This window comes from Podarcis cretensis (assembly GCF_951804945.1).
Source record: "Podarcis cretensis genome assembly, chromosome: 1".
Lineage (NCBI taxonomy): Eukaryota > Metazoa > Chordata > Lepidosauria > Squamata > Lacertidae > Podarcis > Podarcis cretensis.
In genome coordinates, this window is record NC_137170.1 from 116,145,371 (window position 1) to 116,289,549 (window position 144,179).

General features: G+C 44.5%; 1 protein-coding gene and 2 long non-coding RNA genes across 6 annotated transcripts; 2 read left to right on the top strand and 1 right to left on the bottom strand.

The window, feature by feature from the left end:
- Positions 1-1,993: 1,993 nt before the first annotated feature.
- LOC307220205 lies at positions 1,994-6,539 on the top strand. Its single transcript, XR_013840770.1, has 2 exons — positions 1,994-4,742; positions 5,147-6,539. It is a non-coding gene; the product is annotated as an uncharacterized lncRNA (long non-coding RNA).
- A 372-nt stretch (positions 6,540-6,911) lies between these two features.
- UBE2E3 (ubiquitin conjugating enzyme E2 E3) lies at positions 6,912-100,947 on the bottom strand. Of its 4 annotated transcripts, XM_079983000.1 has the most exons (7): positions 100,807-100,825; positions 99,764-99,844; positions 98,524-98,726; positions 96,136-96,186; positions 14,766-14,898; positions 8,574-8,721; positions 6,912-7,670 (listed from the first exon to the last, which is right to left on the bottom strand). In XM_079983000.1, the coding sequence occupies exons 2-7, from the start codon at positions 99,821-99,823 to the stop codon at positions 7,573-7,575; spliced, it is 693 nt and encodes a 230-aa protein (XP_079839126.1). In that variant the 5' UTR covers positions 99,824-99,844; positions 100,807-100,825; the 3' UTR covers positions 6,912-7,572. The 4 variants fall into 4 exon arrangements, with proteins under 4 accessions (XP_079839126.1, XP_079839128.1, XP_079839127.1 ...); XM_079983002.1 differs by lacking the exon at positions 99,764-99,844 and having other exon boundaries at positions 100,807-100,947; XM_079983001.1 differs by lacking the exon at positions 99,764-99,844 and having other exon boundaries at positions 100,800-100,945.
- A 334-nt stretch (positions 100,948-101,281) lies between these two features.
- Positions 101,282-102,575, top strand: LOC307220354. The gene is made up of 2 exons (XR_013840849.1): positions 101,282-101,418; positions 102,210-102,575. It is a non-coding gene; the product is annotated as an uncharacterized lncRNA (long non-coding RNA).
- Positions 102,576-144,179: the final 41,604 nt, after the last annotated feature.

Genomic DNA, 144,179 nt, shown 5'->3' on the forward strand with positions numbered 1-144,179 from the left:
TTCAACCAGCGGTGGCTCACGAGGGAGACGGAGGCGGAGGCAGTGATGTCCTCCCAGTGGGGTGCTGGAGTGAGCTCCAGAATGGTGGTGTCAGCCCCCTAGATATGCTAATGTTTGTGGGGCTGAGAACCCAGAGCTCCCCCAGCCCCATTGCTGTCCCTCCACCACTCAGCTCCAAAGAGTGCAGTGCCACCATCGCAGAGAGGACACAACTCCCTAAGCAGACCCTATTTTGTGTCACTACTGAATGTGAGAAAGGGAATACTGTCAAAGAAGTAATCTCACATGAAATCTTGAGTTGGTACTGTTATTTCAGAAGACTGTTGCATGGCAGCTAATGCACGTTTGAACCCAAGTCTTCAATTAAATGTTAAACATTTAAGTGTGAACTCAAGTGAGATTATTATTATTACTAATAAAATATTTATACCCCGCCCATCTGGCTGGGCTGCCCCAGCCACTCTGGGCAACTTCCAACACATATAAAAACATAATAAAACATCAGACCTTAAAAACTTCCCAATACTGGGAAGTATTGCCTTCAGAGATCTTCTAAAAGTTGTGTAGTTCTTTATATCCATGACATCTGATGGGAGGGCGTTCTGCGGGGAGGGGGCCACTGCCGATAAGGCCCTCTGATTGATTTCAATGGATCTTAAATCACCACAAATTTGGAAGCAGTTTGGTTTGCTGGGCGCTATCTAGAGCACTTGCCCTTTTATGGCTTTGAACCAGGGCTGATGAGGAATTAGCCAATAAATTATCTTAGCGATTGAACATATGAGGTACCCTTACAAGAAGTTAGACGGTTGGTTCATTTAGCCCAGTGCTGTTTGCTCTGCCTGCCAGCGAGTCTTGTTCTCTTCCCGGCCCTTGTTAAGCGAGACCCTTGGCTGTGGCTCCCCATACTAATGCCATTCCTGAGAGCTCCTGGGAGACAGTGTCTAGGTTTCGTACAAGCCAATGTAAATCCGCCAGCATTTATTTCTTTGTCTTTAGCAGGCCTTAAAGTGAGGGAGGGCAGTCTCTGCACAAGCTGTCTGTGGCATACAAAATTACTGCTATTGTGGGGGGAAGCAGAAATAGCAAAATGCCCAACCACAGAGTGCAATGAGTTGTTGTTGTCATGATGATGATGAGAGGAGGAAGTGAGTGTGTACAGGCAGACACAATACTTTGTACAGTGGTACCTCGGGTTAAGAACTTAATTCGTTCTGGAGGTCCATTCTTAACCTGAAACTGTTCTTAACCTGAGGCACCATTTTAGCTAATGGGGCCTCCCGTTGCCGCTGTCACATGATTTCTGTTCTCATCCTGAAGCAAAGTTCTTAACCTGAGGTAGTATTTCTGGGTTAGCGGAGTCTGTAACCTGAAGGGTCTGTAACCTGAAGCATCTGTAACCCAAGGTACCACTGTATGTGGTTCACAGAGGTGCATGAAACACAGGACAGGCAGGAACACCAGGTTTTATCACATACAAAAGCTGAAATGAGTGACTGGGTCTTTCTCTCGGGCCTTAGAGCTCAGCTTAGTTTTGGCCTACACTTGCAAGCAGAGTACAATGGTAGAACAGTCAGCACCCAGAAGTGCAGCCAGGAGAATTCACTTTGCACACTCCTCTTTGTGAAAATGACCTCCCGAATCGCCATCCTCCTCATTGTCGGCTAAAGGGTTTCGCGAAAATCTCTTGTCCTGATATTTAGAGCTTGACGCATAGGGCTGTGAAGTGGGGCCTGTCCCCCTCAAGGAAGCTTCAATTTTCATTAAAAAGAAGCAGCAGCTTCTACTTCATGAAATCTCATTGGGGAGAAATATGATACACACACAGAGAGAGTTAAATAATTTCCCTTGCATTTTTTCCATATATTTCTATTTTCTGGCCAATGCGTTGCATCCCAAACCCCCAACCTGCTCCAGGGGGTTGTAGGGGGGCATGCCAGGGGTATGATTTATGTATGGCTAAACATGTGTAAAATATCCTTTCAGATCTTTGTGCATTCAGGAGAGAGCAGGAACGCTGTGACCATCTACAGTCACATTCGGTTTGTGTCCTCATACATTTGGCTGAACACCAGAATAGCGCTATTGTGACTCTCCTTGCATTATCCCATTATCAGAAAGCTATGTGTTTTCCAGGCCAAGGAGAGTCATGGCTGTTACCTCACTTCCTGTCACCCTGATGACAGAACAGCTAATGTCTGAACTTTGCTTCAGAACAACTGGGTGCAGGTTCCTCCCACAGCGAAGTCAGAGACACCCCCACCCCCACCAAAAAGCAGACACGCATTCTCGTTTAACAACTAATTGATTTATTTAACAATACAAATTTCTTTCTACCACTTGGTGTAAGCAGAGAAAAGTTCAGAAACAAAATTATTCTTATTTTTTTAAAGTTTAAATGTTTACACAAAAAAACCCCAACCTCTTACTTCAGTAAATATAAAATTTACAGACAAAAAAAAAACCTACATGAAAAAGAACAGGGTTGTGACAAACCGATGACAGAAAGAGAATTCAGACTCAGTAATCAAATGTTTGGTAAAGAGGACAACGGGCAATAGTGAGGAAGCATCTCCCTTCAAAGGTTTCTGAAATCTGAGGTGCAAAATGAAACAAAGTACATTAAAAAACAGAACAAGATTTTTAATTATACTCTATATTTTGCGACATAAATATTTGAAAGCTTTGTAGGTCACATATTTAATATGTGAAATATACAATTTGCGGCTCATTGTAAATCCATGGGAGTGTTGTACATGCAAAGTATGGGTGCATTTTTTTCCGGTATAAGAGAACCAGCAAAATCTTTTGAGTCTCTCTCCACACTCTTAAAATGCCTGGAAGTTGTAGGGCCTTAGTTCTCTTAAGTTATAGTGCAAACCTACAAAGCGTGCATGCAGTATAAACTCCACTCATTTTAGTGGGACCTTCCACGATCCATTGAAATGGATGAAGGTTGCCTAGCAGAAGCACCCTACAGATCACACCCTATATAATGTGCTCCCTTATAAAATGAGATGTAGGCCTAGATCTCGCTGAGGTTTTTAGTGCTGCAGACTGAAGTCTGCGGCTTATATGACTGGAACTGCTGGGATAGCTCATCCGGTAAAGCATGAGACTCTGAATCTCAGGCTCATGGGTTCAAGCCCCATGTTGGGCAAAAGATTCCTGCACGGTAGGTAGGGGGTTAGACTAGATCAGGGTTCCCCAAACTTAAGTCTCCAGCTGTTTTTGGACAACAAATCTCATCATTCCTAGCTAGCAGGACCAGTGGTGAGGGATGATGGGAACTGTAGTCCAAAAACAGCTGGAGATCCAAATTTGAGAAACCCTCAACTAGATGATCCTTGCGGTCCATTCCAACTCTACAATATGGAAAGTAATGGAGACTGAATACTTCCATGTACACAAAAAATCCAGCATGTCAGGGATATAGCTAGGCTAAAATCCTGCCCTCCAACATTTAGTTTTCTATGTAGAGGGAACTTTTGTGTATCGTTCAAATCATGAGTCTCTTCTATATCTGCAGTTCCAAGGTGGCACATCCCAGAAACAGCCTAGCCACCTCAGTGAGGACTAGAATATTGTGAGAAACGTAGTACCGAACAGTCTGTTTACCTCTGCCAAACCAGACAGAACCCAAATTTTACAATGACTCTTGCATCAGGTTCTGAAATTGAACCTGAGCCGTTAACAAACCCCTCTCAAATGGCAAGTGAAAATGGCCTTCGATTGAGAGGTAAAATTGTTTCAGACTATGTAAGTATAGAGAATTAAGGAACATGGGTCTTGTGATGTCAGACATGGAGATCAAACGTTTTACAGGCATGAACCTGCAACATGTTGAAGCCTCTGCATTCTGATAATACTTAAGATAATTGCAAATACTGAAATGCAACTCCCAATAAATGCAAAGCGCATAACTGTTAAATGGAGGAGGTGCTCCGAAACTTCCAAAAATGCACAGCAGATCTGGTGGGTGAGGATTACAGATAGCAAATCAGTCATAAGAAAGCAGTTAAGGTCTTTCTGTCCTTAAGCTATGGGCTGCATCCAGTTGGCACCCCTCTGCTGACAGAGGGCCCTTTGATCTAGTGGAGCCTTCTGGGATTGAGTTGGTCTTCAGGGATTTCCACTCTCACTTGATGTTCCAAAGGGAACCTCCAGGGTGGATTTTGGGAGGCTGGACTGTAGGGGAGGCCCAAGAGCTCTTTGATATCTGCTCAGCTGAGAGAAGGCCCAGCTGGATCAATGAGTCTTTCTACCCATAGAGGGATATCAACTGGAAGCAACCCTTCGTCACCACCACAGAGAACATAAGGAAGAGAAAGTAATCGCCACCAAACAAGTTGCAAGAATTTCATGCCTGTGTCTAAGACTCGATTCATACATTGTTCTGATGAGTTTACGGCTTGCATTGGGTGAAATGTAGATACTTTTATTGCATGGATCATTTCCAGCTGGACAGCTCAGTTGGTTAGTGCATGGTACTGATAACGTCAAGGTTGCAGGTTTGAACCCCATATGGGACAGCTGCATTGCAGGGGGTTGGACTAGATGATCCTCAGGGTCCCTTCCAGCTCTATGAGTGCCAGTCACCTTAACGAAGACGGTGGAAAGTGACACAGGAAATACTTGTAATCCAAGCTGATCTAAATATCCACAGCATATACTACTTAACATGGAAGGAACAGAGCAGAATGGGGGTAGAAAATTAAGCTGCAAAGTCATGTAGTCAAAGTGTTGGTGTTGATCTTTAAAGCCCTAAACAGCCTCGGTCCTGTATACCTGAAGGAGCGTCTCCACCCCCATCGTTCAGCCAGGACACTGAGATCCAGCGCCGAGGGCCTTCTGGCGGTTGCCTCATTGCGAGAAGTGAGGTTACAGGGAACCTGACAGAGGGCCTTCACGGTAGTGGCACCCACCCTCTGGAACACCCTCCCTTCAGATGTGAAGGAAATAAGCAGCTATCCTATCTTTAAAAGACATCTGACGGCAGCCCTTTTTAGGGAAGTTTTTAATATTTAATGTTGTAGTGTTTTTAACACTTGATTGGGAGCCGCCCAGAGTGGCTGGGGAAACTCAGCCAGATGGGCGGGGTATAAATAATAAATTATTATCATAATTATTATTATGTATGAATCAGGCCTTAGTTGCAAAGGGTACCTTCTACCGGGAGATTCTCCTGAGCAATCTCCTGAGTGGAAATTGTGCAAAAACACGACTTTGGAGAGATTCCATTAATTTCACTGGGGCTTGTGCAGGAGACCATCCTGTTGGGTTGTACTCAGAACGACTAGTTAATTAGAACCTATGTTTCACTTATAAAAGTGCATTTGCCTCCACTATTGTTATTATTAATATTAATGTTCTAGTTTCTGATTTAACAGCTCACTGTTCATTCCACTTTGAGAAAAGCGGGTATACACAGCATGCAGCCAAGCTGCTTTGGAAGACAGTTTAACATGATTAGATAAACTGCAATTTTACACCTCTGTCTAAACCACAGAACTGCCTGCAATCTGATATAAGTTATAATCTCAGCAAAATCCACAGCGCCTTTTACGGGGGGTGGGGCAGGGAATTAAGCCCACCAATTTGAAAACCTTTCCATTTTGACTTGCAAAAGCTACCTCGTTTATGGCAAATTAGAGGGAGGGGAGGAAGAGAACAAACTGTAAAAAAATATCCATGAGGAAACCACATTATTAGGTGGGTTGCTCGAGGATTTGCTATGAATTAGCAAGGCACACGACTGCCCTGCCCCAACCAACATTTGTACCCCATCATTGGCCCTATCAATAAAGGAAGACTGCAGACGATCACTTACCAATATAACCCATTCATGATATGGAATGCATGTAGCCGCTTGATAAACTTGTTGCGTATTATTTGTTTGGCCAAGGGGAGAGAAGAATCGTATCGCTCGCTAACTTCTGATCCGTGGAAGAACTGTGGCTAAGAGTCTCCTAGACATTTGCTTACGTGAGCACACGGTAGCGGTCTGCATCCATCCACCACAGCAAACTCATTTGCACGGACATCACCATATATTAAGCATCAATTGCTCCTCAGCAGGTCTGTCCGTCTTTTAAATACAATGGAGGGCCAAACCAAAACAGTAGGCATGTGATTTGCACTTGCATGCATGTTATTAAAATGGCGAAAAGCAGGCACAATAGGAGGGGGAGGATTTCAATCAGGACCATGGAGAGAGGTGGTTTAACCTTTTCCTCCCTTGCTGTGGTCCCAGCAATGGTGCCATCAAAGCTCTAAGTCTGTGGGGAACGTCTATCCCAGGGCTGATAGCACTTTACAGGTGTGTGTGCGTGTGCACATATGGATTTTCATCAGGACTGTGGCAGGAGAGGAAAGGGTTATCCCACCTTTTAACATGCCATAATTCTGACCCCACCCCACTTTGCCCCTCTTGTTGCTTACCATTCATTTCTTTCAAATACTTGCATCTTTGATTTTTGATGCATTTACCTTTCTTGGCTACTGACAAGTAAAAAAAAAAAAGAACAATACAAAATAAATAAACGTAAGATCCTGGGGGGTGGGGAGTGACTTATGATGGCTCCAGGTGGTTGTGGGATGATGATGATGATGGGATCTATCCATTCTCCCAGGCCTAAGATATTGCTGGTGCCTTAGACTTAACATGCAGAGAACTAGAATAGCAGAAGGTTCAGCATGAAGTTTGTCCCCCAGGAGCACCAGTCAGAGGCAAACTACAAGTCTAGACAAGAGCAATAGATCTTATGCTCAGGTTTTTCCTTTTTCCCTCATGCTGGCTTTCTGCCTGTGGGTGGGGGCACTGTGGGCATCCGTCTCTAAACAGCCCTACACTCTAACCTGCTGTAGTATGCTTTAGATTTTTAGCTTCAAATACGAAAACAAAGAAACTATTCCTTGGGGGGAACATGTTTATTTGTGTTTGAGATGATACAGTGGATGCTCTCTTCTGAGCTACAAGGTGGTGGCGATGGGAGGGAAAGGGGGTGAAAGGAAAAGAAAAAAGAAAAAAAAAGAGGGGAGGGGAAACCCTTTCATTACAAACCGACGAAGGTAGAAGTTTAAAACAGTTTTCACAACAGCATGTACCACATATCGGAAATAGATCTGGGCTTAATACAAATGACGTAATTTCCTAGTAATCTACAGCTATCTTTAATAACTTCATACAGATAATGAATTAGGCTAAAATGCACTATAATATTTGGTTGACTTCAGGAACGGTATCCTTAGTTACATCACAAAATACATTTTGATATCCCAAAGAAGCAAGACTTGCAAGTAGGCGTTTTAAACATAACTAATCTACAGCTACAAAGTTCTACTCTGGATAGCGTTTACCTTTTCCTTTCTGTTTCTCGTGGTTGGGGAGGGGAGGGGTTAAGGGTCGAGGGGAAGCGATATCCCCGTCTTTGAAAGGATAAAAGCAGAGAGTAGAATCAGTATAACATATACACAGAAGTCCGTATTGTAAAGGCTATAAAGATCGGTTGCACACTGCAGGGGCTGCCTCCGTGCACCTTGGCGCCGCACACCAAGCCGTCGGTTCGTGGCTTATGTTGCGTATCTCTTGGTCCACTGCCTGGCTATCCTGTCATGCTCGGCTCTGTTGGTCAGGTACTGAGTAGCTATGCTTCCTACCAGAGGATCAGCTGCAAGAGTTGGGTGCATGGGGAAAGGGGGGAGGGGGACGACAGGAGAAGAAACGGGAGGAGAGGGAGGGAGACGGCGCGTCAAGATCAGAGACACATCAGCATCACAATAGTTCATTTCGCCACACTTGTTTCCAACCTAAGCTGCGGGGCAGAACCTCCTCAAGGAAGCATTGTTCAAAAGACAAGGTGCTTGACCTAAACGTCAGCCGGAAAGAGAATGCGGACACTTCTGGACAAGAAGCAAATTTTTTTGGTGTGTGGTTTGGTTCTCCAACAATGTCTTCCTTTTCTCTGTCAAAACTCTCCCCTTCCCCTGAACATTTCAAACTGCGATTTTGTGAATGGTGCCCCCAGCACTCTCTCAACATTCAAAATGTGCCCTCTGGTCCAAAATGGTTGGCAATCCAAGGCAATCATCATTAGCAGTCTTTCTTATTCCACCTTTTTAAAGTAAGTTAGAGCTGGACAAACCTACAACTTTGTACATGGGAAGGTATCTCAAGGGCTTTGCAGATTTTGTGATTTAATCTTAAGCAACCTGGGAGTGCTGAGAGTGCATTCCGCCATTAAACTGAATGCAAAGTCTGAATCCGCAGCCAATTCTACTTCAAAGTCCAGGTATTCAGAGGTTTAAACACAACCTGAACAAAGAGGATCCGTTTCCAGGCCGCCCTGTGTAAAAGGAAAACAACCCACCTTTTCAACCTGAATTTATCTCATCCCAGTCTGATCCCACATTTATGTAATTGTTTACACAGTCATTGTACTTTGAACCAACTCTACCCCCCCCCTTTTTTTACAAGTGAGGCTAGGAATTGTTTTGACTCTGCTTACTACCCAATTAGTAATTCCTGTCCTTTAAAAAAAAAATAAACAAAACAAAACAAGCCATTGCCTTACCAGGATTGCAGTCTGTCAAGAGAGAACAAATAGACAGCAAGACCTTTGAAATAGTTAAAGCAGGGCTCCAGTTGTCTTTCAGAATGTCCAGACAGATGACTCCTTGACTGTTGATGTTGCAGTGATAGATCCTAGTGCGAAACGTAACCTAGAGGTAGAAGGGGGGGGGGTGTAAATTGCAGGGGGGGGAGGAGAGAGAATCATTACACGCTCTTCATGCACAGCTTGTTGCCAGCTTTTTGAAACCAGCCTTGAATTATTCACCCTCTGTGGGAGAATTTTTTTCTATGGAGACCTTTCATTTCATTTCATTTTTTGTTGCTGCTGCTCATTCTGTAAGGCTCATCTGAAAAGTGGTTCCCCGCCACTGCCACTTTTCAAGCAGATGTCTTGACTCATGTTTGCCATGTAGATCTCAATGTTAAAAGCTTTATTGCGGTTCACCCTCCCCTCCCTGGCAGGCATGCATACAGCATTTTGAAACCCCACTTTGAAACCACCACCACAACAACATAGGGGAATTTATTTTGTATTGTCCTTCTGTGCCTGGGAGATAGACAAAACTGGCACTCAGATGACTAGCTCTGTTCCATTTCAGTGCATGTTAAGGCCAAAGCATCAGAGAGAGATATAAAGTTATATAAATTTGCTGTTTGATCGCTGCAAAGGAGTCTGGAGTTTTGGGAGAAATGGGTTAAGGAGCCTGTGTGCAACTAAGCCAGCCCATTTGAATTGTTAGGGGAAATTTAAGTAAATAGTTCAGGGTGGCTAGAAAATAGCTGAAGACAATACAGTCAAACCTTGGTTCGCGAACGCCTTGCGAGTTGAACATTTTGGCTCCGGAATGCCGCAAACCCGGAAGTGAGTGTTCCGGTTTGCAAACGTTCTTTGGAACCCAAACATCTGATGCAGGTTCCGGGTCTTCCAATTGGCTGCAGGAGCTTTCTGCAGCCAATTGGAAGCCATGCCTTGGTTTCCGAACGTTTTGGAAGCCGAACGGACTTCCGGAACGGATTCCGTTCAACTACCAAGGTTACCACTGTAATAATAATAATAATAATAATAATAATAATAATAATAATAATAATTTTATTATTTGCATCCCACCCATCTGGCTGGGTTTCCCCAGCCACTCTGGGCAGCTTACAGCATATATAAAAAATTGTAAAACGTCAGACTTAAAAAAATTCCCGATACAGGGCTGCCTTCTGATGTCTTCTAAAAGTCAGATTTTCATTTGTTTATTTCCTTGAAATCTGATGGGAGGGCACCACTAATGAGAAGGCTCTCTGCCTGGTTCCCTGCAACCTCACTTCTTGCAGTGAGGGAACCACCAGAAGGTCCTCAGAGCTGGACCTCAGTGTCCAGTGACAAGCTCTCCAGAAGGCTAGAACCATCAGGGCTGAGGGAATGGGCCAACTAAGGCTAGGTGTGCCTGCCAGGGGGCAAGAACATTGGAAGATTCAGGGCGGACAAAGGGTAGAATCATAGGACTGTAGTGTTGGAAGGGTTCCCGAGAGTCATCTAGTCCAACCCCCTGAAATGCAGGAATATTTTGTCCAACATGGGGCTCAAACCCACTACCCTGAGATTAAGAGTCTCATGCTCTACCGCAGGGGTCAGCAAACTTTTTCAGCAGGGGGACGGCCCACTGTCCCTCAGACCTTGTGGGGGGCCAGACTGTATTTTGAAGGGAAAAAATGAAAGGATTCCTATGCCCCACAAATAACCCAGAGATGCATTTAAAATAAAAGGACACATTCTACTCATGTAAAAACACCAGGCAGGCTCCACAAATAACCCAGAGATGCATTTAAAGTAAAAGGACACATTCTACTCATGTAAAAACACACTGATTCCTGGACCGGATTTAGAAGGCAATTGGGCCAGATCTGGCCCCCGGGCCTTAGTTTGCCTATGCATGCTCTACCGACTGAGCTTCGTGCAGCACATGGTTAAACTTTGGGATTCACAACCACAGTATGCAGTGATGGGCACCAACTTGGATGGAGAGCAGAGGAGCGAGGAAGGAATACATGGCCCCCAACCATAGTCTATGAATCAGGCCAACATAGGGGCTCTGGAGGACAACTAAATATTTTCCAAGTTTCCCTAGAGTGATATAGAAATGAAATGAACACAATACTGTTCACAATACTTTGGAACAGGAGATCTCTCTCACACACAAACACACAGGTTTGCATGTGCATGGGGACTATTCTATTGAACTTGGATAGTCTAAAACTATCACATGATCTGTCCAGCATTAACATTCCCATGGGAGATTTTCACAGATGGAACAGGGAGCTGCTCGCCTTCAAAGGACTTGAAAAACACTTATGTTTCCCCATTAGACGGCATCATTATGTGTGAGGCACACCACGCTCTAATTTGTGTCATCATTCTGCTTTAATTGACTTTAACATTCTGTACAAACCCCGCGCAGAGTTGAAATGCATTAGTTACAGAAGGAATACTTTATGGCGCAAAGGGTAATCCAAACTCTTAATGGCACTGCACGCCAGATGAAACAAACAAACCAAAACAACAGTCCTTTCAATGCTTTTTCCTTTTTCTTTTTGCAGAGGGCGGTGCTTTGCAAAAATAAATAAAAATGCTTAACTCTGAGCAACTTTGTTCTCTTCCAAATTCAAGACCAGGCTCTTTGGCTTTTGCAGAACTGTGAGGACGGTTTTCATTTCCTCCCTTTGCTAGGCCACGTGGGGACAGATGGATAGAGAAAAGATGGACTGTACACGATCCGGATAAATGCACAATTAGTTCCACACACAGGCTACCCTCTGCAGGATGACCAAAGAGCTCTCTAATTTACCACCCTGTTTCCTCATTTTTTTGGAAGTTCACAAGCAAGAAATGATGGCAGAATCACATCAAAAGGGGCCTTTGGGTTTGGGATCCCGTCCCCCCCTCCTCCTCAAAAAAAAAACCCCAGTAGCACTCCATGCTGCATGGCAAACTATCTGGGAACTTTCAAAAGCAAGCTTGTGTGTGGAGGGCTTTTTGCTTGGTTTTTAAATCCAAAAGCCCACTGGGGATACCCAGTCTCTTGGGTATGTCAAAAATAGCTCTTTGGATCTCAGCCAGAATATACAACTTGTTAGACGAGGCACAAAACGGCAGGGGGAGCAGAGGTGAGGAGTTGGGATCTAGGTCCCTTGATTTTTGCGGCATGTCTTCAACAGATTAACCAGCTTCTCAAACCTAACATTTTGTCTTATTTGTACAACAGCAGATTTCTGAATCTTGTTCATCAAACATCTGCTACGCAGCTGCAATATTTTAAACAAACATTTATGCTGGCATAAATATCTATACGATATGAGCGAGCACATGAAATTACACTTGGGACAATTTTGTGTGCCGTGTTTTCCATATTCCCAGCCCCCCCCCCCCCCCCCCAAGAAACAGGGTTAGACAAACAAATCACTAGCATAAACATTATTTTGCAAATGATAATTGATTCCAACACGGAAGACTCAAATACACACAACTTTAGTCTTGTAGCTCTGCCCTTATGCACAGGGTTGGAGGAGGGGACAAGTATCTTTGGGGGGGGGGCGGCGGCATGATACATATTGGGTCCCCTGCCTCCCTCCTTGCACCTAAGCTGGATTTCCAACCTGGAACAAGCAATAGCCATTTCTCAAAAAGTATGCTATACTTAAGTGTAGAGCTATTCAAGCATTATTATATGTAAAGGTAAAGATAAAAGGACCCTTGACCATTAGGTCCAGTCATGACTGACTCTGGGGTTGCGGCACTCATCTCACTTTATTGGCCGAGGGGGCCGGTGTACAGCTTCCGGGTCAAGTGGCCAGCATGACTAAGCTGCTTCTGGAGAACCAGAGCAGCACACGGAAACGCCGTTTACCTTCCCGCTGGAGCGGTACCTATTTATCTACTTGCACTTTGACATGCTTTCGAACTGCTAGGTTGGCAGGAGCAGGGACTGAGCGACGGGAGCTCACCCCATCGTGGGGATTCGAACCGCTGACCTTCTGATCGGCAAGACCTAGGCTCTGTGGTTTAACCCACAGTGCCACCTGCGTCCCATTTATTATATGTAGTTTGGCCCTAATTTTCATTTGGTAGAACAGCATTAAGACCAGTATTCCTTTAAAAAAAAAATTAGATAATTAATATCAAGATGTAGTTCTTGAAATAGAAGGTCCCATTCATTAGACCTTGCTTTTCCAAGTGATTTAACCCGCCTTATTGCAGAAGCAAAACAATTATGACAGATTTTGTCAACAGTTACCAGAAATATGAGTGGAAGTCAAGCAGTTCTCCGTAATCAAAACCACAATATTTGAGATTAATAAACAACTTTACAATTCAGCGTACATCTCATAAACTCTTAAATACTACTGGAATCAGTGGGACATAAGGGACTATACAAGATTTCAGAAAATATCATATTGTCCTCAACCTGTCAGTTTGCGAATTGCTTCGTTTGGGTTTTCCTAATTCGTGGGTACTTTTAAGTCTATTCACACTGGTACTTTTCTTTTCAGGTCACATGAATGACAGCTAAGTGCCAACTAATTGTGATCAAGATTGCAGAATGTCAGTTACTTTCGGTTTCAAGTTAAACTGCCTAAAGGTAAGAACTGGCTTTCAACACCCTCCTTATACGTTTATGGGCACTTATCAAAATCTCTGTAATTGGGTCAAGTGGTCTTACAATGTTGCTTATGCAGAAAACGATAATGATTGACACAAGTCACTGAATACCCTCCAATGGGTCACTGCAGAAAACCAGGATGTGCGTCACAGGCGCAAGATCGCACCCCACATCTTTGGGGGCTGTGGCAAAACACGTGTTTTTGGGCACTGTACTCTCAAGAGAACGGTCCCCCAAAAAGGGATGTCCCGATTGAATCAGTTCAGTTGAGAGGTATGGTCACTGTACTAACTTCAGTTGCTGAAGCTGCACTTTAGCTTGCTAAATCAAGAGTTTGACTCCATTCTCACATGAGGCCGAGGCTCCTGGTTTAATAAACCATACTTGCATGTGAAGCCTGATCGCTCCTCCCCTGGAGAGAGTGGGGAAACAAACCAGAAAGCATATAACTTAATGCTACAGCCGAACCCAGCATTGCGGTTTCTTTCGCCTTAACAAACCACTATTGCTTGCCTGCCCTAAGCCATGGCCTGTTGTTGACTTACTGATCATATCTTGGAGTGGAGCAAGCCATGATCCCAGGGTTCAGACCTAACACTAAGCTGTCCCCTTCCTGCTTTACTTACCTGCCTGTGTCAGGAAAAGAATGAAGTAGACGCAATTGGACTGTGTGCACAGCATGGTTTATTATGCTAATAAACTTAGCTTGCCATTACAGAGACTTAAACTTAGATGGCCACAGAGACCGGACAGGAGCACAAAGTTAGCTTAGTTCAAGCTGAGTGTTACACTTCATTTCATCTCAGAATTTCCCTGCTTTGGGTAGTTAACTCACATTGCTTTAATAAAGCAACTGTTTCTTTGAAATGGTTAATTTTCTGTTTCAGTTTGAGGCAGCCGAAACACAGAGGTTTAGACCGGTGTTTCCCAAACTTGGGTCTCCGGCTGTTTCTGGACAACAGCTCCCATCATCCCTAGCTGGCAAGACCAGTGGTCAGGGATGATGGGAATTGTAGTCCAAAACAGCCAGAGACCCAAATTTGGGAAACACCGGTTTCCCAGGGACTCTAACACACTAGCCAGTATACTCACCTGATCAAAGGCTGGTAGGAGAGGGGGAACTAAGAGGATATTATTAGCCACTTAGGAATGTTTTCCTGCATGTGTGAGAGGGAATGGAATCACAACCATAAACATTCCCTAAACTATCTAAGGGGGATGGGGGGAGATTAATAGCTACTGGCACGCTGACAGAATTCATTTCCTCCCACCTCAGGAAATTGCCAACCCTAAGTTGTAAGTTCTGCAACACACTGAGTGCAAGTTAAATGTGGATTCTTGGGCTGCATATTGTACAGCTTGGCACAGTCACCGGTTTATTTGAGATCCTGGGCTACACTTGAAACCTCAGAGCTGCGGAGTCTTCTCTTTCCCCGATAGTCAAATGTGCAAGCGTCTCATGAACACTGGTACAAATGTGAAGAATGGAGATACATTCAAGGATGGAGAAGCCGCATATAAAAATACAGAGAGCCACAAATGCTTACCTTTGGTGGTTTAAACGGATAATCGGATGAAAACGTGATATCCAGAAAGAAGACACCACCTTCATACACAGAACCTGGAGGACCGAGGATAGTAGATCTCCACTCGTAAATGTTATCGCCTTTAGGCCCAGCACTGTTGAAATAAAAGAGAGGGAGGGATAAACAGAAAGTGATCTGGATAGTTCCTGGGCATTGACAGTCATTACTCATTTCATCCTTAAATCCTCGTCAATGACATCTGTTGTCATTGGTGTGGAGCTTTTGTATGAGTGTGCTAAGAACGAAGGAACGGCGCGTCAACTGTGCTTCTGTCAATGTTTTCAAACACAAAACCCATCTTTGTCTTTTATGATATTTAGCTCTGTAGCCTTTTTGTCTGCTGCTCTTTCCGGTGCGTGGGGCATTCATGAAAGAAAGCTGGGGGGGGGGGGGAGAGAGAAGAGGGAATGCCTTAAAACACAAAGGACTACAATCCAACACAGGGAAGGGTTAGGCCTACTTAAACCCATTCATCCACCGCTCACCATTTATATCCAACCTTTTCTTCAAGGAGCTCGTGGCAGCGTGCATGGGCTTATCCCAACTTATCTGCACAATCCTATGAAGCCAGTTAGGCTAAGAGAGAGTCACTTGCCTCCGATATATCCAGCAAAACTTCCAAGCTGAGAAGCGATTGCAACCCAGGTCTCTCTGCTCTGGTCCAGTAAGACTACAATCCTATGCCCATCTGCCTGAGAGCAAACTCCACGAAACACAGCAGTACTGGCTTTTCAGTCAACTTGCCTAAACCTGTGCCAAAAGGTGCAAACCAGACACAACTGAACGGCAAAAAAACCTCCCTTTGAATGGCTCTCGGCTGTAAATTAGGGCTCCAAGGCAGCGATGGGGAGCCAGTGGCCCTCCAATTGTTACTGGACTCCAACTCAACATCATCCCTGTGAGTTCTGAGTCCAACCAGATCCGACAGACCAAGGGTTCCCCAGTCCTGCTCCGAGGTAACCAATGCATACATTAAAAGAATGTTTTCTTGCTTGATCCCACACTGTTCTTGCAGTTTTGCCATACAGTCAGTTCCAAGTCGTTTCCCTCGGGTCCTAAAATACTACAAATGCTTCTTGAATTTGTTCACTCGCTTCCTGAAAAGCCTCCCTTGACCTCCAGAACGAAGATCTGGAAGAGTGCTGGTCAGGAACTGCCATTATACAATCTAATATAGTTCCGAAGGCAATTTTAGTTCCCAAGTGCCTGTATTATATAGTTGATCAGTTTTATAGATATGGACAGCTATTAAAGGATCCGCCCAATACTTATTTTAAGGCTTAAGTGCTCAGCGCATTACAATAATGTGGCAGCAACGATACCACTGTTAAGCTAAACTCCCCCACCCCCCTGAAAAGCCTATTTTGACAGAGGAACCACTATTTTTATAAAGGAGGCTGCAAAGTTACTGAAAAAGCAACAAATACACTTTGAGGTTAACATTGTAAGAACATCGACATTCGTACAGTTATACTATAAGAGAGCCAAATGTCCGTTCTGCTTCCTTTCTTTTTCACACTGATTCAAAAACAGTTTCCGAAAGACTTCAGCAAGTAACCTTTTTTTTTAGAAAAAGGCCTCTAAAGTAATGTTTATCACAAATTTTAGATGGAAGCATCAAGGTGGCCTTACGAAGCTCCCTGTTCAAGATTTTTTACACCAGTCCCTCCTTCCCAAATAAACTCTTCTGCTGGTATGAAATCTGACTGGCCCTCCAGGACAGAGGTTTTGTGGCCCTGATGCATTAGTGACAGATTTCATAGAATCATAGAATTGGAAGGCACCCTGAGGATCATCCAGCCCAACCCCTTGCAATGCAGGAATAGGCAACTGTCCCTTGTGGGGACTTGAACCTGCAACCTTGGCATATTCAGGACCATGCTCTAACCAACTGAGCTTCCCCAATGCCACCCACTCTGTTGCTGATCAGAGGGGTTATAGCACAATGAAAGCAGGACAAAAAAATGGACATTTGTGGTAAGCAAAGTTATGGGATTTCTGCACCAAGTTACAAGATATGTTTTGAAGGGAAATGAAGCAGTCCAACCGCCTCAAAAAAATAGTACTGAAGGCAGGATCATGAGCATAAATCACCATGAAGGTGTCATGAAAAAGAGGTCTGGAGGAAGAGGCCCACGTGTTTTATTTCCAGGAATCATTTAGAGAAACCTATCTGGGAACAGAACTAAGTTGATAGTGAGATGGGAACAAAAGGAGTTGGAATAGCATAACCATGTTTATTGGAGGCAAGGCAAAAGATGACTGGACTCCTTTTCATGGATTTGCCATCCCAACCTCTAGATCAGTGGTTCCCAACCTTTTTTGGGCCATGCCCCATCTAAGCATCTCTAAAATCCTGTTTCCCCCCCTCCCCAGTAACATATAATTCTTATTATTCAAAAAGTGAACTCCTATTCACATGGAGGAAGCCTAAAAGGCCATTAACTTGGTGTACGCAAGCTTCCAAAGAACATGACACCCATGAAAGAGAAAAATAAAAGAACGAAAGGACAGTTGAAAAAAAAATCAGTGTTAATAACTGATTCCCAAATTGCCCCCTGTGGGGTGTGTGCCCCATGTTGGGAAACATGGCTCAAAATCTGGAAAGAGATTGGGGTACAAAACTCCTGCAAAATGACTTCTGGGACCCTGTTATCCCACGTACATTCAGCAGTGGGTGAACCTTTTGTGACCCGAATGATATTAAGACCACAACATCTGGTAGAATTTCAGAGCAATCAACAGTTGTTTAAACTGTGCTCCGTGACAACAGAGGTGATTCAAATATACTCAAGGAGAATTAAGACGAAGAAGGGACAACAGGCCACAATGCCTAAGTACATGCATTTCCAAAGTCGCTCGGTTAAATTATTCTGCCTGCGTTTCTTAAGTTTGCTAACAGAACAAAACAGCAGAAGCAATAATGCCCCCCCCCCAAAAAAAGGCTGGTGAAATGTAGAAATATTTAAAACCCATGCACAGGCCATCCGGTGCGCTAATTAACTCTTTGACATCCATTAAGCATATATCGTTTAATTAGCATTAGGCTTGGAAGTCAAATTTCAGTGGAACAATTCAATTTTGGCACAGGTTTCCTTAATGGCTATTTTATAGCTTAATGCAGAGGTTCATGCTCCTATATCATCTGTCAGCTACCTTTCCTTCAAACACCTCTAATAGCTGGATGCAATTCAATCAGTTTAACGAAACAGCTGAATTGACTTTGCAACATATTTCAGCCAAATTAATCAGTCACAATTAAGGTTACAGCCTCTAGCCGTGTGCCAGACTACCTGGTAATCACTCAAAGAGTCAGAACAAGGGCATCTATCAATTAAATAGTCAAACATCTAAGAGCAATAATTCCTAAGTTACTATTTACAGTCATCTACTGCATTACCATTAGTGCCACTTAAAATTACAAGGGTTGTTCCTAGAGGGGGAAAGTCTACTGGGGGAAAAAATAAATCCATGTATTCTAACCTGGCAGGTGCAGAAGGCATTTTTCAGAAGCCTGACACGTCTGTCTAATACAAGACCTGTCTTCAGATGGATCAGGGTGATAGTGTTCTTCTCCACTGCACTGTGAAAAAGGATGTGGGTGGCGCTATGGTCTAAACCACTGAGCTTCTTGGGCTTGCCGATCAGAAGGTCAGCGGTTTGAATCCCTGCAATGGGGTGAGCTCCCGTTGTTCTGCCCCAGCTCCTGCCAACCTAGCAATTCGAAAGCATTCCAGTGCAAGTAGATAAATAGCTACCACTGCGAAGGGAAGGTAAACGGCATTTCCGTGAGCTCTGGCTTCCGTCACGGTGTTCCGTTGCACCAGAAGTGGTTTAGTCCTGCTGGCCACATGACCCGGAAAGCTGTCTGTGGACAAATGCTGGCTCCCTCGGCCTGAAAGTGAGATGAGTGCCACAACCCCATAGTCACCTTTGACTGGACTTAACCTTCCAGGGGTCCTTTACCTTTTGCTTCACCTGCACTGTGATTTCTGTGGTAGTGGAAACCAGGGAAAAATTGAGGTATTTGAAATATCCAAACTGAAATAGCCCCTGATCCCCCAAAGTAGGGTTTCCCCTCGCCCTTCCCAACTGTAGTCTGAGGCACCCTTGGGTTCTCAAAGCTTATCATGGGTCCTTCAAGGGGAACAAGGGAAAACCTCCTTAGAAAGAGCAGCTGCCCACTATTCTTAACCTCCCACAGTAATACACAGCTGTAGAACTTGTGCCCTGGGGGTGAACTCTCAAAATGCATGTGTCAGGGACTGGATGAGGAGGAGTGGTGAAAGCTGCCTGAACAAGAGCCCCCCAGGGAAAGCACAGAGGGAGAGGATTCAGACTCTGGCCCCTGGTGGTGGGAAACCGGCCAGAGGAGGGGGGAAAGCTGGGAAGGGCTGGAGGCTGGCAGCTTGGAGGAGGAGGAAACGGGCAGGTACCCCTGCCCACAGAAATCAGACTTGACAGCTCCACCATAGAGCCACCCTGACAGCTTCTCTGCTGAAAGCTTGCAAACACCCCTTCCCAGACGACGACGACGACAACAACAATAATAATAATAAAATTTTATTTATACCCCACCCTTCCTGGTTCAAAAACCCAGCTCAGGGCAGCTAACAACAAGTGTAAAACACTTAATTGGTGCAACAAAGAAACAGCATAAAATACAGTATAAAACGTGAATAACAATAAATTCAGAATTCAAAAATCAAAAATCAATTTGGGGGGAAATCCATCCAATAAACATTAGATGATCACCAGGGCTACCTGGCTAAATTAGCCCTATTTGGGCCAGCGAGGAGACCAGGGGAGAATTAGCTGTGGGATCCCAGAGCGGGTAATCTTCATAAAAAGGGGAGGGAAGGAAGGGGAATAAAAGTTCAGGCTAAGTTCAAATTGAAAGCCAGACGGAAGAGCTTAAATTCTGCAGGGCCCTGGTCTCATGGGACAGAGCATTCCACCAGGTCGGAGCCATCACTGAGAAGGCCCTGGTCCTGGTGGAGGATAATCTGACTTCCTTAGGGCCCGGGACCTCTAAACTATGATTATTTATGGACCTTAAGGTCCTCTGCGGGGCATAACTGGAGAGGCGGTCCTGTAAATACGAGGGCCCTAAGCCACATGTCACAGAGCAGAGAGCCAGGCGGAAACAGAGAGGGTCCCTTGGGGCTCGCCATAGACAGAGGGAGGGGCCTGACACACAGGGTTGGAGAGTGAAAGGGGCCACCGCCAAGCAACTGCTTCATCTAGACAGGAGCAACCCTTAGGAGTCTCCATGTGTTCTCTATTCCGCTTCCTTAACTGTAAATTGACCGGCGTGTCACTGTCTTTCTCTGTTCTGTGAACAACCTGTTCTCCCTGTTGGCTCCCTGACAGCATGCAGGCCGCGTCAGCGCCTTGTGTGAACTGGGTGTGCACCCCCAGAACCCTCTGTAAAGCACAGACAAGCAAATGTGGACATAGCTCCCTCGAGACAAAACACCTGAAAACCGCAACCCTTTAAAGAACAATGAAACGGCACCAGATTCCATCACACAGTGAGCTGGTCAGGCTGGGCTCTTTGCCCATCTAAGCCCTGTGTTGCCTACTGTGCTGGTCTTGGGGGCTAAGCAAGAGGCGAGGTCCGAGTCCAGTCCGAGGTCGATGGTGCAGTATAGAGGCTGTCCGTCAAAGCTGTAGCTGGGTCTAAGGCATGAAGTCGGGTGGGGTCAGGAACTCTGGCAGAAGAGCAGGACAGGGTGCAGGCAAGAACAAGGCTAGCAACGTTGCTCCCGCAACCTGGGACTGGGGCTGGTTGGCTTTTATCTGCCCCGAGGCATAGGGCGGCCCCGGTCCACAGGTTACTTGCCTCTCCTGGCCTGGAGGCGAGCACTCCTCCTTCAGGAACTTAGTTCCCTCCGCCTCTCTGCCCTGAGCCTCTGCAGCTCAGGAGAGGCTGAAGGGTTACCAGACCCAGAGGCAACCTCAGCTTCCTCTGACAGGGCTGAGAGTGGAGCACCTGCAGGCAATGGGTCCTCCATCCCCTGAGGGGCCAGAGCAGACTCAGGTGGTGCCTGCACCTGAGGATCCAGCACAGGTGAGGACCCTTGAGGCTCAAGCCCCAGCCCCGGCACAGCTGGAGGCAGGGACTCCTGTGCAGGCTGGGATTCTTCAGGTTCAGCTTCTGAGTCCAAATCCCAAGCCATCACACCTACTCTGACTACAGTGGCTTTTCAGGGTCACATTCAAAGGTCTTTTCCATCACCTGCCGCCGGATCCAGACTAACCACAGGAGATGCCAGGAACTGAACCTGAGAGCTTCTGCACACAAAGCCCATGTGGTCCCTCGTCCTGCTCCATGTGGATCCTATTTGATTTTTATTGGTGTAACTTATACCCTGCTTTTGCTCTCCATTTCGGGAGGCCTTTACAGGTTCATAGAAATGCTTCCTAATTCAAGGCTGCTCAATGATGCCTTTTCGCAACCAAGCTTATCTCCCACAGAACCATTCTCTTGCAAATACCTGCTGGGATGGGAAACCGGAGACATTGTGTGCCAATCCAATGCAAAGAATAAGATGAATCATACTGAGAGGTGCCGCAGAAAATCACTGCCATTCTAAGAAAACCAAATACACTCTTAGGCTTAAATCTTTACTTGGCAGATTTTTAAAAATAATTTTTGGCCTCTTTCATGATCTCTTTCTGTCTGCTGAGAAAGAGGGCAGCTAAGCCTAAAATCCATGCCTAAAAATACGGACAATCTTTGCTTTTAGGGAGACAACCATAAAACCATAACAATCAATGCAGCCTCCGTACCTCTCCTGTCCCTTGCTGTCAGTGGTGTGGCCTGGGCAGGGCCACAGGGTCGGTTGCCCCGAGCACAAAATCCCTAGGGGCGCAGAATTTCAAAAGAAAAAGAAAAAAGTATCAATAACAAATAGAAAATAGCTCTGGGAATGGAATGGAGTGTCCTGGAAAGAGGCATGGAACTGGCAGGCTGCGAGTCTAAACAGAAGCATTAAGCGCTGCAACATTTAGTCGCAGGCCCTTCTTGTAAATTTGCAAGGGGTGGGGTGGCAAAGCTAAGCCCTATTCTATGGCCAGGATATTCAAAAAGCAAATGTGTAAATCCTACGGAATGGTGGAAGTGTCAGGTTTTTCCCGGTCGATCACAAGAAACTTCCTACACTCTCTTATTCCCGAGTCAAACTTCACAGCGTGGATTCGGGAACTGCTGTCTCAGAAATACTCTAAAGTGCAGAAGCTCTCTCTGGAAAAGAGTGTGAGGGTTTGTTCCCAGTTGCTGGGCTGTATTGAGCTGGTGTGATTCAGGTGCTCTGAAATATTACTAAGACAGCTGCAGCTTGAGTGGCTTATTGGCACATGCTGGAAAGAACAGTTTCTTGTTACAAGAGGGCTTTTTCCAAAGGAAACTTGTAGGTTTTATATATAAATATATATATATATCCCAAGCATTTAGAAAGACTGTAATGTGTGCTTGTAAAGTTCTTAAGATTTTCCCACTTTTTAAGATGTTCTTATTCAAAAACCACTCCTGATCCCAGAATTCCTTAAGCGCTTAAGTGTTACCTTACTAGGCTTAGCTTAACAATCAATCTGGTTCCATTTCGGACAGCCGTTGCCTAGATTCACTTGGGAAGCTCGCCAGCAGGGCATGATTTGCTGTGTTTCTATTTATTTCTACAAAATCCTAGAATTGCAGAGTTCGAAGAGACCCCAAGGGTCATCAATTCCAACACCCTGCAATGCAGCACTCTTTTGGGCTGCGGATGATACCCAGCTCTACCTCTCTTTTAAATCAGAACCAGTGAAGGCGGTGAAGGTCCTGTGTGAGTGTCTGGAGGCGGTTGGAGGATGGATGGCGGCTAACAGATTGAGGTTGAATCCTGACAAGACAGAAGTACTGTTTTGGGGGGACAGGAGGCGGGCAGGTGTGGAGGATTCCCTGGTCCTGAATGGGGTAACTGTGCCCCTGAAGGACCAGGTGCGCAGCCTGGGAGTCATTCTGGACTCACAGCTGTCCATGGAGGCACAGGTCAAATCTGTGTCCAGGGCAGCTGTTTACCAGCTCCATCTGGTACGTAGGCTGAGACCCTATCTGCCTGCAGACTGTCTTGCCAGAGTGGTGCATGCTCTGGTTATCTCCCGCTTGGACTACTGCAATGCACTCTACGTGGGGCTACCTTTGAAGGTGACTCGGAAACTACAACTAATCCAGAACGCGGCAGCTAGACTGGTGACTGGGGGCGGCCGCCGAGACCATATATCACCAGTCTTGAAAGACCTACATTGGCTCCCAGTACGTTTCCGAGCACAATTCAAAGTGTTGGTGCTGACCTTTAAAGCCCTAAACGGCCTCGGTCCAGTATACCTGAAGGAGCGTCTCCACCCCCATCATTCTGCCCGGACGCTGAGGTCCAGTGCCGAGGGCCTTCTGGCGGTTCCCTCATTGCGAGAAGCAAAGCTACAGGGTACCAGACAGAGGGCCTTCTCGGTAGTGGCGCCCGCCCTGTGGAACGCCCTTCCAGCAGATGTCAAAGTGATAAAAAACTACCTGACATTCAGAAGACATCTTAAGGCAGCCCTGTTCAGGGAAGTTTTTAACGTGTGATATTTTACTGTATTTTTGGTTTCTATGGAAGCCGCCCAGAGTGGCTGGGGAGGCCCAGCCAGATGGGCGGGGTATAAATAAAAAATTATTATTATTGTTATTGTTATTGTTATTGTTATTGTTATTGTTATTATTAAGTGGACAAAAACCTACAACACTGAGATCAAGAGCCTCATGCTTTACCGACTGAGCTATTCCAGGTCGGCGGGATTATAACTCACTTTATTAAGAAATTGTACAAAAGGCAGGGCAAAAATTGAAACATTAGAAATGAACACAAAGCAGACAGTACATTGAAAGTACAATTAAAAACATTCACAAAGCAACAAAGTCAGAAATGAGGTTCACAGACCGAGGCTGAATCTAGACAAAATTTAAAACGCTGTGAAAATGCTTTAAAAAAAAAAGTCTTAAAATATATATTGAATTTGCCATTAGCTCACCATCGCCATCTTGTGTCTCATTTGCATAATGCACTTAGAACACACTTAAAACTTTATATTTGCAGCTGTATAGCTGAGTCCCCAGACCTGAAATGCTGACAGAAAGGGCAAAGTATTTGGAAGGCAAGCAGCAATGGGGACAGGCAAACTTCTTTGGCCACATTCTTGCCCTCTTTTTGTAGGCACCCTGTGATCTGGCTGCCAACACAGAAAAGGCTCTGCCCACCGTGCATATCCACCGCAGCGCAGATGTCATGTGGGAGGGAGACGTGCAACAGGCTTCAGAAAATCAATGCAGAAATCAGGCAAATCCATATTAGTTGTTACATTTATCTCCCCGTTCCTAGTTCATCCCAAAACACAGCTGAGAGACGGAGCTTGGCCTAAGGTCACCCAGTGGGGATCTGAACCTCTCCCAACTCTTAACCCGACACTCTTAACCACTACAGTACACCAACTCAAGGGATCCAATTAATATGACTGCGACAGCACACATGTGTTTTTGTCTGTGGCATCTGGCTATCAGATCTGGTTACACTTCCTCTGAACGCAGAGAGTCTATATAACGATCAAGGCTAGCAGTCAGGCAGATCTAGCTGTAAACCTGCTTAATCCTTTTTTAAATGCCACCTATTATGGTGGCTGTCAGAACCACCTGTTGCAATCTGATTGAACTGCAAACGGTGTCTCCCCCACCCCCAATCATCCTTTGAAGCATCTATCCCAGTTCTTTTTATTTTGCATTGTTTTGCTGAATATAAAAAGGTAAAGGACCCCTGGCAGTTAAGTCCAGTCAAGGCCACAATGGGGTGCGGCGCTCATCTCGCTTTTCAGGCCGAGGGAGCCGGCATTTGTCCACAGACAGCTTTCTGGGTCACGTGGCCAGCATGACTAAACCGCTTCTGGCACAACGGGACACCGTGACGGAAACCAGAGTGCACGGAAATGCCGTTTACCTTCCTGCCGCAGCAGTACCTATTTATCTACTCGTGCTGGCATGCTTTTGAACTGCTAGGTTGGCAGGAGCTGAGACAGAGCGATGAGAGCTCACTCCCATCGAGCGGATTCGAACCAGCTGACCTTCTGATCGGCAAGCCCAAGAGGCTCGGTGGTTTAGACCACAGCTCCACCTGCACTGAATATGCCAAGGAAGAGTTCTGTGGCATTTAAAAGCTTGCTGAAACAAACTAGAGTGGACGTTCAGGTTGCGAACGTGATCCGTGTGGGATGCATGTTCGCAACCCGCAGCAGCTCATCTGCGCATGCACAGGTAGCAATTCAGCGCTTCTGCACATAGCACGATTTAGCGCTTCTGTGCATGTGTGACCGCCGAAACCCAGAAAGTAACCCATTCCGGTACTTCCGGGTTTCGGTGGTCCATAACCTGAAAAAAACGCAGTGTCTATAACCCGAGGTATGACTGTACTATCATAAAACAAGGTAGCATATTGCAGCCACCTCAAGGAACCAGCCAGAACCAGTCCTGCATGGGCCCAGTGGAGAGTTGTGCAGGCAAGGCAGTGTTGAAAAAGACATGAAGCACTGAGTAAAGAGGCTGGTGGCCGCAGCATGGGTCGCAAACGGAGTTTCCCATGTTCACTTTGGTAGCAATCTCACTGTCTCACTTACTTACTTCCTCTCCCCTGCGTCGGCATGAGCGCTCGGTTGCCTGTGTGATGACAGACCAGTGCAAATTCAGTATTATGCGCACGCACACATGCATATACATGACAGGGGCATCCAATGCCAGGTGCTTATCTTGGGGGTTGACTAGTAGACTGGGGCAGAGATCAGCAACATAAAGCATGCCACACCAGACAGGTTACCTTGCAATAGCTCCATTAAATGCTTGTCAGCTGCGTTTCATCTTTAATAATTAGACTTAAAACCCAAGAACATTTCATTATCACATAATAACTGGATTAGGGTAACAAAAGGGAGAAGAAAGAAAGAATAATTCAGCCTGTGACCTGACAAGAGGTTGGAGGCTTTGACGGCAATTACCATTCTAAGAACCTGCCTGGGCCCACAGAAGGGGAATAATCCGGGCAGATGTCAACTGTGCAGCTACAAAGAGGCTGCTGACCAGCTCCTGCCTCAGATGCAGAGACTGAAAGTGCCCCAAAGTCATCCACAGATCGTCGCTGGCTGCGTGCAGGCCTCATTCACTGAAGGCCGGTGGAAAGGTCAGGATTTGATCTCCTTCTTAGCTGTAGTTAAGAAATTGAGAGAAGGCCAATGGAACATATATATCTGAGTTTCTAACACTGGTACGGGGAAAGCCTGCAACCCTTCCTGCAAATAAGTTGTTGCCCTCCAACTCCCATCAGTTTCAGCCAGGAAGGCAAGCGGTCAGAGATGATGGGAGCTGTAGTGCAGGAATATCTACATGTTAGCTACCCCTGTGGGGATTCCAAGCTTCTCTGGCAGTACTGGGCAGTGCCATGTGGCAGCGCCACTCACCTGACCTCTGGTTTGTGTGGTTGCTGAGGCCACCACCACCCTACAAAGCCATCTGCCGCTGCGGCTTCCAGAGCAGGGACCCGTCCTCTCATTCTCTGCAAAATGCCGGGCACACAGATGGCACCCTATAAATAAAGCTTGTGCCGGGAAGCTGATGCCAATCTTGCCTTCCCAGAGCATGTTCTGGCAATGAGAAAGACACACATGCTATCATCAAAAACTACAAGCAGCTCTCCTTTAGGCATTTACACCCACCATGCAGTCTGACGTGTTCCGCACAGGGGACAAAAGACATTTGCAGCAGTGGTCCTTGCAGTGTCTCACTTCCTAAAATTAATCAGCCTTCCTTAAGTGGACTGGCAAACATGTGTTTCATGCCAGTCACTTGCTGCTGTTGTTATTACCACCACTCAATAAATTTATTAGTCGCTTTTCTTTTGCCACGGCAACTCAAAATGACTTACAATTATTTCAAACAAATGGCTCAGTCTGGTAGAACATGAGACTCTTAATATTAAGAGTTGCGGGTTCGAGTCCCACTTGGGCTCCATTGCAGGGTGTCGGACTAGACGCAGCGGTTCTCAAGCTGGGGGTCCCCAGATGTTGTTGGACTACAACTCCCATCATCCCTGAGCTCTGGCCTTGCTAGCTAGGGGTGATGGGAGTTGTAGTCAAACAACATCTGGGGACCCACAAGTTGAGAAAGGCTGGACTAGAGGATCCTTGTGGTCCCTTTCCAACTCTACAGTTTTATGATTCCATGAAATAAACAGAAACATACTTGAAAACCTGCATTTTTAAAATAAACTCTAAAGGCTAATCCTATTTTTTAAAACGACATTAAAACATCCCCGCCCACTTACAGAGGCCATGGATAACTAAAAGCTAAAGGTCTGGCGAAACAGGAACGATTTTGCCTGGTGCCTAAAGATATACGACAATGGAGCCAGGTGAGCTTTCCTGGGGAGAGCACTCCAAGTTGCATTCCTGATTGTTCAGATGACCTTAATAAAGCCCCTTCCTAAGGCACCTTAGGGAAGCTACCTATAGCTACTGAGTTGGAGGCTGCATGCCTCTAAATATCAGTTGCTGGGATTCACAAGCAGGGAAAGTGCAGTTGAGCTCTCAGGGTCCCACATGCATAAGGCTGGCCATTGTAAGAAGAGGATGCTGGATGAGACAGGTTGTTGGCCTGGTCCATCTTCCTATGGATTCTTAACTGGTAGGAAAGGTTAGAAAGTCTAGCACAAACTTCAAGCTGCATTAAAAAGGTAAAGGTAAAGGGACCCCTGACCATTAGGTCCAGTCATGACCGACTCTGGGGTTGCGGCGCTCATCTCGCTTTATTGGCCGAGGGAGCTGGCGTACAGCTTCCGGGTCATGACTAAGCCGCACGCAAACGCCGTTTACCTTCCCGCCGGAGCGGGACCTATTTATCTACTTGCACTTTGATGTGCTTTCAAACTGCTAGGTTGGCAGGAGCAGGGACCAAGCAATGGGAGCTCACCCCGCCGCGGGGATTTGAACCGCCAACCTTCTGATCGGCAAGTCCTAGGCTCTGTGGTTTAACCCACAGCGCCAAGCTGCGTTAGGTCATTTCTATTTTGCTGACACTAGAAGCTTGCACCCTTCCCCAAAACATGATCATATCTACTAAGGGACCCTGTCTGTTGAGGACAAGGGGAGTATAATGGCATGCACTGCTTGAAAACAGAGCAATATGACTGCTGATTGTCAAGTTTTGTTTATTTGCTTATGCACGTCAAATACAGTATGGAATTATCAATATACAGTGATTGCTCGTGTTAAGAACTTAATTCGTTCTGGAGGTCCGTTCTTAACCTGAAACTGTTCTTAACCTGAGGTACCACTTTAGCTAATGGGGCCTCCTGCTGCTGCCGCACAATTTCTGTTCTCATCCTGAAGCAAAGTTCTTAACGTGAGGTACTATTTCTGGGTTAGCGGAGTCTGTAACCTGAAGTGACTGTAACCTGAAGCATCTGTAACCCGTAACCTGAGGTACCACTGTAGCGACAGCAAAAGGGAAGGATGGGAGTCAATATACATGCATATAAATGTTGTCTTTCGGTTTTTTAGGAGGGAATAAAAAAATCCACAGAGGTTAAAAACCCAGTTTTGACCCAGAAATCATCTTCCCTTTAATAACTGGGACCTAGTTTTTACAAATCAACACGGCCATGTTTTCTGTGTTGTCAGGGTTTGGATCTGCCATTGAAATCGAGAGAGAAAATTCATGCAAGTTCCTCAAGTGTAGGCAAAGCACACTTGGGGGAGATAAGACTGCTAATGACCGGAAGATTGTTTCGGGGGGGGGAGGGGGGATATACAATTCACACACACAGGGTGTGCCTGACCTAGGAGCTCTGACTCGAAGAATCTATGGTAGCAGCCACAAGGAATGATGAATCGTGTTTCAACAAGGGCTCCAAGTTGATGTTATCTCTGGGCCTTCGCCCAACCGCAGATTACACGGAGTGTTACGTTGTTAAGCAAGAATTCTTGGAGGAAACAGTGCTGGTGTCAGTCCTTTAAGCTAGCAAAGCTGTTGCAAAAGTGAGGGGGGAAAGACGTGGTATTTTGGGATGTGCTATCAGTGGCAGTAACCTTCTTAAAATAAAGTTGCCTCTATAGCAGGAGGAACACAAGGCCAAACTTGGGGGGGAGGGGGTTTACAAAGAAAAAAGAATGATTATCTCAGATGCGCCTCTGAAAATCAGAGGATAAAGCTGTCCCACAACATTTCCCCTTGACTCAGCTTAGTCTACCCACACTTTCTGTTTGTTAGCTGTTGGCGTGGATACAGCTGAGCAAGACAGGCCCAGCATCACAACCTGGCAAATTTGGGGAGCTGCCGGGACCCCAACTGGGCCCAATCACACTGACTCCAGCCCCAGATCCTCCAAGTGTCCCTATTTTCCAGGGACAGTCCTGGATTTACAGGTTTCTGATTTGATTGCGAAATGTCCCACTTTTCCTTAGGATGTCCCTATTTTCATTGGATAAATGTTGGGAGGGTATGGAGTTATATGATGCCCCCAAGCCCAGGAGTTAAGTAACTCTAAAGCCTTTAGAAGACATCTGAAGGCAGCACTGCACAATGGTACCTCTACTTATGTGCCCCTCTTGTTGCGTATCCTTCGGGATACACACGCGACAAACCTGGAAGTATATTTCCAGGTTTCGCCACATGCGCAGTAGGGCTCTATCGTGTGACACGCATGCACAGAACAGGCACCACCAGTTTCGGAAACCTCGGGATCCGACTGGAGCTCCAGAACGAATCCTGTCCGCAACCGGAGGTACCACTGTATAAGGAAGTTTTTTTATTTATGTTTAATGTTCTATTATCTTTTTATATATGTTGGAAGCCAAGCAGAGTGGCTGGGGCAACCCAGTCAGATGGGATATAAATATGATGATGGAATAGAAAGTCTCTATTTCTATCGGAGAAATGTTGGAGGGTATGCAGTCCCGAGTCTTCCAAACCATGTAGGTAGGTCCTCAAACCACCGTCTAAATTTCCCAGAAGCACTATGCTGGGAGCTCTAAGGGCTTCTGAAAAACCAAACACCAGCTCTTTGCCACCCTTAGTGCAGTGCTGCCACCACTATGCCTGAGGAAGGCCACAACAGAGCAATTCCCTCAGGGCTCAAATTTGGATAAGTCTAATGCAAAAGACCCCGGACGGTTAAGTCCAGTCAAAGGCGACTCTGGGGTTGTGGCGCTCATCTTGCTTTCAGGCCGAGGGAGCCAGCGTTTGTCTGCAGACAGTTTTTCTGAGTCTTTTGGCTAGCATAACTAAACCACTTCTGGCGCAACAGGACACTGTGACGAGTGCCAGAGTGCACAGAAACGCCGTTTACCTTCCTGCCGTAGCGCTGGTATGCTTTCAAACTGGTTGGCAGCAAAATTTGGTGCAAAATAGACCCAGTAAGGTAGGCCCACTCTCGCCAAGGAAGCAGAGAGTTGTGCAAGACCAGAACTCCTGAAACAACTGCTGAAACTGCAGTCATCTGAACGTCTCATAAATGTACATAAATTCATTCCATTTATATCCATTTGTTGTTTTAATGTGTTGTAAACTGCTTAGAGATTTTTTTTCTTTAAAATATAAAGTGGTAATGAAAATAATAATAATAATTATTTATGTCACTGAGGAAACATATGGTGCCTAGACAGTCTGTTGTGGTGACTGTAACCTAGGTTTAAGGTGCCATTGGCTGATTAGCTTATCTATTTGAGTTTCTAACGCTACTCAAACCTTCCAACAGCTTAATGCCACCAGCAGGTCTCTTGTTATGAGCCCAACAGTGATTTTAGTGCTAGGTAAATGACAGGATTTTGTAAGCATCCCAAGCCTGTTTGGATGCCAGATCTAATAATTACTTTTCAGAAATGTGACCACTAAAGTATATGTTTAAGCAAGCAAGATTTCAAAATACCAGTATTACAAACTCCCGGCTCGGGGCTGCTTCTTTAAATATAACATTTAGCAGTTCTTTATACAGCTGGCGCTGTCTATTTAAGTCAAAGGCGCAACACAAACAGCAGCTGAACAGGAACAATTATTTAGCATTTCTAAATCATTCATAAAAGACACTGGCATATTGGAGTGCTGTTCAAAATACCACAGTGCTTGCACATGGCATTTAGCTAAAACGTCTAGAAATTGTTGCTGGGAGGGTGAGAGTGGGGAATCCCATTCCTTCTTATTTATGTTATCCGCACAGGTGTTATTGTTTCTAACAATGTAGAATAAGTTTCAGCAAAACACATTGGAGGAACCCTGAAGACCTTCCTTGGTTCTTAAAAAGAAATGCACACACACAAAGCAATCAACCCTACAGTTTTTCTTCATTCACAAAAAGAAACCATAATATATTTGACAGCTCAGCTCTGCACAGCAACCGACAGGAATGTATTATATAAAATGCACTCACTGCTATCCATTAAACCAAATTTTTACACTAGTAATTTAACCCATTTAGTAATATTGTAGTTCTTCAGGTAGTATTTTGGTTTATTTTCATTTTCTTGTTTCCCCAGTCATAAGGTCAGTTTGCATTTTTTATAAAAGCCTTCACACAAAGAATCATTTTGCTGCGCTTTTATCCTAATATACACATTTTTGTATTCAATTCCCCTTTAAAAAAATACACTTTAGCAAGCTACTCTTCCTAATATAATACAGATTTATATTATTTTCACAAATGCATGCATTTTTATGTGCATTTTCTCCTAATGGATGCATTTGTTTGTTGGAGAACCACGTTGCAAAATTTCAAGGGGTGTGAATTTCTAAACATTGCCACGATTCCATTCCCATACTGTTTCGGGATGTGCAATAAAATGTGAACTGAATCAAATCTCTCCCTCATTGCTAGAAATAGCCCATAATTTCAAGAAGCGCCAGTACTGTCAGTGTAAGGCAAAGCATGGACAAGAAGATGCGCTGTGGCATTTTCACTAGTGCAGCAAAATGTCCTGGGATACCAGGGCATTTGAAAACATTTTTCACTGAAGCTATGATTCAACCGCAGCACGAATCAGCTATAGGTGGGAAGGTAGAAGGGTGTGGAGGCTCTCAACAAACCCCATGCAACACCAACAGCATTCTTCCCTACTACAGTAATCTCCAGCAATCGTGGACAGTGGGAGCAACAAAACAGAGGTGTTTAAACTGAAAGACACACAAATGACGTTGGTCAAGGCCCCAAACAGCCGCAAGCTGAGACCCAGTTAACATGCTGTGCACTAACCACTCAGCACATTAATGCAACTGCACATCACCACACCCTTTAACTCACAGACATCCGTTCGCTTGTGTATCACAAAGGAAACAACAGAGGGAAGAGCCCTAAACAGAGGGGCGAAACTGAAAACCTTAGGGCCACCAAAAAGTAAAAAATGCTGACTTTGTTGTTGTTTAGTTGTTTAGTCATGTCCGACTCTTCGTGACCCCATGGACCAGAGCGCACCAGGCACTCCTCTCTTCCACTGCCTCCCTCAGTTTGGTCAGACTCATGCTGGTAGCTTCGAGAACACTGTCCAACCATCTCGTCCTCTGTCGTCCCCTTCTCCTTGCACCCTCCATCTTTCCCAACATCAGGGTCTTTTCCAGGGAGTCTTCTCTTCTCATGAGTAATTTAACCCATTTAAAAATGCTGACTAGGAACAGGATATTAAGTTGCTCATGCTGGCATCAAGTGCCACGACTCCAACAGCTGTCCTCTTGCAAGTGCGCCTGCCTCGTGTTTACAGGTATGTTTCCTTCCTGCAAGGTGTGTAAAGGACAGGCGATATCATGCCAGCATCTTTAAACACCTGGGCGCATAACCCCTGGCAATCCTGGCTGCACCTGGGTGCCCTGATGCATTCATAAGCAGAGTTTAAAAGTTCTGGCAAGTTGCCTACGCTTCAGCATGTTTGTTGGGAGAGGCGCACCCCATCACTTGTAGGGCTACGTGGCAATTGTTGTGGATCAAGTGTGGAGCTCATGGAAGTGTTCTGCATTTGCTACGCTTATTTCTGGACACTCATCAATAAGGATCTGTGGAATGAGACAGCCATAGGGGCAATAAAGTTTAGCTACCCTGGTGTTTACAATTAATGGGGTTTTGCATCTGAATCTGTGATTGACAGGTTTTTTCAAGCAAATGCTCTCCTCTTCTCTTCCTGGAGTTAGTAAGAGGAACAAACCTCCCTCTTGCCAGTTGCACCAGCACCTAGAGCTAACCCCAAAATTTCAAAATCATGGCATAATGCTACAAAATGCATGGTGGTTAAGGAAAGAGGGAGAAAACGAAGCAATATAAAACAGATGTAGATGCGTCAGTTAGGAGATGTTTTTCACCCTGCATAAATCAGTGGTTATTTTGCATTTAGTAGCCCTTTGTCGATGCCTCTCAAATGTGGATGCTGGAAAGAGTGGTTTTAAAGGTCGGCTGTTGGATACAGTCAGGATTAACAGCATACATGTCAACAAAACGGGCGAGAGGTTTCTCACACAGACATTGGGAAACACTGATCCAGCAGATGATGCCAAACCACCTGTTATGAAAATAGTTTTGAAGCTGCATTTGAGTGTGCACACACACACCAATCCCCTCCAATACACAACCATGCCCAATCCTGACACAGATCCTGCGCTGAATTCTTCTAGTTTCACTTAAATTGCTTGAACGGTTGTAACGTTTTCTGTAACCACACAGCCTGGAAACATGCCTTTTTTTGCAGGGGAGGGTTTAAAAGGGGGGGGGGGTTGGAAATTAAAAGCTGACATATCCAGCACTGACAACAACACAGATGCCTTTGCTAGAAAGCCAGATGCTGTAATTCATAGTACAATCACAGCCACAGAGATTTCTAGATACCCAATGCATTTTGTTGCCTCTCTCAATATAAAGAGAATCTTGCGTCAGCATAATGTAAAGCAATCTTACTTGATCTTTCAAGAGCTCCCTTAATAAAGCCGCCCTCCAACTCCATGTTCAGCTCTGCATTAAGATCAAGCATGAGTAGAACCTATCCAAATAATATGAAGAAAGTAAATAATTAGAATAATAATTGTGTTAGATGGCTCCCCCTGGGGCATAATATAAACAAAGGGCTCACTAACTAATATTAATACAACTTAAAGGGAGCACAAATAGGCACTTTAGCAAAGTGTGGCAAAGATATAGTTTAGCGTTCATTCCCCACGTGGAAAACAATTTGTCACCACATTCCCACAATGGATTCATGTTGCTACTTTTGCGAGCCTCCAGCCAATGCAGCACGTGGGGCAGAATCCAACCAGATGCTCAGCACTTTTGAGACAAACTAAACAATGCTTAGCTTTGCTCTTAACAACAGATAGTCGTCAACTAAGTATTTACTCAGAGTAGACGTACTTAAATTAATAGACCGAACCTGGCTATTTTAATGAATTTCAATGGGTCTACTCTATCAGTAAAACTTGGCTGAATACCACCCACTATCTGCCGCTTAGTAATATGCTAATAATTTTTTTAATAAACCTGCATAAATTGCTAACTTAATCCCTCTTTCAAGTCTATCTGCATGGCCAAGTACTTAAAGTCAGCTGACCAGCATTCGAACACAGACCTGGCCTTTTAGACTTCTCCTTCTCTTAGAAGTCCTTTTGCCTTCTTACATTTCGCTTTGCTTTGTTTGCAAGCCACATGCTTTATTCCACGAATGCAGGGGCATTTATGTCCTGCGAGCTGCTGCCTCTCGAGCATGTTAGAAACTTGTGACCAACCCTTGTTTCTCAAAACAACTTGGGGGAACAGCTGCCTTCATGCCTTGCTTCTAAGCTTCCCATGGACAGAAGCAGAAAGGTAAGATGCAGTTAATGGTTTGCTGTGCATGTGTTGAACACACATGCGCTACTCCCTGCTAGCACAGAGCTACGTCAGAACCAAGAATGGTGGTTTGTTTTGCTTCAAACCATGATCACAAAACTGGCCGACGGAAGGAAGATGTTGCAGCTGTTTACAATCTGCTTCATGGGGAGGTTTCTCCATCTGGAATTGACACTTTGCACGTGGACCATCTGAAACCCCTTAAAACTATTAAAATATACATCTGTTCAAATAGGTGAGGGTAACACCTGATTCTTCATGGAAGTACCAGTACTGATATTCTGGCAAATTGGAGCTGTTCTTAAGTAACATTTATTACAGCATTGGGCTGCATTTCAAAACCATTAAAAACAAACAAAAGCACCTGGAGATGTGTGATTAACATATCTGCTTCATTAAGACTTTACATTATTGTCCCGCTAAAAGATGAGGCCAGAAGTACAGATGCTCAGAACTAAACAGGAGAATATTAGCATTATTTAGATAGGTTATTTACCATGATATTTATCTTTTTTAAAAACAAACAAACAAACAAACTCACTTGCATAAGTTAGGGATTCAGCTTATCACACCTATTTTGCTTGCTGCTAAGAAAACCCAAGTAGTCTATCAACGCCACCAGCTAAAATTCCATTCCAAACTAATGGCTTACAGCCATCACAGCAAATTGAAGGAGTTCCAGTTTCTACAGCCAATGCGTGTGGTTTTCTGCTTTCCAGAGACACCAAAGACTGTCTGTTAGCTCAGAGCCTATCTTTCTTAAGGCTGCTTCACTCACACTTTCCTACATGGAAACCGGCATCCTATGGGGCTACATACAATCCTATCATGCACATGTTCTTGTTGTTGTTTAGTCACTTAGTCGTGTCCGACTCTTCGTGACCCCATGGACCAGAGCACGCCAGGCACTCCTGTCTTCCACTGCCTCCCGCAGTTTGGTCAAACTCATGCTGGTAGCTTTGAGAACACTATCCAACCATCTCGTTCTCTGTCATCCCCTTCTCCTTGTGCCCTCCATGTATAGTTGGAAATTGTGGTTCATAAAATGTAAACCAAAGCAGCCATCCATTTTGCTTTATTCTCTAGGGGATTAAAAATTGTGCATTCTTTTGCATGTACATCTTACTTCATCATAGCTACCAATTGCTAGGGTTGCCATATTTCAAAAAGTTAAATTTATGACACCCGCAAAGTTGTTCAGTGTTTTTTTAGAAACCCACCAAAATTTTTAAGCTTTTGAGCTCGCTGCTTTTTCCATTGCCATACATCTGGGTTTTCCATGACATTTTGCCGATTCGGCAACCCGCCCCCCATGACATTTTTACACTCGAAAACCAGGACATGTCGGGAATTTCCTGACATATGGCAAGCCTAACGATTGCAGCATTGGAGATGTCTCTCACTTGACTTCCTCCACTTGGGTATAGTCCTTCCTATATTGAGACTTCATCCTTCCTATTGTTATTGTTGTTTAGTCATGTCCGACTCTTTGTGACCCCATGGACCAGAGCACGCCAGGCATTCCTGTCTTCCACTGCCTCCCGCAGTCTGGTCAGACTCATGTTGGTAGCTTCGAGAACACTGTCCAGCCATCTCGTCCTCTGTCGTCCCCTTCTCCTTGTGCCCTCCATCTTTCCCAACATCAGGGTCTTTTCCAGGGAGTCTTCTCTTCTCATGAGGTGGCCAAGGTATTGGAGCCTAAGCTTCAGGATCTGTCCTTCCAGTGAGCACTCAGGGCTGATTTCCTTAAGAATGGAGAGGTTTGATCTTCTTGCAGTCCATGGGACTCTCAAGACTCTCCTCCAGCACCATAATTCAAAAGCATCAATTCTTCGGCGATCAGCCTTCTTTATGGTCCAGCTCTCACTTCCATACATCACTACTGGGAAAACCACAGCTTTAACTATATGGACCTTTGTTGGCAAGGTGATGTCTCTGCTTTTTAAGGTGCTGTCTAGGTTTGTCATTGCTTTTCTCCCAAGAACCAGACGTCTTTTAATTTCGTGGCTGCTGTCACCATCTGCAGTGATCATGGAGCCCAAGAAAGTAAAATCTCTCACTGCCTCCATTTCAACTTTTCCTATTTTGTTAAGGGAAATTCCCTTATTCCGAATAGGATTCCTCGCAAGAAAAGGGAAAAGTTGACAGCTATGATCATGCACTTGCTATGAACTGGCATGTCTGACAATTGCATTGGAGTACAAATGTGCAACCAGTGTGCACAAAATTATATAAAGATTGCAGAGTCTTTCGCAGACATAAGTAGTTTCTACATAGGGAACACATTCCCCCTTTCCAAACTGCAACATCTGAGGTTGAAAGGGGCAGCACAGGGAAGGGCTTTGCAGTCCTTCCAAGCACTTCTCCTTTGTACCTCTGAATGCCTGAGGTGCAAACGAGAAGGGAGAGTTTGCAAAGCCCTTTATTGTCCTCATCTTTCTCTGCAATGCTGGAGGTGCAAAGGAGAAGGGGAAAGAACTGTAAAGGGCTTTCGATTCCTCCTTGGACAGCTGCTTCCTACCTCCTAAGTCTGAGGTGGAGTCAGCGAGAGCCTTAGGAGACATAGTGACTTCCAAGTAGGAAGTTAGCTGGCCACAAATTAGGGATATTCTAACAGAGCAATTTCTCAGCGTTCACCTCGATGTTGATGGTTTCTCTAGCAAATTCACCCCGACACTGTCTTGGCCAAGGGAAACGACATTTGAGTAGACAACTTGACTGTCTCCTATCATCTTTTTCCTTCGAAACAGGGTTTGTTATTGTTAAAACAGTGTCATCAGATAAACGAGAATCGTAACAGACACTTGTTCATTTTAAAAAAAGATTGCCAGTACAACTTTTGGATGCTTCAAAATTTTCCGCCAAATGATAAGGAAAAGAGGGGATGCTTCATGTTTGTTTTTCAAAATATATTAATCCCCCAGAGAAATCATGAGCCCAGGATCAGACACAGCGCTAAGCCAAACCACAGTAGCAGCAGCAGAAGCCAGAGAGAAGTGCTGTCTGTGCCCATTATTCTTGCTTCGGCAACCCAGAGGTTTGTTCAAAGCCATGGTCTGGCTTAATGTTAAGAGCAAACCAGGTCAAAGTCAATGGTACATATATCCTGTGCTGCCTACGCTGAATCCTCAAAGATTTTAGACTGAAGTCTTTCCCAGCCCTGAACCCATTTTAGACTGAGGCTTTAGAAATGCTAAATATTAACCTGTCACCATGCTACCCCCCACTCCACATCCCTTTCTTGGGGGCTGACACTCTGTTTTACTAAGCTAAGCTGTATGATGTATTGCAGGCACTGCAAAACTTGTTCTATTTATTTTTGTTAAAGGACAGAAATGTCAGCCAACCATTTAAGCATAATTGCCCTGCTGCAATTAACTGAACTTTCAATTTAAGAAACCACAAACCTTGTTTTTGTTTTGTTTTTTTTGAGGAGGTACAGAAGGGAAGTTAGGAGGGAAGCTTTGGATAATTAACAGTGTCACACACATCTTGAATCCAAACAGAACTCATGCGTCAAAGGTGGCGTTCATATAACTATTTCGAAAGCTTTTTTTAGAGAGAGAGGCAGAAAGTCAAAATTACAAGGCAACTGGATATGCTATTAAAATAATACTACATATATATATGTTAAAATTTCCAGACTTTAATTCTTGTCTAATGTTGATCTACAGCAAAACAAGATTTCTTCCAGGGCAGATGAACACAAATGTATCAGTGTGTTTCCACATGTTTGCAAACACATGTTTGCAGACTACAGCTGCAATGCTATACATGCTTACCTGGGGGTAAGCCTCACTATGAGCATTTCTTCCGAGTGGACACGTATATGATTGTGTGGTACCTGCTGTACTAGATTTCCTTACCAATAGCACACGTAACAGAATGTGTTCCTTCCAATCACTATTATGAAGAATTGCTCAGGCGACCAGAGCCCTGTCTCCAGTGATGCTATTCATGTTCCTACTTTGACTTCAATCAATCAAAACGAGTGTATGAAAAAGCACTCCCTTTCTTTGCCATGAGAACACTTCCACACTGCTGCCAGCCTCTCTGTCCTTCACATTTTGTGTGGTTGACACCAAAGCAGTCACACAGAGCTTCAGATCCCATTGCTCCTCACATGCATTAAGTAGGCCATTAGGTCCAGTTGCAGATGACTCTGGGGTTGCGGCGCTCATCTCGCTTTATTGGCCAAGGGAGCCGGCGTTTGTCCGCAGACAGCTTCCGGGTCATGTGGCCAGCATGACTAAGCCGCTTCTGGCGAACCAGGGCAGCGCATGGAAACGCCGTTTACCTTCCCACCGGAGTGGTACCTATTTATCTACTCGCACGTCCTGCTTTTGAACTGCTAGGTTGGCAGGAGCAGGGACCAAGCAACGGGAGCTCACCCCGTCGTGGGTATTCAAACCACCAACCTTCTGATCAGCAAGTCCTAGGCTCTGTGGTTTAACCCACAGCGCCACCCGCGTCCCTCCAGTACGCCTTTACAGGCACACTAAATTCTCCTCCCAGACAATAATTCTCCCAGAGTTCTCAGGCTAGACTTACAAAGTCAGGCAAAATACAGGATATATACTGGGTTGGCTCCAGACCTGCTCTTCTTTGAACTTATGTCCACGGAAAGGACTCTGTTCCAGCAGAGGCTTCATCTGGAGGGAGGGAGGAGTTGAGAGAGGGCAGATTTCCACTCCTTCGCTATTCCTGTTGCAGTCACCATACATGCCAAGAACCCTGTTTTCAGTGAGATGGCCCTGCTTTCTCTGAGGACACCCCAGGTTTTGTCTTCGTCCTGGGGCGCCCCAATTTCAGGCCGTGGTGGGAGGAAGCGAGGGGTGGTGCTCTGGTGCAAATCAGCTGGGCCAGAGCACTTGACTGAAAAAGGAGGCTCTTCTGGTTGATTCACGCCAAAGTGCCAAACCAAAATCCACTCGTTTTTTGTTTTTGAGAACAAGGGTCTTTTGGTTTCATGCGCTTGCGCATGCACCAAAGTTCCAGATCTATCTCTATCAAACAACACGCAATTACCTATGCAGTTTCTATCGATACACAGGGAGGGAAATTAATTTGCTATGAGAACAAACAAGGTGTTGCTAATCCAAGAAGATTAAAAATACCTCCAAAAACTAATGATCCTGGCTGCCAATTGTAATAATATAACATTAATAAAATTATTATTATTTTTTTTAAAAAAAAAACCTTTTGTAAAAATTGTGTAGTTTATAGTTAACAAGTATATAAAGTGGTACCTCAGTTTTCGAACGTCTCCGTTGACAAACGTTTCGGTTTCCGAATGCCGTAAACCTGGAAGTAAATGCTTCCATTTTCGAACATGCTTCGGAAGTCGAATGGCTTCCGCTGAGCGTATATGTTATTTTTCTCAACTTTCTCTATTAAATTTGCAGACCGCCCTTTGCGCCTTGGTTTTCGAACGTTTTCAAAACTCGAACAGTCTTCCGGAACAGATTAAGTTCTAAAACCAAGGTAGCACTGTATCCATCTACATAGAGACATTTATCTGTATAGCTACATTATACAGACAGCTGGTGTACTATAGTGGCTAAGAGACTGAGAGGCAAATCAGATAATCCATGGTTCAAATCTCACCTCTGCCACGAACTCACTACGTGGCATTAGGCAAGTCACTCTCTCTCAGCATCAGTTCCCCACCTGCAATATGGGAAGCAGTAATAATGACTCATCTTACAGGGTTGTTGTTAGGATTCCAGCTACTGTAAATGACCCACACGAAGCACTATGAGTGCTATACAAAGAATACAGTCATATTCTTGATATAAATGTTCCAACTTCTGGCTTATTGCAAAAACACAACGTTCAGATTTCAGCATACACTGCGGATTCAGAGCTGTGGAGATCATAACCGGCGGTTTCAGTGAGCTGGTAGTTATCAGAGCTTTGCGTCCTTTGCACAGTAATACGCATTTCTTCAGAAACTGGGGGCAAAAGCAAGGTTTCATCCTGTGGAACATATACAAAATTGTGTATCGTTTGCTTGTTTTGTTTCTGCTCATTGCAGCAAGGGGCAAGGAGGTATGTGGGGCACCTCATCGCTTTACACCAGGAACACTGTTTGGGCAGTCCCTTTCCTGTCCCCTCCTGCCACTTCCTGGGGCTCCTTAAGAAAGACCTGTGTGACCTGAGGGGAAAAAGAAGAATGGACACCCAGGCTACAGAGTTCACAGAGTGAGGATTCTTTGCCCCAGTTGTTCTATATTCATACCATTTGTTTGTTTTACCACACTAAAATTATATACAGTCATACCTCAGGATGAATACACTTCAGGTTAGGCATTTTCGGGTTGCGCTCCGCGGCGACCTGGAAGTAACAGAACGCGTTACTTCCAGGTTTCGCCACTCGCGCATGCGCAGACGCTCAAAATGACGTCATGCGCATGCGCATGCGCGGAAGCAGCAAAACGCGACCCGCGCACGCACAGTCGTGTGTTACGTTCGCTTCAGGATGCGAACGGGGCTCCAGAACGGATCCTGTTCAATCCAGAGGTACCACTGTATGCCCCATGAGAGAAAGGCAGTGTATAAGTGCAATCAATCAATCAATCAATCAATCACTGGAACACTTATCCCCCTCCCATTCCTGGTTTTTGACATTTCACAAAAAGTCGCCCCTACGGTAACACATACTATACGAGGCCGGGGGGGGGGTCAGAACTGTGAGTTTAGACCTTTCTAGAATTGTTTCTAATTTGACTCCACGATAATGAAACTTGCCAAAGGGCAGGGGAAATGCAAATGCTGGGCTCCACGCAGAACAGACACCCGCTTGACAGCTGCCAACAAAGCTAAAACAAATAAATAAAACTTCCTACCTTCCAGAAAGAACGGAATCAGTTCCTATATAAATCTTGGGCAAGGATGAATTATTAGTTTCCTGGCCTGGCCTTGAAATATTAGCACAGCCTTGCATTGCAGTCAATGGACACTTGCCAGTTTCCTGCCAGCAATGGGTTGGGTTTTTTTTTTTTTTTTCTTTCCCAACAATGGGGAAGTCTGTTCAGAAAGATGGAGAAGGAAATCTGGTGGGGGGGGGGTGAGTTACCCACCCCAGCCCTGCAACTACTGTAAAGCTGGACAGCTGGTACTTTGGCATGGAATCCAGCTTATTCTACCGCAGTGGAAAATTTAGGTGCAGGACTGTGAACTAAATCTCCTGCCAAGCTACCTTCTGATCCTATAATCCTATACAGGTCTTGGAAGGATGTTGACAAGCTGGAACGTGTGCAGAGGAGGGCAACCACGATGATCAAGGGTCTGGAAACCAAGCCTTATGAGGAACGGTTGAAGGAACTGGGTATATTTAGCCTGGAAAAGAGGAGACTGGGAGGAGATACGATAGCCATCTTCAACTATCTCAAGGGCTGTCACATGGAAGAGGGAACAAGCTTGTTTTCTCCTGCTCTGGAGGGTAAGACTCAAGCCAATAGCTTCATGGTTTTTTCCTGAAAAAAGCAATGGCTCCAGGTCATGGTGAGTGAGGAGAAAGCTTAACTGTGAGCCTGAACCTAATCTTGTGTTCAGCATGGAGCAGAAATATCAAAAAGATCAGGGAGGAATTCAATGGTTGGAAGCTCCTTCCCGGGAAGCAGCCTATGTCTTGCAGGCCTGGTCTATTGTACTGCTGTCTGAAATTAGAGTTGCCTCGAGAAACTGGTTTTACAACAGTACTCCCTAGAAACTGAATAATAAATTACCAGATACCTTGTCAACCTCTCCAACTGGCAAAACATGGGCTATATACAGAAAGATGTTTTCTTGAATGCCCCATTAGAGGCAATTGAACTTATTTCTAAATGAGCACAGGACTGGGCTGTGGAACTGACTTACTTAAAATCCCAAGCCTTATTTGGGGGGGATGGGACCTCATGATATACATATTTCTTCAAAAAATTAAACATTCCTTTTTCTTGTTCTTCAAGAACGCTGGAAAGACCCAAACTCCAGATGTCGACACTTGGAACAGGAATAAGTTTAGCTTTCTGTTGGGTTTGAGCTAAAACTGCTGGCGAATCCAGATTTATGTATGAATTTATTAATCTTTTAATATACGCTGTGGGTATTGTTTGAAATAACAAACGGAGCTGAGCCGTAGGAAGGAACGCCAGCAATGCTTTTAAATCACTTTAAATGCCTAACGGAATATATGGGCACTAAATAACCTACTATTGAACTTGTCTGCACGGGGGCTTTTCAAAAAGAACTTGTCATTTCCTTCAAGCAGGGAAGCCCAGGCAGAAATAACTGTTTGCATTGTGACAACCAGAAGGCTGAATCAAATACAGTTGAGATGAGCTGCCACTCTTTAATACATTCCTATGGAGGATCAATCTACACATTATATAATGAGAGAGATGAAGAGGTGAGAGACTTCTGGACTGTACTACTTCAAACTGCAAAGGGAAGAAGCAGTTGTCGTATGTTTGGCTGGTCTTCGCTGCAAAAGGAAAAAGAACCAGAAAAAAAATCCAACATCATTGCTTATAGCAAGCTAGCACATCAGAAAGAAATGTTTGGCACCTTTCCCTGCAGGGCTAGCTTACTACATGCAGGGGGTTATGTTTAAAAAACGGGAGAACATTGAAAAAATACAAGCACATCACCTGTACAGTGGTACCTCGGGTTAAGAACTTAATTCGTTCTGAAGGTCCATTCTTAACCTCAAACTGTTCTTAACCTGAAGCACCACTTTAGCTAATGGGGCCTCCTGCTGCCGCCGCACCGCCAAAGCACAATTTCTGTTCTTATCCTGAAGCAAAGTTCTTAACCCGAGGTAATATTTCTGGGTTAGCGGAGTCTGTAACCTGAAGCGTATGTAACCCGAGGTACCACTGTAGTCTGGGGTGGTCCTGTCCAAATCTCTATGATCAGAGATATAGCTCATATGATACGTTGTGGCAGGGAGGCAACAGAAGTGGCAGAACCATATAAAAACACCCCTGCCCTTCTAGGAAGTGGAAACCTCCACGTTTCGATTTCCCCTGGTTTCTTACAAGAATTGGTTGTTCTCACATACACCAACCATGCAAGTAGACTGAGTGTATGAGCTCTCAGGTTTTCCCACAAATGAGTTGGGTTTCAATTGTCAGAACTGTAGTGGTTAAGAGTGTCGTCCTCGGACTAGGGTTCAAATCCCCACTCGGCTATGAAACTAATTGGGTAACCTTGGGCCAGTCACTGCCTCTCAGGCTACCCTACCTCGCAGGTTGTTGTGAGGATTAAATGAGGAGGAATTAAATGAGCTCCACTGAGGAAAAGGTGGGATATAAATGCAATAAATAAAAAAAGATAAAAAGAAAAGAAAGAAAGAAATTAGGCCTCAGGACTTTCCTGCAACATTCTGCATAATGTGCTGGAATGGCTCCAAGATTACTTGTAGACAATAACCATAGTCAATCCTCTATATATCTATAAGGCTTATTCCTAAGGCTACAGTGGTTTTTAGAGAAGATATAGGAAAAGCCATGAGGGACTATCTATCTGGTCATCTGGCTGTGTTTTTTTTTGCAAACTTGCAATCCTGCAAAAGCTTTAGGCTCTGCCTTGTTAAGTCATTAGGTTATATGGCTTCAGGAAAATGCTGCATTGAGAAGCAAGCTGTGTAAATATTCCAATCTGTATTTACATTTGGTAATGGTGCCCTTGCCTTCTGCAGAGCAACAGACTCTTGCCAGATTTCTAACAGGCATGTGAGGACAGTTTGCTTCTTAAAGAGTGCCTTCTTGCCATATGTCAGAGCAGAGGTAAATTCAGCCTGTGGTTTTCCAGTGACATCATTCATTTATTTGTGGTAAATGTTCCAGCACCCTGCTAATTGGATTATAATATCCTGTCCCACTAACATCATTTTGTTGTTGTTGCTTACATTGGTTCCAAATGGAAACTGTGGTGCTAATGTGACAAAACCTTTAGGCAAGCAGCGACTATGAAACCAACCAAAGGAAAAATTATTTACAACCCACAAATATTGAACAGGGTGGTGGAAGAAACAGCAAAGGAGCTGGTGAAAATATGGTAAATATGCTAAGGAAACCCCCCACAAATAGTGTTAACAAAAGGTCCCTAGCACTGTGATTCACTGTGATTATCTACTCGAAGTAAGCCCCTCTGATTTCCTCCCAGGTTAAGTGAGGACAGAACCGCAACCTAAAATTTCTTTGTCAGCAATTTATGTTCAAGACAATTCTCAAGAGAATCCAAACTACTTATCTTGCACATTCCCAAATACTGCAGGCAGATAGACTAGCAGGAAAGCATAGGATAGCAGAATAAGATTATCAAAGTAGTTTGCTTGTTTAATATAAATGTTGTCATGAGGGTTTCTAGTGGGCCAAAAGGAAGGGTTTAATCATAAACCTAAGTCATAGTCAAAATAGGCCCACTGAAATAAATGAATTGATTACTCTCAAGTAATACTAACTTTGGATATTGCCCAAAAGAAATACTAAAAATTATATAGATAACTTGTTATTATAATTTTTTAAATTAAATTTTACAATTTTATAGCCATCCATTCAACAACTCCCCTCCCTCCACTTCCAGAGTTCTTTTAATTTGCCCACCATTCCTGCATATTTTTATATATCCATCTGATTCAGTTCTCCCATCTTACATCCCTTTTAAAATGTTATACTGTTGAATTTACCTTAATACCACCCACCAATTATGCGGAGAATTTTAGGAAATATAGTGTTCTGTTCCTGAGGGCTGACTCTGTCTTTCGTTTGTTTTGAGGATTATTTAAATGCCACTATCCCAGATGTTGTAGTCCTAAATTATACAGCGTGTGGTGCGAAGGTCAAAGAAGGGGGCAGAAACGTAATATAGTGGTACCTCGGGTTAAGAACTTAATTCGTTCTGGAGGTTCATTCTTAACCTGAAACTGTTCTTAACCTGAAGCACCACTTTAGCTAATGGGGCCTTCCGCTACCGCCACTGCACAATTTCTGTTCTCATCCTGAAGCAAAGTTCTTAACCCGAGGTAATATTTCTGGGTTAGCAGAGTCTGTAACCTGAAGCGTCTGTAACCTGAAGCGTCTGTAACCTGAGGTACCACTGTACAAATTGAGTTTCCACACAACCAGACATACATGTGCATACAGCAGGGTTGCAGTTGTGTACACACCCTTGTTCACCAAATAAGAGTATTGTTGAGTATATGAGCACAACCTAAATCGGTATTTCTGGTGATTGGCATACCATAGTTTAAAGCAGACATAACATTTGCTACAGTCACAGGGCAAGTAGCAATCCAAAGCAAACCATATCCATCTCTCATGCATGACTCTGGCTCCAGATCATCAACTGAGCAGCCAGATTACAAAGAAATGCAGTGTTGATACAATGCTACAGCTGCACAGAAATTGTTGTTGTTTTGCTCTCTCCTTAAAAAGCCAGGAATTCCTAGGGCTAGATGAGGACCAGTGTAATGTGTGCAGGTGTCAATTTAATTTTGTCAATTTAAATCAAGAATGCAGCAGAGACTTGCCAGAAGAGAGACAGGGATTAGAACCTTTCTGCAGTACGATGTCTGAAGGTGGCTGATCGCCGAAGAATTGATGCTTTTGAATTATGGTGCTGGAAGAGACTCTTGAGAGTCCCATGGACTGCAAGAAGATCAAACCTATCCATTCTGAAGGAAATCAGCCCCAAGTGCTCACTGGAAGGACAGATCCTGAAGCTGAGGCTCTAATACCTTGGCCACCTCATGAGAAGAGAAGACTCCCTGGAAAAGACCCTGATGGTGGGAAAGATGGAGGGCACAAGGAGAAGGGGACGACAGAGGACGAGATGGTTGGACAGTGTTCTCGAAGCTACCAGCATGAGTTTCACCAAACTGCGGGAGGCAGTGGAAGACAGGAGTGCCTGGCGTGCTCTGGTCCATGGGGTCACGAAGAGTCAGACACGACTAAATGACTAAACAACAATAACAACAGGAAGGATGAAGTCTCAATATAGGAAGGACTATACCCAAGTGGAGGAAGTCAAGTGAGAGACATCTCCAATGCTGCAATTGTTAGGCTTTTCCTGACATGTCCTGACATGTCCTGGTTTTCGAGTGTAAAAATGTCATGGGGGGGGGGGGTGCCAAATCAGCAAAATGTCATGGAAAACCCAGATGTATGGCAATGGAAAAAGCAGCAAGCTCAAAAGCTTAACAATTTTGGTGGGTTTCTAAAAAAACACTGAACAACTTTGCGGGTGTCATAAATTTAACTTTTTGAAATATGGCAACCCTAGCAATTGGTAGCTATGATGAAGTATGATGTACATGCAAAAGAATGCACAATTTTTAATCCCCTAGAGAATAAAGCAAAATGGATGGCTGCTTTTGGTTTACATTTTATGAACCACAATTTCCAACTATATATGGTGGCCCCAGACAATTCCATCATTATATTGAAGTTAATAGGACTTGTAGCTCATGGCTTATGAACACAGCCAAAAGGAAATTCAGCTGCTGGGTATCTGTCCACAAGCTGGGGGATTTTCTTGCAGCAGACATAGAGAAGTGAGGCTTCTGTGCAGCTCCATATCTCTCACCCCATGCCTGCACCCAAATCTGTTTAGGAGGGAGGATGGAAATGTCAAAGCTCTGAGGTTTCTTGCTGCCAGTTAAAGGCCAGGAACTCAGCCAGGTGTCAAGGTGGTTCTGTGGCTCTAGCAAGGATGGAGTCAGGTTCTGCCGGCACTGCATACAGTTCCCTGGAAAAACAGGAGATGTTGCCAGATGGCATCCAAGATCACCTTCGATCTCGACTGTGATCTTTGATCTTCTTTATTTTGAAACTAGCAGCATTTGCATCTTCCCAGGACCTATTTTTTTCAACACCTTTAGACTGATCTCTGGCTGGCATCAGTAATTTCCTACACCTGCAAGTCTCAGATTTCAATTTGGCAACTGTTCACCATTTGAACAGTAAAAAATAAATAAAAGCAAGTACTACACACTTCTGCAGTGGCAAAGTATTTATAAAGGACTCATGTGTTAAGGACTGCAAGGAGATGAGAGGCCCATTCCAATTACAAACCTAGAAGAAAACACCAAATCGGTTAACTGTTAAAACGAAACATGGGGCATTACATTCTGAACAATTGCAATCCCTTATTATTCACGTGCAGATATTAAATACACGCGAGGAAAAGCATAAAGTCCCATTCAAGTGAGTGAATGGTTCCTTCTTGGCTTTCATCCCGGAACCGTAGGGAAAACCCAAACAGTTACAAAATTGCTTTAAAACAAAATTTAAAAAACCACAGACGGCAACTCTCAAAGGCCAAAGCAGTTTTTAAACATGGTCAGCGTTCTAAAGCAGAATGGGTGGTGTTGATCATGTCTGCTCCCAAGTGAAGTGTGCATTTTGAGAAATTTCCTGACTCACATAGGGCTGGGCAATCCAGACTTCTCTCCTTATGGCCTCTGCTATCAAATCACAGCAAGATTCAGTCAAACAGGGTGGGCTACAACTTACACACAAGGGCATTGTTAGTGAAAATTTGCAAATATTTGACCAGCTTTGCAAGTAAAAAAAAAAAAAGTGTAACAATACAAGCAACTTAAAAACAAAACATAACAAATATCTGAGTAGTGCATCTAAGCAGTGTGTGTTAACTGTAAATATAATTTACATTTTTCTTGCTGTAGACGGAATACATCCTCGGTATGGAAAAAGGTGTGTGATATTTATCTCCCAAGGCTTCTGATTTATTTATGCCACATGTAAGTAAACAAACATTTACATAAGCCTTTAAAACAAACAGGTACAAGGAAGAAGCATTTCTTATTTGTTTCTCTTAGCCTCCAATTGTAGCATATCAATATAAGGAAAGCCCTTTTCGTTGCCAAATACAAAGTAAAGCCATGCGCAGAATATCACTTAAAAGTGACAGTGCATTTGCCTTTCTAAAGCTTACAAAAAAGAAAAAAAGAAAAAAATGCCCCAGAAACCTGCAAACATCAAAACTGCCACAGGATAATATTTTGGATAGATAAAACAACATTTTCGAAAATGCAATCCTGCGTGTAAATGTGAGGTTATATATTCATTTGCACAGAGTAACACTCACTCAAACGACTCGTTCAGTTGTGAAAGAATCCCAGTCGCGCCAGGAAACATCTGCTCCTGTGTAATAAAACTGACCAGAGCCAAGCAGTTTGAAGTGCTTGTTGTTGCCCAGATAGCAAGCAGTTCGCAGCCAAACAACATACAATGAACTTGCCTGGAATTATGACCCTGACAATTACAGGCCACATAAGGCAAATGAAAGGATTTTTCCCCCCTTTGATTAAGGCCTGCGAGTACAAGATGAACAACATCTCGCTACCACTGCGTAGATGAAAAGCTACTGAATGAGATCTGTCGCGGTTCCCCTGCTGCCTTTGTCTTCAGAAGAGATAAGTCTACCCAAAGTCTTTAATGGTTATTAGGCAAAAAGATAAAAACAAAACCTTTGTGCCCAGAGGTGGTAAGACTCTGGAGGACTAGATGCCAGGGGCAGACGACAGCATAGGTGCCAGGTTCCGCCCAAATTGGAGGTGCCCGTCGCACGTGTGTGATGTCACGCACACGGCACACACTTGTGATACCACGTGGCAGGAGGGGGCCACAAGGCCCGCAGCATATGAGGCCCTGCCACAGCTACGGGAAGGCCTGACGAGGCCCAGCCCCTCCAGATTGGGGAGCCCCATCCAGATAGTTTGCGGGGCTGAGGTGTCCTTAGCCCCGCAGAGTTGGCACCTATGGATGACAGGAGTGCGGAGTTGAGGGAAGGAAAGTGGTGCCTTTGTGCAGCGCTGTGAGCTTCCAAAGCCATCTGGGGAAAGGGCCAAAGATCAACAGTAGAGCTCTGGCTTTTCATGCAGAAGGCTGCATCCCCAGACAGGGCTGGTGGTGAATTATGGTCTGAAACCCTAGAGAGCCACTGCTAGTCAATGTCAACAATGCTGAGCTAATTGTACTTGTATAAGGCAGAGACGCGGGTGGCGCTGTGGGTTAAACCACAGAGCCTAGGACTTGCCGATCAGAAGGTTGGCGGTTCGAATCCCTGCAACGGGGTGAGCTCCCGTTGCTCGTTCCCTGCTCCTAGCAGTTCGAAAGCACATCAAAGTGCAAGTAGATAAATAGGTACCGCTCCGGTGGGAAGGTAAACAGCGTTTGCGTGCGCTGCTCTGGTTCACCAGAAGTGGCTTAGTCATGCTGGCCACATGACCCGGAAGCTGTACGCCAGCTCCCTCGGCCAATAAAGCGAGATGAGTGCCGCAACCCCAGAGTCAGCCACAACTGGACCTAATGGTCAGGGGTCCCTTTACCTTTAAGACAGAGATACCTATGCTCTTACGCTGCTGCAAGGAAAATTACTGGTGAGAGAGGAATTGATCTAATCCAACAAGACAATTCTGAGCGTCTTTCTGTATATATCTTTTGATTTTTTAAATAAAAAAAATCATACATGCTTTTTCTATGAGGGGTGTATTATTTGGATCAGTATTAGAGGGGAATATTCAGCCTCTCTATGAGCACAGCTGCTGGATATGGGAAAATTTGGATGAAATAGCAAAATGCAAAAATGTATATTATCTGTTCCCAAGCAAGGGCTGGACTCCCGAGTTTTTATGTAGTGCTTGGTCAGTCCAGAGGCTTCCTACTGCTTGCCTGTGTTAGAAACCTCTTGGCTCAGCCATCTCAGGGGCAGGGTGAGTGGGCGATGTTCCTGGTTGCACCCCCCTCAGAATTCTGTGCCCCGGGACCACCATTCCTCTGCCCACCATGCTATGCTACTGGACAAGTAGCAGGCAAACGCATCAACGCTACTGCTGCTATTGTAAGCAATGGGGAGAGAGAGAGAGAGAGAGAGAGAGAAGGGGTCAGGGGAGAGCAGGAAGTGGGGCAGAGGGAAGGAGAGGTGGGTTCTGGTGGTCATGTCACAAAAATGAGAATGGGGAAGGAGCAGATGGTCTGGAGGCCACTGACCAGCCCATGGCAGTGCCCCCCTCAGACAGGCTCTCTGGTGTCCATGCACGCAGCCCAAGCTGTGTATTCTTCTTGTGTACAGCTATATGCACGAAGCCTTTCCTGCTACAGACTGTGCTCTGTGCATCCAGATGCTGGAGCAAGACTACCCCTTCTCCCAGCTCACTCTGTGGCCATAATTTCTGAGGAAGGGTAATTTTTTACATCTCTATTACACTACAGCTTGAAGAGGGTTCTGGGGGTCTGGCCGCACGCAAGAGGCTATGGTAGCTCAGAGGTTTCGTGAGACTCTTAATCTCAGGGTTGTGGGTTCGAGACCTACCATTGAGCAAAATGATTCCTGCATTGCAGGGGTTGGACTAGATGAACGCTTGTGGTCCTTTCCAACTCTGCAATTCTATGATTTCAAAGCTCAGAGGAAGTGTAGTTCAGCAAAGAGGTGTCTCTGCCCCAACACCTCTTACCTACTCAGAATGGTTATCCTTACAATAAACAAGCCTGTTGAGTCTTAGTTTCTGGGAAGAGGACAATTAGAATTTAAGAATGATGCTGGATGGAAGCAGGTGAAAAAGAAGAAGCAGAACAGCGAACTCACCCTTAGAAGAGCAATAGAGATGTTTTATTGCCTCTGAGGAAAAGTGTGCCAACCGATTTAAATTACAAGGCAATAAAAAAGTGAGAGAAATGAATTTTGCTCTTCGTTGTGCTCCTCCCTGAAGATCTCTTATTACCCTTACTCAGCAATGTCATAAAGAAGGGAAATGAAAACAATATGCAGGAAATAAACCGTTTTAACCATCTAACCCACTTCATAAATGGGATTTAACTAACAGCCATGTTAATCATCACTTTTAAAAACAGGTTTTTTTCCCTACAAACGTGATGCCAAAACCTTTGGAAAATATAATGAAACTTTTCAACACACTTAAACTAAAAGCACTAACTGCAGCTTGCCAGATAAACAATTAAACTGCAAGGATGTGTATGAGCACATGTCCGAAAGACCACCAAACTCCACTTTAAAGAAGTGGTTATTGTTCTCCATAATGCTTACATGAATAAGAGACTGAAAAGCAGACAGATAAGCAAGCAAACTACCTTTCAGATTGCAAACGCTTTCCAGTCTGGTCACCTGCAGGTGATTTTTAAACACCATAGGTGACCACATGAATGGCTCTTTACAAATCCAAATTAAAAAAACAACAACCCTAAAATAATAAACAAAGGAAGCAAATTTCCAAGAATTCACAAATATTGACATTCCCTAGTATAAAGGCAGCTTCTATTTGCATTTGCAACCAACTCCTTCCTCTCCACTGAATGCCTGGAAGAGAATTTAAGAAACAGATATAGATGTAGATAAACAGATACAGATACTTGCTGCTTCTTATCTGCTCTAAACCTTAGCACATGTGAAAGAAAACCCCAGCGTCGGAGGAGAGAGAAGGTCTCCTCTCAAATGCCCTGAGCTTTCAAAAATCCTCTTGTTGTTTCTTACCATCTCTCAAACTCATTTCGAGTGAGAGGTTGGAGGGAGAGGACGTGTGGGGCTGGGCACCCTCCTTGCCAAAGGCCTCGAGTATCCTTTCCCTTGACGAGCAGATCTGTGCACACACCAGATCCGAAGTCCCTCAGAATAAGAACATGTCCTCCTCCTCCTATTATTATTATTATTATTATTATTATTATTATTATTATTCTACATCACCAAACGCCATGGAGCTTCCCACATGAGAAGTGTCTGTTCTGTTTGTCTTTGGAGCTCAGAGTGAACTGACTATCTGGAGCTCTGCCTCTGGCAAGAGATGACCATGACCAAGTCTGCCGTTCTGTCATTCACTCTGTCACATCGATTGAGGTTGCTGCGCCAATGCACAGGGTGTGAGAGCAGAGTGACAACGGTTAAGGTGACACAACAGATGCTGGGGGAGGCGAACACCTGCAAATCCCTGACTTCAACTACAGCATTCCTTTGACAAGAAACTCGGAGCATGTGTATTTCCTGTTTTGGACTACAGTGGTACCTCAGGTTACATACGCTTCAGGTTACCTACACTTCAGGTTACAGACTCCGCTAACCCAGAAATAGTGCTTCAGGTTAAGAACTTTGCTTCAGGATGAGAACAGAAATCGGGCTCCGGCGGCATGGCGGCAGCGGGTGGCCCCATTAGCTAAAGTGGTGCTTCAGGTTAAGAACAGTTTCAGGACCTCCAGAACAAATTAAGTTCTTAACCTGAGGTACCACTGTACCTGGATACCAACGACAGATTTTATAAAAAGGTAGTGCAGGGGTGGAGAGGCTCCAGGCCAGACACTGAAGGCAGCCCTCCCAACTTTTCTGTTTGGCCCTCTGAAGTCTCCTCAAGCGATGACTCCCACCTCCCAGGTCACACCCTCACCATCCCAGTTATGTGTCCTCTTCTAGTCTTAAAACTGTGCTAAACTCTTCTTTGTCAAGGTGGAGGTGACTGTATGTTTGTGTACAGAAGCCTCCAGCTTTGCATGGCTGGAAGCACAGGTGCCATCTCGTGCCAAAGACTGTGGGCGTCCACAACGAAGGGCTTCAACTTCAAAGCCCATGGACTTTGCGGGTGGTCCAGCCCCCACAAATAAATTATTGTGGGTGTCAAATCACCCACAGCCCCCTGGAGTTGGTTCTAGTGGCTGGAAGGTAGCCTACTCAAAGGCAAGAGGTATACGCTCTGTTGCTCCACCCACTTTGGCCTTTGGCCCCACCCACTGGCCTCCAGGCTGTAAAAGTGTTCCTCACCCCTGATGTGTAGAAAATACATGGTACAACCCTGTATGGAGCATACCACTTCAGAGTGCGGGGGGGAACTGCATATTTGAAGGCTCTCCCCTTCCAATTCGCACATCCCTGGAAGGATGCCCACAGGCTGGAAAATGTTTCTCTGCCCCTGATGTGGAGGAAATACATGGTACAATCCCATAAGGAGTGTACCACTTCAGTGTGTGTGGGAAGACTGCATATATGAAGGTTCCCCACCCCCCAAATTCATACATCCCTTCCTGTGATGGAAATCTAACATGTCAACAAGAAAGTATGATATTCTTCTTCCCCGCAAAAATGTAAAAGCAGGGAGTTGGTTATCCCCCCTAAAAAAAATTTGCCCTACCAATAATGACCTCTTTTCACTGTACACACCAAATTTTGGTGTCAAGGGGGAGAACTTTCAGCTCAGCCTTAACTAAAAGCAATTTTCAGTGTAATCTCGTGCATTTATTCAGAAGCAAGTCCCACTTCAATCAGTGGGATTTACTGCCATGGAAAAAAGAGAGTTCAGGGTTGCAGCCTTAGACAACAATTGATGTTCAGATTCAGTGTGGTTTAACAGATGTGTTTCCAGGCTCAATGACATTTTAAAATATCTCAGGCTGAGTAGAAATAGAAATATCATCAGGTTAATTTACTGTTCTTTCAAGCAAAGAAGCATGTCTCATTGTCCATTTCAGTACCAGCTAAATAAACTCTCCAGCAGGGTGGAGTGATTTAATTCCGTCATGATTGAAGACACCAAGTTAAAAGGAGAAAAGGACTAACTCAAGTTACTGCCCTAAATCAGTTTCCCCATTTTGTCATTCACATGTTTCCTAAACAAGCAACATGCTAGTTGGTTGTAATAAATATTAAACCACATTGGTTTGCATCTAAACAGAGCCTTTATGCTGCCTAGGAGCATTGTCCAAAATATCTGACCACACAGCCAACATCTTTTTGCACTACTAAATCGTATCAAGGGAGCCAACTGCAAAATTTCTGTTTGATAATGTCTGCGTGCTTACATGGATACTAAGCCAGTTCACAAATGTAACGGCAAAGGGTCACAGTCAATCGCACAGTTAAGTACCACTAAGATACTGACATAAACGTGGCAAGCCTGTAATGAAACCCACAACAGCTACAAACCTGAATATATTTTTACTTGACCTATTGGTGAGTTTTGTGCTCCCTTAGGTTTTTGATGTATGTTAAATGAACTGTTAATTGTTGAAGGGGTGGGTATAGTGTGAGGTTGCAGTGCTCTTCTTACTTTTTATTATGTACTGTTATTCTACTACTGTATTTAGACATTTTTATGAGCACGGAAGTATTTGTGTAAAATTTCTATATAAATTAACTGACTATGGCTACTATGACTATGAATCCTGCAATATGTATCCTTTTTTTTTTTTTCATCAACTGAAGATCCTCACATAGTCAGTCACTGAAACGTTCCATGTTAACTTTCCTGAGCAGCGAAAGGGTACAAATTATGCCCCTGTAAAACCACTGTGCCCGCTCCTTTCTTAGCCTGTAACAAATCTACCTAATAAATGTTTAAACCCATCTTCTCAGTGAACTGTATACAATCTACAGAGAATACTCCTCCCTTCCCATTCCATAAGACATTAATTCACTCATCTTTAAACATATGTAAACTAGTCACATTTCCACATGTCATCTAATGTTCTGTATCGCTCCCAGTCAGCCACCCTCCCTTTTACCTATTTTATAGACAGATACAGTATATGAGTTATGTTGTTAACTCAGTTTTATCTTGTCCTAGAACCAGGAGTGGACCAAAGCATTTTGTTGCCTGCACTGTTAAACTATACAACTTTTAGATTAAATCCAAAGGCAGCCCATGTTCAGTGATATTTTTAATGTTTGATTTTTCATTATGCTTTTATAATTGTTGGAAGCCTCCCAGAGAGCTGGAGCAATGGAGTCAGTTGGCCGGGTTATAAATTGTTGTTGCTGTTGTTGTTGTTATAAATTATTGATGTTGTTGTTGTTGTTGTTGTTGTTAACAGCTCTGGCCTCCCAAGGAAGAGTACAGCCCCAGGGCTCACTCAAGAGGATGCCCTCAGAATTTGGCGCCTGAGGCGATTCCCTCATTTTGCCTCATGGTTGGTCTGGCCGCTCTCTCACCAGGAGGGCCGCTTTAGGGAGATAATACTTGTCTAAAAAGAGGCCAATAAATAAGTAACTGTTTTCAGAGATCAAAACAACCAGTAAGTTGCAACCTTACACCTGGAAATAAGCCCCATGGAACTCACTGGGACTTACTTCTGAGCAGACATGCACAGACTGCACTGTCAAAGTGTCGCCGTTTTCTCTCACGCATGTCAATCTTATCACTTCTTTGATGCCTAGCTCTGTTTCCACCTCCCCTTGTCTCTCTCTCATCCCCCACCCCCACCCCAGCCCAGTGATTTTTCTTTTCTTTTCAGTTATACCTTCACAGCTATACATAACATTAAATCAGACCGCGGCTTTAAGTGCGAAGCTTTAAGCATTTCAAGCATGTAATAAATATTTAAAACAGACGCTAAAACAGGTGCGCTGTGCAATCATGCTTTGTTCCCCTCAGTCTCTCACAAATCCATAGCCTTCCCATTCCTCCCGCAAAAAAGGCAATTTCTCTCGCTGCCTCTTTTGCATCTCTGCGGGGTGTGGGGGCAGCAGGAAGCACAGAAAGCCCCTTTTTACTTTGCTGTTGGTTTTGAACAAAACTTTCGAAAAGGAAGCACCAAAAGTACCAAGTACATTTAAGCAGCAAGTACTATCAGAAAGCATCTTGGAAGAGCATTCCAAAAATGCTTAGATTTGGGGACAAAGGAAGCTCATTGCAACAAGAGCAAGTGGCATTTGCCCGAAATGAATTTTGCCCTTCCACTTACTAGTTGTTCCTAGCACCCATGATTCAAAAATAGAGGTGAGGGAAAGGCACAATACAGTGGTTCATTATAGTAGTAGTAGTAGTAGTAGTAGAAGAAGAAGAAGAAGAAGAAGAAGAAGAAGAAGAAGAAAAAGTAATAGTAGTAGTAGTTATGTTACAGGTTTTGGCCCAATGCATTGTAACAGTCCCCAAAACTCCCAGCAACTAAAAGCCCTTTCAGTCTAGTCACAGATGAACTGAAGTTGCTCACAGTTGTTCCTCAGTAGTGAGAGAGGATGCTCAGCAGCTTATTGTATTTTTCCATGTATAACGCCCCCATGTATAAGACGACCCCTATTTTTTGGGACTCCAAGAGTTGTTGAGCTTTTTTTTGGGGGGGGGGGGGATAGTGATAATCGCTCACCCGCTTGACCAACGCTGCCAATCGCATGCCTTGACAAAACCGCCAATCACCTGCCCAACTGCCGCAGCAGCAGCCAATCACCAGCAGGCCTTGCTGCAGCCACCAATCACCTGCCCAATCGCCGCTGACAATCTCCTGCTCGCGGCTGCCACCAATTGCCACAGATACACTATGCGTTTTTAATAATAAAAAAAATCTTATACACGGAAAAACACTGTAAGTTCTGAAGGCTGTGCATCAGTTAAGATGCTCGAAAAGAGGCAGGACAAGCTCAGCAGTGGCGGCACTTGTGAGGGAAATAGGGACACTTGAAAAGTATTCAGGGAGGCTATGAAGATGGGGTGGTGAGGAGTGTGGTCTGGGGGGGGGGGAGTCCTGAGGGCCAAATATAAAGGTCTAGAGGGCTGCATTTGGCCCTGGGACTGAGGTTCCCCACACCTGCTCTTATACGTTCTGTGAAACACAGTTCTCCTTCGGAGATGATGTGGTGCTTTTAGTGTGAGGGGGTCTCGTGGTCTGTAGCAAAAAGTCCTGCAGGGAAGAATTCAGAGTCCGGACTGCCTACTTGGGTCCTCTAATGCCGGCAGAAATAACAGGTAGGCAAGCTGCACCGGCAGAGCAGGAACACGAAGCCAAAAACCAATGAAAACAAGCGAGCACCAAGTTCTAGCAATGAGCAGAATTCCATCCTTTCGTTTAAAAACAGACAAACACTAAAAAGGGGGGGGGATTTCTTGCCATGTGGGGGCATTAAAGATCAAACTGAAGCTGATGTTGTTTGATTCAATTCCCCATTTCCCTGCAAACCTTAAAATATATGTATATCATGCCTCCAGATCTTTTCTTTTGCAGCGCAGCAGTGGCAAGTGCAACTACCCTTCCTCTTTAAGAAAAAATGGAATCAAGGCAGCCAAGGGAGCGGGGAGAGAGAAGGAAGAGCTGTGTTTATGTCGCTTGTAATCCAAGATGGACTGGTGGCCTTCGGTTGCCTTCGCTCTCTAAGGAGAGATACCAGCTGCCTCATTTCTTCCAAACCCTGCTAATAATGGCTGGGCCAAGCAATTCCAACAGAGAGGAGGAAAAAGAGCTGCCCTTCTATCAGAATAAAAAAAGAGTTTAAAAGACCCACTTTGAAACAAGGACAATAATAGTTGCGTAATCTAGTCTTCTCTGTTTGGCTTTGGTTTTCCGCCTCCCTTTTTGGAAATGCACCTTTTCTTTCCTTAAGCAGAGGAATGCTCATTTCACCTCAAGAAGGAAAACTCAAAACCCCGCCGAAAAACAAGCGGGCCATATAGCTATCAGGTTCATAGGAAGCTGCCCTATATCAGGGGTCAGGCAAGTTGCCATCGCCAGCTGCCCAATCTCCTCACTGCTTGACAAGACAGCACAAGATGACAAGTTGCTGCATGCAGGAAACCTTTAAGTAGTCACTTGGCAAATGGTCACTTGTAAGAAAGGTCAAAGTCAAGTCAGCTGCAGTACATAATCTCACCCACCCACCCCCGGACAGCCAGCAAAGAAGGAAAGTTAGGGGAGGGGAACTCTCCCAGGCACCCGGCAGCACAACTATGACTAATAATTCCTGACGTATCACCATTCTCACATACAAACCTGCCTGGGTTTTGGGTAGAGAGTCTGCATTCTCTGTTAAGGCAGTGTCTGGTGAGCAGGTGTTAACAGGTACAGGTGTACAGGTGCAGTTGTAACACTAAACCATGGCTAAAATAGAGCACTACTGCAACACGCTCCACGTGGGGTTACCTTTGAAGGTGACCTGGAAACTACAACTAATCCAGAATGAGGCAGCTAGACTGGCGACTGGGAGTGGCCTCTGAGACCGTATAACACCAGTCCTGAAAGACCTTCATTGGCTCCCAGTACGTTTCCAAGCACAATTCAAAGTGTTGGTGCTAACCTTTAAACCCTAAATGGCCTCAGCTCTGTAAACCTGAAGGAGCGTCTCCACCTCCATCATTCAGCCCAGACACTGAGGTCCAGCTCTGAGGGCCTTCTGGCGGTTCCCTCACTGCGAGAAGCCAAGTTACAGGGAACCAGGCAGAGGGCCTTCTCGGTAGTGGTGCCCACCCTGTGGAACGCCCTCCCATCAGATGTCAAGGAAATAAACGACTATCTGACTTTCAGAAGACATCTGAAGGCAGCCCTGTTTAGGGAAGTTTTTTATGTTTGATGTTTTATCGTGTTTTTAAGATTCTGTTGGAAGCCGCCCAAAGTGGCTGGGGAAACACAGCCAGATGGGCGGGGTATAAATAATAAATTATTATAAGAAAAGGGAGGTGGGACCATGCCAGAGAAGGGAAGAAAGCAAAGGGAGTCTGGAATCTGCCCATTTGCAAACCATCATTTGCAGTGAGTCAGCATTAAGCCGGCACCACGTAACAATGGAAAATACATGCCTGTCACTATTCAGTGTGAAGACCATCTAACAACAGAGGCACATGGACCACATATTTTTTTTTACATTCATACACCATGCGTGGGAGGCATTTTTTTTTTTTTTTACAGTGATAATGAATGAAAAGGGTCACAATCTGAGCCTTTCAACTTCCCTCACTGCTAATGGCTGCGTTACTTACACAAGGCTAACAGCGCTGCCCACTCTTCTCCTTTCCTCAGGAGTTTCTGACATCTGAGTTACTACCCTTCTCAACTTTTAAGCCCTTCAGGCGACAAAAAAGAAAGCTGCTGTCTACACTTTAGTTTTACAGTTCCATTAAAGGGTGACCTGCAAACAAAAAAGAAGAAAATCATGGGACTTTAGTATCAAGTGCTGAATGAGTATGAAAAGCAGTCAGTCCACTATGAAGGTGAAAATTCAACCATTTGTTCCCTACAATGAAATGAATGAAGGCTAAACATGTTTTTTGCTGATACCATTGACCACAGCATCCTCCTGGAGCATCTCAAGGAGGTGAAGGTAGGCAGCCTTGTGCTTCAGTGGTTTCACTCCTCCATCCAGGACCACTTCAAGAAAGAAGTTATGGAAGGCTACTGCTTAACACCATTGGAGTTGTCTGATGGTGTCGCACAGGGTTCCAGCTTGTCCTCCATCCTATTTAACACATGAAGCTCCTGGGAACTGTCATCAGGAGATCTGGAGTGAAGTGTCATCAATATGCAGATGCCACCCAGCTCCATCTGAAACAGGAAAGGTAGTTCAGGGGTTAATGGTTTGGTGCCTGCAGGCTGTGATAGGCTGGATGGAGGCAAAAAGAAAACCTGAACCTGAATCCTGAAAAGACCTGAATCCTCCAAGTTCTCACATCCAGAGGGTGTAAAGATGGCCTGTCCTGGTGGGGACTCAATCTCCCTGGAAAGAGCAGGTTCACAACTTGTTTCAATTTTGTCCCTGGAGATTCAGGTTGTCAGACCTGAAGTCTTTTTCTAGTGCTGGCTGGTTCATCTATTATGGTACTTTGGGGACAAAGATTGCTTGGCCACAGAATCCCATGCTCTGGTAGCTTCCAGACTGAATTATTGCAATGTGCTCTACATGGGACTACCCTTGAAGATGACTCAGAAAATTCAGCTGCCAGAATTCTGGCCGTGGTTTTCTTTAGAACACATATAACTCAGGTTGTTTTTTTTTTAAAAAAAAAAGCTTAAGTGTTTAAAAGCCCTAAATGGCTCAATCCCCAAATATCTGAAATAGTGCGTCCTTCCTTACAATATTTCTTGTGCAGATAGAATTAACAGTGCAATCTGTAAATATAGATACATTAATGTCTTCATTACTATGGCGCTAAAGGTTCACCCCTTTTGATTTTTTAGCACATAAGAAGTGCTTATTCAGAGGCTAAATATCAGACAAACATCTTCAAAGTACCATTTTTGTGTCTGTTTGCTGCCATTGTTTTCCCTCAAAGTCCTGCTTCAATTCCACTTTTTAAAAAGGTTCTCCATTCTAGAATGAGCTAGCCTGCACAGGACACCAGAGTTTAGGTTACTTACATGTAGAAATGAGTCCCCAAGTCATCCTGCTGCCCCAACTTGTGTGGAGCATTTAAATGGAAAGTGGAGTTTATGCATAAAAATGATTAAAAATCCCTCCATCCTCTTCTTCATGATGAAGAGGGCATGTTTGCAGGCATAATCTCACATTAACTTTCTATAGTTTCTAAGGGATTTGTTACTGTTCCCTGCTGAGTGGAGTGTGTACATGTTTATAAAACAGTGCATATGAATGTGTGTGTGTGTGTGTGTGTGTGTGTGTGTGTATATACACATATACATGCATCTAAAAAATGAATTTCAACAGGAAATATATCCTCCCAATGGGATATATAAAATTGTGTACATATATGTGTGTTTATATATATTTTCATTCTCCCCTTAGTAGGAAAAAAGGGAATAAAATACAGCATTTTCAAAATCCAACACAAAATTTCTTTATGGCCTTAACTACTCAACAGGCAGTCAAACATATTCCTAGCAGACATAAAACACACTTGGAGGGAAAGGGAAGGAAAGAAATATACAAAGTTCCTGGCAGAAATGGTTCCAAAGGACAGGTTCCAAGTATTTATACACGCTCTGTGAAGAAATTGTTAGTTATCATGCCCATGGCAAATTTGCACGGCTTTATATAGACTCTCATCTTGCAAAGAGCTGAAGTGGGTGCCAGGGGAGAGGGGAGAGGAAGAGGCATTCAGGTTAATCTCCTTGCCTGTTTGGTCAAACACCGGGGCCACAGGCTAGTTTTAATTAACTGCCAGCAGAAACAGGCAGAAATGCACACCCCTCCAAAAGTATAAATCAACCAGCACTCCTTCCTCCCTGTGAAAAAAAATTGGGAATTCAGAGTTTCCATTCCAGACACATAGATAGAAGGAGCCAAAGCCAAATTTGCAAACGGGAAAACTTAATGCTTTTCCATGGGCCAGTTTAACACTGAACATGCTAATGGGTGTTTTATTCAGCTGCCATCCGCTGCACCATTCAAACCACAGGGGTGGCTAACTTGTGGCCTTCTTCAGTGTTTCCCAAACACTGCTTTTGGGCTACAGTTCCCATCATCCCTGACCACTGGTCTTGCTAGGTAGGGATGATGGGAGTTGTAGTCCCAAAACAGCTGGAGACCCAAGTTTGGGAAACCCTGCTCTAGATGTTCCTGGACTACAATTCCCATCATTCCTGACCACTGGCCATGATGGATGGTACTGATGGGACTTAAAGTCCAACAGCTTATGTGGGGCCGCTGGTTCCCCATCTAGAAATCGAATCAAAACAGTTCTATTCCACGGTTTATTGTTGTTTATATTTTGAATTAGATATATAGAGGGGCACCAAAATCTTTTTAAGTGTTTAGGGCCTCTTAATCCAGCCCCAAGTTGCCAATACACATTTCTCCTACTGTATTTGAAATCTTGGGCAATAGGCAGCTAGCAAATTGGATGCCCAACTGCACTGCGATGGGCAGAAGGATCTGTGGCTGCCTTTTGCACTTCACTTTCTTATTAGTGTCAACATTTTGCTTTTTTTCCCTTTGCAGCACACATAACACCCTTTATCTCTCCCCTTTTTGACCCCCCCTGCGGTTTAACGGATAAGACCCTCATTTGTCAGCACTCAACGGTAACAAATGCATCATAGGGAATAGCTGTGGCATGTAGGATGTGGCCATCTGCCATTGCAACAGGAGGGCAACGTGCTCCCCCATCTTTTCGTCCGGGGACTCCTAAATCATGCAAATTGCCTCACCACGTGCGGCTGCAGATGGATGGGGGCTATTAAGCTGGGGCTCCCCCAAAATGCGACATGCCCACATTTATCAAACAGCCAAGAATGCAGAGGCTGGAAGAGAAGTGGTAACATTTCCCCAACACTTGTGAAGTTCAGTCAAACGGAACCACAATTAATGGAGTGTAACTATGACACAAGTCGACATGTGGGACTCAGCAGAGCAGTGTCTATGGGAAGGCGGGTCCCTCCAGAGGCATTCGCTGCTTTCCACAATGCAAAGCAAGACCGGTTGGGTGGTGCGCAAGTGTAAAATGCATTCTTCAAATGAGAAATTACAGGCAGAGGGATCCGCTTTAATCATCTCGGCTTTGAGGGGTGGCAAGGTGGTGGAATTGCAGTAATTTTCCAAGATGAATGCAAGAGGGCCGCATCCTGCTTATCCCCATAGGCAACAACTTCCCCCTCCCCCGCCAAAAAAATACAACACCCCAAAATAACCTACGCTAAATGACCAAGTGCTACAACTGCAGCAGGAGACAATTCGGCAAGACAACATGAAATTCTTAGGCGCAGGGTTGGTTTGCATTTGAAACATTTTCAAAATATTGTTTTAGCTGGGCGTAATAGACCACTGTAAGATCTGACACACAGCAAACACAGAGCTTCAATTAAGCAGCTGGCAGGCAGCCAGGCACAGATAAAAAGGCCCAGCCTGTCACTCGCTAGACAATATATATGGCTATTTTGGCAGTCCAAATTGAATGTGATAATTGAGCCATGACGTATTAAAAAGACACATGCTTTCGGAGGAAAGTGTTCTGGAGCTCTCAAAAACTAGATGGCACTTTTCAAACCAAGGCGCGGCGGGACTGAGAAAGGATGCTGAAATCATGATGCAATTCAGCTGGCCGTGTTTCAGTCTCCCAAAGCTACTCTTCATCTAAACAACAAAAACTGGGACTTGGCTGCCGGGGTGTGTGTGTGTGTGTGTGTGTGTGTGTGTGTGATGCAGAGATGGAAAACCTCAGCTTTTCTGCCTCTCTATATTAGCCCTCACAACTCCCCCTCACAAAGACTCCCCCTCCTTCACTGGCACAGATTCACACGTCAGTGTTTTTGACTATACAGTGGTACCTCGGGATGCGAACAGGATCCATTCCGGAGCCCCGCTCGCATCCCGAATGGAACACAAGACGTGACAGCGCATCTGCATGTGCGGGTCACGTTTTGCCTCTTCCGCGCATGCATGTGATGTCATTTTCAGCGTCTGCATCTGCGCATGCGCGAGCAGCAAGTAACGCGCTCCATTACTTCCAGGTTGCCACGGAACGCAACCCGAAAGCGCTCAACCTGAAGCACATTCAACCCGAGGTATGACTGTACAGCGGTACCTTGGGTTACAGACACTTCAGGTTACATACGCTTCAGGTTACAGACTCTGCTAACCCAGAAATATTACCTCGGGTTAACTTTGCTTCAGGATGAGAACAGAAATTGTGCAGTGGCGGCACAGCAACAGCAGGAGGCTCCATTAGCTAAAGTGGTGCTTCAGATTAAGAACAGTTTCAGGTTAAGAACGGACCTCCAGAACGAATTAAGTTCTTAACCTGAGGTACCACTGTACTTAATTTTACTTTCATTTGTCTGGAATGGCAGACGACTAGCCTGCTGTGTAAAGGTAACAAGTATATTCCTTGTTCTTCCCAACTTTGCTTCCGGCTCGGCCCATGTGGCCCTCGGAACAGTGTTCAAAATTAGCCAGGCGCCAGGCACATTTTGCAGCTGGCTGTTGGCCACTTGCGACCAAGTGAAGATATGTGGGTGCCAGGTTAGCACCTGACATCTCTACCACTTGGAGGTGAATGCCTGGGGATCCTTCGATCTTGCCCATTTTCACACACTAATACCCCGTCCTGTAGAATTCTATCTCTTATATTTCATCTGCACAATTGGAATGAATTTCAGGAACCAAAACGCTTTTATTGTGCGGCTTGAGCAGGAGCGGTGAAAAATGTTATAGCTAACTGTTGTCGCTTGTCTTCACTTGCCCCACTCCACGGCCCTGCTCACGGTTGTGAAGAATATTTTAAGTTGTGAATGGCCTGTGTCGCCATTACAAAACAGAGGTAGGAATAGGCTAATATATGTGTGGACTGTTCATAGATAAGGTGACTTTTCTTCTTCAAGTTCTCAGGAGCTCTAAACCTAGCTCAAGGTTGTCCTCTGAACTAGTCAGATGTTTAACTGATAATCAATCACAGTCAGTCCATCATTTAAAAAATGAGAATTGCCCCCAAATAGCAACTAGACATTCCGTTTTGGCAACTTTAAGCTTGGCTTAAGGAGCCACTGGGACACGGGTGGCGCTGTGGATTAAACCACAGAGCCTAGGACTTGCCAATCAGAAGGTCGGCGGTTCGAATCCCCGCGACGGGGTGAGCTCCCGTTGCTCGGTCCCTGCTCCTGCTAACCTAGCAGTTCGAAAGCGTGTCAAAGTGCAAGTAGATAAATAGGTACCGCTCCGGGGGTAAACGGTGTTTTCGTGCACTGCTCTGGTTTGCCAGAAGCGGCTTAGTCATGCTGACCACATGACCCGGAAGCTGTACGCCGGCTCCCTCGGCCAATAAAGCGAGATGAGTGCCACAACCCGAGTCGGTCACGACTGGACCTAATGGTCAGGGGTCCCTTTACCTTTACGGAGCCATTTGACACCTAGCTTATATATCTGAGTTTCTAACCTTCAAAGGTTCCTCAGAAAGGAAAGCGGCCCTGGCTCCCCAGCCCTGGAACCTCCTGAGCTCCTCACAGAATAAGGGCTTAGGATTCTTCATGGCTGGCTTAGCTGCGCTCATAAAGAAACTGCATTCCCACATGCACTCTATTTATTTTGAGGATTCACCTTAAAACAACCCAGCGGCTTGCACAGAGAATACATATATCACCAAAGTCGGCGTTGAGAAAACAGATGCAAAACACCACCTGGCTTTTATTTGGTATGCTGTCCTGGCAGAGCACCGCCGTCTCCCTGCGTGGTTTTCATTAAATAATGCAAGGATACAATAATGAAGAAATGCGCTAGAAAAACACAGGGCTTTTAAGTTAACACCAAACAGTTACGCAAAGACTCTGCGTTGCTGCCATTAGTCAAATTTGTCTGCTGAGGTGGATTAGTTTCCTTCTGGAATAAGAAGTGCGGGAGAGGCTGGCGCTCACATCCCAATAGGCAATTTAATAAAAAAATAGGCTATAAAAGGACAGTGTGTTAGCTATGGGAAAGTAACAGTGAGTGTGTGGGGTGAATAATTCTGTGAATCAAGAAGGCGCAAAGCAACCATGTAAGAATATAAGAAAAGCCAGGGGTTTTTTTGAGCAGGAACTGAGTTCTTTTACCTTTTCAAAGTTCTTTTTTGGGGGGGTCCGAGGTGGGGAGGACTGGAATACACCCAACGCCTGAGCCAAAAATCCACCTATATCTGTAATCAATAAAGTTGTGGCCATTTCTAATCCAGATCATTGTCTGCTTGAGTTTATTCATCACAGCTTACATTTAGCCACTACAAGGGGTGTGGGTGTTTGGCAGTGAGACTGGGCCCACAATAAGCAAGCAAACAAACAAACAAACAAGCAACTTCGTGGTGAGTTCCCCCACCTTTTTGTCCAGGAAAAAAAAAGCCCTCAGGCATCAGGCATCAGGTCCATCTGATCCGACACTCTAGTAGCTAACCAGATGCCCACCAGAAGGACCTGCAAACAACAGCCTTCTGCTCACATGCAATGGCCCAGAAACTGACATTGACAGGCAATACTGCCTGGGACAGCAGAGGCAGAAGATGGCTATTGTGGCTAAGAGCCATCGAGGGGGCAGCTGATGCAATGAAGCCACCAAACCACGGGGCAACTACACTGGCTCAATTGACTGCTCCGATGTGTTGTGGGCATGCAGGACAGCCTCTTCACGCAGCCCGCCCTCTTCCAGAAAAGGTGCCAAAGTTGTCCGTGATCTGTCACAGCGTTCAAATGACATTTTAAAATGCCAGGCTGCCTGGGCACCATATCCTCCAAAACAGTCACAGACCGTTTTTTTCCATGTGTGGCCACACTGAGACCATGACCCTGCAACCGAGGTGGGGGCTCTCAATTAAAATTTGCTAAAAGGCTAGAATAAAAATCCCAGTTTAGCTCTTGAAACTATGTCTAACAGCACTGTCCCAAAAACATATTACTCATCTGCTGCCATGTATATCTTCTGCCAACAATAAGTGCAGGTATGAACACTGCCGTTGAAAGGTTGCATTCTTCAGGATGCTAGCTTTTGTGTCCTGTTCCTCATGCTGTCTGGGGCTGCTGGGAGTTGTAGTTCAATCCACCGGGAGGGCACCAGGTTGGCAAAGGCTAGTGTAGGCACCCCTGAGTTACAAAGGTATCAGATGGGTTCCCACGCTCCTAACATGGTGCTGCCACATTTGCACAAACCTGATTATTTTCTGCAAGGATTAAACAAAGACTGGATAGCTCAGCTGGTTAAGAGCTTGATGCTCGGAACACCAAGGTTGCAGGTTCAATCCCTGAATGGGATGGCTGCATATTCCTTCATTGAAAGGGGTTGGGCTACATGATCGTCGGGGTCCCTTCCAACTCTGCAATTCTATTATTCTATGACATACACACAAATGCATGTTCAGGAAAGCACACTTGTTGATAAGGAGGCCATCCGTCTGTGATGCTTTCTAAGATTAACGTCACTAAACTGGAACAGCTAACAACATATGGAAGCACAAAGCAGCAGCACACAGAGAAACCATGGCAAAGCTATTTATTTTCTTGGCATCTGAGTCTACACGAGGTTGCTAAAAAACACAAATACACAAAGCAGTGTCTTCCACTGTCAGCAAAGGACAAAGGCATCCAAATCCAAACACTGGGGCCAGTCTAAAGCAAAGCTCAGAGGGGAGGGGAAATTTTATTTCTGCGTGTCATTCCTTGGTCTCCCCAAGGAAACGGCAAGCTCAGAACTGCTGGAATTTAAACAACAGCTGGGGGAAAGAGGTAGGGCAGAGGACACCTTCAAATTGGGACGTAGAAACTGAAGCAACTGCATCCAGGGCCCACAACATTAACGGGAAAGGGCCGAGATTTTATTAGGAATTTGTGGAAGCGAAAACAAGGGCTCAATAGGAACCAGGAAGCATACGACTTGCGGGTGATAATAATTTGAATTCCTCTCCTCTCCAGACAGAGACTCTAAAGTTGGTGAAGGGTGTGTTCATTCTCGCAGCGAGGGGGCGTTCCGAAAGAGCACCAGGGGAATGGCACACTTTCCACAGAAAACTAGGAACGAAAGCGTGGCTGCAAAAGAGCTGTGCAGCTGCTGCGAGAGGACGGAGAGCTGGGAAAGGCTGCTGACATTATTGCCTATTTGCGTCGTGCCCTTGCTGTGCCACTTCCACTTCGCCGCTGAAGCACTCCCAGTCAATATTTCAGCCCATTCAGAACGGGAGCACCAAGCACTTCGCTCGGCATCCCTTCCTTCTCCAGAAACAGTTGTGAGTGCTAACCAGTTTTAGAAACTCAGGCGTATAAGCTGGGCGCCGAATGGCTCCTTGAACCAGGGTTGCAGTCACCAAAACGATACGCCTGCTTGCCGTTTTGGGGGTTCAAACATCGTACTTTTCGGTACATCTTTTTGCTTCCTGAAATTCCCTCTGATGGTGCAGATAAAATATAATGGATGGAATTCTACGGGATCTGTTGCTAGTGTGTGAAAACAGTCAAGATCCGAGGATCCACAGGCATGCACCTCCAGATGGTGGAGACGTCTTGGATCACAGAATTGTAGAGTTGCTACAATTGAAAGTTGCTTGAACCTGAGGATCAATTAGTCCAACCCCCTGCAAAGCAGCTGTCCCACATGGGGATTGAACCTGCAACCTTGGTATTACCAGCACCATGCTCTAATCAATTGAGCTATCCAGCAGTCTGCTATCCATCCTGGCGCCCAGGCATCTTCACTTGGTCACAGGAGGCAAACTTCAAACGCTGGTGTTAACGCAACCGCTAGGAAGTGAGATCTCTTACACAGTTTCATCTGTAGACAACAGACCGCCCATTCATTTGCAAACTCTTGCGGGAAAGAAATAAGGGGTTTCATTGGTAAATTGACCGGCACTTAACTAACAGGGCTGAGGACAATTGAAGGTGTGGGACTCTTGAAGAGATGACCTCTCAACAGGCTGCATAGGCTGACTTCTTTTTCCCTGTTCAGAACTTGGCGAAAAAGCAATGATTTCTTTCTCTTAAGAGTAAAAAGAAAAAAGAAAAAGCCAAGGGCCACATCTCCTTCTGGGCAATGTCCCAAAGGCCAGGTGAGCAGGACCAGGAGGGAAGCGAGGGTAGCAATAAAAAATGTACATTTGGCTGGTTTCCACAGAGTCTCACACACTCTAACCTCCATACAGGCAAGCAAGAGGCGTTATCAAAGTTCAAGGGCACATTCTAGTCAGGTAAAAACTCTCAAGGAGGATGTGAAGTTAAGGTAGGTAAAGGGACATGGCTGAAGACGGAATGTGGCCTAGGGAGAGTCCCCAAGAACCAGACAGATAGTCCTGGAAGGCTCCTGGACGTAAAATTCATATATATGTTGTCCTATTATACAGATAGGGAAGACTGAGGCTCAGAGATGAGCAAAGCTAGTTAGCAAATCAAATATCTGAGAATTCTTCAGAGTCAATTGTGCCTCTACAGGTGGAACAGCAAAATATTATAATCAAATGCACTGTTCATTCTTTGCATGCTCTGCCATGCTGTTTCTGCCCCCTTCCACTGCCCTCCAGTCATCCACTCTAGGTCTGCCCAGAGAAGCAAGCCACTATATCTCTCCGTCTCAGATTCCCCTCCCCGGTTTTACAAGGTAATAAAATTGGTCCACCTTACAGAGTTCTCAAACCTTCTATCCCAGAGCCCCCTTGACTTAGGCAAAAATTACTGAGGCGCACCAGTCCAAATATGGTAGTCAGGTGCAAGGCACAGTCACATGCCAGTGGCTGGCATCGTTTTCTACTGAAACCTAACCCGCCTTTGGAAATTGCTAAATTCTTTGCCATGGCACTTTCCTTTTGGCAAAGCGCTCTCCACAGCTCAGCTTTTGCAGAGTACAGATATTGGCTCTGGGGGTTTTGTGACTCAGCCTCCCCGTTTTAGGCAGAATTCAATGACTCAGAGTCAGTGGAGAAGGCTTTTCGCTGCGCAATTCCCCTCAACGTGTGTCTCAACGTATTTTTACCCATCTCCTGTAATTTCTTCTCCCGTTCTTCTTTCGTACCTGACTTACAGACACACACACATGCAGGAAAATTGCCAGTTTATTTCATCCCCGGTCCTTTTCTATTCACTTCTTCCTCCTAGAACCAGTTTCTTCTCTTATCCCCTCCCTTTCTCTTCCTTCCTTATTTACATAGTAACATCTGCTTACCACTTTTTCTTCTCTGTTTCTGACTTCCTCAACACCAGCTTTGGCAAGGAGCTGCTGGTGTTGGCACTGGCCCAACCAAAATGCTACGGCGATGGCATAGCTAGCGCACAGGGCAGGCTGTGGCACTGAGGCCTACCTGAAAGTGCTCCAAGGCCTATAGGCAATGTCCTGGCACACCGCATGAGTAAAAACGCGGTAAAGATTATATAGCGCTAATTGCGCACAAGGCCTCTTCCCAGCGCTAAAGCGCTATAACAATAAAACATTATTTCTGAGTCCATCTGCCTCCCCCTTGCCTAATGCTCAGCCTGTCTGCGAACGCGTTTGTCAGCCGCTGCCGTAAAAAATGATTATGTAAGACTACTGCTATTACTGCAAATTCAACATCTATTTTGGCTTAAATATAACTTAACAGCTAGAGAAACAAGGCACTGCATCAGCCTAATTCTGCATTACAATTCTGCCTTAAGGTGATACAAGTAAACTGCAATCCTTTAATGCTTTAATATCAAACATTTTCCAACCTTCTGCCGACTGAAACAGCATGAAGCATAAACAATTTAAGGCAGGAGTCTTCCCTCCCCCTCTCTTTGGTTAGGTATATACCCACGTTCTCTACTTTTGACATAAAACCCCAGTCTTTTTTCAATGGAGTTACAGTGGTGCCCCGCAAGACGAACGCCTCGCAAGACGGAAAACCCGCTAGACGAAAGGGTTTTCCGTTTTGGAGGCGCTTCGCAAAACGAATATCCCTATGGGCTTGCTTCGCAAGACGAAAATGTCTTGCGAGTTCCTGCGGGTTTTTTCCCCTTCCCCCCCCCTTTTCCTAAGCCGCTAAGCCGCTCATCAGCTGATCCGCTGATAAGCCGCTTAACAGCTGATCGCTAAAAGCCGCTAAACCGCTAATAGCGCTAATCCGCTAAGCTGTCAATGGGCTTGCTTCGCAAGACGAAAAAACCACTATACGAAGAGCCTCACGGAACGGATTAATTTCGTCTTGCGAGGCACCACTGTATATTTATTTGGCACTGTAGACCAGAGCTTTCCAAACTTTCCATGTTGGCAACTCGTTTTTTAGACATGCATCATTTCGTGACACAGTAATTCAGTTTTACTAGCAACCCAGAGGTTCAGCTAACCCCTTTCCAGCCCTGGGAGGAGCGAAGGAGTGTTCGCGCGACACACCTACACGCTGTAGCCAACACAGTGTTGCGACACACAGTTTGGAAAGCTCTGCTATAGACAGCAGGGGAAAGGCATGTGATAAATTATTTTAATATCTAATTTAAATAAATGATGGGAGAAATAAGCTCATGGTATCTAACACAAAAGTCTGTCCTGACGTTAACATGTTTGTATCGCAGGCTAGTCTTCATTGCTCATATCTACTCTATTAGCCTCAAAGCAAAGGGAGATGTTTGGTCTTCCAAGTCTAATGACATCAACTGGAAACAAGCCAGGGGCGAGTAAAAATTGCCCCCAGATATCCAGTGTGGAATAGGTTTCCCCTCTATCCCTTTCTATCCCACTGGAGAGCCAGTGTGGTGTAGTGGTTAAGAGCGGTAGACTCGTAATCTGGTGAACAGGGTTCGCTTCCCTGCTCCTCCACATGCAGCTGCTGGGTGACCTTGGGCTAGTCACACTTCTCTGAAGTCTCTCAGCCCCACTCACCTCACAGAGTGTTTGTTGTGGGGGAGGAAGGGAAAGGAGAATGTTGGCTGCTTTGAGACTCCTTCGGGTAGTGATAAAGCGGGATATCAAATCCAAACTCTTCTTCTCTTCTTCTTCTTTCCCCAGCTATCAAAAGCTATATACAAGCAAGTGACTAGTAAAAAGAAATATGTGGACTAATAATTTTAATGGACTTGTTTACGAGGTAGCAGCTTCCTTACACCAACATTCAGTCCTGGACTTACAACTCAGGCAAGTTCAAACTCTTTACCTGGAGTGAATCCTTTCCATTGACCCCTCAGCCAGGGATTGCTGAGTGTCTACCATGGAATCCTTCATTGCATTTAGCATAAGAAGAGCCTTGCCGATTGGGTCAGTGGCCCATCTAGTCAAGAATTCTTAGGGACCTTGCCATATTTCAAAAAGAGAAAATCTGGAGGAAATCCACCAAATTCTAGGGTTGCCATGCATCCAGATTTTCCCGGACATGAAAGCGATTCCCACCCAGACACTGTTTCCGACGGCTGAATCCCAGCTGTGTCCAGGAAATTCTGGAGGTATGGCAACCCTAAGCATACTGCTCTCGCAGAAGCCAACCGGATGCCCATGGGAAGCCTGCAAACAGGACCTAAGCACAACAACACTCTCCTCACCTGTAGCTTCCAACCACTGCATTCTGCTTCCAGCAAGTGAAGATAGCATGGCTAGTTATCCTCTGGGAATGTTCCTGAGTCCCCTTTAAAACCATCCAAGTTGGCAGTCACCGCTGCCTCTTATCCGAATGAATCCCATAGTTTAACTATGTGCCTTGTGAATAAGTACTTTTGTCTGTACTGAATCTTCCAACATTCAGCTTCACTAAACTAATAGGATGCCCATGAGTTGTGTTGGTCTAATATACATAATTGTGTCTGCAACAGTGTTCAAAATTAGCCAGGCGCCAGGCACGTTTTGCGACTGGCGCAGGTCCAATTGCGACCAACTGCGGAGATCTCTGGATAACAAGAGGTCACTTAAGAAAAAGATCTGAAATATTGTCACTGAAGCTTCAATTTGTTTTATTCCGGATTGTTTTGTTTGATGTTTTAATGTGTAGCAAAACGCTTTGAGATATGTTCTTTAAAATACAAAGCGGTATAGAAACAACAACAACAACAACAGTCCACAGCAAAACAAAAACGGTGCCTAGGCATTCCACTGTGGCGACCGTAATCCAGGTTTAAGGCTCCATTTGGCGATTTTATATATATATATATATATATATATATATATATATATATATGTTTGTCACGCTGGTTCTGGAGAATCCTGACAAAAGTCACTTGCATTCCGGGGTTGCAGGACTGCCATTCCTGCCCTAATAAACTCCCAAGGAGCCTCTTGTTCCCTGTGTGGTGAAGTGTAGTGTAATGTTAGTGTGCTGTCGAGAGTGTTGGGAGCAGAAATTGGGAAAGCAAGGTTCAACTCTCCACCCGGCCATGAAGCTCACTGGGTGACCTTTGGCCAGTCACTGTTCTCTCGGGGCAACCTATCTCACAAGGTTCTTGTGGGGATGAAATGAGGGGGAGATCCACATACACCACCTTGGGGGAAATGGGAAGACAAATGTGATAAATAGCTATATAAGCAAACAGTTTTATCTACTGAAAGAAAGAAATCTAGGGAGTTTTAAAAATGCTAAATGCTCAAATCCTACAGATATATATCACTTGAATGTGTGTGTGTGTGTGTGTGTGAGAGAGAGAGAGAGAGAGAGAGAGAGAGATTGAGATTACAGTGGTACCTTGGGTTAAGTACTTAATTTGTTCTGGAGGTCTGTACTTAACCTGAAACTGTTCTTAACCTGAAGCACCACTTTAGCTAATGGGGCCTCCTGCTGCCGCTGCGCCGCCAGAGCACAATTTCTGTTCTTATCCTGAAGCAAAGTTCTTAACCTGAAGCACTATTTCTAGGTTAGCGGAGTGTGTAACCTGAAGCGTATGTAACCTGAAGCGTATGTAACCCGAGGTACCACTGTACCCGAGATTCATTCAGATAGGATGAAGTGAACACTCTTTGGGCATATTGTGTAGCAGAAATTCATCAGGCAAGGAGCAAATCTCAAAAGCTGCTGCTACTTTGTCTCTTCCGTTGCGTGGTTTCGTTTTCAGTTTATTTAAAAAAGTTGGTGGGGGAAAATGTTCACGTGCCTATGTGCGTGTACAAACAGAGTGGAGGAGACTTGCCCTACTCTCTGGCAGAAAACACTTCCTGTAGTTACCGCTTGCTGTTACGCTTTACAACATTCCAAGTCAAGCTCATTGCCCGAGGAAAACGGCCTTCCCCTCCCCACCTGGTCTGCCCAACCCTTTGATAACAGACACGACACACCAGACTCCCAAGCCAGTGGTTCTGTTGCCGTCTTGCAAAACACTCCATTTGCCCGGCTGCAAGCTAGAGGGTATGCATATATACACACACACACACAAACACACACACACCTATATACAAAGACAGACACACCACTATCTGATTCCGCACCCAAGGGATTGAGCACCCTTTTCTCTTTGCCCGGGGATTTCATTTCAGCAACAAAGACCTCGTCGCCACTATCCCTTTGGAGCAGAATAAAGCTGCAAATCAGTCAAGCAAGGCCAGGGTGCAGGGAGCTCCCTCCAAATAAATCATTGGTGTGCTCATGAGCTTTGGTGTACCTATCCTAGCCTTTGCTCTATGAATGTTAGTCTCCAATGAGATGGAGGCTGGGAAGGGCGGAGGGGAGAGGGGAGAGGGGAGAGGGGAGAGAGAGAGAGAGAGAGAGAGAGAGAGAGAACGAGAACCAGCTGATCATCATCCACAAGGCTATTTGTTTCCAAGCGCGAGCCAACTGTAGAGACATCCATTCTTCCCCTTCTTTCTTGCTGTTACAGGGATTCATGCTTCTAATAATCTACCGCCCCAACGTATTTTAACTCCAGACTCAGCAAACAAAGAGATACGTCTCATTTTCCATCATATGTACCATGGGTTGCAAGGAAGAGATCAAGGCACTGGGGGCAGCGGGATATGAAGTCAAAAGCCCGTTGCAAACGCATGGAAGAATAATTTTATTTGGATAGCTAGTCAGCTTGTAAATTAATCTGCCTGGGGAAAAGAAAATCCAGCGAGGAATGCCCTTTAAATCCAACGGATTCCCCGGGAAGTGTTTAACTGTTTCTTTCATTCTCAGTGATTTCGAGGGGACTCAAGCAAGCCTAACTCTGACTAACTATGCTAGATAAGGATGACCATTTTTCACAGACGTCAGGAAGAAAGTATGAAGCTATCGTTGCTCAATACCACACTGTAACTGAACCTAAATGCATACAGCTGAAGCACATCTTCCCCTGTTTAACTCTGCCTCTGATTCCCTTTCCTTCATCTCTAGACTGTTAAACCCCTTGAACTCTGTAAAGTGGCTTCTACACAGATGGCACTACAAAGATATTTAATTACCATCCTGTATAAAAAGATAAAGTGATCCCTGACCATTAGGTCCAGTCGTGGTCGACTCTGGGGTTGCAGCGCTCATCTCGCTTAATTGGCCGAGGGAGCTGGCGTACAGCTTCCGGGTCATGTGGCCAGCATGACTAAGCAACTTCTGGCGAACCAGAGCAGTGCACAGAAACACTGTTTACCTTCCCACCGGAGCGGTACCTATTTATCTACTTGCACTTTGACGTGCTTTTGAACTGCTAGGTGGGCAGGAGCAGGGACCAAGCAACGGGAGCTCACCCCGTCGTGGGGATTCAAACTGCCGACCTTCTGATCGGCAAGTCCTAGGCTCTGTGGTTTAACCCACAGCGCCACCCGCGTCCCTACCATCCTATATACACATGCACAAATGTTCATTTTTGTTCAGAGTGCTGCAGAAACACGCAGATCTGCTTAATCAGAGGCCACAGCCAAGATAGAAAACGTGCAGAAACAGGTTTGCCCCAAAGCCACAGGAGAGTTCACAAGTTACATGCAACAAGTGTCCAATCTGTGTACGCAAATAGTTGAGCTGTACACTCACATATGTGGGATACGCGGGTGGCACTGTGGTCTAAACCACTGAGCCTCTTGGGCTTGCCGATCAGAAGGTCAGCGGTTCGAATCCCCATGACGGAGTGAGCTCCCGTTGCTCTGTCCCTGCTCCTGCCAACCTAGCAGTTTGAAAGAATGCCAGTGCAAGTAGATAAAGAGGTACCGCTCTGGCGGAAAGGTAAACAGCGTTTCCGTGCGCTGCTCTGGTTTTGCCAGAAGCGGCTTAGTCATGCTGGCCACATGACCTCGAAAAACTGTCTGCAGACGAAACGCCGGCTCCCTCGGCCTGTAAACCGAGATCAGCGCCGCAACCCCAGAGTCGTCTGCGACTGGACTTAACGGTCAGGGGTCCTTTACCTTTACCATTTTACACTCATATAGCTATTCACATGTAACATTCAATGAGTTTACAGTTTAGGCTTGTTCGCACTGAAGCTGTCTCTACACATGTACAAGTATTTGTGTGGGGAAAGTATACACTTGCTGATCTGCACAGCTCAACCATCTTGTATGCAGGTAAACTTGTGCAAAAGACATAGACCAATGAATATAAAACTTAAGACAATGATTACTGCACACCAGAACTGAAACACATGTACAAGACACATCCTGTATACTGAATTCCATGCAACAATTATTTATTAAAGCACAGTCCCAAACCTATTTACCCAGGAATAAGCGCCATTGAAGTCAGTGAGATTTGCTTCTAAATAGGCATTTATAGACTTCAGCTGCAAGGTGCACAGCTAACCAGTATGGGGAGGATTTTTGCACAGTCTGGTTTTACATATGAAAGATAGAAGTCAATCAATCTTGAAGTGAAATGGAAGGCTGGTATTAAGCACGGATTTGAAACAAGCTTTGAAAATGCTAAACTGTGTGGCTTTTCTCATTTTTCTGGCCAACTATCACCCATCAGATAGTGTACTTATCTAAAAGGTTCATTTCCAAAGGTTAGAGTCTCTCACCCCAAGCCCATCTTCTGAAAAAAGAGGCGAATGGTGACCCACCTCACAGGCTTGTTGTAAACAAGCAGCAGGGTTTGACTTCATTTGCTCTGCCCATGGAGAGAGGATCAAATTAGGAAAGAATGTGTCTTTGGCATTCTTTCAAGCAAAAATATGGGATTAGGATACTGAGGAATGGGTTCCCTTTTGTGAGCAGAATGCTTTCTGTGTATCTTCCAAATCTCCCTCTTAATCATTTGCCTTGGGCCTGCTCACAAAATATATCAGATGTTTTCTCAAAGTACTCAGTGACAGATCCGGAGCCCAGCCTTGAGCTCACCGGCTCAGACAACTGTGAGGAGAAGTGAGCAATCAAGCCTGGAGACCACTCATTTAAAAAAATAAACACTTGCTGGATTGTGTATCTTGGTTGTTTGCTTCTTGCATGGCCAACTCTAGGCTCTTTCTTTATCCCTCTCGAAAAACAATCTCATCAAACTTTACAAACTCAACAACTGAGGCTAGAACCCTGTAGACCCGTGCCTGGGAGTGAGTCCCACTGAACTCAGCAGGACTTCCTTCTGTGTAGTCATATAAGATAAAGGTAAAGGTAAAGGTAAAGGGACCCCTGACCATTAGGTCCAGCCGTTTACCTTCCCACTGGAGTGGTACCTATTTATCTACTTGCACTTTGACGTGCTTTCTAACTGCTAGGTTGGCAGGAGCAGGGACCAAGCAACAGGAGCTCACCCCGTCACGGGGATTCGAACCACGACCTTCTGATCGGCAAGTCCTAGGCTCTGTGGTTTAACCCACAGCGCCACCCGTGTCCCTGTCATATAAGATAGGTTTGTGCAATAACACGCAAAGCACCTCTTACAGTTCTGGTCTAAAGTGCAATCCAATTCATCTTCATTTACTCAAGAGTAGCCCCACTATGTTAAATGAAGCTTACTCCCTAGTGCTCGACTAGGATCAGAGAGACTTAGTTTTTCATAATTAATGTTTTTATATTCTGTTGGAAGCTGCCCCAAGTGGTTGGGGAAACCCAGTCAGAAGGCCAGGGCACAAAAATTATTATTATTATTATTATTATTATTATTATTATTACCACCCTGCAGGGTTGTTGGGAGGTTAAAATGGGGAAGGCGAGACACATGTATGCCAGCGTGAGCTCCTTGGGAATAAATGAAACAAACAAACAAACAAACAGCCTGAGAGCCATTTTTCAGAAAAAGGTATTTTAACAAAGCCACCACTCATTTTCAGGTCACACTTTTAATAGAAATGATGTGCAGAGCAACACAGACACATTTATTGTGGCATCCCCCATTTCCATCCCAGCAGCTTCATGTCAACATAATCCTATATAAACAACCACTCATTTATCCCTGCATGCCATTACCTGAGCATTAAGTGGAGTGATTCTTTAAAGCCAGGATCTGAGGCCTACACACACACACATGTAAATTCTAAATATATCAGAATCCAAAAAACAAAACAAAACTGCAAACAGCTCAGGGGTGCTTTATTTATTTAAAGATATTTAACCTCGCGTTCAGTCTGAGGACCCTCAATGCAACTAACGCCATCAGTGATGAAATGAAAATGAAAAGCGAGAACAAACACAGCCGATTTCAGACTGCATAAAAACAACCAAAACACAGAACAGGAACTGCAAAGGTGCAGAGCATAAGGTTCTTAATCTCAGGGTCTTGGGTTCGAGTCGAGCCGCACATTGGGCAAAAGAATCCTGCACTGCAGGGGATGGGCTTCTGACTCTACAATTCTTGACTGACTCCAGCCTGTCTGAAAAAAGCCACTTATAAGCCGCTCACCAAAAGGCGAGTGGCAAATGATGAGGCTCCATCTCTGGAGAGGGTTTGGCACAGCCAAAACGGCAGAACTGAGAAAGTCCTTGGGGTGGCCATGCTTTCCGCTTCGCCCATGTGGAGTAACACCTGCTAACCAAACCACTCACACACACTCTGACAAAAGCCGGTTTCAGCACTAGGCAAAGTAGGTTAGCTGCCCGGGGTGGGGGTGGGCAAAATTTTAAGGGTGGCAAAATCAGAAGGGCAGTTTGCTACCCCTGGAGGTCCTTCTCCCAACGCCAAGGGAGGGAGAAAATTTTACACTCCCAACTATTTTTAATTTCGTAGGAAATACCTAAATTTGGTTTGATCACTATCATTAAGACCATGGAGATGGATAAAATTTGCAGAGAATTGTTGTTGTTGTTAGTTAAGGGTTCTGGGCAGATTTTCCTTTTGCATCTTCTTTTTTAACCCAAAAAAACACAAACCACATACCCTTAGCCATTGTGTAAGCAGGGTGGGGTATCTGGAGCTGAAAGTGGGGCAGGGGGCAGAGGAGGACATTTCTGAGAAGGATTCTCTTGAAAATGGCTCTTCTCTTCTCCTCCTGATTTCAGCATATGTCTTTTTTAAAAGCCTCTTTGCACTCAGCTATCTTCCAGGTTGGTGCATATAAATAGCAGCCGCCCTGGCTTGTACCTGGCGAATCGAAGCTTTCAGTAGACCTTTGGGTGCCCCTGCTTTAGAGCTAATCTTAAGTCTCCTGCCTTTCCCCACCTCCCTTCACTTTTAGCATTGTCATCCAATTTTCCAAAACGTTACTGGGGGTTAAGAGCAATTTGTCTGATTCTTTCTTGGAGAGGAGACAGCAGAAAGAAACTCTTCTTTTTCAATCTCATTCCCCCTCTCCTAACTTGGCGAATATTTCCCTTTCCCATCCCACCAAGATTTGTAAATCTCTTATCATTCCTGACCCTCCAAGTGTCCCTATTTTCCCAGGACAGTCCTGGATTTACAGAAGCTACCCCTGTTTCTGATTTGATCCCGGAATGTCCCGCTTTTCCTTAGATCATCCCTATCTTCATGGGAGAAATGTTGGAAGGTATGGAATAGGACGTCCATATTTTCATCAAAGAAATGTTATCATCCCAACTTCATGTTTATTTTAAATTGTTAATTTGTTGCAAAAGTCACCAACAATATTTGTAAGTATTTTGAGGTACATGTATAGTTCTTCCTTCTAAAATATAGATGGATGGATGGATATCTCCTTTACAGGCTGGCCATTAGGTTTCTCCATCCCTATGTCAGACTTGAAAAGTTGCAGAAGTATATTTAACAGCACAATATACCCATGCATAAGGTAAAGGTAAAGGGACCCCTGACCATTAGGTCCAGTCGTGGCCGACTCTGGGGTTGCGGCGCTCATCTCGCTTTATTGGCCAAGGGAGCCAGCGTATAGCTTCTGGGTCATGTGGCCAGCATGACAAAGCTGCTTCTGGCGAACCAAAGCAGCGCACGGAAATGCCGTTTACCTTCCTGCAGGAGCGGTACCTATTTATCTACTTGCACTTTGACGTGCTTTCAAACTGCTAGGTTGGCAGGAGCAGGGACCGAGCAACGGGAGCTCACCCTGTAACGGGGATTCGAACCGCCGACCTTCTGATCAGCAAGTCCTAGGCTCTGTGGTTTAACCCACAGTGCCATCCGCGTCCCTTGTACACATGCATACTTGGTAATAAATACTGCTGTGGACAGAGTAGCTTCCTCTCAGGTAACTGCGCACAGGATAGCAGCCTTAAGGATTTTCTCGTCCACTGCCAAAAATTTAATTCAGTTTTATTGGGTTCTTCTATGCTAACCCATCCTACAGTTTTGTCTTCTATACAGGGCTATTTGCTGAGGAACAGGGTTTTTAAAAAACCATTACGGTGAGAAGCTGCAGAATAGTACAGTTACGTTTGGCGTAATTTTAGAGGATTCTGAGCTGAAATGGCATGAACTTCACAAATGGAAATTTACACTAAATATTATTATTATCAATGAAACTGGTTAGTAGTCGCATTGTCTTGCTCAAGGCAACCCACTAAAATGCACTGTTATATTATGCATGAAGAGAGTTTGCCTAGGGCACAAAATACCCTTACCTGATTCTGACCACACACACACACACAAAACCCCCTAGCAGTTAAGAATTTGGTGTCAATGAAGATGGCTAGGTTCTACCTCCACTGTCAAAAGGCAGTATACCTCTGAATGCCAGCTGATGCAGATCACAGGTAGGGAGAATGTTATTACACAGAACCATAGAATTGTAGCATTGGAAGGGACCCTGAGGGTCATCTATCCCAACCCCTGGCAATGCAGGAATCTTTTTGCCCACATTCCACTCACAGGCTTCACATGGGCATCTGGTTGGCCGATGTGAGAACAGGATGCTGGACTAGATGGGCAGCTGCAGGACTCCTCTTATGTGTTTCATGTGGCCCTTTGCATGTGATTGATGAAGACCAAGACCTTACTGTTGCAGGCCCTGCCCAGTGGAACTCCCTGCCACTGGAGGTTTGGCGAAAATCATCCCTTCTTTCTTTTAGATACCTCTTAAAACCTGTGCTATTCAGAAATGCAAATTTCATTTTTGCCCACTTCTGGTGTTTTTATTTATGTTGCTGCAATTTTCTTTGCTGTATACTGCCTGGCTGTATTTTTATGGAAGTGATGGCTATAAATATTTCCATAAATAAATGTTGCTAACCATCACACCTTAGACAGACAGAGGACAGATAAAGGGATTTTCATTCCTGATCTACAGTATCTTGAGTTTCTAACACTGCACAGGTCTACACCGAAGGGCAGTTATAAACTGGACTCAGATCATTCTCCCAGGTGCAATATTAACAGTGGACTACTTTGCAAGGCTGCCCTAGGTAAAGGCAAAGGTAGAGGACCCCCGGACGATTGCTCTCTCAGGCCAAGCCCCCTCGAGCAGCAGCATTTTATATATCTGGGTTATTTTTAGCTCACTTTTCAACTCTGTCAGATCCCCAAAGCTGGGTTCAGTTAAAAGATTGTGACAACACAAATAAAATTAAAGGAAAGATTGTGCTAACGGCAAGGGGGGACCTGAAATCAGCTCTCATCTCCATCTTGCCTGCCTCTGTCTTCCATCTGCAGCTGGCTTGGAATTCAAACTCCAAACTTTCTGGTCCAGGAGTGGCGGGGGGGGGGGGGGCAATATCCGGACCAGGTAGATATTTAAAACAAGGCAGCAGAACAACCACAGAAGAAGACGACACAAGGCAGGGGGTGACATTATGGGGATAATTGATGGAATCCGCATTGGAATGTCCACAGGCAGAACTATTTTTATTTAAAATCATTTTAAAATCTGATGTTTCACACAAAACAAACCCTGAGTTAGAAAGAGCTAACTTTTGTTTCTGGCCAGACATGCGACTGCCCAGTCACATCTATAGTAAAATTCTGGACTTCTCTACTGATTTCTATGGGCAGTTTTTCCTCCCAACCTGTGGGGGGGGGCGCATTTAAAAATGTTTTTTTTTTCCAGTATGAACCCTGAAAGCCCACATACCCACCAGAGGCACAGCACTGTGGTTTTCTTGTTTCTGTAGCCTTTGCCAGCAGCCAATCACTTTTATCTTGAACTGCATCTTCCCCAGCCCAGCCCATGATAACAATTTAATAATAATAATTTTATTGCTTATACCCCGTCCATCTGACTGGGTTGCCCCAGCCACTCTGGGCAGCTTCCAACACATATAAAAACATAATAAAGCGTTAAACCTTAAAAACATCCAGATACAAGGTGCCTTCAGATGTCTTCTAAAAGTTGTGTCTAGTACTTAGGATGTATGACAAACCGCAGATGAAACGGAGGAAAGGATCAGAAATTCCCCTGGGATAGTTTTGAGTCCTGAAAAGGCCCAGGCAGGATTTGAATTCAGGCCCTATGTGTATGTATATATTTCTGCCTCCTATTTTAATTCACCCCTCTCGTTGGAAATTATTCTGATGTAGTGTTCAGAGTGTTGGGACTGAGATCAGGCCTCAAATCCCCACTCAGCAAATAAGCTCACTGGATGAGCTTTGGTCAGTCATGGCAGCTCAGTGTAACCTACCTTGAAGGTTGCTGTGAAGATTAATAATAATAATAACACTAATGAAGGGATATTAAACTCAAAACACTAAACACAGGCCTCCACCTATGAAGATGGCAAGAGTGCAGTTTCACCTCGCTGTAGAGGAAGAGAGGAGCTCTGTCTGTACAAAATAAAATCCATTAGGTGTTTTTTTTTATTATGATTATTTTGAAAACACTGAGCCTGTCTTGGATAAAATATGCTCTAATCGTTCCTAAGTGTAGCAAAGTGAGAAAGACCCTCCTGATCTCCAAGCCTTGTCAAGTCTGCTAAATTAATAACTCTCTTAAAATTCTATTAGGCATCTAATTGCCTTGGAATTCTACTGTGTTTAGTATCTAGCACCATAGCTACTCGCATTAAGTACTAGTTACTCTGAAGGACTAAGAGGTGGCAGAAAGGGAGGCGCAATGACTAAAATAAAATAATAGATTGTCACAGCCGCTGCTGTACTAAACGGCATCTCGCTCCCTTTTTCTTCTTTTCCCGAGTTCGCTGCTCCAAAATTAAATCATCAGGTCCCTCCCCAATACGCCAATAAATCACTTACTAATAATAGCTATGGGTAAATAAAGGTCATCATTAGTTAAACACATCTTTAAACGGCTGTGACGCATTGATTTACCTTCCGAAAAGATTAACGATGAAGGAAGTCGCAGTTTGAACAGACAGTCCTGCCACCGGGATCGGCTAGCTAAGGGCTTCATTCAGCTCCATCTTCCAAAGGATGGCTCCGCTACAGCTGTGTTTCCCAAACTGTTTTTGCACTACAACTCCCATCATCCCTAGCTAGCAGGACCAGTGGTCAGGGATGATAGGAACTGTAGTCCAAAAACTTCCAGAGAGCCACGTTCGGGAAACACTTTGCTACAGCACCAAGCCAAAGGCCCATCTCTACCATTGGGCAGTTGGGATACCCTTAGAATGCTCACAACCCTCTCTCCTCTCCCGTTCTCACTATTCCAGAAATCAGCAAACCCTGCTTTCACTCAATCCTGTCAGCAAGTGTTCACTGACCCGGAAGCAGTACATTTTTAACACTGAAAAGCACACACTCTTTCATACGCATGCTCCAATGTGGCAAGACCACCTCAACCATTATTTGGAGTTTCCTTTCTCCACCCTCGCTCCCCAGGGCAGAATGCAAGCGTGCAAGGAAAACCCCGTCAAGCAGTATTTTCACAAGTGCCAATAACAGATAAACAGGAAGCCCTTTGCCTCGGAGAAAGCACAAATGGCACCATTAGAGACAGCTCCTGTAATAGGGAACCAGTAAGTGCAAGACGAGGCCACGATGGCAGCCGGCAGCATTATCTGACAGCATGACAAAAAGTGGTTAATGACCCCTTTTATACATGGATACACACTGTATATATTTTAGCCACTTTGATAGCCAGTACAGTGGTACCTCGGGTTACATACGCTTCAGGTTACATACGCGTCAGGTTACAGACTCCGCTAAGCCAGAAATACTACCTCGGGTTAAGAACTTTGCTTCAGGATGAGAACAGAAATCGTGCTCCAGCGGCGCAGCAGCAGCAGGAGGCCCATTTAGCTAAAGTGGTGCTTCAGGTTAAGAACAGTTTCAGGTTAAGAACGGACCTCCGGAACAAATTAAGTACTTAACCCGAGGTACCACTGTATTAAATTTGCAAAGAGTCATCTCAGAAAGATTGAGACCATTCTGGACTCACCAAACAGCAATTTGTGGACTTGCAGATGTAACTCGGGATTCCTTCACCTCGAATAGCCTTTGAACTGCGACTATTCCACAATTCCGCGCAAGCGTATAATTTGGTGTTGGATGCGAAATCCAATGTCCAGACAACACCAGCATCCCTCTGGAGATCCGGCCAAAGTTTAACACGTTTGAATGCCATTAATTTCAAGCGGGAAACTCTTATTAAGCGTGTAATGACCTCGTGCAACAAAATCAACAGGACTTAGAAGAACTCAAGGCATGAAAGTATGTTGCAAGTTCCAGGTAAAGTTGCTTTATTATTTCATATCTCCATTCCCATAGCCAGCAGAAGGAGAAGTGTGCAAACAAGTGAGAATGCCCAAGTATTCTTAATTAGCTTTATATATAAAAGCCCCAGCATTCAGCTCTTCCTTAACATGGAGTCTGGATTATACTACCAGGGAGCAGCCACAACTCAGTGACAGAAACCATTCTTTCTATGCAGAAGATTCCTGATTTGGTTGGTGTGACTGGGAATGCCTGACACACACACACACACACACACAATCTGAAACCCTGGAGAACATTATTAATCATCATCATCATCAATTAAATTTGTATACTGCCTTATCCCCAGAGGTCTCAGGGCGGTTCATGACACAAAGTTACAGTATACGAAGCACAAAACACATAATGAAAATAATCAAAGAACAAAATACATAACGAAAAGGAAAATAAAAATGACCCAAACATAAAAATAACACAAACAATTAACAATACTAGTATATACACACTAATAAACAATATACTCCCCAACCAAAAAAACCCCTAAATAATACTTCAGGCTACAATTACAAAAATCCTAATCCTAATCATAATAATAATAATTTATTATTTATACCCCACTCATCTGGCTGTGTTTCCCCAGCCACCATGGGTAGCTCCCAACAGAATCTTAAAAACACGATAAAACATCAAACATTAAAAACATCCCTAAACAGGGCTGCCTTCAGATGTCTTCTAAAAGTCAGATAGTTGTTTATTTCCTTGACATCTGATGGGAGGGCATTCCACAGGGCAGGCGCCACTACCAAGAAGGCCCTCTGTCTGGTTCCCTGTAACCTCACGTCTTGCAGTGAGGGAACTGCCAGAAGGCCCTTGGAGTTGGACCTCAGAGTCCGGGCAGAACGATGGGGGTGGAGATGCCGAGGCCCTTTAGGGCTTTAAAAGTCAGCACCAACACTTTGAATTGTGCTTGGAAACGTACTGGGAGCTAATGAAGGTCTCTCAGGACCGGTGTTATACAGTCTCGGCGGCCACTCCCAGTCACCAGTCTAGCTTAAGGTTACCAGATTTTTATCAATGAATCCAGGGACACTTTTCAACTTCAATGGATTTTGTGTGGGGACTGATTTGTAAATCCGAGGACTGTCCCTGGGAAGGCTGCCCTGGGTAGCCTTAGTCTAGCTCCCACAACACATAACATTTAACAACAATTTAAAACAACCCCACCCTCCAAAAAGAACAGCACCCACCCAAGTTAAAACCCCATCCCTGTTAAAAACAATAACTTTAACACAAGGGGGCTGTGTTATCCCCCTTTCTCTCCAAGGGGCTGAAGGTGATGTGAATGGTTCTCCCCCCTTTGCTTAATCCCCACAACAACCTTGTGAGGTAGGTCAAGGCGGAGAAGGCAGTAACTGGCCCAAGGTCACCCAGTGAGCTTCAAGGCCGAGTGGGTATTTGAACCCTGGTCTCCCAGTTCCTAGTCCAACACTCTGACCGCTACACCACACTGGCTCTTTTAGACAATACTGAGCTAGATAGACCAACAATCTGACAGTTATAAGGCAAGCTTCCTATGCTTGCAGAACTTGTGATTTTTCGTTCAGTGAAACAGAATCGCCTTTGTGAGCCTATCCATCACCGTTTTTTGGACAGCTGTATAATACTAGCAATGATCCACTGGCACGGCAAACTCCTGTCACAACTGCTTAGATGACCAAATGCCACAGCTGCTATCTCTAGTCACTATTACGGCAACAGCAGAGATTCCCACAATCAAAGATAATCTCAGTGGCGCGTTGTGTTTATGCGCATGCACTCACTCGCAAAAAAAAAGGGGGGGAGGAAACTAAAGGAAAGTAAATTTCCTTTATACGCCAGAGAGAATAACGGGGCGGGGGGGAGGAGGCTGGCGCTTCAAAGACGTCAGAACACAAAAAGCCAACTCGGAGTTTGCTTTTGAACTGCGTCGTCCAAACAGAAGCATTGTTTTTGAACTCTTTTTCCCTAGCAGGGAACAACAAAAACAAAAACACGTGGAAACCCGTTTCCGAAGGCAGGAAATTCCACAACAGCATTCAAGGAATTAACTTGCATTTTTTGCCAAGTGCAAATTTCCCCTAAGATGAGGGTTCCAAAAGTTTCCTTCAAATTAAATGCCATTCTCCCTTGCAGGCTGCTGGTTCTTAGGAGGAAACTCCCCCCCCCCACTCCCAAAAAGAAAGAAAGTGTTGTTACACTGCTGTGAAAAAGAGAGAGAGAAATCTATCTAAATAATAGGGACCTGGACAGTGTTCATTTTATTTTTATTAGAGATCAGGGTTGGGAAAACCCAAGGCCTTGAATACGGCTACAGAAGTGTGATTTTCACAATTCTACATCCTCCACACATTCACCCTTCAGGTTTAGCTGAGATACAAAGGAAGCCACATTAAGCAAAGTCTGAGGACAGCTCCTGGATGAGAAACTCCTGACCCTTTTCGTTTTTATGAGAAGAAGGGTTACTTCCTTGCTCGGCTATGATTACTAGGGAAGTGAATGGCACAGATTTCCTGTCAGCCTTTGGTTTAACAGGCTTAGTGTATCAATTGAATGTTATGACCAGCTGTCGAGGAAAATGCGCTAAGCCCTGGATGTCAGGCAAAAGGTTGAATTTGAGTGCACGTGTTTCGCGGGCAGAGAGAAGAGTAAAATACACGTCCAGGAAAAACAGCGAACTGGGAAACACTACAACAATTTGTAGCAGGCTGGGTGGTCATTTTAGGCCAAGATAGGAGAAGGCAACCAGGTACCGTCAAAATATTGCTAGACTTCAACTCCTGTCAGCCCCAGCCAGGGCAGCCAATGGTCAGGAATGATGGGAAAAGAAGTCGCAGCAATTTTGGGAGGTTGCCATGGTGGCTATTCCTGTGACACGGATTTAGTATGACTATTTGGGTCTTACTTCTGAATAGGCAAGGCTAGAATTGGGTGCTCGGTACAGGCTCTGTGAGCAACTGTTCCCAAAGTCCAGCTTTTCCAAATTGCAACTGACCGAGGAAAAGAGAAATTCTGAGCTGATCTGAATAGCTGGCTTTGGGTGGGTGGTGAGACCTTTGTCTGCCTTCTGTCCTCTCCTGGTTGTTTCTCAAAATTCAGCTGATCTTATGTGGCCACTCTGATGGGAGCCAGCCCACAACCTGTAGAGCTCCATTCGAAGTGGCAAGTCAACCTTTATGAGGCTACCAGTGGGTTTATAGTGACTGGTATCATAAAAGCATCCGAAAGGTCTGAACTGAAAACTGTTTAAAACCTAACTCTTCAACACTTAACTATGAAGATTGTGACTGAGCAGGATTTTTTCAAGAGGTTGTGCCTAAAACATGCCTGAGGATTCAGTTCTGGCCGTTAAGTCCAGTTGAACTCAATATGTTTTAGTTCAGGCAAGAGATGCACTGGATTGCAGTCCAGGTTCTATATTTAAAACCCCACACTCACAACACTGAAAGTCCACTTTTTTCACAGTGCTGACTTGTGCCTTAAGGCTCACCCACAATTTCCACTTGATTGTATCATGGGCTGATGATACAATTGGTCCAAAATACAGCTGTGAGGCTAGGTGGTTGTCATCACATTACACCTCTCTTCTGCCAGTTTGTTGTGCCAATCCCAACTTCCAATTAGTTTCTGGGCTAAATTTGAAGTTGTGTTTTTGGCCTTTACGGCTTGAGGACAGTAATCCTGATGGACCACTTATCTCGTCTATACTCCTAAGACAGTGTTTCCCAAACCTGGGTCTCCAGCTGTTTTTGGACTACAGTTCCCATCATTGCTGACCATTGGCCCTGCTAGCTAGGGATGTTGGGAGTTTTAGTCCAAAAACAGCTGGAGACCCAAGTTTGGGAAACACTGCTCTAAGATCTTCAGCAAAGGGCCTTCTCCAGGCATCTGTGGTGTACGGAGGAGGCCTTTTTAGTGGAAGTTCCTCAACTGGGGAATGTGCTCCCAAAGTAATTTTGGCATCAGGCAGAAAGATTGCCCCTCCTCTTAATGTTACAGGAGGGAGGTCTGTAAGGGGCTTCTACTCATGTTCCCTTGAACACGAGTAGAACCCTCTATGTAACCATGGACAAGATAAAGCAAAAAAAGCCAAGCGAACAGGAATAGAAGCCCGCTGCAGATGTTTCCAACATAACACAAGGAAGGTTGAGGAGTAAGGGAGGGCAAGAGAGCTTCAAGGACACTGGGGTGGGGCTTGCATGTATATTGCTCTCCCCATCCACACTCTGAGCATTCACAGTCAACACCTTATTGGCTCGTGTTTCCAAACCAGTGTGGTATAGCGGTTAGAGCAGATGTGAGGAACTCCAGATGTTGTGGAATACAGCTCCCATTAACCCTGACCATTCATTGGTCATGGTGGCTGGGGCTGCAGGGGGTTGGGAGTCTGGTAATGTCTGAAGCGCCGCAGACTCCCCATCCCAAGGTTGGAGCATCAAGACTCAGACTGAGAAACTCCAAGTTCAAATCCCCACTCAGCCATGAAGCTCACTGGGTGACCTGAGATCAGTCACTGTTCCCTTTGAGCCAACCTCACAGGGTTGTTGTGAAGGTTAAAGAGGAGCGGGTAGGGGAGCAGGACCTTAAGCTCTGTGGACATGAATGCAATAAATAAATAAATAAATAAATAAAATAAAATAAAATAAAATAAAATAAAGCATGGATTTGTCTCACTGACACATTAAACTACTGCTTGCAAATGTCTTAGATGTGCATCAGCAAGTGGCCAAGATGGAAAAGGCCTGTTCTCTCGAAGTGTCAAGTACAATGAGGTCAAATCAGGTGAAATATAAGAAGCTGTTAGATGGGAATGTTAAGTGGATGGTGGGGGAAGAGTAAGAACAAAGCTCAAAAGAATTCACACAGAAATTGAAATCTAACAGCAACGCTGCCAAATTTGGGGAGGGCTGTAATGTGTGAATATAGCTCTAGCTCCGACAAACAAATAAACAGCAAATAAATAAATTGCAAGCCAAATTGTCGGCAAAAAAAAACACACACACTGAATATTCACATTCATCAGATAAAGGGTGATAAACATAATTGTATTATGGAGCAAGCCGCGATGTTTGCAGTGCTGCTAGTCAGTGAGGAAAGCTAACGTTTGCTGCACAGTAAATTATCCCCAATTACATTTACCACAGTGGCTTCCTAATTATACATATAAACAAAATAACACACAGGAACCCCCAAAGTAATCCAATCATTTCCTTTGCATATTAGTATCGTTCTGGCACGAGAAGAAGCCAAGCTTCCTCTTACCATTTGTGATTACTTTTTAGCTCGGACGACGAGAAATCACTCTTGGCAGCATCTAACTGGGTTTGTTGCGAATCCCGATTACCCTGAAATGCTGGAGCTTTAAACAATGGAAAGACTGGTTTTCCATTCAAAGCAGAGCACTCTCCCCGCCCTGCCCCGCAATACCTCACTTTTTTTCTTGCTTAGCAGTACAGTGGTACCTCAGGTTAAGTACTGTTTGGGTGGGCAGGGAGAGAGAGAGACTATCTTTCCCTTACAGTCCTCTGGAATGAGATCTGGTGGGGAGAAAGAGAATCCCTTATCCTGTGGTGCCTCTCGCTGCTTCTGAGCACCTGCAAAGAGACAGGTGGTTCCTTTCTTTTGAGACCTCTCTGCATAGACCAGACATGCCATGTAAACAAAGGTAAAGGACCCCTGGACAGTTAAGTCCAGTCAAAGGCAACTACAGTGGTACCTCGGGTTAAGAACTTAATTCGTTCTGGAGGTCCGTTCTTAACCTGAAACTGTTCTTAACCTGAAGCACCACTTTAGCTAATGGGGCCTCCTGCTGCTGCCACACCGCCGGAGCCCAATTTCTGTTCTCATCCTGAAGCAAACTTCTTAACCTGAAGCACTATTTCTGGGTTAGCCGAGTCTGTAACCTGAAGCGTCTGTAACCTAAGGTACTGCTATACTAAAGTTGTGAGCGGAGGTATATTGCTATCAAGCTCCACTTTTGATGACTGAGAAGCTTCTCAACCAAGTTCAGGCACCGTAAGAAAATAAATATGACGTAGGCAATTCCAAACCAAAACGTTCGCAGCGCACCTGGCAACCTGGTGTGTCTCCGCATTGTGCCAACACAACCTACAAAGTACAACAGTTTCTTCCTGCTGCTTTGAATTCAGGACATTTGCACGAGTGACGCTAAGCAGGCTTTTAAATCTGGAATGGATTGCCTGCGACGATAATTAATGCAAGACAGAAAGCAGAGAGAGCATCGTTTTGAAATCAGATGGAAATGCTAGTCAACTGTGGCTTTTCATCCCATTTGCAGAAGCAGAACGGGCAAAAGGCGTAACCCTACCCAATGCTGTGTAACAGCCAAGGAGCAGGGACCGCAAGCAAGGATGTCCTGGGTTCAAATCTCACTTTGAACACAAGCTCACCAAGAAAAGCTACTATTCTAAGCCTCGCTTCGGCTGCACAAGAAACAATGCCTTGCCTTTATTGTTGTAAACATTCTGAGCCTGTCGCTTAACGGTAAGGATGTTGTTTAATGGGGTAATATCTGTGATAATGATTTCATTTCACAATCTACATGACGCGCTCCGCATGTCTGAAATGCACTATATAGAAATATATAGATGACACCACCCCTCGTCTGTCGTTTATTTCAACCCAACAGCGTTTTATTATTATTATCTTCCTATGGTACATTTTGGGCGCCGGTTCCCAGGTACAAAGCGCAGCGCAATTTCTAAAAGCTGCCCACATGGGCAAATTGCAGCTTTCGCCAAAACACGCCCCAGAAAAGGGATTTCCAGTCATTGCTCGCGAGTAATTTGCAAACAGTAATTTGCTGTTTATTTGCACACAAGGGCCCTTCATAAGGCACACATATTTATATACTTGGGAAGTGGTTTCTGAAGACAAAATGCAGTTTACGAAATGGCCCTTAAAACCGTTTAAGAGCATGAATGAAAGACACCCTGAGCTTCCAAGGTACTGGCAATTCCCTAACAAAACAGCTCCTCCAATAACGCTACCTTTTTATTGAGGAAGCTTCACTTTCATCTACCTCTCATTTCTCACAGAGAACAAGGAACTTTTTTCCAGATTGCTGGTGTGACAGTAGAATCCAATAGCCTCTTTTAAAAAAAAAACAAAAAACCACCACCAAAATAAAAAAAAGCAAAACCCTTGTGAACAAATTTGTATCAGGTGGAAGAAGAATTCCATCCCATAAATTACAGCAGGAAATTCCAAATATTTCAGCATTTATGTTTTCTTCACTTCAAGCCTGCAAGGGGGCACAGTGTCCACGCTTATTATTTTAACCGGGAGCTGTTTATCAAACTTTCCAAGTAAGCTGCTTTATCAGAGACCTCCCTTAGTGTACACGCTAAAACTGTATAGAGAAAACAAGAACAACTGACAGACAACTATACGTAAAATAATTATCGGCGGAAACACATTTTTAAAAATCAGTCAAACTTTTTCAAGTGAACATAGGTAATTTCCACAGATTTTTCCAATTTTGTCAAAAGACCTGCAAATTCCAAAAATATGGCCATTTGTTTCACACTGGGGACCATACACTGATAATCACCTGAACTCTGTGAGATGCCCCTACCGAGAACTTAAAGAGAGGAAGGGCCTCTCAGCAGGTGTGGTTTTTTTTGGGGGGGAGAGATCCTAAGTTGCCCCTGGAAAGCATAGCGTTCACAAACTAAGAATTCTTTCACCGTACCCACAACCGCCTCAAGATGAGAAGTGCAAGCCTGTTTGGGTGGGCAGGGAGGGAGAGAGACTATCTTTCCCTTACAGTCCTCTGGAATCAGATCTGGTGGGGGGAAAGAAAAAGAATCCCTTATCCTGTGGTGCCTCTCGCTGCTTCTGAGCACCTGCAAAGAGACAGGTGGTTCCTTTCTTTTGAGACCTCTCTGCATAGACCAGACATGCCATGTAAGGTAAACAAAGGTAAAGGACCCCTGGACGGTTAAGTCCAGTCAAAGGCAACTACAGTGGTACCTCGGGTTAAGAACTTAATTCGTTCTGGAGGTCCGTTCTTAACCTGAAACTGTTCTTAACCTGAAGCACTACTTTAGCTAATAGGGCCTCCCGCTGATGCCACACCACCGCTGCACGATTTCTGTTCTCATCCTGAAGCAAAGTTCTTAACCCGAGGTACTATTTTTGGCTTGGCGGAGTCTGTAACCTGAAGCATCTGTAACCTGAAGCGTCTGTAACCTGAAGCATCTGTAACCCGAGGTACCACTGTATGGGGTTGTGGCGCTCATCTCGCTTTCAGGCCAAGAGAGCCGGGGTTTGTCCGCAGACAGCTTTCCGGGTCATGTGGCCAGCTTCTGGCGCAATGAAACACCATGACGGAAACCAGAAACGCCATTTATCTTCCCACTGCAGCAGTGCCTATTTATCTACTTGCACTGGCGTGCTTTTAAACTGCTAGATTGGCAGGAGCTGGGACAGAGAAACGGGAGCTCACCCCGTCACAGGGATTCGAACCGCCGACCTTCTGATCAGCAAGCCCAAGAGGCTCAGTGGTTTAGATCATAGTGTAACCCTTTCTTCCTAGACCTCTCTGCACAGACCAGACACACCATGTAAGAGGGCTGGGGAGCTGGGCCTCCCAAAAAAAAATTCAGTGAAGGGGCCAGGCCCCCTTAAAGTTCCACAATGGCTATACATGCATGGCATGCTGGTTTTGCGCAGCCCTGTCAATCGAGGGGACAAAATGGCACACATGGCATAGACAGTGGACCTCATGGATATTTACCCCTGGATATTTCTCATATCTCAAAGAAAAAGAAATATCCGCTACTGATTCCTCTTTTTAACATTATCATTTCCTTCCTGCACTCTCTTTGCTTTCAAGGAAGAACAACTATGCCTCGGTTCAGTATACCTGAAGGAGCGTCTCCACCCCCATCGTTCTGCCCGGGCACTGAGGTCCAGTGCTGAGGGCCTTCTGGCAGTTCCCTCGCTGCGAGAAGCCAAGTTACAGGGAACCAGGCAGAGGGCCTTCTCGGTAGTGGCACCCTCCCTATGGAATGCCCTCCCACCAGATGTCAAAGAGAAAAATAACTACCAAACTTTTAGAAGACATGTGAAGGCAGCCCTGTTTAGGGAAGCTTTTAAAGTTTAATAGGTTATTGTATTTTAGTGTTTTGTTGGAAGCCGCCCAGAGTGACTGGGGAAACCCAGCCAGATGGGCGGGGTATAAATAATAAATTATTATTAGTATTATTATTATTATTACCATGCAGTTTATTGTCATTTTATTATATATTTATCCAAGTTGCACTTGGATCTGTAGACCTCAGAACGTAACAACGCAAGATAAAAACACAAAATGAATAATAAAAACAAGAACAAAAATAAACCCACAGACCAATAAGCCCCCCCACCCCTCTCACTGCGTGCAGTCTTACTGGATTCCAAAGTTCTCCATACACACGCAGTGCATCAAACAGAAAGAAAGGATAGGAAGAACCACATGCACTGCCCAGCACGATAAAATCCACTTTCGGAGAAGCAAATATTTCTTTCCCTGGCACAACATATCATTCGCCGCCGGTATTTGTGTAGCGTTTCCCCTGTGTGCTTGAAACACTTCAGGTAGGTTATAGCACTCAACAATTTTCAGGCTACCACCCAAATCTTGCCGTTTTGCCTTTAAATTAACTGTTTATGCTACCTGACCCACCCCACTGCTATAGGAAAACAGGATTGCAGCTGTGCTGCGCAGCAGGGAAGGCGGGCAGAGGGGAGTGGGATGAGGAGAAACATGGTCCAGAGAGGCAGCCTCTGCCTCATCTTCCAGTTCAGCTATGAATTTAACAAGGCAGAGCATCAATTTGCAGGTTGAAGACTGCCAACTTCAGCCTGGGCGAACTTTACAGAAACACTGTAAGGTTGCAAGAACACAGTATTCTGGGATGGAGAGGTTGCAGGGGGAAGAGCCAGAAATTAGAAGGAGAGCATCTACCTTACATGCAGAAAGGAGGTTCAATCCACAGTTCCTCCAGACAGGGCTTGGAATTCACCCTGATAGTCAGTTTAGTGTTAGATGATGGCAGTGCCAAGGCGAAATTCAAATTGCGGGCCTCTAAGCTCATAGCTCAGTCTCTCTACCAGCAGCCTCAAATGCATGTGGGTTTCTTTCCCTCTCTAAAACGTTCTACCATCATCCCGCTTTGCTGTTTCCATTATAGGATGCCAGACCAGATATGTGATGTGACCACACAGCAGTAACACAAAACAACAACAACAACCATAACAACAACAACAATCCACAAAAATGCAACAACAAAGAACAGACTAGCCGACCTCTTGCAGCAAAGAGCCGGCACAAAGCTCAGAATAGCGCTTGACCTGCCCTGCAGAAGTCAACGCTTTTGTCACCAATTCCTGGTGTCAAGATGAATTTATTTATTTTGGAGCAGGTAAGAAAAGTGATAAAAGAGACCGCTTGTGCCAAAACACAACAGCAACAGCAGCAAAAAAATAAAAAAAGCCACTTAGGCTCTGACAGCTATTTCCCCCAGAATCCAATTAAAGAGCAATCCTCGCCCGAATAGTGCAATATTCTCACACATGAGGAATGCTTCCAATATACTGGTCACTGTAAACTGCAACGCAAACAGCGGGTGTGGAGGACGGAAGTGTACAAGAATTCATCAAGAGCAAAAAGTCAATAGAGGTATCCAGCACAGTTCAGAACAACTTTTATTTCCCAGCCCCAACACTGAATATTCGAGGAACACATCACAGTTTTGCTTACTGCACATGCATGCATGACAACTGACCCTTTCTAAACGAAAGGCTGAGCCAGCGTTCACTCTTTGTAGAGATCCCCCAGAGTTCTCACATTTTTTTTTAAAAAAAAGAGACAAGCATTCATTCATTCGCACCAACTTGCCCTTCTCCTTTGCTAAAAGCTTCCACCACTCCCAAGAGTCTCTGAGTTGTGTTTACAATGCCTCTTTATCGCAGGACTCTCGGCTGCCCAGAAAATCAAACTTCCAGATGCTGCACTTACAACTTTCTTTCAAAAAAAGGAAAAGGAGAAAAAAAAGCAGAGTGCAGTCGCAAAAAAACCCCCCAACAACCCAGGGGGTTACCTGCTTTCACTTCCAATTCCAACACACCATTCCATAAGCCTGAGCTCTCCCTAAGCTAACAAGAAATCCCGTCTGTAATGACAATTTAGCTTATGCAAACATAGCACTTGTCAACAAGGGCTACTATTTCCAGCAAGCGTGACGCCTACCCTGTGTAGCTAACAATCAAAGCTTCATGGTACGTTCTACCCAGCATCTGGCTGCACTTGTTCCTCACACAACTCCTGATTTATCTTAAATCCACTTACAAACATTGTAGAGCGACACATCTGTCCAACGCCAAGTGTTCCTCTGTTCACACCAACTCCCCGCCCCCCGTTTCTGCCCTCGTTGGCACACTCACTCACACACACCCCGCGGCCACCCCCCTCCCCCCAAAAAATCATAAGTTTGGGCAGTTTTCCCCGTACCTGCAGTTCGGAGGTGGGTCCAGGGTTATTTCAGCCAGCTCCTTCTGAATCCTGTTGGCAAAATGAGAAGAGACACAGAGCGTTTGCGAGAGCCTGAGGAATATATCGGGGAATTACACTGCCCTCTACCACCATGCAGTTAAATGCAAGATTGGTTTTGCTTCAGTAATGCTAACATGGCTGCTTCCTCTTTGTTCTCAGAGGCATAACCCAAATCCCAGAACAGAGAAAACTTTGCAGCTTCCCTTTTCTTAGCTGTGACGGTAAATAGAGCATTTGCACCTCAGCCTGGTGGGAATTCCCACCAAGCCCTCAGGAAAGTGAGTCTCAGGGATTTCCAACTGCTCTTTGGGAGGCATTTTTTCTTTTTAATCTTATATGCAAATGAGACCCGGGAGGGAGGGGGAAAGGAGGAAAACAGAAGCATATTTGAGAATGACTTTTCTACCAACATTGCCTGGGAGTTGTAGCCAAGGCTGATGCATGACAAACAAGGACACTTTTTTTTGGGGGGGGGGGGCAATGCTTCTCCTGCTGCCAATAGTGACTTTTAGCATTTCAATCACCTTGGTATATATGCAGCCAGGTTGCTGGAACTAAGCCTTGACATCCTTCTGCTGCTTTCTCTCCTCAAACCCACGAAACATTTTTCTTTTCTTTTCCAGAAATCCCGTAAAATAAAACAAACACTAATCTATCAGTTGTGATTTCAGCCCAGATGGTATCTCTGGACAGCAGTTATAAAGATGCCTGGATCCCGAGAGAAAACGTTTCACCAGTTTTGCTACAGTTAATAGAAGTCATCAAAAGAAGGAACAAAATATTCTCTCTTTCTCTCTCTCTCTTTCGAAGGGAGGAGTATTTTACTGCTAATTTTGCAAAGTTCAGATAATTTATGTTTTGCCTGTAGTAGATCCATGGCGATGACAAATGATTTAGATGGAACTGCTCTGGATTTGTACCATACATGAATTTACACAAAACATCAGGTCAAATAACACACAGGGCTAAGATTTTGCAAGATCAAGCAGGATATTAAAAGAATCACTCACTGGATTTATGTATCATCAGTAAACTTACTATATAAATACCTAGTAAGCCGCTAGCAAAAGTTATCTTAAATCCATCGGAAGTTACAAAAAAGATCCACTTCTTATCATTTTCCCTCCTCAACGACTGTACGTACTTTTATTTTCAGACTCTACTGTTTTCGATTTAAAAGCAGCAGATGGTAAAAGCTAACACACCCCTCAAGTCATTTTTGCAGGACTGCCCACCTGCAAGGTGAAGTTTCAGAGCTGCTAATGAATGTGTGGAGTTTGGCATCAGCATATTCCAACACGCATCCTCCAAACATATAGGCCCACTCTGAAATAAGTGTTAAACACTCCCACTGACTTTGTGGGAGATTGTAGCACCCTTAAATATCTTGGATGCCATTTGTCAGATACACTACTGGAGAATGTAACGCAGATTCCTAGCTAAAAGTAAGCTTTGAGGAAATGATTACTGGGTTATCTCCAAAGAGGCAGAGATCAACAAGGCATTTTAAGTTTGCCCAATTCAGAAGGCTGTTAAAGAAAATTAACCCGTGAATGAGGATATTCAGAACGCTGCACATCGTAGATGCGCAAAGGTAGCCTCTAGCGGGTTCCTCTCAAGTTTTTGAAACTTTCAAGATAGAAGGGCAGTCATTAATCTGTATTTCCGATGAGGTAAAAGGCACTCAAGCTAGCACACCTGCTTGCATTTCAACGAACCAACCAACCAAACAAAAAAACCTTCTATGGATGTGAATGCATGAGGTTCCCAAAAAGAAAAAGAGCAAAAGAGTCGTTTCTCGTCAAGTACTCTTATACAGCATCCAACCCAAGCCAAATGATGAATCGTCCCATTTCCTCCCATCCCCACCAAAAGAAAGAGTGGAAGCATTCAGATCCAGGTATGAATGTACATGGATGAACGAACCTCTCATGGTGACGCCGCATCACCCAAGGGAAACTGGAGCTGCTCTACGAGTGGGCAAAGTGAATAGAAGCAGCGCCCCCAGCACACACATATACAGGGGCAAAGCAGTTCACAACTCGACTCCCCATTAAACACACTCACTTTGGGCAGCGCCCAAGAATCAGGGGGTGAACCCAACAGCGCAATGGTCACAACTCTGCCTGGTTCCATTCAACCGCCAACGCTGACGCGGTGTTAGATAGAGACCTCTTAATCCACAGACTATTTCCATGCGGGTCTTGCCATCCCAACAGTGAACAGCAACATCTCAAAGTTTGTTAGTTTACCTTAAGAACCTTCCCTTGTTTGCAAAGCAAAGCAAACAAACAAAAACAAAAATAAAACCTTTCTCCCTCAAAAATTGTGTGTGGGACACATTACCTTTTAGCACTAGTGGAGAGCTTGGCAGTCGTTTTGCTGGAGAGTTTGGTGTTTTTCTTCTGTTGGGTGGCCGATGGCTTTCTCTCTTCTTGCTCCTCAGGTTCAGGAGCTGGTGGGTCCCTCTGATCTGCATCTGAACTCCCACTGCTAGTACTTGGACTTTCGTCATCTGACCTCTGCCTGTCACTGGACATCTTGGAAAACTTTCAGGGAAGGAGCAAAGGAGGGACAAAAAGAAAAAAACACACATAAATTTCCAGGAAAATAAATATGACTTAGTTATATATTTGGTGGCCAAGACTACTGAAGCTATACTCTACTGTAATTCACCCAAGAACAACAAATCTTTTGATTCCTCTTTATTATGACTGTGTGTCGATTGTTGATGTTACGTTTTCTGTCCTGCACATAATAATTAAATAAAAATCAGTTCCACCCAGCGAAGGGCTATTCATTCAGTCCCCTGTCATCTGCAAGCATACTTATTTGGTGCCCCTTAAACTGGTCGTGATGAAGATTGGAATGGGGGGGTGTACGAGAGGGGGGAAGTAGGGTTGACCAAAATCACGTCTCAGTTTGAGGTTCCAATGCAACAGTTCCAATGTTTATGAATTTTTTAAAAAGATTTTTTTTTAAAAAAATGGATTTTCTCCTCCCACCTCCAAATCCTATCATGCGTCCTTCCCCCCCCCCCACAACACACTCCCCAATTCTTCAGACAGTACGTCAATTGTCTACTTTGTTCGGAGGCATGAGGCAGATTTAGCAGAGTACTCAGGCAATGAGCATTAATAACTTATGACACGTTGTAAATAGCAGAGGCTTGCCAAAAAAATATAGGATTTTTTCCCCTTTAAGTCAGTAATACCCTCTAAATATTTACACTGGAGCAGAGGGGGTCAAGGCAGACATATCTCCTCCTCCCCCCCCCCACCCCACCCCCAAGACTTAAGCTGATATACAAATTGGGAGGGGGAGTGAGAAATAAACCCCCCACCAACACCACCCACTCCCTCTTGTTTCCCTGTATTTAAAGGGCTGGAGAGGATTTGCTATTTCAGACTCAAATGCTTTTCTCTCCGTCCAGAGAAACCCGCGAGCTCGGGTTCTATTTACACGGCCGGCAGCAAGAATTGCATTTGGTCACCACCGAGCAGGCTGAAAAGGAGGAGGAGGGAGAGAGGGAAAGGGAGAGAGAGAGAGAGAGAGAGAAGAAGAAGAAGCATAATTCAAACTGCACCTTCTGCAAAGCTTTCAACGCCACCGAGTCTTGATCAGTTTCTACAAAACAGACCGACATATTTTTTTTCTCCTGCCCCCTCTAAAAAAAACACATCCAGGGAGGCTCAGATCGGAGAGCTTGGAATATTTGTATTATATATCTATATTTTTTTCTATTTTTAGAAGAAGAAAAAAAAAACAGAGGATCCTCGTCGGGAATTGCAGGAGGGCAAAAATTGCAGCTCTGCCCCCCCCCCAACACCACCACCCCGCGCTCCCTCTCTCTCTCTCACACACAGAGAGAGTCGTCGTCGTCTCGCCCCCCCCCCCCCGCGCCTCGGCTTTGTAGGGAGAGCCGAGCTCCCAGCCAGGAGGGTATGGAGGGGCTGCTATGGCAGGAGCCTCCCCCCCCCCCCCCGCACACACACACTACCAGCGTGGTGTGTGCACACCAAGTGAGGCGTGAACTCAAGTCTCGGCTCCTCCGGCTCTGCCGGCCACCGCCAGGCAGCAAGCGCTGAAAACAAGAACAAAGCTCCCTCTACCAATCTCTCTTTCTTCCTTCAACGCGCCCCCCCCCCTCAACCTCGGGCGCCGCGCTCCTTTTTCCCTCCTCCTCCTCCTCCTCCTCCTCTTCTCTCCTCCTCCCCCCACCATGCTCGCCCAGGCTCCTGCTGCAGCCACCTAACCCGTTTCTCCTTTTACCTTCGCAGGCGTCCTGTCCCGACGTTAGCTCGGAGGGGGGAGGGATGGACGGGAGGGGGGGAGGGCAGGGGAGAGAAAATGTCCTTGGAGGGGATGGAAGCAGCCCCGGGTGTGGGGTGGGGGGGGGCGTTGAAATAAAGCAGCAGAGGAGGCTCTGTGGCCGGGCAGTGTGGAACATTGAGAGTCGGAGCGGGGGGGTGGGGTGGGGGGGAGAGTGAGTGAGTGAGTGAGAAAGGGGGAGGTGCAGTGCGGCTGGATGGCCGGAGGGTGGTGCTGCAGAGGCCTCTTAATTTATTTATTTATTTCCCCTTTGCCGCCTCTCCTCCCCCAGCCCCACCACCAATCCCCACCTCGCACCGTTTCCTCCAAGCCAGCTCCCGCGGCGGGGTAAGGGGTAACGTGGCTCGGGGATCGCGAGCTCCCTCTTTCTCACGCTCCTCTCCCCCCCCTCGCTTTCCCCGGGGGGAGGAAAGGCCGGATGGAACGAGGCAAGGATCGAACGTTCCACCGCCTCCGCCCCCTTGTGTCGCTACGTTCGGCTCCAGAACGTTGCAGTCAGCAAAGTTCCAAAACGGAGGAAGGAGCGGGGGGGGGGTGTATGTCCTGGTGGGAAGAGGGGGGGGAGTTGACAGGGAGAAGGTGGCAGCAACGGTGGAGGGGGGCGGCGCTCGCTCGCTTTACTCGGCTGGCAGAGCGCGCGCGCGCCCCTGTGGGCCGGGGCGCGCGCGCGCGCTCTTTACCTTTGCAGGGTGCCTGCTTTCCTCGGTGCTGGCCAAGGACAAAGAGTTGGTGCCTGTGCAGAGACACCCCACCACCAACAACAACTTTGAACCCTGGCTCTTGTTTTAAGCAATGGTTTCTGGAGGCCCTCATCACTGCCCCTCCACCCCACCCCTAGACATCCCACGGGGGAACACTTAACACACACACACCGCTCCCATGTTTTGCCAGCGGCGGCAGTTATTGCGGGTATGTTGGGTGGAGGGGGATAACAGCTATGGATGGTGGCGGTGAGCAGTGAAATCGTGAATCGGCCGGCTTGAGCTAACAGCTGCCTTGCAGTTGTGATGAAATGGGCTGAGCAAGAGTCAGCTCTATTACAATCCATGTTCCTGTGGGCACCCCCAACTGCTCTTTCTAGAGGTGCCTCCTAACCCTGGGAAAGCGGGTAGCTGTAGATATCGTAATTATCTGTTCTCAGCGAAATAAAAGTCTAGGGTTGAGTAAGGGAGAGGCCCACTTTGCTGTGCAAGGTGAGCTCTGAAAAAGACACTCAGCCAAACTATTGGGAGGTGAAGCACAGGTTTGGGGCTTCAGAAAGGAAAAAGAGAGGCCCGCCTAACCAAAAGTTGCTCAAGTCCATCTTGCCAACTCAATATTTCTGGTGGGTCAGCCTGTCTGGGCACTGCTATGGATACAGAAAACCAGTGCTTTTTTATTAAAAAATGTTTAGGGGTGCTCTCATTTTGACTCAAGAAAATCACCATTTTTTAGTTCAAATCAGGAAAAATAAATACAGTAAATGGACAAAAGTGCAAAGAGTCACAAAATGTTTAGGGGTATGTGTCTCTCAGAAAAAAGCACTGCAGAGAACAGATCTTCTTAGCTCAGTTGGCTAGAGCGTGGTGCTGATAACGCCAAGGTTGCAGGCTTGATCCCCGTATGGGACACCTGGCAGAGGGTTGGACCAGATGATCCTCAGGATCCCCTTCCAACTCTACAATCCTCCTCCTCTTCCTCTTCTTCTTTTTCTTCCCCAGAACTGAACCTAAAGATGTCACACTTCTACTGTTCCACCACAGACATTGGGACTCAATTCTCTTCTCAGGAAAGTATTTTGTTTCCTGCTACTCCAAATACGAAGCATCTCACCTTGAATGAACTTTCCTAGCTTCATTCAAGTACCCTTGGATTGTACAGCTGAGGACAAGGGTTGTCTTAACTACTGAACTTTTGATCTGTTTGCTTTCAAACAAAGAAGAGGGACAGGGAGAGAAGATATCATGGCATCATCATCATCACTTTTTGTCCAAGTTCAAAATCCATTTCCCCCCATAACACTTTGTATTTCATTCATTCATCCATATCCTTACTCTCCACCAATAAATTCAAGGCACACCAATAAACTCAAGGCAACGTGCATGATTTGTCTCTCTTTAGATAAACAATACAGAACATTCTAAACCTGCATCAAAAGAGCAGGAGGGATGCCCATAGGCTTGGCCAGGGTAAAGGTCTTCACTCCTACTGCCTGCTTTGCAGGCAAAACCGCTAAAGACAGAATTTCTAAATTTGTGTGTACAAACATAAATTAGCATGTGTCGATTCTATGCAAATCTGGGTCCTTTTTTGTCGTCCTTTTTTTGGTGATGCATGCTTTGGGAGCGGGGGACAGAGGTTGAAGCCTTAAGCACCCAACCTATATTCATCAAGGATTTGCATGCACAGTCAAGGCACTGAGACTGTCATCTGAGAAGCTGCAACCTGCACACAACAACCTGTGTCTAGGTGATCAAGGAATTCTAAGGGTGACTTCACTCGTGCTTCCACCCAGTATGTACAGTCTATAAATCGTGTGATGTGCAGGAGTGAGTGGCTGCAAGTCCCTTACCCACCCAACTGAATGCCTGGATAAAAACCGCCACTTTAAAAGGCTTGTTGGAAAGGGAAGAACTGCAACAGGTGCCAAGGTAACTACAGAGGCGGTGCATGTCTGCTATTCAACTCACCCACTGTGCTAGCAGAAGCCAGCGCAAGGAATCCCGCTAGTGCAATGGGGTTTCTTCCAGCCTCTCCCATATGCCCCCCATGCCTCCCCCCCCCCCATCATGCTCTGGAATTTCAGGAGAACCTACAGAACAGCGCACAGGGTAGAAAGGGGGAGAAGAGTAAGGGAGATCATTCTGTCTGGCAAGCCAAAATGCCTGCACTGGCCGAACGCTCCTATTAATGTTGAATTCCACCCCAATTACTACGTCCTCCTGATGATATAGCATCTTGAGGCCCTTGACCCCCATGCAATCTAGCCACCTCTTTTTTTGCAGGCCACCTGTGCACACATACTTAGTCCACAGTAACAATTCCTTATGTGTTTGGGGGGGGGGGCTGCCTATAACATGCTCGAGAGTCCTTCTCCCTTCCTTCCTGTTCCATGTGTGCAACCAAGCCCTGTGTCAATGGTTCCTAAGATATTTCAGCCTCATAGGTTGGCTTGTGCTCATCTCTCCATGGACCCTGCCACCTCTTTGCCCACCACAGTTCTATTGTATATGCCAAAAGATATGAGACAGGATCCTCTATCTTGCCAGCATGTGCTGGTTCTCTGGGTTCACTTCAAATCGAGGGTAGAAGATGCATACTCAGGGAGTTGTTCTCAGGGGGAAATTGGTTGTATAGCACAACTGTCCTGCAAGGTAGGCTATTATTCATGTTGACATCTGCAAGGGTTGGTATGTCCTGACTCAGGGGCCCACTCCAGCCACCAGAGTCCTGTGGCCCTGATCCTCCTCCACTTAACCACCTCTTCACTCAACTTGTCGGAGCAAGTGACAGGAGCAAGGTAAAGGAGCCTCCTCCTCTTTGGGACTCAACCACTCCCTTGCTGGCCATGTAGAAAGGATGGGGAAGAGGAAGGATCATGTCTCAGTGGGAGCAGAAGGTACAACCCCAGAAATCCTCCAGGTAGGGCTGAAGAGCCACTGCCAGCTAGTGTATCAGCCTTTCTCAAACTTGGGTTCCCTAGATGTTGTTGGACCTCAACTCCCATCATCCCTGGCCACTGGTCCTGGTAGCTAGGCATGATGGGAGTTGTAATCCAACAGCATCTGGGACCCAAGTTTGAGAAAGGATGGGATACTGAGCGAGGTCAGCAGTAATTCACACGGCATCAGTGAATTTAAATCTTTATTCTAAAAAACAAACAGCTCAGGAGACCAGGCCTTGTGAGCACAGCAATTCTTCCCAGTAGATCTTGCCCCAATGGGGCAGTTGTGAGGACTGAAAGTCCCCATCTTCCCACACTTGCCTAAGTCCCCAAGTCTTTCCCAAGCAATTTGAGACTCCATCAACGTGTCTGTCTCTGGTCCGCCCTCTTCATGCCTCTTCTGGTCCTGAAAGACCAGTGGGGAGTAGAGGTGGTTGCAGCAGGAGCAGGAAACTCCCTGGCTTCTTCAATAGCCTGCCTGATCTCTGCCTCTTGGCCCCCTCTGCTGCTGAGTCTGGACTGCTCTCTGCCACAGCCTCTTCCTGCTCACTAAGCCCTGTTCCCTCTTCAGCTTCTGACACATCCTCCTTCCCGTCTGCTCCCTCTTCTCCCTCTGACCACTCATCATTGTCCCACCACCAATCCCCTGGCTCTGAGCCTTCTTCCCTCGAAGGGCAAGTGAATGAGCAGCAGCAAGTAGAAAGGGGACCTACAGAAGCTCCTCCCCTCCCCCCAAAAGCTTGGAAGCAGAACTGATAGTTCTCATTTGCATGAGTAGGAATTTGAATCCAGGGCTCCATTACAGCAAGCCTTGATTTTTAGCCGAGGCCTCCTAAGGCTAAGGACAACTGTGCCCCAAAGCAAATTAATGTGAATGAAATATTAATTTTGATAATGAAGTAATGGGAACTTGACTATCATGATTAAAGGATGGCTAATCAATTATGGAGCAATAAAGCAATGTGCCGTTTGTGCTGGGGGGTTGGGAATCATGAAATGTCACCAGGAGAATTGTGCTATTAGTCATGATGAGAAATAATTTCCTTCCTTCCCAGCTATGCATTCTGCATTCTGATGATCGTGGCGTCGATGTACAATGTAGCCTAATGATAAACATCTGCCATAGATCTGCTTAAAAAGTAAGTGGCAGTGTTCGGAATCAACTTTGTTCCCGTTCCTCCGTTGCCTTTATCCCTTTGTAACTCTGTGTTTCCTTGCAGAGAGGTAGACTTTCATATAAAACTACCCCTGTGATGCCAACCCTTTAGCTGCAGCCTTCGGAATTAAGCCTTCAGATTTCCAGCCGCTCTGTTGCTTTTCCTCTTCCCAGTTTTTGGGTTGCCCCGATTTTGCAAGACCCAGTTACGAAGCATTTCTGATCACGGGTTTGATAATAACATAACCTATGCCTGCTTTATTTTACCTTGCATTGTGTAGTCTTTCTCAGCTGTGAGAGTTTACGATATTTGATGTCATCATATCTATGCCAAGTATTTTTGTTGGGGAGGGGAATTAAGTTTTAATTTAAAAAAAAACAACACCGCAGGGTTGTTGTGACCCATTCAATGTATAACCTGCTGAATTCAATGTGCCGTTGCTCGGTCCCAGCTCCTGCCAACCTAGCAGTTCGAAAGCATGCCAGTGCAAGTAGATAAATAGGTACTGCTCCGGCGGGAAGGTAAATGGCATTTCTGTGCGCTGCTGTGGTTGGCCAGAAGCAGCTTACTCATGCTGGCCACATGACCCAGAAACTGTATGTGGACAAACGCCAGCTCCCTCGGCCTATAGAGCGAGATGAGCGCCGCAACCCCAGAGTCATCCGCGACTGGACCTAACGGTCAAGGATACCTTTACCTTTACCTTTTACCTCGTACTGAATAGGATCTGAATTAGACAGAGTGCAAACTCTTTCTTTTGCTGCTACTTCAGGATGACTTCAGGATGGGGGAGTTGGAAATCTTGCATTCCTCCATTGATTTCTGCCAGCAGCTCTCACTTCTGCCCCTGGGGGCGTTTTAAAATAGCTTCTCAGTGTGAACCAGGAAGTGACCTATCCAGACAGTGGTTTGTATGTGTGTGCTTCTGTCCTCCTCCTTTCAGCTGCTCCATTCAGTCCCCCTCTCCCATCTGCACAACAGTGGGGGGTTTTATTCAGTCTTTTAGCATTCCATGCTGTTGAACTATTGGTGAGTGTGTCCCCCACCACCACTACCACTCCAAAGTGAAAAAACGACATTTTTTTGGATAGTCCTGCAAACCTCCAGATTCTCCTGAGTTTGCCAGCACCCACTTGTTGCATGAATTCTAGACATAGGTCCGAGCGGTTTTGCATTTGCCCCACAGCTTTCCCCTGGGGAAAAGGGTTCTTTACTGCTGAATCGGAACCAACAGAAATCCACAGAAAACCCGATGGTTGTTTGTGCCATTCCAGCAATAGAGAGTGGGTTTCCCCAGGGGACGTGGCAGCAGGGAAAACAGAGGTGTGGACCAGTCCTATCTTTGGCATGGCTGCAATGGAGTCTGTTGGACAGAGGTCAGAATCACATCTATTGTTCCATCCACTCTTGCCTCTGGCCCTGCCCAGTACTGTCATGTGGACCCCCGGAAGAGTGCTGATGAAAAAAACGCTGCGCTTGGTTTTCATCCCTGAGGCTGAGTATTAATAGAGTCTGCACTTAAAGAGCGTTTTGAAGCTGGTTGGGAGTGAGGGAGGGTCTCAGACAGAACTTCGGAGGAAACCAAAAATAACTTAACAGAACTAAATACCTTTTTAGAAGGTTTCTGCGTGTTGCTGGGTTGCCGTCAGATTTCGCCTAAAGCAGAATTCAAATATCTGAGGAATATTAAGGGCAGCCAAAAATATTTCAACGATACAAGCAGAACTGTGGGTCGGGGTGGGGTGGGGGGAGTGTTGTTACACATCCCTGGAAATAAGCTTCGAGACACAAGCATAAAACATCGTTGGATTCATAAAGTCAGAAACTGCCTTATGTCTGAATTAAAGAAACTGATGTCTGAATTAAATACATTCTTTACATTATTCATGAAACAAGAACATTGGTTCATGAATTGCCTCTACCTGTAGCATTTCGGCAAACTCTGCCTAGTTTATCAAATTGGCAACACCACCCTAGCCTAAATTTAAGAAAGAGACTTGCAGTCGTGATTAAATGCCTACTTCGCAAAGGGACATGCTGTTTTAACAACCTAGGCAAACGTATTGTTCATTTCATGAATTAAACAAAGGGTTGGCTCCTTTCATGATCTGTGCAAAGGAAATATCTTGTTCTAATAGCAAACTCATTATCCAAGTGCCATTTTTATGTAGGCGAAATGACAGCACAAGAGGTGGGCTTCGGAGAACCCTAAGTTTTAAAGACGTACAAAAGACACTTTTGCAGAAGGCCTTGAGGGGTGGGCACCCAAAAATGACCTTTAACACTAACCCCTGAATGCCTGTCAAGGGTTGGGGAATGGGATGGACTCTCCAGGAGAAAGGTGAGGCTGGCCTGCTAAAAGCAAGCACAGGAACACTCAGTGCTGCAACACTTTGCTGCAGTACCCACGTTTCTAAGTGCTATTGCAAAAGCTTTTCCCTTTGCACATGGATATACCTGTGCTCCTAGGGTTTCAGTCAGACAGGACTATCTGATCTATGCAGGCAGAAACCTTCTCACTAAACACTGGGTGGGGGCCAAGGAAAGCAATATCACATCTCTCCACCACAGAGAGTCCTGAATCGGGGCGGGATTAACCATTAAGCCAAATGGGCACATGCTTAGGGAATCAAGGGAAGGGGGTGGCACAGAAAATTCCCATTGCTGGATTTACCATGGACCATATGGTGCAGCTGAACCACATTCTACAAAAAAGGCTCCCACAATAAATGAAAAAAGTACACACACACACTCAAACACACATACATACATACACATAAACACAAAATTAAGAATACGAATACGAATAATATAATGTGAAATAGGCAAAATAGAGATTTATGATCTACATTAATCTTGGGATTACAGCCAAGTTAGAATCTGGTAACTTGGTTCACTGAGTTACCACTCACATGATCATTCTAATTTTTATCATATCAGCTATCTCATTCAGTTGTCCACTGAGAGAAAGTGAAGCAGTTCTCCATACAGTGTTCTTGGGGCGGGGGGATGTTTCTTCAGATTTGGGTTTTTTTAAAAGACCTTGGCAAGAATTTAGGAGAGAACTTTTCTTTTGGGGGCATTTAGGGGCAACGAAATGTTAACTGCATAGATTTTGGAGGCAATCAATGTCTCAACTTGTGTTGAAATCATATGTGCATCATTATGAACTCGTCACGTCATTAATTTGGATACCAAATGCTATGTTGTTTGTGATAACCGATAAGGGAATCACCCTAGAGTTTCATTCTATTTATGACCGATTCTAACACACCATGTAAAAAGTGACTGTCATGGACATAATAGTGTTATTATGTTATTTTAGGTTTATTATTGTTTACATTTTGAATTAGATATATATGGGGAGGGCGCCACCAAAATCTTTTAAGTGCTTAGGGCCTCTAAAGGTCTTAATCCGGCCCTGAATCTAGCACATATACGTGAGAGTCTCAAGCAAGTGCACTTATCTTTGCAGCAAGAAAAGTGATTCAGCCTGGAGAGAGGGAATGGGCTTCTCCTCTGCTGCGCATTTCAAGTATGGACTTGACACTCGGGAGCCATCATCAGCTGTGCCCATGAAACTAAGCATGTGCCCCCGTTATAGAGAGAGAAGCAGCGGCCGGCCCAGTTGTCTTGCCTCCAACGCTTCAATAACAGTGGCCACTGTGACTGAGTGATAATGTGTGCGGTGCTTCTTAAACACTCCAAAGTGCTGCCATATAAACTGTGGTCTTTTGGTGGTGCTCGTCCTTTGCCTAACATGAGGCTCAAACCCAAAACCCTGAGACTAGAAGTCTCGTGCTCTACCGATGAAGCTATCCCAGAATTCCCAGGCTCCCTTTCTCCCCAGACTTAGCTCACCCGCAAGATGTACATTTAAGGCACTCTTATTATACCACTTCCAAAGTCATGGGGAAATCCTGGGAACTGTGGTTTGTTCAGGGTGCTGGAAGTTGCAGCTAGGCGAGGTCATCAGTGCCCTTAACCAAGCACATTTCCCAGGATCCTTTGAAGGAGGCCATGACTGTTGACAAAAGGGTGGTGCTGTCGGTTAAACCACAGAGCCTAGGACTTGCCGATTAGAAGGTCGGCGGTTCGAATCCCCGCGACGGGGTGAGCTCCTGTTGCTCGGTCCCTACTCCTGCCAACCTAGCAGTTCAAAAGCACATCAGAGTGCAAGTAGATAAATAGGTACCGCTCCAGCAGGAAGGTAAATGGCATTTCCGTGCGCTGCTCAGAATGTAAACACAGCAAGACCATGCAGCAGAGCCTGTGCTTTGTAAACTCTAGATTCCTACGTTCAGTCTCGGATACCTGTAGTTAGAAAGAACCTGGCAGCAGGTGATGTGAAGAGCGCTACTCTCTACCTGAGAGACCCCAGGGACTGACTGCCAGTCAAAGTCCACAGACCCGGACTAAATGAACAAGCAAGCTGACCTGGTTATAAGGCAGCTTTTGGTGTTCGACTGCAGCGTGGGAGAACAGCAACGGCTTGTATGTATGTATGTATGTTTGCTTGTTTGTTTGTTAAAAAGTAGGCTTCAGAGAATTCCCAGCTCCCCACTACAAGCAAATTGCCCCTGAGACGCACAGTCGAAAAATTCCTAGCATAAACAGTATCTTGGATGATGAGCAGCTTGGGCATAATTAGTAAGCGAGACGCAGGACAATATCAGAAGTCTATCAGTCAGCAGTGTGAGAGCCTTTCGTTCAGCTGCCTGCCGCTGATGGTGCCAAATGAGACTTGGGAGATTAGGAGGAAACCCTGAATGTCAGGATTAAGCATTTGGAAATGTATTTGATCAAAGGTGAGAATTAATGATGCAGCTAGGCTCAAAACTCTCGCGCTGCTTTTTCTGTCCAGCAAATCAAACGTGGCGCAGCAGCCCCTTCTCCCACCCGTCCCTAGGAAGGGTCCCATATGACATTTATCTGTAATTATAGGGTGCCCAAAATAGGGGGGGAAAGGTAGCTGAGAAACACAAAAGCATTTATGAATTAAGATAATTACTGGGGGGTTATTATGTAGCTCCCAGAATAGAGAGGATCCTTATTGGGCAATTTCCCCATAAACAGTTACTGCATCTTAACAAACGGTGGCAAGCTCACAGCTGGTCAATGGAGAGATGTATGAGACAAAACAGAGACAAGGATTCCCAACTTGAGAAATGTTTTTAGACTCCCCCTTGAGCTATTTGTGAATGTGAACATTTAAAGCAGGAGGCGGGGCACCTTTCACAGCCCAAGGACCACTGTCCATCATTGGTAACCTTCTGGGGGCCTTTTCAAAGTGGTGGGTGTACCTGCACACTTGGAACCTGAGGACCTAGTGGAAAAAATACCACCCCTAGAAAAATAACAGATTTATTCAGGATGTCTCTGCAACTTCTGAGTTGGAACATAAATGGTTGTAACTCCCCGGAAAAAAGGAGGAAGATATTCCACATATTAAAAAAAGAACAATTGGACATTATTTGCCTGCAAGAAACACATGTGACTAGGCTCCATAAAAAAGTGTTAATAAATAAAAGACTTGGCCAAGAATTTATATCTTCGGATCGAGTAAAGAAGAGAGGCGTGGTGATATATGCAAAAGAGAGCCCATCACCTAAATTCTTATTCAAAGACGAGCATGGAAGAATTTTGGCAATTGAGATAAAACATCAAGGAGAGAAGCTTTTGATATTAGGGATCTATGCACCAAATGAAGGGAAATCGGAATTTTACAAGAAGTTGCACAAGAGCATGCTGGATTATCTGGACTATAACAACATCGTCATGATGGGAGATATGAATGGGGTCGTATCAACCAACATGGATAAGTCACAAAGCCAAAATGTTACAAAAGATGGCAGATTACCAAAGACTTTTTTTGAAATGACAGACAATATGGATTTGATTGACATCTGGAGGACAAAGAACCCCTTGGGAAGAGAGGGAACATTCTTTTCTGAAGCCCAACTGACATGGACAAGAATCGACCAAATATGGATATCTAGAGGTCTGGCACCTAAGACCAGAAAGGTGGAAATCTGCCCAAAGACCTGCTCCGACCATAATGCAGTAAAGATGGATATGACACTATTACCAACCGGCTCCTTTAGATGGAAGATGAATGACAACATGTTTAGAGATCAGGAGATCATTAAGAAGGCCCAAAAAGTTTTGAAGGACTACTTTGAGATAAATCTGAACACTACGGTGGAAAAAAGAATCATCTGGGACGCAAGTAAGGCTGTGATGAGGGGTTTTTTGATACAACAGAATGCTGTAAAGAAAAGGATGCAAAATGAGAAAAAAGACAAGATCTTGGAGAAAATTAAAGAATTAGAGAAGAAATTAAGATCAAATCCGAAATCACAGCCGATCCTGAGAGAAATTAAACTCTATCAAGCACAATATTCTAAATTGATAAATCAGGAAATAGAGTGGAAAGTTAAATTAATGAAACAAAAAACTTTTGAATCGGCGAATAAATGTGGGGAACTGCTAGCTTGGCAGTTGAAGAAGAGACAAAAACTAAACACAGTTACAAATTTGGAGATTGAAGGAAGAAATATTCAGAACCCTGTGGACATTAGAAAGTGTTTCCAGAGTTACTTCAAAAAATTATATACTCAAGGGCCGCAAGATGAGGCTGAAATTAAACAATTTTTGAAAAAGATTGGATTGCCAAAATTGTCACAAGAAAACAGATCAATCCTGAATTGTAAAATAACATGCCAAGAGATCGAACAAGCCATTCAGAACATGAAATTGGGCAAATCTCCAGGGCCAGATGGGCTGACCTCCAAGTACTATAAGACATTGAAAGACTACTTGATACAACCATTGATGGAGGTTAGCAATGAAATTATGGAGGGGAAGAAGGCGTCGGAATCGTGGAAAGAAGCTTTCATCACATTGATACCAAAATCGGAAGATGAAAAGACACAACTTAAGAACTACCGTCCCATCTCTCTCTTAAATGTGGATTACAAAATATTTGCAGACATTTTGGCAAGTAGACTGAAAAAAGTTTTGAATGAAGTAATTCACAAGGACCAGGCAGGCTTTCTCCCAGGTAGACATTTGTTTGCTAATACAAGGAACATCATTGATATTTTGGAACTCTTGCAAACAAATATCAACACAAAAGCAGTGCTAATTTTTATAGATGCGGAGAAGACCTTTGACAATGTCTCTTGGAAATTTATGAAGGGAAATTTAGAAGGGATGGGAGTGGGACGGGGTTTTGAAAATGGGATTGATGCAATTTATTCAGAACAAAAGGCTAAATTGATAGTTAACAATGTGGTTACAGAAGAGTTCAAAATTGAAAAAGGAACACGACAAGGCTGTCCTATCTCCCCACTGTTATTTATCTCGATTCTGGAGGTGCTCTTGAATATGATTAGAGGGGACCGGTTGGTGGAAGGAATTCAGGTCGGAGTGAAACAATATAAACTTAAAGCCTTTGCAGATGACCTAGTTTTGACCTTGCAGGAGCCAGAATCTAGTACGAAAAGAGTATTACAATTGATTCAAGACTTTGGTCGGGTGGCGGGATTTAAATTAAACAAACAGAAAACAAAGGTACTGGGGAAAAAATTGACAGATACAGAGTCAGAAAGGTTTCAGAGAGAGACAGAACTAAACGTGGTTAAAAAAGTAAAGTACCTAGGGGTAAACATAACAGCAAAAAATCTGAGTCTATTTAAGGACAATTATGATAAATGTTGGTCAGAAATTAAGAGAGACTTAGACAGTTGGACAAAACTGAAACTTTCTTTGTTAGGCCGAATTGCTGCTATCAAGATGAATGTATTGCCAAAAATGCTCTTTTTATTTCAAACATTACAGATTGTGGACAAGGCGGAGTGTTTCCGGAAGTGGCAGAGAGATATTTCCAAATTTGTCTGGCAGGGCAAAAAGCCCAGAATTAAGTTTAAGATATTAACTGATGCGAAAGAAAGAGGGGACTTTGCCCTGCCAGACCTAAGGTTGTACTATGAGTCAGCAGCTTTCTGCTGGCTAAAAGACTGGCTACTTCTCGAAGACACTGATGTATTGGATCTGGAAGGTTTTAACAATGCTTTTGGTTGGCATGCATACTTATCGTATGACAAGGTTAAGATCAATAAGGCCTTTAAGAACCATATTGTCAGAAAGGCAGTGTTTAATGTCTGGATAAAATATAAAGACTTATTGGAAAACAAAACTCCAAGGTGGCTCTCACCTTTGGAAGCTAAGGCCCGAAAAAGACTCAATATGGAGGCCAAATGGCCAAAATATTGGGAAATACTAGAAAAAGATGGAGACAACTGGAAATTGCAGAGTTTTGAGAAAATGAAGGATAAAGTGCGAGACTGGTTACATTACGCTCAGATTAAAGAAATGTTTAAAAATGACAAAAAGTTAGGTTTTCAGGTGGAGAAATCGAAATTGGAAACAGAACTGTTAGAACCTAGGACTAAGGTACTTTCAAGAATGTACAACTTGCTGTTAAAATGGAATACACAAGATGAAACGGTCAAATTGGTCGTGATTAAATGGGCACAGGATATTGGACATAATATCATGTTTGAGGACTGGGAAAGGTTGTGGACCTCTGGGTTGAATTTCACTGCATGTAATGCTTTGAAAGAAAATGTTATATAGATGGTACATGACCCCAGTCAAACTCGCAAAAATATACCATTTGTCTGATAATAAATGTTGGAAATGTAAAGAGAATGAAGGAACATTCTTTCACCTCTGGTGGACCTGTCCTAAAGTGAAGGCCTTTTGGGAAATGATATATAATGAGCTGAAAAAGGTATTTAGGTATACCTTCCTTAAGAAACCAGAGGCCTTCCTTTTGGGCATTATCGGTCAGAGGGTGGCAAAGAAGGACCGAACTTTTTTCCTATATGCAACAACGGCAGCAAGGATACTTATCGCTAAATACTGGAAAACCCAAGATCTACCCACACTGGAAGAATGGCAGACGCAACTGATAGGCTACATGGAACTGGCAGAAATGACTGGCAGAATCCGAGACCTGGGAGAGGAGAGAATGGAAGAAGACTGGAAGAAATTCAAGATTTATTTGCAAAAACATTGTAATTTGGTTGAATGTTAAGAAGGATGCTGGATCATAAATAATATGGCACCACTAAACTAGATGGAGTAATGAAGATAAGCTATGTAACAATTTAAAATAATTAATTTTTTTTGAATAATTATTAAATTATAGTTAAATTTCTAAGATTTGGTTAAAGGGGATTGGGGACCAGAAAATTAGATGTAAGAGTAGAATCAAGATGATAAATTGCTGGCAAATTTTATTGGAATGAAGGTAGGAGCAGGGGATGAGAGGAAGTCCAAAGAAGTGGTGAAACTATGCTGAGATATATGTTATACTGTTTACAGAGAAGAGAACTGTTTTCTAAGCAGTGAACCACTTTCTTTGAGCCTAGGAAAACAGACCTGGGAATTCCAGTTTATGATACAGTACCATATCCTTTTCACCACTTTACTGGACATTATCATCTTTGTGGGGAATGCAAGGCTACAGTGGTACCTTGGGTTACGTACTTAATTTGTTCTGGAGGTCCCTTCTTAACCTGAAACTGTTCTTAACCTGAAGCACCACTTTAGCTAATGGGGCCTCCTGCTGCTGCAGCGCTGCCGGAGCACGATTTCTGTTCTCATCCTGAAGCAAAGTTCTTAACCCAAGGTACTATTTCTGGGTTAGGGGAGTCTGTAACCTGAAGCATATGTAACCTGAAGTACCACTGTACTTACTTCAGGGGCAGACTTCAGGCTTGCAGTATCTGCTTTGTGTTTTACTAGATCCCTGAGCTCCACCAGCTGGGGCCAGGTGTAAAAGATATAGAGTTAAAGACCGTGGTGCCTTTGAGCAGAGGCTGACGACAGGGATTTGTGTCTTGTGCAGCAGAGCTGAGCTGAGTTCACAATCCTTCCACATGAAAATCCATTCCAGGTTACACAAAGTTTTCTTCATTTCAGCAGTTTAATTCATTTATTTATTGGCAGGGGAGAGAGTCATTCCATCATTGCCAATGTATATATAGTTATTTGCTTGGTTGTTTATTTAAAGCGTTATTTAAAGAGTTATCCCACTCTTCAGCCAAAAAGCAGCTCCCAGAGCGGCTTACAAATGTCAGTGATAAGAGAGTCCTTGTCCTCAGGCTCACAATCTAAAAGACACAACACAAAAGGGAGAAGAAGAAAAAGAATGGATGGGAGGAAGGAGGGGGAAAGCAAACTCAGGCGCTGTTCCTTGGTTTTAACTGTCAGAGACAAACATGTTTGCTGATCTGCTGCAAGCAACCTGGAAATCTACCAGTAGATTCTGATCTCCTTTCTGTCCACACTTGACTTGATTCACATAGCAGCACAGCATTATGGCACCACACCTATCCAAATCATAGAAATAACCTCTGCAGAGGTAACTAAGAGTGCATACAAATGTCTATAATTTGAACAGTGAACCCGCTGTGGAAGTACAAGCACGGAGCTTAGTTCAGTGTCGTAACATCATCATGATTTTGCATCACACCAGAATGAAGCTAACCGTGTGCAGCACGGACTGGCTGGAGCCAGTGATGTCACTAACCCAATTTTCCCCACCCTCCCCATAATAATCCTACCACACACACACACACACTTTAAAAATCATGCAGAAAGTGCCAGGTTGAATCCCTAGAATTTTGAGCTGGGAGGACCAATGGTTCTTCTAGCCCTACATTAAGTAGCTTATTTGGTTTGTTTAAAGGGGAAGTGAGTGTACATGTAAACAAACAAGAAACTTTCACAATTAACAAAAAGTAAGCAACCTATTTTCCATTAGACGGAAGGAATAAGCCCGAATTAGTGCTCGGATTGGTAGCAAGGATTGCTGTCCTTTCCAAACAGAGTTCAGAAGAAAATCAGGCTTACTCCAGGGACAGAAAAACCACACCAAGTATCTTTTCTAAAATATGCTGGCAGTATGGAATTCTGTAGAAAGTAGTTTGTTTTGATCATGGATGCACAGCCTCCTAGTGGTTTAAAGAAAGGCCAGTTCAGACAACCCATTTGTGACCTTACATTTGTTCTGCGCTGAGTTGTTTTGGCAGTTCAAACTGACAGCGGCTTTATCTGAAGCAGGAGTTGCTCCCTTGTGTGGAATTATGTAGATTCTGTTTGTAGTCTGACATGTGGCACAAATCCATGCATTTGTTTTACCTTCTGCACATGCAGTGGGGATCCACTGTCAATCATGGCTTCCTGTACATGTTGAAATAGCTCCATGTGCAGTCAGTACACATCATGACTAATGACAATTTCTGCAGTTTCAAGTATCTGTTTCTTCTGCAACAGCCCTGAATTTGTGCACGGCAATGCAATCATCTGAGCCCTCCATGTTGTGCCTGGGTCTCGATTTCTTATGCCATCCTACCCCATCTTTTAGGAAGCACTCAGGACCACTTTACTGTGTGCAAATTCAGTCTGGGTTGGTAGGAAAAATCAGCGTGTTTGAATATAAATGGGTTGTCTGCCTAGGCCTAAAAGAGAGTTTGCTGTATACGTTTCCTTCGTCAAGTACTCCAGTTCTCTTTATGCAGATCCATGAAATCAAGAAAGATCAAAGTCTGCTGTGAAGATTCATTTCAGCTGTAGATATGCAACCTTTAAGTGTACCAAAATGTTTATGAAACAGAGCTAAGTGAGGTAGTTAAAGAGATAAGCCAACGGTATCTTTCTGTATCTGTTAAGTAACCTGATACACGCTAAGCTTAATTCTAATGTTTTTGATGTCACCTTTCAAAAGACTATTGAGCAGAGGTCAACTGAAAAGGCCAGCCTTGATGTGATTTCCCGATACTTAATGTCACACATTTATGAAATGCCCAGCTGATTCAATAGATTCTTATTTGTATCAATTAATATTTATTCGTTTTATTTTTCCATTGAAATCCAGAAAGATTTTACTGATCAATTGAAGATAAAGGTTTTCCCCTTGTTGTCTAACAATACATGAATAGCAATCCTCTTTAAAGGACGTAACGAGTGATGTCACCTATGCGCCAGGCTGTGTACATGCGCACCATACGCTGAAAGCACATTTCAAGCTTTTGACTCTCCTTACTGAATCCTGGCAACTGTAGTTTGTTAAGGGTGCTGAGAATCAAAGCTCTGCAAGGGGTAAACTACAGTTGCCAGGATTCTTTTAGGGGAAGCCATGTGTTTTAAATGTATAGTGTGTATGCAGGGGCAGTCCTAGCCAAAGCATCAACTAATAGGTCACAAAACTGCATTCTAGATGCGGAAAGCAAGCTGGGGATATGGAATTTTGACTGCCCCTTCTTCCTGCAACAAAAACTGTCCTGCTTTAGGAGTGTTATCCAAGAGCATTGGTGCAAGCTAGGGTCGATGTTTGCTATCGCTGCATAGGAAGTGAAAAATCACTTGCAGAGCTGGAACAAATAGATGATTGATTCCCCAATCTTGGGGGATCCCAGATCTGAAAGCATACACCTCTCACTTATTTTATTATTATTAACGCTTGTATTTTCATATGTTCCAGTAATAACTCAACCTCAAAGAACCAGAGGGACTCATAAATACAGTGGTACCTTGGGTTACATACGCTTCAGGTTACATAGGCTTCAGGTTACAGACTTTTCTAACCCAGAAATAGTACCTCGGGTTAAGAACTTTGCTTCAGGATGAGAACAGAAATCGTGCTCCAGCAGCGCGGCTGCAGCAGGAGGCCCCATTAGCTAAAGTGGTGCTTCAGGTTAAGAACAGTTTCAGGTTAAGAACGGACCTCCAGAACGAATTAAGTACGTAACCCAAGGTACCACTGCAGGGGAAATGGTGGGAACACCATATTTATTGGATACAGTTTAGGAAATCAGAGAGCTCTCAGGCATGCACACACTCTGTAGGGATGCAGTGACTGAGAACAGGTGTTCTGAATAGGTAGGTGGCTAATTTAGTAAGGACAGAGCAATGGAAGGAGCGGGCCTGTTGGCATCAGCCGCATCCTGTTGCTCCATGTGGATGCAGAGCTCTTCACCACCACTGCATTTTCCCCAAAATGCTATCTTCTCTCCAAGCTCCTGTATTCCCCCGCCCCAGCTCTGGGGGGTTGGGATCTCAGTTCCTCAAACCTCCTCTCACATTCTTTACTCTCTTGACCACAGGCTGTCAGCAGACAGTCAGAGGAACATTAGACCTGTCACACCACAGACTGGGTATGTGTTTAATTTCTAGTTTGGACAGGTGCTGTCGCTCCGTTGCAATGAGGGATCTTGGGCTTGAGCATGTGTCTTCGGCTAGCTTTGTTTTGTGGTGTTGAAATAAGCAAGCTCTGCGACAAAGCCTGTTGCGTCTCTCCTGGTAGCAGAGTGTTCTTTCCAAAGCTAAACATCCATTCCAACAAGGCATTCTGTTCAGTGCCATGACTTCCACCTGCAACACGGGACTTCTTCTCCTCTCTCTATACAACGCCTGCCACCTCAGATCTGCTCCAGAGGTATGGGACTTGGATCAGATTGGGGCAAGGATGTGGAGAGAGGTAGTGCCATGACACAGGTTGGAATCCTTGCACTCATAGGATGACTTTGTTGGATACAGTCCAACCCACCAAGTTCATACTCAGAAGCTTGACCGGGGTGGGGTATTAAAGGCCTTTTATAGAGGATGAGCATGCATGAATACATATCATCACTCAGTAGATAGTAAGAATACATGAGTCAATATATAGTAAGAATCCGTCCGACGTACCCAAACAGCAAAACAAATGTCGCTTCCGTGAGTGAAAGGTCCAGCTCTCTGGACCAATTTTTCATGAGCCTACAGAAAGGAGGAATAATCAAAGATTACCTTTTCTCTCTCTTTTTTCAGCAGGAGAGTTTTTAAGGGTGCTGCGAATCGAAGCTCTGCAAGGGGTAAACTACTGTGGCCATGAACAGTCCACTCCAGAGGATCTTTTTGGGATCCATTTGTTGATCAAACAGCACTCTTCATTTTCTAGCCAAGGAATCACCACAACGGGTGGCTTTCAGGTCCATATGGCCACTAGAAATAATATGTGACGCACACAGCAACTTGCTTGCAAGACCAGTGTGGCACAGTGGTTAGAGCAGGGGTCAGCAACCTTTTTCAGCCATTGGCCGGTCCACCATCCCTCAGACCATGTGGTGGGCCGGACTATATGGGGGGTGGGATGAATGAATTCCTATGCCCCACAAATAACCCAGAGATGCATTTTAAATAAAAGGACACATTCTACTCATGTAAAAACATGCTGATTCTCAGACCGTCCATGGACCGGATTGAGAAGGCAGTTGGGCTACATCCGGCCCACGGGCCTTAGGGTGCCTACCCCTGGGTTAGAGTGTCACACTGGGACCTGGAAGACCGGGGTTAAAATCCCCACTTGGCCATGAGAATGGCCTAGGGTAAGTCATTCACTCTCAGCCCAACCTACCTCAAAAGTTTGTTATGAAGAGAAAAGGAAGGTGAGGGGGAAGCAAGTACTGAACCACCTTGAGCTCCATGGAGAAAAATATGGGCTAAAAATGCAATAAAGAAATAATGAATAAATAACACAATCCCGTGTATTAGGCTGAAGAAACTTGGAGCGCACGATTCCTGGAGAAGCACAGCCTCTTGATTAAGCAACCACAAATAAAAGTTTCACAGGCATCTAGATAAGGAAATGCAACCCATGGGTGAGATCACACTGTGCTACAGCTTAGTAAACAGATTACTAATGGACTGAACCAAAGGTTTCACAATACTGTTAGCAACAACATATATTGAATCTGAGACACACATTTTTTTTTAAATAGCAGTTTTACCTTTTGCATTCTGAGGGTTGATTTGGGGCATCGTTCTCCCAGGTGTGGAACCATTTCATCCTAATTGCTTGCCTTGCTTTAAGACAACTCCATGTCCTGTTTCCCCCTTCATGGATCTACAGCCATGCACAATTCCAGAAAGTAACCCCTGGATGTTGACTTTACATCACCACTAGCTCTTAGAACAGAGAACAATTGAGGCTCTTCTTTGCTCTGCGAGCTGCAGTGAATTGCTCCATTAGCTCAGCTGATAAAGCTTTGGGGGGGGGGGGAGAAACCTAAATGCATGACTGCTTTGTTTTAGCGTTCAACTTTGTGCATTTGAGTCTAGACAAAAGAAGATGGCTCGAGTCGCGTCAACACTTTGCGATATTTAAAAAGGACAAGAGAGGGAAGGGAAGCGTTTCGTTTTAACAGGCCCACCAGGAATAAGGGGAAGAAGCATTATATGCGATCCAGCCCCAAATCAAGCACTTTTTAAAACCCGGAATGACTTCAGTAGGGGAGATATAAGCACGAGCTTCTTGGAAACCTTTCAAACTTCTTTGGAAAGCAACTCAGCAATAGAACAAGCTGCCAGAACAGATTCTAAAGCTGTCTTCCTTTGAAGGTTTTGAAGAGAACCGGACCTACCATGGGGCAAAATGAGGCTGTGTGTGTGTGTGTGTTTTTTTCTCTCTCTATTTGTGTAGCAGTATTGCCAAGAGGCTTGCTTCGTACTTCCTAAACTAGGCTGCTGCTTTCAGGTGCAGTGGAGCCTGTTGACCCATCACTGCCATTCCAGTACTGTTCTGTATGTGGAATAGGATAGAGGGGCATTATTGTCTCTATTGCTTCAGGCAGCAAAATGTCTTGGGCCGGCCCTGTTTTCCATAGATAGATACTTATTTATCATATAAGACCAGTGGCTAGAGTGCTTTGACTACCTATGAAGCTTGTTATGGGGATAAAAAGAATTAGGGGCAAACCATGCATGCCACCTTGAGGTGGGGGTGATAATGTCTTGATTTGTTCATTTACAGTGGTGCCTTGCAAGACGAAAATAATCCGTTCCGCGAGTCTCTTCGTCTAGCGGTTTTTTTGTCTTGCGAAGCATCCCTATTAGCGGATTAGCGCTATTAGCGGCTTAGCGGCTATTAGCGGCTTAGCGGCTTAGAAAAAGGGGGGGGAAGGGAAAAAACTTGCAAGACTCACAAGACATTTTCGTCTTGCGAAGCAAGCCCATAGGGAAATTTGTCTTGCGAAGCGCCTCGAAAAACGGAAAACCCTTTCGTCTAGCGGGTTTTTCATCTTGCAAGGCATTCGTCTTGCGGGGCACCACTGTATTCATTATTATAAAACACTCTATGCTCCCGCCGATCAATATTCCAGGGCAGTGTGTACATCAGTGCAGATAACACATTATTCAAAGCCTAACACAACACAACACAACACAAACATCCACAGCCATAATTCTCAGATGATGTTGGATGCCTGCTCCCATCTGTCATGGCCAGCATGGCCAAATGTCAGGGAAGCTGTAGTTCAGCAATGTTTGGGGTCCCACAAGTACCCTATTCCCAGGCTAAAGCTTTAGTGGACACAGCATTGGCCAGGAGGCCTGCTGAAATAATGCAGGAGTTCCCACTTTTTTCCTGGTGCACAGGTCCTGGTGTTTGTGGAGGAGGTAATGTGGTCACAGAGACATTTCATTCTCCCTTGTTGAACTTGCGAATGCAAGCACAAAACGAACCACAGAAGTCTGCCCAGTGTCAACAAGGAAAAACAAGCGAGTCTTTTGGCACCTGAAAGACTAATACATTTATTATGGCAGAAGCGTTCACGGGCAAGAGTCCTCTTCATCAGTTGCTTTAAGTGTTTTCCCGAGTCGCAGCTATAAATACCAGAAGATTAGGGGGAAATGGAATACAGGGAGTACGAACAATGGCATTCTTAAGAGTGACCATTTGCATAGAAAGAACATGCTGGCATTGAATACACAAACACCCTGACATTGATAATGAACATGTGTCATGGGAGATATACACACGCCAATTCAAACCACTCAACCTGAGTGAACCTCCCGATCAGTTGTAATTCAGCAGTTTCACAATGAAGTCTCCCTTTGAACTTCCTTTGTTCAAGTATAGGCACCTCAAGAAGAGTGGCAATTTGCCAAGAGGTTGAGTTCTACCACCTGTGGCTTGAATACAGGGTGGGGATGGTGGTTTTGATCGCATGTGTTAATTCACTTACCAATGCCAGGATGTTGGTATTGTCATCTACACTCTTCTTGAATGGTCCCTGTGAAATTGTTACTGTCAGTACCTTCCATATTCTGTTTTCCTCCAACCTGTTAAAATCCACTATTTCTCAGCCACATTCAGGAAAAAATATCCAGTGAATCTGATGATGTGGTTTGCAAAAAGCTTCTGCCACAGTATGTTTGCTAGTCTTTCAAGGTGCTCAAAGCTTCTTTGTTGTTTTTGCGGCAACAGGAGAACAAGGTCGCCACTCTGGGATTAGTCACAGAATCACAGAATTGTAAGCTGGAAGGGACCTCCCTGTTAGAATTCCTGCTCCTTGATTGCAGTCATGGGATTTTTGTCTATCACATGACGGTATATGTTTTGACTCCACAGAGTGGGAAGTGACGGAGACAGGATGTTTGTGTTCTGTGAAGTGGGACTATTGTTCTTCATTCTTTCTCTTTGCTGTCTGATGCTAGAGAGAGATGGAGCCATGTTGCAGTGCTCCGTGTATGTTTATATGTAAATAAAGTAGATTAGCCAAAATGCTGAGTTGCTGAGGTCTGTCATGCATACTGTGAACACTCTGCGGGTCCCTAAGTGTGCCGATGTCTGTTGGCATCGGTCGCTGTGATGTTTGGGCTGAAGAAAGCTTTTGAAGCTCCCGAACGATCAACCAGGAAGGAGAGAACATGCCAGTCAGGCATGTGTCTCTGCCAGGGTCCTACTCGAGTGTAGGCTGAGCTCCAGACACTCCCATGGTCATCTAGTCCAACTCCCTGTAATGCAGGAATCCTGCCCACAGCCGTCTCTGGGTGGGCTTGAACCACTAGCCTTCTGCTTAACAGCCAGACACACTGACCCATTGTGCCACCAAAGGGCAAATAGCAGAGTTGGAAAGGGGTCATCTAGTCCAACCCCCTGCAGTGCAGAAATCTCTCACCCAACGTGGAGCTTGAACCCATGATCCTGGGATTAAGAATCTCATGCTCTACCAACTGAGTTATCCAGCCTTTGAGGGACAGTAATAAAAGAGCATACTCTTAACAGCAGCCAATTCCCATCTTAGGAGTGATCCCGATCTCTTAAAACCGGTGGAAGCCACAGACACATTACACTCAACTACCAGAGTATCATAGGTCTGTGAAATGATGACAGCCACCTTTTAAATAATAGTAATGTTTAACATTTGCACAGCACTTTCATATGTTCAAAGAACTTCCCATTATCTCGGCAAACCTTATAGCAATTCTGTAATGTAAAGCAAGCTATTATCACCCACCGCTTTGCATTTGGTTGTGAGCTGAGACAGAAGTCGTGCACACACCACACATTTAAAGTGCACCCCCAAGAATCCTCAGAACTGTGGAACAAACTGTGGTTTGTTTTAGGGGTGCTGGGAATTGTAGCTCTGTGATGGGTAAACCACAGTTCCCAAGATACAGGGACGGGTGGGAAGAATGTGCTTAAAATGTTTGGTGCATCTGCAGCCTGTGTCTTATTGTTTGCCTAAGGCCACTTAGAATATTCATGGCGAGGATTTGCCCCAGGGACTTCCCATCTCACAAGTCATTCCAGCCACCACAGCTCACTAGTGATGCTGATGAAGTTTGCAAATTAGAGGACTGGAGAGAATACGACTTTTCACAGCTCATAAAACTGGCCCTTGTTATGAGTCAGGCACCCTAACTCTGAAACTCTGACTTTGTTTCGGATTGCTAATGAGACGTATTTCAAGCTGACGTCAAACCTTTGCAACTGCAGAGTCAGCATTAATAAGTAGACTAAGCTGGCAAGGCTGATAGTTGCAGCTTGACCTAGACAGGAATTTTAGTCCAGATTCCCATTTCAGCTTCTGTTGAAAAACTCCCACAGTTCCCATTTCTATCAGAAATGCATCTACCAACATCAGGCAGTGGTTCTCAACCTGTGGGTCCCCAGATGTTGTTGGACTACAACTCCCATCATCCCTGAGCTCTGGCCTTGCTAGCTAGGGGTGATGGGAGTTGTAGTTCAACAACATCTGGGACCCACAGGTTGAGAAAGGCTGGTAGGGCATGGGTAGGCAAACTAAGGCCCGGGGGCCAGATCCGGCCCAATCGCCTTCTCAATCCAGCCTGCGAATGGTCTGGGAATCAGCATGTTTTTACATGAGTAGAATGTGTGCTTTTATTTAAAATGCATCTCTGGGTTATTTGTGGGGCATAGGAATTTGTTCTTGTTTGTTTGTTTTCAAAATATAATCCGGCTCCCCACGAGGTCTGAGGGACAGTGGACTGGCCCCCTGCTGAAAAAGGTTACTGACCCCTGGCTTAGAGGATCCACACTGCTGGAACAGGTACCTGCTGCAGTTAGCTCCTGTCTGACAAACAAGTAATGAGGACCCTTGACAGGTTAATTCAGCCATGGAATCCTCCATTAGATTTTTAACCCTCGCAGACTAACTCGCAACATTATGTTTTAGTGATGCGGGGGGGGGAGGGGTTGGACCAACCCTGATAGGTAAGTATATGTGTGGGAACAGAGCATCATTTTGCAATTGCTCATTATTTCAGAAATCCCATGGTGTCCTTTTGTTTTTGTGTATAAATCTTTTCTAGTCTATGGATTATTGAAGCAAGGAAACCCAGAACTGCCCCTCTCATAGTATATCAATGTGGGGGGGGGGGATGTGTTGTTGTTGTCTTAAAGGCATGCAACAGTTTTATTTATAATTTCCATGATTATCATTTCAGATTTTGAACGTTAATGTGCAGAGTCTTGCCATATTTCAAACAGTGAAAATCCAAACAGAAAAGTTGTTGAACTTCTTTTGGCAAAGTTGTTGTTGTTGTTGAAGAAGTTTTTGAGCGCTTTTTAAGGGAAATCGCCAAAACCGACACGGCTGACATAGGTTGCCATGCGACTGGATTTTCTCGGACATTTTCTACCGGCACACTGCTTCCAACTGCAGTATTCTGGATATATCTGGGAAATTCTAGATGTATGGCAACTCTAATTAATGGTAACAATGAAATCATTTTAATCGTCGTGCAAACATCAACCAAGGTCTAACCTTCCTTCCTTGCTTGCTTCCTAGAATTCAGTTTCTCGGATTTAATTAAGGAAGGTTTCTGACACATTTTTGCACAAAATAAGTTGTAAATCTGTGTTGTTAAGAACTTTGGAGTGGAGTGTTCTGTAGCTGAAACGCTGGCTGCCTTTATCTATTGCCAAGGACGTCAATGATGCATCTATAAGAGAGAATCTCATTAAACTCTCGAAAAGATTTCTCCCCAATTCATATTTGATTATGTCGTGATGCACAAGACATTCCTCAGGCCATCGATTTAGGAAAAAATAATCACTGTCTGCCAGCAAACTGTCTGCAACCAAAGAACAAATCCCACAAGGGTTTGATGGGAGGGTGGCTCATTTCAGGTGTATTCTAATGAACACCTACGGGGGTCAGCTTTTGCATTTTGTGAATTTCCCTGAAATGATGCCCTTATCTGAGGGTGAGAAATAATTTTCTACCAGATGAAACTAACTTTTGATGACCCTGAAGTAAGAATTAAAGGAGCCCACTCAGTCAGTCAGGTGAGGGAACCACAAATCAACAGTGTGATGACCAGTGTAAACCACCCTGAAACCTGCGGATATATTAATATAATAATAATAATAATAATAATAATAATAATAATAATAATAGTTTTTTCTTTTGTGAAATTTTTACCCTTTCTTTCCTTTTTCTGTGGTGTATGTGATTCCCCTTCTCCACATTCTTATTCTCATAACAACCCTGAGAGATTGGCTCAGCTTTATGGCTGAGTGGAGATTTGAACCCTGATCTCCCAGGTTGCAGACTAGCACCCTAACCCTGTCTCAGTGTTGACTCGGTTTGCTAAAGTTTGGCCAGCTGAAGTCATAAATTGTCTTCAGTAAACACAGACTTCCCATAGTCTGGCCCTGACCACAGTATCATGCAACAGAGAAAAGAAACGAGTGAGAATATCAGCATCAGGCAAAGACATCCAATGCCCTTTCAAAATGAATTGTGGCATGGGGGACTATTGGGCTGTATTTGTTTTTATTTTTGTTTTGTGTTTTTTATATTGTGATTTTATGTTGCAAACCTCCTTGAGATATACGTTTATAGGGTGGTATACAAATTTAATAAATCAAATCATCATCATCATCACCACTTGGATAGCACTTTAAATTGTTCAGAGCGCTTCACACACGCTATCCTCCTTACTGCCAGAGCCCAAACGTGAAGCAACGTGAGGCGACTGCCTCAGGCGGCAGGATCCAAGGAAGCAGCAGATCCAGCCGCCAAGGAGTATGCCTCAGTTGTTCCTGCCACTGAAGCAGCAGCAGAGGGCTATGCATTTCTTGGAAGCCTGATCTGCTGCCCCTGTGGATCCTGGCCCCCCGCTCACTTCCACCTTTACAGCGGCTTCTTGGCAAATAAGAGGCATTGCTGGTCTCCTTCCACCTTCGTTCCCAGTGTAGGTCTTTATTCCCCACCTGGTTCCTGATGTTGACCTTCACTCACTCCTTGTTCCCTGGCCATTTTGTGGCTCGCCTCAGGTGCCAAAATGTCTTGGGCAGGCTCTGCTTACTACACCCTTGTAAAGTAAATCAAGAGTATTGCCTCTTGTTTTATAGATGGGGTACTGAGACAGACACACAGAGAGAGAGAGAAAGAGAGAGAGAGGAGAGGACTTGCCTAAGGCGAGTTTATAGCAGAGGGGAGATTTTAACTGAGGACTTCCTACTTTTATAGCTAAATCCCTTAGCTGCACACAAACACCGGCAGCTGACTTGAAGATGACTGAGCTCTGATGTGTTTATGGATCATGTTCCATTACAGCAGCAAGTGAAACAGAGAGGGAGGGAGGGGAGGGAGGGAGGGAGGGAGAAACAAACACTGTCAACCTGAGGCAACAGAGGCAGAGGTGGCAAGTGCAGCAATGACTGACAAAGTCTAGCAGTGGCAGTGAGTGAAATGCATAGACTTTGTGGTTTCCTGTCAGCTCCCTTTCCCATGGAATTCTGGCTTGCTTTCTGACATAGCTGGTGTTCCCTGGCATGGCCCCAGTTTAATAAAGCTCTCTGCCAAAACTTGAGAAATCCCTCTGGGATTCCCTCGTGCATTGTATGTCAGCCATGTCTTCCTGTGGTGACGGCTTCTCATTTTCTCAGGCTGTAGACATTAACAACAAAAAGCCCAGTCTTTTTATTACGTCCCCTTAAGCAGGGTTGGGGAACCTTTGACCTTCCAGACATTGCTAGACTCCGACTCCCATCAGCCCTGACCACTGACCACACTGGCAGGGGCTGATGGGAGTTGTAGTCCAATGAGTTCCTCCAGTATAGCAGTGATGGAGCTTTGCCAAGTACTATTGTAGGAAATTCCACTATATCTCAAGTAACAAGATTTATTTTATTTTTTACACGAGCTCCACATCTCCTATATACTATATGACACCCACTTTCGATATTTCACCTACTTCATGTTTGGTGACATTTTGGCACCCCGGGCCAAATCTAGCATTTCTTTTTGTTCTGATAACTAATTCCTAAACTGAGAATGAAAGAAAATAAAGTAGATCTTATTGCCATTACGCTTCCTGCTCATAACATGCTTTGCAGTTTGCAACACAGTGTCTTAAATAACAATTGCACTTGCGGGTTTGTATATTTTTATGCTTTTGGACAGATCATTCTGGTACAAAATGTAGTTATGGAAATTGGGGTCAGTAAACGCATGCAGATGTTTCTGGGAAAGGGAAGGAGGGTGAAGGCAACAGTTTTTCACGCGTACTCTCATGCACACATGCACAAACACACGCTGCAGAGAACAAATAGAGATGAGTATATTTTTCCTTCTGTCTTCACTTCACTGATTTCACAGGACAGAGATGTGGATCCCAGACTTGAGAGACGTTCTTTTTGAAAGCCTGTATCTGTCCATTCATAGACAAGAGATAACATCATCTGAAGGTGTTTTACTCAGATTTACGCTTGCTCACCTTACGCAACTTTCCCTACTTGTCTTATCAAACTGCTTTCTCTTGCATAAGATTATTAAAAGTTTGGCTTCGATCTTCAAGCAGGGTTCCCTAATCTGCTGGATCATCTGCATGCTGGACATGTAATTCTCATGAAGCAGATGAATACAAGGGAGATTTGCATTGCTAATGTTGGAGTGCAACTGTATGTATCGGCCTTCTCCAAGAAACAACAACACTGAAACTTCTCTGAGGCATATTTGCAGTGCACAAAATAGGTGCTTCCTCCGTGATGACCCTGGAATCCAGAACTGACATGGGGAACCTCCAAACTATCACTATTTTGTGGGAGGGATTCCTGTGCACACCAGAAATTCAGGCCCGCACAATTGAATTGAATTAAAACACTTTGTCAACCTATCATAGGGGTGGGGAACCTTTTTGGGCAGGTCTTTATCTCCCCTCAACTATGGGCCAACTCTGACAAGTGGGCAGACCAAACCACCTGTCAATTATCTGACATCACAGTGACATCAGGTGACTGATTGGCAGGCAGCCCCAACCTCCTGTCAAAGTTGGCTCGCGAGGGTGTGGGGGAGGGGTCAGGTTCAACACTGTATTCCCCACAGGGAACTTGCTGGCAAAGCAGTACCCCCAGGAACAAACCTTCTCCACACCAGCTTTGAGTCTCATCAACCCACGGAGGTTAGAACTGAAACTTGAGCAAACAAGAGTCTTCCCCCTCTGAAGCAATCCTTAGGCCTTGGAATAAAATTCCTGAAGAATGTTCCTCATGAATCAGTTTTCAAATGAAATGTGATCCCTATCACACAGGTGTAATGGACACCAAAGTGAAGTGAGAGACACCGAAGTAAAGAATCAACAACCATTACTGTTGTCATTATTATTATGGATTCTAAAAGTGAGAAGTGATGCTGTTGGGATGTGTTAAGAACATACAGTGGTACCTCAGGTTTTGGAACATCTCCGTTGACAAACATTTTGGTTTTCAAACGCCGTAAACCCAGAAGTAAATGCTTCGGTTTTCAAACATGCCTCAGAAGTCGAGCCAGAAACATGGCTTCTGTACTCAGTTTTCCATATTGAGTTTTCTGTTTTGAGGCTTCCGTACTGAGTTTTCAGGTTTTGAACGTTTAGGAACTCAAACGGTCTTCCAGAACAGATTACGTTGGAAAACCGAGGTACCACTGTATAAGATTAGCTCTGGTTGACTAGGCCAGTGGCTTATCTAGTCCAGCATTCTGTTCACACGGTGGCCAACCAAATAAGATCTTCTCCCTTTCAATTTCTAACTGCAATTTTTTATTGACCTGTTTTGACAATGGTGTTTTAAATAGTTTTGTAAGCTGCAACAAACGCTAGGGGAAGTAGGGCACAACTATTTCCAGTGAATTTAAAGCTCTTAAGTTTCCTAAAAGTGCAGTCTTGAGAGCCACAGGAAGCTACACTACAGGGACTTCACAAGTTTTCTCAGCATGGCCAGAGAGACCAGATCTGTTGTCCGTTTTTTCACTAAGCAACTTTTCTATTAGGTATTTAGGAACACTTCAACACTTTTGTCGGCAAAAGTGGACAATGCATTCTTCTAACTCTGCTCCTGAACCAAGAAAGATTCCTTTCTGATCCTTTTCACCTCACAAAATAAATATGGAGTAACTAGCCTAAGACATTGTACCTGGAATGCTGCAGCAGAGATTTTCTGCAGTTTTCAAGGAGAGTTTCTCCAAAGTTTAAAAATCACAAAACAGGCAGACAGAGAGTGTGTCTTCATGACTTTAACGTTGCCATAGCAACACTATAATAGTGCCTTATTATACAAAGATGCCTAAATGTGCTTGAGAAAAGTTATACAATAATTAAATATAATGTAGTCTTTGGTGCCAAGACTCGAAAAATGAAAATCCAAGCAAAATGAGATGTCGGCATTCAACACAACCCTTTAGCATAGTTGCCCCCCCCCCAATAGTTTGCTTTGATCTGCCATGAAATTATGTAATATATGGAAGAAAATTTTCCTGATTTCAGAGAAAGATGCTATTGTCTACAGCCTCTCAAGCCTTGACTTTATTTTGAATGAAGTATTCTGTATAAGTAGACTTCCCTTATTATACATGATAGAATACTCAATCTTTTGTTGGTTGGTAGCTCAATGTTTGTGAAATAAAATTTAATTTAAAAGGATGCCTGTGTTATCTTTATCGTCAGCTCTGTGTCTTTTATTACTATTTTTTTAAGTCCTCAAAGATACTCTGATGCAACACAAGCTATAACAAAATGATTTTAAAACAGTGTTGCATGGAGAGCTTGGTTGTTGTTGTTTGCTCTTGGTTTTTTATTAAATGTTTTTTGTGTTACGAAACATCTAAACAAGGAAAAGCGCATCTATCACCTCCACTAAGCAAAATATTATAATCTGATTTAGCTATTCAGGAGTGGGATCCCAAAACTGGTTGGAGACCTTGAGTTATGAATGGATGAATCTGCCAGTTTTGGTTTCTCTCTCTCTCTCTCTCTCTCTCTCTCTCTCTCTCTCTCTCTCTCTCTCTCTGTGTGTGTTTTCCACAGTTCTACATCAGTCTGTGAATTGCTATTGCTTTAGGTCCTCATGCAAATCACCAGCAGTACAGAGCACATTTCTCCTAATGAACACAATATTGCAGGGAGGTTTCCCTAACATAATGCATTCTTGTATGTTATTTTCACTGCTATATACATTTTAACCTAGTATACACATTTTTGTAGATGTTACTTGGCTGCCAAACTGCATTGCAAAATTCAGAGAAGGGCAAATTTGAAAGAATGAATGGCTGTACTTCGAATTGCATTACATGTCGTTTTGGCATTTGAAACTAAGGATGAGGGAGAAATATGATTTTGTTTGCATCTTAATGATAAACTATCCAATTCACATTTCTCAAACCAAAGCACAATTATCCTTCAAATTCCTCCATTCTCCAAACATTGTGATGCTCCTCCAACCAATGTTTACAAAAATGCATCTATTAAGGGGAAGTAGGTGGCGCTGTGGGTTAAAGCCTCAGCGCCTAGGGCTTGCCGATCGAAAGGTCGGCGGTTCGAATCCCTGCGGCGGGGTGCGCTCCCGCTGCTCGGTCCCAGCGCCTGCCAACCTAGCAGTTCGAAAGCACCTCCGGGTGCAAGTAGATAAATAGGGACCGCTTACCAGCGGGAAGGTAAACGGCGTTTCCGTGTGCGACTCTGGCTCGCCAGAGCAGCGATGTCACGCTGGCCACGTGACCCGGAAGTGTCTCCGGACAGCGCTGGCCCCCGGCCTCTTAAGTGAGATGGGCGCACAACCCCAGAGTCTGTCAAGACTGGCCCGTACGGGCAGGGGTACCTTTACCTTTACCTTTACGTACAAAAATGCATGAAAATACTGTGAAATAAATATATTATACTAGGGGAAACTGCTTGCAAAAGTGTATATATTAGTCAAAACTGATCATGTTGCTTTTAAGTTAGCTGCTGAGTGCTTTGGGAGTTTATGCTTTCAATGTGTAATGTTTTACATATGCTGGAAGCTGCCCAGAAAAGTTGGGGCAACTTAGTCAGATAGACAGGGTACAAATAATATTTTTATTTTTATTTTTATTAAAACTGCATACATATATTGAGTGATGTATTTTCAGAAAGACTTCCTTAAAATGGTTATAAGCACTGGATAGATCAGGCGGCTAGAGCATGGTGCTGATAACGCCAAGGCCGCGGGTTCAGTTCCCATATAGGACACCTGCATATTCCTGCATTGCAGGAGTTGGCCTAGATGACCCTCAGGGTCCCTTCCATCTCTTCAATTCAATGATTCAATACGTAAATTGCAAATTGGCGCAGCAATGCAGATGATGGAATTTAAGGTTGGAAAAAGGGAAAACGGTGCAAAACCAAAACTGACAGGTTCGTCCATTGCCATTTGAAACCCTTCAAAGGGTATTCAGAACTCGTAACGAGAGGCAGAAGAGGAACAATATATAGCAAAAAAAAATAAAAATTAAAAATCCTGGGAGTTTCTGTTTTCTTCCAATTTGTTCTCACATGCTCTCCTTCCCACCACACAGCAAATGAAATGCTCCTGTAGCATCTGATTCCAGTTTAGATAAGATTCCTGTGGCCCCAGGAATTATTTCCCTGTTATCCTTCACCACCTGTTTCTCTTCATTCTCTTTCTATAATCTTTGTAGCAGCCATTTCAATTAATTCTGGCACGTTTCCATCCATGATACAAGTTGCGCTGTGAATTTCTTGTGTGGCATAGTGTCCTTTACTGTTTATTTTTAATTTTCCTGTTTGTTTATCTGGTTAACCGTCTTTGCCGGGCAATTTGTGGTTAGATGCATTTTGGTTGTTAGGGGGCGTTCCAATGCAGTTAATTCGGGAAATAGATTAGAGCAGTGGTTTCCAACATTTTCTGAACCCAGACTCCATTTCCACCCCAATCTATGACATCGGGACCCACTTTATGTCCTTTTTTCTTTTCTTCTTTCTTTTCATCTCTCTCGTTGCTGCCCCAATCTTTCCATTCCCCCCCCTCTCTTTCACCTTATGTTTTTTAAAAAAATTGTTTACAAAAGGCGAAATAAAACTATGGTTCTCTCTAGTGTGTCTCACTTTAGATGGGTCTTTGGCTCAATTTTGGGTTCTTATCTACCGATTGAAGATCAGTGGATTTGATGTCTCGGCCTACTCAGAAACCTGGATGGCAAGGGATGGGGAAGCACCCTAAAGAAATACTCATAACTTTAGGATGAGGGATGTACCGTATTTTTTGCTCTATAAGACCCACCAGCCACAAGACGCACCTAGTTTTTGGAGGAGGAAAACAAGAAAAAAAATATTCTGAATCTCAGAAGCCAGAACAGCAAGAGGGATCGCTGCGCAGTGAAAGCAGCAATCCCTCTTGCTGTTCTGGCTTCTGTGATAGCTGCACAGCCTGCATTCGCTCCATAAGACGCACACTCATTTCCCCTTACTTTTTAGGAGGGAAAAGGTGAGTCTTATAGAGCAAAAAATATGGTAACCAGTGTCCGGCAGGTCACAAACCATGAAATCAAACCGGCATTGTGGGGACAATCTTCCAGCACTGTGGACAGCTACGATGCCTAGAGAAGGCCAGGACTGGTTTTGAGAATTGAGAACCTGATGCTTGGAGGCACTTGGGATCTCCTTCAAAAACCACACCCTCACCAGTCCTGCTTTGAACCCACCTTGGGTGATATTGCCTGGCTGAAATGAGTCCTTGAACTCTGACAATGCTTCCTGCTTTCCTGGATACAAGATAGAGACAGAGGTGTGTGAAGCTGAAGAACCTACCCTAGGGTACAGGCGCAAAGTTCGCATCCGTTGCTCTGCCCACCACAGGTTTCCCAGAAGATACGGTGGCCCTCAGGATGAATGCTCGATAAACAGGCTTGCAGAGAAATGCGGAGAATTTTAACTTTCTGGCATTCAGAAGCAGAAGAGAAAAGGCTCCCAAGTTTAGTCTTCTCCCCACTGTTGAAATAAGCTTCGTTACAAAGCTGTGATTTCTCTTGACTACAGGCTATAAAGGAGGAACTTGCTAAGACATCGAAGACATCACCTTCCTGTATTAATCACATTCATTTCCTACTCAGTTACATTTAGGCCGCAACCTACCTGGGAGTAACTCCCGGTGAACTCTGTGGAACTTGCTTCCACGTCTATACGTATGCAGGATTGCGCCCGTAGAGCAGTCAATAAGCAATCTTTTGTCGGTGGGCTGTTTTTGCACTGAGGATTGCCTCTAAAATTTCTTTCTGTGTGTTGAAATCACCCTGAAAGGAAGACTCCTGTGCTGTGATAGAATTACAAAAGCTGTTTTCAGTTCAACTGGCTCACCTCTTTGTCTATTCCAGGCAACCCTCCGATGAACGATTCTCCTAATGACAGTGCAATGCATTCTTAGGCTGTGGCTAAACAGCTTCCACTCTGCATCTTGCATGTATTCCCCGCCCCCCGCCATGCTGGCGTAGGTGATCCCCATCCTGTAACATAATTAACTCCTAATTCAAGCTCAAATAGGGTGACTTCAGCATTCTCTGCTTAGTCTGCAGGAGATGCACAGCTGTGTCTTCAGAGTGATTGTGGCCAGGGGACGAATGTGGCAAATGTTATTTATACCAGAGGGACACCATGCTAATGGGGATCCTGCAGTGGAGAAAGCAAGATAGCTGACGGACTATGTTGCTCACAGAACAAGGTGCTGGCATTTTGGATAAACACAACTGTCACCGTCAAAGGATAGGAAGCAGTAGGCTAAGTAACTGCTCTTTTGCCCGTTATAGTCAGCTATTGCCGTTGCTTCTGACTCTAAGGCCGCAGTCTTAATCTCACATAGCTGGGAGTAAGCCCCATCCAATTCAATAGGATTTATTGCTAAGCAGACACGGTTAGGATTGCACTATTGAGTTATCTTTCTTTTCTTTTTTAAAAATAATTCATTATGAGTTTTTAGGTTACATATACAAGCACTGGTAAGAGTTCTCATCCTTTCTGCTTCTGTAAGAACTCAGTTGTTAAGCAGCCAAACTTTGGAACTTCCTGCCAGTTGACATCAATTGACACCTTCACTGTACAGTGGTACTTTGGGTTAAGAACTTAATTCGTTCTGGAGGTCCGTTCTTAACCTGAAACTGTTCTTATCCTGAGGTACCACTTTAGCTAATGGGGCCTCCCACTGCCACTGCCGCACAATTTCTGTTCTCATCCTGAAGCAAAGTTCTTATCCCAAGGTACTATTTCTGGGTTAGTGGAGCCTGTAACCTGAAGCGTCTGTAACCTGAAGAGTCTGTAACCCGAGGTACCACTGAATTGTTTTCGGTGCCTGCTAAAAACATTCCTGTTTAGGCAAGCCTACTCAGATGCTAAACAACGCTCATGTGAATTTCAATCTGTTTTAGTGTTTTAACTTTTTGTATGTTTTAAACTAAGTATTTAACTTGTTATTGATTTTATTGTTTTATCTTTTTTGTAAACCATTTTGAGATTTCCTTTTAACGTTCAAGCAGTGCATAATTTTCATGAAATAAATCTCTCTTTGTGGGTTGTATACAGGAACAATATTGCATCCCGCCCCCTCCCCCCCTGTCATTCCTTCAGAAATATAAACCTGGCTGAAGGTACATGGAAGTAATTGGCACTGATAATATTGGAACATGGCACTTTCACATAAAATGCTTAAAGCATCTATTGAAGTGCTGCCTGAATGTTCCACATTCCCTTGCTAATCTGTTTGTTTGCTTGTTGTGTCATTTAATTTATAAACGACTTCACAGGAAACATCCTGAAATTATTTAACAGTAGAAACAATGTCACACCAAAAGGGTTGTTTTCATACTCTTACTTACGTTTCCTCCACCATTTTTTTTAAAGCATTGGAGTGATCATGCCCTGCAGTGGAGTCTGGTATATTCGGTTATCCGGGTTTATCATCCTGATGAGAACTTGGCTATAAAATGCATGCATTTACAGGAGGAGAATAGGAAACACATTTGCCCATAAAGCCCAGTTCAGATCTTCTTTCAAATAAACTGGAGGTACATCATATTACATCAAATGTCAATAAAGGTCATTTTTGCACAATAGGCCAAAACTGGACAATTATTATTATTATTTTTAAAAAGAAACTAAATCAGCCCATCTTAGCTGTTAATGACAAGATTCTAAACTTATTTTGCTGCAGCAAAATAACAGTTACCCTCTCGAGAAAAAATGGGTCTGCTTAATGCATTATACCTTCATAGCAGCACACCCAAAACATACGGTATGTGCCCCCATATTGCCCAAGTTCTCTCCCACACAAGAACGACATTCGTACACAACCACCAAAATAGGAGTCACAAATGCACTTCTTAGTGTTAAACATGAAAATGCCTCAGGTGAGAGATATGTGCATGGAATCCAATGCATATCAGCCCAATAACACGCAGAGTTAACCTCTCCACCCCAATTTTACCAAACAATGGTTGCTGGGCCTCAGTGTGTTAGACACTATACATAGCTGAATCTAACCAAAACATCCACCAGCACATTGACCGGTGCTACTTCACAGAGAACCTCATCTGGTGTGGTTTGTTCAACATCCCCACAAATATTTGGCTATGGGGCCCAATATATTTCCGTAATGAGCAGCTAAGTGTCCTGGAAACAGGCATGCATCCTAAAGGAAGAAAATGTATTTGTATTACCTGATAGTAGATTGTAATTCGTTATGCAGTAGGAAGTACTGAAATTAATTATACCACACAGTTAGTTTCAAATGGTAACTATAAGCTACATGCCTCTATATTACGGAGCATGCATGAAGTTTCTTTTAAAAGCAAGGTGCATCAAAGCAAAGAAATGGCAAGAAATGTATCTCTTGACAAACCTATTTTTCAAAAGAACCCTTGCTTAGAAAAAGGTGTGGATTTTTTTAAAATTGAGCTGGTTCTGTATCCATTAAACTCCAGCAAAGCCATTTCTAGAATAGGAGGAAGATTCCTAAGAAACACTAGTATAGCATCAGAATTTCTGATAATTCAGTGGTAGAATGTGCTGTAGTGAGGCAATATTTATAAATCCCAAAAATATTTAGCTCCAGCGTATGTGAAGTGGTCTTCTTTCTTTCTTTCTTTCTTTCTTTCTTTCTTTCTTTCTTTCTTTCTTTCTTTCTTTCTTTCGCCTGATTGCATTTTACAGTTTACATTTGTATTTTAATACCCAAAGGACTGGGGACTTCAAAAAAGCAACTCTTCTACGCCCACCATCTTGTTTAATTCTTGGATATGGAGCAGAAGTGTGAACAAAACTAATCTGACTTCATTAAATAGTATAGCAGATAGATGTATAATATATTTTGGAGGCACTGACATCTGTGTATTGGGATTTAAACAGAAGATGTAATGTACTTGCATATTTGGAATGTGTTCTAGGGAACTGATTAAGCCAGGGTATTAAATATCTCGCAAATCCCACAATCAGACCTAGCCATATAAAACAGAGAAATTTCACTCATACGGAGGGCAAAAAAGTCCTTGAAAATATCTAGACAACTGTAAGTTTGGAGAAATTGGAATTCTTTCCACAGTGATCTACATTTAATCAAGGGTGTGTGCACACTACAGTGGTAGTGGTACCTCGGGTTATATACGCTTCAGGTTACAGACTCCGCTAACCCAGAAATAGTGCTTCAGGTTAAGAACTTTGCTTCAGGATGAGAACAGAAATTGTGCTCTGGCGGCGTGGCAGCAGCAGGAGGCCCCATTAGCTAAAGTGGTGCTTCAGGTTAAGAACAGTTTCAGTTTAAGTACGGACCTCCAGAACGAATTAAGTACTTAACCCGAGGTACCACTGTATACCTTTCAAGTCCATTCAAGGCACATTATTTCCCTCAAAGAATTATGGGCACTGAAAATTTTAAGGGTTGCTTGGAATTGTAACTCTGTGGGGGGTAAACTACAGTGCCCAGAATTCTTTTTGAGGCAAAGCATATGTTTTGAATGTGATTTAAAGGTATAATACATACACAGTGCAATTGAGGTTTTTCCAAAAAATAAAAAATAAATCAGCCCATCTTGGCTGTTACTGACAAGATTCTTCACTTATTTTGCTGCAGCAAAATAACACAGTTAGTTCTCTAGAGAAAACGAGTTTGTTTAATGTTTGTGCTTCTGTTCAGACAAGCCAAGTTTGTTCCCATTAATTTTTGTTCACCTATAGGGTGCTTGTTGCTTATGAAAGATAATTTGCCTAAATGAGTTTAGGACTTGATCTTCACCATATCGACTAGCAAGGAAATCCCATTCAGGTGAGTGAACTATCCTTTCACTCCACTGTGCTTGGCTGGGTCAATCCAAGTCATTTTGGCACCTGAAGCGGATCACAAAATGGCGCCTCCACCCCCCCGCTGCTGGGGCAAAAAAAGTGAGAAAAGATCTGTCAGTATATGGAAACATCACCGCTGCAGAAAGCCAGTTTGTTGACATCACATGATGCACCTATCTGTGGGAAAGAAGAATTTCCCAGGACCTTCACAGGCTGGATAAGTCTTTGTGAAGAGTGTAATTTGAAACCTTCCATTTGCGCATGTTCAGGAAGTTTGTCAGACGTGCTGGAAGAACTGAACTGAAAGGACGTGTTTTTCTCTAGTGCTGTAATGTCAGAAATAAACATCATGTAAATAGATTTCTGACTTGTTTTCTTTCCCCTGCAGAAGCAGGAGGGAGGGGTTGTGCATTTTACCCACTCTTGGGAAAATGTCGCCTATCAAAATCTCCCTGGTCTGTCTGGATATCAGCCAGAGGAGGTTACCAGTATGCAAGCTCCGAGGACAGTGAGAGGGGCCAGCCTCTATGGAGTGGGGCTTGCAAACCAACAAGATCTACATCAGGGACAAGGGGGGGAATAAAGATCTATATCAGGATCTGCTGCCCCTGTGGATCCTGCTACCTGAGGTGGTCGCCTCACTTTGCCCTCATGGGTGTTTAGGAATTTGGACTTGGAAGTAAGGTCCTTGGATGTATCTTTAGGTGGTATGAGAACCATGCAAGATTCTGAGGGCACCCAACTGTCATGACTAAAGTCTTTGAAGGCAGAAACTGGAAAGCGCTAGGAGATTCTGGAAGATTCTAGAAGGTTCATTTCTGATGCAAATACTGTTCTGACTATCTTAAGGTCACCCTGAGCCAGGAGAGATAAATTCCTGCATTCAGTGAGTTGCACTATCTCTCTCTGTCTCTTACTTTCATTTGTACCTTGTGTGTCTGAATTTTTTTCTGAAGTTTTTTTGTAACAAGCCTTTTCCTTTTAGTAAAAGTGTTTTCTTTTGGACCTTTGACTGTGTGGTCTTTTTATTTACTGCAAGACGCTGTCCATCACCAACATCACAGCCTTCTTGGCTCATTGCAATCCTATTCAGAGTTACTAGAAAGTAAATCAGTCCCACTGAAACTCATGTCTGAGTAAAAATAAATAAATTAAATTAAATTAAATGTGTAGAATAACTCTGCATGTCTTCTGCTCCTTATTTGGGATTACAGGATGTATCTGACAAAGCAATACCCAGATTAGGTCCATGGAAATCAATGGTCTTGTGAGTAAAATCCATTGGTTCCAGTGGGTCTACCAAATATGATTCAGTTGGATACAACCCTATGTCTATTTCACCAACACTTTAAATGTAACATGCAGCTTCATTGTCAAATTCTTCCAGTACCGCTTCTCTGTTTTCTTCCAGGCCCATTAGATTTTGCTTTCTCTTTCACAATATTCCTCTTCGTGAGCTGATTTTTGAAACACCATGTATGCTTCAGTGCAAAACTTAAATAAAACGATCTTTTACAGAACTGCCAATTGCTTCTTGCCGATGCCAACTTTTTTGTCATTGGCGGCAGAGAAAATCTTCAATTCCAGCCACCCCATCTTTCCACAGAGTAGACTATGATAATAAAAAACAAAAAACTCTGCAATTTGGGATCTATCATCTTTCCCTCCAGAGCATTAATAGCCTTCACCAGGGCAAAGGAGAGAGATCTGAAAGCATGACAAATTGCTTCCATATAAGCAGAGAAATATGCCAGTGTCAAAAGAGATGGGGGCAAGGTGCAGGCTGTTTTCCTGATGTGTCTGCCAAAGACCTTGGAATCATCTATGGGGGTTTTTTGAGCTTGCATTGTTTCTGTGGAAAAATCCTTCTAATAGTAACCATCATCAGTAGCAATAGGTTGCATTCAATGTTGCACTAAGGTGACCATTCTGGAGAAATCCTTGCCCAAAGAAAATTTATCCTCCTCTCCTCATGTGTCCCTTTAAATCTGTTTTCAGGGTTTCTCTAACCCTCTGAAACAGATCCAAGGACGGCATCAGATACACATAGGGTAGAGTGGGGAGAAAGACTGGGGAATCCCCTTACACAAGTGCTAACCTCCGTACTAGTGCAAAAAGGTCGTTGAATACCACTCAGCAGTAATATTTATTGATCATCTTTCTACAGTGGCTCCCCAATGTAATAGGGCTAGTTCAAAAAAAAACATTTTGCTGCCTGAGGAGGACAAGCTGATGTCACCCTTCGTGATGAGATAGCCCAACGACGGACTAGTCTTCTCCATCACACCTGAGGCAGCAGGTGCACCAAGGACGCAAAGAAGAAGTTGTGTGCATACACATCTCTGCTGTCTAACAGGTGAATGGCTCTGGAGGAAAAGTGGGAAGCCCCTCTTGCCACTGCCCCCCAAATCTTGCCCTGTGGGCACAGCCATACCTAGGTGATCTTGCGCCCCTGGCAGAACCTGGCAGATTGCGCCCCCTACCCACAGACAGATTAGTTCTTCTTTCCGCCTCTCCTCCAACCCCTGCTCCACCCATTCAAATCACCCTCTATTTAAAATATTTTCTTATGAGGCAATAATCGATATTTTTATCTATCAATATATTTATGGACATATTTTTAAGCTGATTTTGTGCGCCCACCCTTGCTTGCGTCCCTGGCGGGGGCCCACCTCGCCACCCCCTAACTATGGCCCTGTGTGTGAGTTGCCAATGAAAACACCAGTTCAAACAGAACAAAGGCCATTACCAAAGCAGAAGTAGGAAGTGGATTTTTAAACCCACCAAAAGCCAGGTGAAACAAAGCTTGTTTTTACTCTTCTTGCTGGGAAAAGAACACTAAGAAAATACTAGTCCTACAGGAAACACTTGAGAGCTTCAGTCAAGGGTTAAGGTCCCTTGCGTGCTGTGCTTTGCGGGAATCAATAATGCAGAGGACCAGCCTTGGATGAAATGGCTTGACACTATGAGCCAATCAAAATCAATAGGAGGGGCTTAAGGAAGGCAAGGTTGTAGGAGAGAGCTGGGGAAGGGAATGCGGGTGGAACAAAAAATCTCAGGCTTCAAACATGTTACATAAGCTTTGGAAATAGAAACAGGATTTTTTTCTCTTTCACATTTCAGAAGGGTAACTGGGTCTGGGATTCAGCACTAGAGTGATAAGATATTTTTACTTTGTCAAGATAATAATAAAAAGTTGCATGGCATTTTCAGGACAGGAAAACGTCCCTCAGCATATAAGGTGCTTTCAGAAGGGTGTTTATTGCAGGATTGGTGCTCCTCATGTGTGGACGCACCCTGTCACTATAACCTCATTGGCAAAATGGCTTGTACCCATACTTGCTCTTCCCTAAATGTGGGACGCAGGTGGCGCTGTGGTCTAAACCACCTAGCCTCTTGGGTTTGCCAATCAGAAGGTTGGCGGTTCGAATCCCCGCGACAGGGTGAGCTCCCATTGCTCTGTCCCAGCTCCTGCCAACCTAGCAGTTCGAAAGCACATCAAAGTGCAAGTAGATAAATACTGTATTTTTCTCTCTATAACACTCACATTTTTTCTCCTAAAAAGTAAGGGGAAATGTCTGTGCGTGTTATTGAGCGAATGTGTGGTCCCTGGAGCCAACTGGCAACCAGACTGGCAACGATCCAGATGCATCCTCAGGATCTTTGCATTGGGTCACCCCAAATTCACCAACAGATCACATAGCATGTCCATGGCTACAGCCTGCACCAAAAAAATTGCGCACCCACTGTTGCCTGGGGCCACAATGGTGCAAAAATGTGGTTATAAAGCACAGATCCACATGGATTCTCAGGATTTTTGCATTGGGCTACCACAAACTCACTGTCAAATGACATGTCTGTGGCCACAGCATGAAGCACAAAAATGATACATCCACTGTTTCATTCAGATTTTTTTTTTCTTGTTTTCCTTCTCTAAAAACTATGTGCGTGTTATGGTCAGGTGTGTGTTATAGAGCGAAAAATACGGTAGGTACCGCTGTGGCAGGAAGGTAAACGGCGTTTCCGTGTGCTCTGGTTTCTGTCACGGTGTCCTGTTGCACCAGAAGCGGTTTAGTCATGCTGGCCGCATGACCCGGAAAGCTGTCAGTGGACAAACGCCAGCTCCCTCGGCCTGAAAATGAGATGAACGCTGTAACCCCATAGCCACCTGTGACTGGACTTAACCGTCCAGGGGTCCTATACCATTTACCTTTTCACCTTCCTTAAATGGAAGCCTTTCTTTCCTTCTGCAGAGGAGCTGATAAACACACAAAACAATAAAACAAACTTCAAATAAACAGCAAAACCAGTAAAATCTCACTCATCTATAAATCTAAAACTAGCTTCACGATACAGACAATCCTCCCAACTGTGGAGTGTATACAAATTTCATCTTTCAAGCCCTCTCCTCTGAATAGGTCCTTTTGTTCCCAAGCACCCTAAGACCTCACAGTTATTTTCTGAGAGATTTTCTTCAAATCAAGTGCTGTGCAATAATTCTGCAAAACAGAGGATAGTGGGAAGGTGCCATTTGCTTTGCAGAGCGGAATGTATTTGCTTCTTTCCTTAAGTTATGTTTGTTTGTAAAGGCACACAGCAGGAAAAAGTATCTCTGTGCACTTGCGATTGGCTGCAACTAAATGCTCAAGACAGAAAAAAGCATCAGAAATATCCACAAAGAAGCTCCCAAGAGCAACAGAGACATGAACAAAACACACATACCGTGGCAAGAGAAAACAAATTGCCAGCTATTGTAAATCCTATTATTTTCTCAATGCGTCTAAATACTGTACTACCAAGTCTCCCACTGACTCTGCCAGCATGGAAATATAATATTATTGTGAACATATTTTCAAAATAATACAGAAGGCACTGGAGTCAAAGTAATTTTCAGAGCTATACAGAATATTATGGAGCTGGGAAGCCTTTCTCCTAGTTTTGATGTCAAAGTGTATAACTTATTGTGAACTTTGCATTTGAGTGTAGCACAAAAAAATGCTGTGGGAGGGTTGCATATGCTGAGCTTTAAATTAATATGTTATTGGGGTCATAATGTCACTTTTGCTTTGCGTGAAACCAGTGAGACTGGAGGCAGTGCAAAAACTGACTGTGACTTTGTGCGACAGGCTGTTGTCCAGTGAACTGCTCATGCAGCTTGATCTCATCCATGGCTGTACAACCCAAGGATCCATTGACTATGTTAACACACGGTTCTATCACTTGACAATTCAGATGGCTTTATGGTACTCGGGTAGATTGTCTTCAAATGGCTTAGTAACCACTGAGCTCCTGACCATCTCTCAGGGCAAGGCCCATCTCTCTGTCACCTATTAACCAGAGAACCAACCAGACCAGGGTAGGTAACCTCTGACCTTCCAGGTGTTGTCGGACTACAACTCCCATCAGCCTCAACTAGCATGGCCAATGGACATGGGTGGTGGGAGTTGTAGTCTGGGTATTAAATGTTGGCGTTACTGGTTCCCCTGGGTTATGAAATTGCATTATATTTATCCTATTGTGATTTTTCTGTTTTGTTGTTTTATTTTGCAAACAACCCTGAGGCAGATTGCATTAGGAGATGGGTGGGTGCATATATGTTTATTGTTATAAACACCTGGAAAGTGTGGCAGAATAGCCACTTCTGAACTAGGAATGATCCTAAATATGGCTACCACTGAAAATGGCAGCTATGCATGCATATTGTTTTACCATCTGCCTCCATAAAGTCAAGGAGAACTTTGCTATATCCTGATATCACAATGTCTTACATTTCTCCACCACTGTTCCACAATTTTGACTACCTGGGCAACAGGGAACAGTCATAGCTCTGGGAGGCAACCTATGTTTTCAATATCCAATGTCCCAAGTTCAATCCCTGGTGTCTTCTGTGAGGGCTAGGAAAGATTCTATCTAGTAGAATATGCTGAGTTAGACAACCTTTCTGAAAA

Coding starts and splice junctions, on each gene's coding strand:
- UBE2E3 (XM_079983000.1), bottom strand. CDS start 99,823: ATGTCGGTCTGTTTTGTAGAAACTGATCAAGACTCGGTGGCGTTGAAA. Junction 8,722..14,765: donor ATCCGTTTAAACCACCAAAG/GTAAGCATTTGT, acceptor TTCTACCTCTAG/GTTACGTTTCGCACTAGGAT. Junction 7,671..8,573: donor CTTGACAGACTGCAATCCTG/GTAAGGCAATGG, acceptor CAACTCTTGCAG/CTGATCCTCTGGTAGGAAGC.